General features: G+C 42.5%; 15 protein-coding genes and 1 long non-coding RNA gene across 21 annotated transcripts in view; 8 read left to right on the forward strand and 8 right to left on the reverse strand.

Annotated features, from left to right (window-relative positions):
* Positions 1-515: 515 nt before the first annotated feature.
* On the forward strand, positions 516-15295 carry SBK2 (SH3 domain binding kinase family member 2). Of its 2 annotated transcripts, XR_014162541.1 has the most exons (5): positions 516-914; positions 8498-8670; positions 10744-10946; positions 11653-13905; positions 14150-15295. XR_014162541.1 is itself a non-coding variant. In XM_081886419.1 (4 exons), the coding sequence occupies exons 1-4, from the start codon at positions 796-798 to the stop codon at positions 12208-12210; spliced, it is 1053 nt and encodes a 350-aa protein (XP_081742545.1). In that variant the 5' UTR covers positions 516-795; the 3' UTR covers positions 12211-15295. The 2 variants fall into 2 exon arrangements, 1 of the variants encoding a protein (XP_081742545.1); XM_081886419.1 differs by having other exon boundaries at positions 11653-15295.
* A 10259-nt stretch (positions 15296-25554) lies between these two features.
* LOC309355611 lies at positions 25555-32041 on the reverse strand. The gene is made up of 2 exons (XR_014162560.1): positions 31951-32041; positions 25555-25989 (listed from the first exon to the last, which is right to left on the reverse strand). It is a non-coding gene; the product is annotated as an uncharacterized lncRNA (long non-coding RNA).
* A 108-nt stretch (positions 32042-32149) lies between these two features.
* Positions 32150-51355, forward strand: LOC309355405 (uncharacterized protein). Of its 3 annotated transcripts, XM_081886204.1 has the most exons (14): positions 32150-32265; positions 33654-34011; positions 34874-35104; positions 36676-36744; positions 37053-37280; positions 37964-38053; positions 38734-38823; positions 39892-40236; positions 41006-41116; positions 43345-43578; positions 44178-44222; positions 45047-45139; positions 46838-47458; positions 48201-51355. In XM_081886204.1, the coding sequence occupies exons 2-14, from the start codon at positions 33666-33668 to the stop codon at positions 50189-50191; spliced, it is 4494 nt and encodes a 1497-aa protein (XP_081742330.1). In that variant the 5' UTR covers positions 32150-32265; positions 33654-33665; the 3' UTR covers positions 50192-51355. The 3 variants fall into 3 exon arrangements, with proteins under 3 accessions (XP_081742330.1, XP_081742332.1, XP_081742331.1); XM_081886206.1 differs by lacking the exon at positions 32150-32265 and having other exon boundaries at positions 33877-34011; positions 34968-35104; XM_081886205.1 differs by lacking the exons at positions 32150-32265; positions 33654-34011 and adding an exon at positions 34040-34418.
* Positions 51356-55144: 3789 nt separating this feature from the next.
* LOC309355425 (vomeronasal type-2 receptor 26-like) lies at positions 55145-63448 on the forward strand. 3 transcript variants are annotated; one of them, XM_081886252.1, is made up of 6 exons: positions 55145-55228; positions 57701-57992; positions 58689-59564; positions 60186-60413; positions 61525-61651; positions 62142-63448. In XM_081886252.1, exons 2-6 carry the CDS (start codon positions 57831-57833, stop codon positions 63041-63043), a joined length of 2295 nt encoding a protein of 764 aa, XP_081742378.1. In that variant the 5' UTR covers positions 55145-55228; positions 57701-57830; the 3' UTR covers positions 63044-63448. The 3 variants fall into 3 exon arrangements, with proteins under 3 accessions (XP_081742378.1, XP_081742380.1, XP_081742379.1); XM_081886254.1 differs by having other exon boundaries at positions 55186-55228; positions 57706-57992; XM_081886253.1 differs by lacking the exon at positions 55145-55228 and adding an exon at positions 55385-55434.
* Positions 63449-66022: 2574 nt separating this feature from the next.
* On the forward strand, positions 66023-68571 carry LOC309353931 (olfactory receptor 14I1-like). The gene has a single exon (XM_081883544.1). The coding sequence runs from the start codon at positions 66069-66071 to the stop codon at positions 66915-66917; it is 849 nt and encodes a 282-aa protein (XP_081739670.1). The 5' UTR covers positions 66023-66068; the 3' UTR covers positions 66918-68571.
* Positions 68572-69860: 1289 nt separating this feature from the next.
* LOC309354778 (uncharacterized protein) lies at positions 69861-80025 on the forward strand. The gene is made up of 4 exons (XM_081885049.1): positions 69861-69924; positions 71082-72072; positions 74205-74263; positions 79060-80025. The coding sequence occupies exons 2-4, from the start codon at positions 71151-71153 to the stop codon at positions 80005-80007; spliced, it is 1929 nt and encodes a 642-aa protein (XP_081741175.1). The 5' UTR covers positions 69861-69924; positions 71082-71150; the 3' UTR covers positions 80008-80025.
* A 5512-nt stretch (positions 80026-85537) lies between these two features.
* LOC309354779 (olfactory receptor 14I1-like) lies at positions 85538-86458 on the forward strand (the record flags this gene model as incomplete). The annotated part of the gene is made up of 1 exon (XM_081885050.1): positions 85538-86458. Exon 1 carries the CDS (start codon positions 85541-85543, stop codon positions 86456-86458), a length of 918 nt encoding a protein of 305 aa, XP_081741176.1. The 5' UTR covers positions 85538-85540.
* Positions 86459-87622: 1164 nt separating this feature from the next.
* LOC309354780 (olfactory receptor 14C36-like) lies at positions 87623-88489 on the forward strand (the record flags this gene model as incomplete). The annotated part of the gene is made up of 1 exon (XM_081885051.1): positions 87623-88489. Exon 1 carries the CDS (start codon positions 87626-87628, stop codon positions 88487-88489), a length of 864 nt encoding a protein of 287 aa, XP_081741177.1. The 5' UTR covers positions 87623-87625.
* Positions 88490-91468: 2979 nt separating this feature from the next.
* LOC309354781 (olfactory receptor 14A16-like) lies at positions 91469-92386 on the forward strand (the record flags this gene model as incomplete). Its single annotated transcript, XM_081885052.1, has 1 exon — positions 91469-92386. The coding sequence occupies exon 1, from the start codon at positions 91523-91525 to the stop codon at positions 92384-92386; it is 864 nt and encodes a 287-aa protein (XP_081741178.1). The 5' UTR covers positions 91469-91522.
* Positions 92387-94804: 2418 nt separating this feature from the next.
* Positions 94805-95761, reverse strand: LOC309354782 (olfactory receptor 6M1-like; the record flags this gene model as incomplete). Its single annotated transcript, XM_081885053.1, has 1 exon — positions 94805-95761. One exon carries the CDS (start codon positions 95759-95761, stop codon positions 94805-94807), a length of 957 nt encoding a protein of 318 aa, XP_081741179.1.
* A 5066-nt stretch (positions 95762-100827) lies between these two features.
* Positions 100828-101754, reverse strand: LOC309355554 (olfactory receptor 5F1-like; the record flags this gene model as incomplete). The annotated part of the gene is made up of 1 exon (XM_081886499.1): positions 100828-101754. The coding sequence occupies one exon, from the start codon at positions 101752-101754 to the stop codon at positions 100828-100830; it is 927 nt and encodes a 308-aa protein (XP_081742625.1).
* A 4053-nt stretch (positions 101755-105807) lies between these two features.
* Positions 105808-106743, reverse strand: LOC309354783 (olfactory receptor 5AP2-like; the record flags this gene model as incomplete). The annotated part of the gene is made up of 1 exon (XM_081885054.1): positions 105808-106743. One exon carries the CDS (start codon positions 106741-106743, stop codon positions 105808-105810), a length of 936 nt encoding a protein of 311 aa, XP_081741180.1.
* Positions 106744-107681: 938 nt separating this feature from the next.
* LOC309355521 (olfactory receptor 5F1-like) lies at positions 107682-111926 on the reverse strand. Its single transcript, XM_081886459.1, has 2 exons — positions 111559-111926; positions 107682-108792 (listed from the first exon to the last, which is right to left on the reverse strand). The coding sequence occupies exon 2, from the start codon at positions 108716-108718 to the stop codon at positions 107771-107773; it is 948 nt and encodes a 315-aa protein (XP_081742585.1). The 5' UTR covers positions 108719-108792; positions 111559-111926; the 3' UTR covers positions 107682-107770.
* A 2131-nt stretch (positions 111927-114057) lies between these two features.
* Positions 114058-114999, reverse strand: LOC309355528 (olfactory receptor 5AP2-like; the record flags this gene model as incomplete). The annotated part of the gene is made up of 1 exon (XM_081886466.1): positions 114058-114999. The coding sequence occupies one exon, from the start codon at positions 114997-114999 to the stop codon at positions 114058-114060; it is 942 nt and encodes a 313-aa protein (XP_081742592.1).
* Positions 115000-117809: 2810 nt separating this feature from the next.
* Positions 117810-125944, reverse strand: LOC309354784 (vomeronasal type-2 receptor 26-like; the record flags this gene model as incomplete). The annotated part of the gene is made up of 7 exons (XM_081885055.1): positions 117810-118711; positions 119031-119157; positions 119518-119745; positions 121067-121891; positions 123274-123565; positions 124449-124624; positions 125918-125944. 7 exons carry the CDS (start codon positions 125942-125944, stop codon positions 117810-117812), a joined length of 2577 nt encoding a protein of 858 aa, XP_081741181.1.
* Positions 125945-133119: 7175 nt separating this feature from the next.
* The window catches only part of LOC309354785 (vomeronasal type-2 receptor 26-like), a gene marked incomplete at both ends in the record, with an annotated part of 8462 nt that continues 606 nt past the window's right edge, over positions 133120-140975 (reverse strand). The window contains 5 exons of the mRNA XM_081885056.1: positions 133120-134021; positions 134791-134917; positions 136009-136236; positions 137730-138569; positions 140257-140548. Of these exons, the coding sequence (XP_081741182.1) occupies positions 133120-134021; positions 134791-134917; positions 136009-136236; positions 137730-138569; positions 140257-140548 (2389 nt within the window). The remainder of the gene's footprint in view (positions 134022-134790; positions 134918-136008; positions 136237-137729; positions 138570-140256; positions 140549-140975) is intronic.

A 140975-nucleotide genomic window follows, 5' to 3' on the forward strand; every position in this document is an offset into this window, starting at 1 on the left:
TTACTTCTCCCTGTTCACTCTTTCTGTACTATTCAAAATGATATACCGGTACATCTCTTTTGTGTACCACCAACTATTGTACTGAATGCAAAAAAGTACTCGCTGCTTAATTTTCTCTCTCTAGTGTGAATATTTCCCTAAGTGAAATATTGGCTTTTGGGGAGGTCCAGGCTTTCTTACAAGCCTGGGCTTGCTGTACATGTTACATAAGCTGCACCACCCTGGTTTCCATGGAAACCACCTTTAAGAGGTAGCCAGCTGTTGACAACCTCAGAACATGGCACAGACGTTTGTCACAGCTTACTCTTGCGGGATCCCTTGAACCTTTCAGCTAGCATGAATAGTGTGGAGAGGAGATGGACACATGGGGGAGTCAGAAAGAGGGAGACCATGATTTCCCCGTCCCCCCTGCTTGTCTGCTTGATTCATCTCTCTCGCTCTCTCTCTCCCCCTCCCCATGCAGTGAAGTGACATGGACACAGGATGTCACTGTATCACAACTGCAGCATAAAGGATTATGGGGAATGGCAGAGGACTATGGGAGAGAGGTGAAAGGCCATTGAATCCCCCAGAAACAGGAGCCCAAACTCTTGCTGCGGGTTAGGTATCCTGGCAGATGCCATGGTCTGGGCTGAATGCTGCCGGGTGGAGCAGCCTGCCTGGTATGCTCAACTCTTTCATCTGTCCTAGAGAGATAGATGACACCCTCGCTTGCGCTCCCCCTCTTCAAACTCCAGCTCCATAGGGTGTGTGTGGCACAGGAGAAGAGGCGGAGCGTCACGCTTAGACCCGGTAATGCCTGGCAGACACCCCGGCTGTACTCTGGACAGTTTCACCAGACAGCAGCAGAAGCAAGCAAGCAAGCAAGAGAGAGAGAGACTGGGAACTCCAGAGATCCTTCAGCACAGCAGGAAGTAAGTACCAGGTGGAGTCCGCGGTGCCAGGGTGGGGAACTAGGTCCTGGGGTCAGCTCTGTTACCTGGGCTGCAGACAGCAGAGTCCTGATGGAACAATCTGACAGGTGGCTTCCATTCAAATAACTATGGGTCTGCCTGCTACCCCAGAGCATTCGGACAGTTTGCAAAGGTGTTCTCGGGTATGGAATGCAAGAGAACAGCCCATCTGTGTAAGTCAAAGCCAGAATAAAGGGCAAGAAATAATTACGGTATCTACACTGACTAATCAGTACAGAGTGTTCATTCTAAAAAGTGTCCCTGGTTTTTGTTTGGGTGATTGATGTGTGAGGAATTGCAGTGCAGTGCAGCAGAAATGTGCAGGAAGAGGCAGATGTTAAGGACTAGTGCAATGTGGAATTCTAGCAAAGTGTCCATCGTTTGCCTGCTACTGTTCTCTACTTCTTTCCCACCTCTTTCCAGTTATGTCTTGTACTGTGTATGTTCATGTTACCACCTCATAAGTGGCTGTCAGTAGCAGGGGTGATGAAATGTGCAGAACATTGATGTCACATTGCACATTATGTTATAGTACATGTGCCCGGGAAGGGAGAAGAACAAATACAAAGGGGCAGCTCAGTGCCCCTTGTGTCTAATTCCACACTACATTTACTGGTCAAAGTTTCCAATATTTGAGCAAAAACCTCTATAAATCCCAGAGGGGTTTTCTCTCTCATCCAATTCTCACAATTAAGGTTTCTTTGCAGTTATCTGATCCATGATGCCCAGTAAGAATACAGTAATATACAGGTGTATGTACCAACAGGAGTGAATGCATCCCCCCCCCGCGCCCTGTGGTTCCTCTCAATCTTTGTTTTTCAAAGGAAACACATACTTGCCTTCATATCCAGCAGTGATCAGTGGCAGACTTTGGGCTCTCACATTTCAGCGGCGCCCTGTGCGACGCTAAAGTTCAGTTCCCCCCCCTCACAAGCGCCGTTCTACATCATTATTGCAGCGCCCCCTGTTGCACGGTGCCCAGAGCGACCAAACCAGTCATGCTACCCTAAAACCGCCTCTGCAGGGATCACTTATTTATCCGTTTCAGGTAGGCTGCATTCCATTTTATTAAAAGTGTCTTGGAAGCTTCCTATTCAAATTTTCCAGCACCTAAAAAAACAGCTTCTAAAAAGTTTTTTTTTAAAAAAAGCCCTAGGGGAGTGTGTGTGGCTTTGTGATGTACAAGGGTCAGTCAATTAGCATTGAACACATCTGGTTTGCATTGGTAAACCAATATACAGTAGCAAATTTTCTCTTTAGTTCAGTCCTGTAGGGAAGATTGTGCATCCAGCCAAAACAGGGGCTGTGTTTGCACAGTGTTCTGACTGCTCTAATCAGGTAGGTCTGTGCACAGGCATGTATGAACACATGTAGCTGTCTTATATGCTGTCAGACCATTGGGCCTCTGTAGTCCAATATTATCTACTACAACTGGTAACATTTTATCAAGATCTCAGGCAAATATAATTCCTTGCCCTACTTCCCAAGCTTTAACTGGAGATCCTGCACAGTGCACTGCAAGACAAAAAAAACATTTTCACTGAGCTCAGGCCCTCCGAAATAACAGAGGCAATTCAGAACTACTGCTATGCTTATGGTGATGCCTTTTCCCTGCTCGAACCACAGCAGTTTTTTGTCCACAGTAAGCAGATGGCCAGAGTCCTTCATTGTGAGCGGAAAGTACCAGGCTGCTGTCTACAACACACTCCTGCTGCTACAGCTTGCAGCAGTGTAGAAAACTGATAGCTCCTATCCTGTGCATCAGTAAAAAGCACAAATATTGTTACCAGACATGATGGTTGTATGAAGTGGCCTGCACACAGTTTTAACTGCTATGGGGGAATGTGTGCTTAAAATATAGCTGTCAACTTTCCCCTTTTCTTGTGAGGAATCCTATTCGGAATAAGGGAATTTCCCTTAAAAAAGGGAAAACATTGACAGCTATGGCTTAAAAGCCTTCTGTGATTGTTCTCTGTGTTTAACTGAATCACTAAACAAGGTCTCTGCACATTCCAACATTGTTTTTTTTATAAACAACACACAACTAAATTCCACACACAAAACAAATTAGTCAACTTCTATATAAAATAAAGCAAATGTCTGCACATCTATTCTTATTTCGCATTAACTTCCTCACCAACATGGTGAAAGGGGGAAGCTATGCAAGGCGCTGAATCTCTGAAACCCTGGGAATCTTGCTCAACCCTTACCCTTGTTTTTGAAATTTCACCAGCTATCTGCAAGCCTACCCAGAACATTAAGGACTAGACACTTACTAGTCCTTACAGGTGACAGCAGTGGGGCAGAGGACAAGGTGATGGTAGTGGGTGCATGCCATTTTCTGTTTTGCCTCAAATGGCAAAATGCTCTTAACTCAGTGGCAACTTCACAAGCCCTGGCCTAAACTTGCACAGATAAACAGAATACCTTTGCCCTTTGGAAATTACAACAGGAAAGAGGGATGCCTATTTACTTGTAATTTTCTTCTGTTGGGCATAAGCAGTGCTTTAAATAAAGAACGTAGTGAGTGTTTCACAAGGAGTTTGAGCTTGTAAAGAAGTTGTTTTCTAAAACCGATTGTTCTCACCTAGTAAGCTTAGCTCCTCCTGAATAGTTGTTCCTTAACTGCTAGTATTTTGTTAGAATCAAGGAGGAACTAATGATAATGTAGGCAAGGCAGGGTAGCCAATTTGCATTGAAAAAAGAAAGGAAATCACCAAAAAAGAATTGCATAAAAGATAGATGAATTTATATGTATTGATGCAAATTTAGAAAATGTTTTCTATAATTTACACAAAATACATCTCCCTGTATGGAGTGAGGCTGTGGACAGACGGCCTGTGCACTTGCTCAGTCTGCTCCCAGGCGTTGCTAACCGTTGATGGGCAGCTTCAAGGCACTTGGTTTTCCTTCTTACATTTCTTCATCTTTAAACCAAATGGCCATTCAAACTGAAGAAACACACCTTCATATAGAGAGCTGTCTTTCCAAGAAAGAATTGACCTCTGTAGAGTAGATCATATGGCCATCCAAAGGCAAGGTTTGGAGGTCAGATTTCAAAGCAGGAGGGGAAGCAAAAAGCACAAACGTGAGAGGAGTTGTCTCCTTCAAAAATGGAAGAATGGCCTTATCTTCTGAATCTCTCTGACCTTTCATAGGGTCAGAGGCAGGCTCTGTTCTCTTGCGTGAGTAGAAAATTCACCATAGAACTCACATGCCCTTTAAACAAGGAAACAGAATTTCACAGAAATTGTGGTAAAGCATCAAACAGACCAATTGGGTCCACCTTTATTATAGTGGGGTAGCAGCAAGGTTTATCCTTGGGCTGCACCTATAGTTAGAGCGAATGAAGGAGAGGAAGAGGGCACTTAATGAAAAGTTTTCCTCTTTTTCGACTAGTGAAAAATGGTCTCTTTTGCCCTGTGCAAACAAATGGTACCTGAGTGAAACAGGCCTCAGATTTGCTCGGTTACCAGGGCAACCGCCTCCCCTTCAACCCTGCTTTGCGTGCAAGGATTGTCCTGAGAGGCAGATTGGGTTCCTTGCGAGTGTCCAAGCCCACATGATCGATCACAGCCAAGTGGCATGCAGCAGCAGCCGCGAATGGGCGGGCCAAATATTTGTTGCTTTGCCTGTAACTGGAGAGTATTCTGTGAAGTCTTGGTTGGTGTCTCTGCCACTCATTTGGAAGAGATACAGCCCCGATGGGAGATGAGACTTCCTTCACTTCGCACTGAAGCTTAAGGGAGAGGAGATTTATAGTTAGTAGCATTAAAAACACAGTGAGATATTATTATTAATAATGCCTCACTGTTCTTTTATTTACTATTGTAAATAATAATAATAATAATCCAATGCTGAGCAAGGGGTGTGTACGAGGGCTGCAGGGAAGAGGAGGGAGTAGTGCTGTTGCACAGCCCTGTGTTTTTACTTTGGGCTTAAAATCATTTGAGGTGGGAAAGCCCATAAACGATGAGTATTTGTACGACGTTTTTATTTTATTTTTCACACAGTGATCTATTTGTGTGAAATTGTCCCTATGCGTGAGAGAAACCAAAAAGTTATCGCATCAGAGGGGTCATAAAATGGATGTGGTACCTTTTCATTCGCTAGGGCTTATAAAAGCAAGACACCCTACGAGCATGTACAAAATGCCTACTGCTCCCACCACTGAATAATCAACACCAGACCCTACACCACTCATCTAGCTCATCCAGACTTCCAGGCACCGCACCCCTGAGCCTCAAGCTTATTTATATATTTATTTAAGCATCTTTCTCTCTCCCTTTCACATTTGCCTCTGTTTACTGGGCTTATCTCTAGGAGCAGGCTAGGCAGGAGAAGGGAAAAGGAGAGGGTGGTTGGACCTTGCCATGCCCTTTCCCTCTGCCTCTAGAAGCTTGGAAACGGATCTCCAGTGGCTTTAAGAGCGTGTCAATCCCATTTAGGCCCAAATCCCCATGAACTTTCCTAGCCTGTAAGAGAGGACGCTTGGCATGGAATCAGAAGGCAGGCAACTCTGGCAGCAGCTAAGCACAGGGGGCTGCAGGCGACTGTGTCCATCTTCCGTGGGGCACCAGAAATGTAATTTAGAACATGACATAGAGCCAGTCTGCTCACCCGCTAGAACTGGACCGCAAAAAGAGTGTGTAGAAAGAAGTCACCATCAAAGATTTTCCATTCTGCCTTCCAGCATTCTAGAGTTCTACACAGTTCTGCAACCGGGACAATGTTTTATAAGTGGAATTAGTTAGGGAGATTGATACACTTTAGCTAACGCCTTGCTAAATTTGGAATATGTGCGTATGGAGTGGGAGAGGGGGAAGGGACTAGAATCAAAAATTGTGGCTCAAAGAATCCCAGGAATACTACAGAGGCAGCGCATCCAATCTGCTGTAGATGCAACTGTTTCAGCGTGTTTGGCCTGGCCCACTCATAATGTAGACTACATAGATGGAAACAACAAGCTGTTACAATACATCTACATGCAAGACTTCCCACAGTTGACATGTAAGGATTAAGAGGGCAAAGGATACAGTATATGCCCTTTCTAGGGTTAGAGTTGCATCTACGCATATACAGAGTACCTTTGCTTGACTTCCATCACAGATGCTGGATTGGCTCAGCTGAGGGAGGTCTAATATCTCTCTTTTTTTGGCAGCCCCAGGTGGGGAGGAGCAGTGGATGTTTGGGGCAATCGGGGTAGGTAGACATTGGCTGTGTTGAAAAACCTGCCTGGAGAGGAAGAGCAAACTTGGGCTCCTGTTGTGCATCTATCTATCTGCCAGAGAGTCGCCTTGAGTTTCTGTATTAAATTTCATTGATAAATAATTATATTAAATCTATTAATTGTGTGCTTAATTTATATACAATATATATATAAACATACCTGTGTATATTAAATAATATAAACTATATTGCAAACACTTTAATTAACAATATAGAAATTTAATTCAGTGTGTGGCCTGCAGGCTCTGTGCTGAAGTGTTCTTGCAGACCTCTTCGTCTGAGAGGCTGGACTGCCCTGAACTAAGAGCAGACGAAGACCGCAAGGCTTTTAGTCTGAGTACAGAAGGCTAGCTAGTTTAGATGTACTCTGTGTGGCAATTCACAGAAACTAGAATCCATATGCAAACACTGCACTGTGAAAAACAATGGCAGCTGTTTCTTATGGGATGATCACATGCATTCCTATTTAGTGGATGAGCATGATGACACACACATATGGTTTTATTTATCTGTGTGAAAACTATAAATCCTCTCTCTCTCTCTCTCTCTCTCCCTCTCCCACACACACACACACACACACACACAAAACAACAACAATACAGAATGAATTATATTAGGAGGTGTTTATAAGTAACTTTGAGCAAAGGCATGGAGCTAGGGGCACCTTTTAAGCTACCCATAAAGAGGAATGCATTGCAACTTAATCCACATTTACTATTTCCCCTCAAAACTGCTGAAATTGGATTGAGTGGTTGCGCTGTGCATTCAAACAGATTGTGTGATATGTTGCTGGTCTCATAACTGCATAACTACTTCAGCATCATAATAATAACAGTCCAAATCCACTCAGTTCACATGCCTGCCACATCAATGTGGATGTGTGAATAAATTTACCTTCAGTTAGGGCTAGAATGCCTAGTCAAATAGATTAATCCATCAAAAAGTTTTGACTGATGAAAAGGTGTCCTGAATTACTCAGGCAGTAGATTTTGCAAACTTTTTTTTTTAAAAAAAATGTAAGTACTTAAGTGCAGATGACATCTTGAAAGAGGTGGCTCCTCCTGTGTGAAAGAGAAGAGGAAGGATGCCCTTTCAAGATGATGTTTTCTGAATGAATTCTAAGATTGACACCACCTTCAACTGAAAGGACTTCTTTCTACTTTTCCTTCTGAGAGGTAATTCCTTTCGAAAGAATTCAGCCCAGAAATATCATCTAAGTGGAGAACTAAAGCATGCTTAAAAAAACCCAACTGGACCCTGGAGACGTGGGATGGAACTGGGAATTCATAATGTGCAACATTCAGATGTGGACATTGGGGGACAGGGGCAGGGAAGTAAAATTTTGGATGAAATTACACAGTATGTAGGTTTCTGCTCCGTGGTTGCCCCAAGGCCATCTGGACCAATTCATACTTTTCATGGTGTATAAAGAGTGCCAGGCATTTGTGTTCTTCTGTTTCAAGGTCACTGAGAGGTTTCCAGGGTATCTGAACACCCTGGGGAGCTGCGGGGGAAGCAAAGAAAAGCAAAGGCTCATCCTAGAGACCTTTTGCAGCTATAGGATGGCTCTGTTTATTGCCTTGGCCCAAGAGACACCAAACAGTGAGGAGAATGCGTCATCACCATATGTTGAGGGGAAAGAGGGGAGGTAAATGACTTCCTTCCCTGTTCTGCAAATGGGACTTGAGATTGGTGGGTGGTGAGGGCACATCTGCATGGTAGGGAACCATTACCAAGCTTCTTGAAATCTGAAACAAACTCCTGGGTCTAGTCCTTGGAAAAACGAGGAATTTTTGAGAACCCAGCAAAAAGCAAAAAAAAAGTTTGGGCAATATGAGTGACCATACCTCCATAGGAGTGCCATTAGATGCTCTCTCCCTCCCCACCAGGAAAGAAGGAGTGAGTGAAGATCTGCAACAGGAACAAGTGGGGAATAAAGATCTACATCAGGATCTGCTGCTCCTGTGGATCCTGCTGCCTGAGGTGGTCACCTCACTTTGCCTCATGGGTGGGCTGGCCCTGCTGCTTGGACCATGTGAAGAGATATTTTGAGTAACAAAAACAACAATTTTTTTATTTGTACTCTTCTGACTAGGGTGCCTTAAAAAAACCAAATCACCCTGGTTAGGACTAATTTTGTTTGCTACATTTGGATTTCTTGTGCTGTTTGGTTGTTTTCAATTACTTTTGACTTAGGAGAATTAAAATGTTATATATTCGTATATATGTAGAGAACTGGCTTTCTACTGTCCTCCCCTGCCCAACGCAATTCATTTCAAGCTGTACTTAGCAATTTCTTCCTGTGTTCCTTGCAGCTTGGTCATGGACCTGTCCTCAGGCATGGAGGCCCAGGCTCTCCTCGAAGACATGTTGGAAATCACGGCCCAGAGTTTGGTGCACATGGAGGTGTCTGAGCACTACCATATCATCAAGGAGTTGGGCAAGGGGAAATATGGGCAGGTGGTGCTGGTGACTCACAGGAAGAGAGGTAAGGGTGGGTTGCCTTGTGTGCTCTGGCAACTCCACTCACCAACAGGCTGTTTACATTGAAAGGGCAACTAGGGGTGAGAATAATTCAGTGGCCAGGTGTTGTTGTTGGAGAAGGTTGGACCACTTGCCATAACCAATGGGTGTGGTAACAATTTCAAATTACTATGTGTGATCTGTGTTCAGCTAATCATGCACAGCAGTGGTCATGGACAGAACTGGGCATTTAAGAAAAACAAAAACCCACTCTATTCAGTCACTCGTTTTATTCATTTATTAAACTTATGAACCACTTGTCACCTGAAGGTCCCCAAGTGGGTGACAAGACCTCTACTGTGGGCATTTGGTGCAAAACTACTTATCATTGCCTGTGGAGGCATTCATCTTTTATCTCGTGACCATAGAAAGAGTGCCCAAACAATTTCAAACAAACTCCACATATCAAGCAGCATTCTTGACCCAGTCCTTAGTGGTTTCACTGAAGCCCATTTTAATGAAAATATCATTGTGAATGTAGTCCTTACAACTTGTTTTGCGCCTAAAAGATTTATGGGCCCCAAAAAGCATGAATGGGACTGATTCTTCCCCATTTTGAAATTCAGAATTAACAGCATAATCCTACCCGCGTCTATTCATAAGAGAGTTAGGTAAAGGTAAAGGGACCCCTGACCATTATGTCCAATCATGACCGACTCTGGGGTTGCAGCGCTCATCTTGCTTTATTGGCCGAGGGAGCCGGCGTACAGCTTCCGGGTCATGTGGCCAGGATGACTAAGCCGCTTCTGGCGAAACCAGAGCAGTGCACGGAAACGCTGTTTACCTTCCCGCTGGAGCAGTACCTATTTATCTACTTGCACTTTGATGTGCTTTCGAACTGCTAGGTTGGCAGGAGCACGGACCGAGCAACAGGAGCTCACCCCGTCGTGGGGATTCAAACTGCCGACCTTCTGATCGGCAAGTCCTAGGCTCTGTGGTTTAACCCACATCAAATGGGACTTACTCCCAGGTCAATGGGGCTAAGAACCCCCTTCAATGCAGGAATTTTATCTAAAGCATCCATGACAGTTGGCCATCCAACCTCTGCTTAATAACCGCCAATGAAGGAGAGTCCATTACCTTCCAAGGCAGTCTATTCCACTGTCCAGCAGCGCTTAGGGTCAGAAAGTTTTCCCTTATGTTCTCCAAGAATTCTCAGAGATTATAGACAGAGGCTCTGAGATTACATCCGCAAGATCTTTTAGTATGATTGGGTGCAGCTCATCAGGCTCTAGATAGATAGGATGAGCTGCTGCAAATCCCTGCTTTCTAAATCCAAGTCTTGTTCAAGTGTTTGAAAGGGAACACCCTCATCACCTCAGTGCCCCCTCATTTTGTTGCTACTGCAATTCCCCCTCTTCTAATCCATGTTTAGCTATAATGGTTGAACTCGTATCTTAATTATCTCACATGTATGAGTGCTGTATGTTAAAGAGACTTCACCTTAAAGGTAAAGGTACCCCTGCCCGTACGGGCCAGTCTTGACAGACTCTAGGGTTGTGCGCTCATCTCACTTAAGAGGCCAGGGGCCAGCGCTGTCCGCAGACACTTCCGGGTCACGTGGCCAGCGTGACAAAGCTGCTCTAGTGAGCCAGCGCAGCACACACGGAAACGCCGTTTACCTTCCTTCTAGTAAGCGGTCCCTATTTATCTACTTGCACCTGGGGGTGCTTTCGAACTGCTAGGCTGGCAGGCGCTTGGACCAAGCAACGGGAGCGCACCCCGCCGCGGGGATTCGAACCGCCGACCATGCGATCGGCAAGTCCTAGGCGCTGAGGTTTTACCCACAGCGCCACCCGCGTCCCTCATGTTATGTTAAAGAGACTTCACCTTACTTGATTTAGTTGATAGATGTAATCCGTCTCCTCCCACTATCCAACTATATATATATATATATATATATATATATATATATATATATATATGCAATTGGAGTAACACTATTTTTTAGTTGTCTGTTGTGGAAATACATTTACTGTTATTAGAGTAGTATTAGCTCAATGTCTCATTCACTTTTGCATCTTTCAACCTCCCTCAGGGACCCCCATGGCTCTCAAGTTACTGCCTAAGGCGAGCACTAAACTGGAGAATTTCTTGTATGAATACTGTGTGGCCCTCTCACTCTCCACACACCCTGCCATCGTTGGAATGTTTGGCATCGCCATAGAGTCCAGCCAGCACTATGGTTTTCTCTATGAGGCAGCCTTGCACAAGGACCTCATCTCCATTATCAAGCCCAAGGTAAGGCGTATACACGCACATCCAATGCAAAGCTTAGCTCCCAGCACACCATGCCTGGGTCTCATTGGGAAGGAAGGGCAGGATAAAAATACAGTCATACTTTGGATGCAAATGCCTTGATACTCGGATGTTTTGGCTCCCAAATGTCGTAAACCCAGAAGTGAGTGTTCTGGTTTGCGAATGTTCTTTGGAACCCAAATGTCTGACGAGGCTTCCGCGGCTTCCAATTGGCTGCAGGAGCTTCTGAATGTTTTTGGAAGTTGAACAGACTTCTGGAACAGATTCTGTTCGACTTCCAATGTATGACTGTATAATGAAGGAATGAATAATTGGCTTCAGCTAGGAATTCTACCAACACATATGTGGTTTTATTTCTGAAATTGTGAAATGGCTGTTAATTAAACAAATTACAGCAGGATTCTAAAACCAAAAAAATTCCATAGATTAAACAAAAGCAGCGGGGCAAAGCCTTTTGAAGCTTGCAACTGAATGTGTCTTGAGATATTTTAACATGGGTTGATGCGGTCATGGTGGCATCACAGAGAGAAAGGAAATGTGATGTTTATTTTAAAATGCCGGTTGAGATTTTGTAGCTTTATTCAAGAGCAGAAAAGGGCTTGTGTTTCAGTGGCAGAGCCTAAATGCTTATGAGGAAGTGAGGAGACCCGACATGATAAAAACACGTGCCTTTCTCTTCTCTGACCAGGCTGGCATCCCTGAGCCAGCAGCCAAGCTCTGTGCCAAACAGCTGGTGAGTGCACTGGACTTCATCCACAGCCGGGGCCTTGTCTATCGAGATGTCAAGCCTGAGAACATCCTCCTTTTCGATCGCCATTGCCACTGCATCAAACTGACAGATTTCGGCCTGACGCGGCCCCAGGGCACCCTTCTGCGCCTGGTGGTTGGGATCATCCCTTACACTGCACCCGAGCTGAGCCGTGGCACTGGCGACTCCCCCGGCCTGCCCATTGACGCCAGCCTGGATGCCTGGGCCCTTGGAGTGCTGATCTTCTGCCTGCTCACCGGCTACTTCCCTTGGGAGAAGACGTTGCCTGAGGATTCCTTCTTTGATGACTTTGTGATATGGCAACAGTCCGGCCTAGATGAAGACTTGCCATATCACTGGCGCCCTCTGTCGCCAGATGCCGTCGCCATGTTGCGGAGCCTCCTGGCTCTGGAGCCCACAAAGCGTGGTCCCATCCGCCGGGTACTCAGCTACCTTGACCGGCCATGGCGAGCAGAAGTGGTGGCCAAAGACTCCTAGCGCAATTAAGCAGAGCAGGAATCCAGTTTATGAGGCTGGGGAGAGAAAAGCACTAAGCAACTCATCCGAATACAAAGATACTTGCAGGAATTCAAATGTTACGTGCTCTCGGCTGGGTTATTTCACAACATTCCCCAAGGAATGTAACACTGGACATTCAGATTTCAGGGGGAGACAAAATGTGTATTCTGTATGCCGTGTGTCTGATCTTAAGGCACTCTTAGTGGCTAAGCATCCTTGTGCTAAGAACAGACTCATCTTATATCCCCAAAGGTAAACTCATTTTTCCACAGGCTGCAGAAGCTGATATTGCCCACCTTCTGCCCATCTTCGTCACATCATTTGGGAAAGGCTTGGCATTCCTTGGATGCGAGGAGTGTTAAAGGCTTTTAAGGACATTTACAGTTTCAAATTTTCATAGTGCAACCATACATAAACTTTTATCATGTATACATGGTATCTTTAATTTCATTATCTGTATAGTTTTCATGCTCTGAATTGAAAGTCACTTTTCTCTGAGGGCTCATTCACACTTCTACTCATCTTGCACATTGGAAAGCATGGGTCCTAGCGGCTTCCCGCTTGTCCCATGTTTTCTAGGCACAGCTCTGAGTGGTTTTGTACCACTGCTTTCCTGAGGAAAAGCTGCTCTTTAGCACTGAATTGGAGCAAACGTCAATCCAGAGAAAACCCGATTGATGTTTGTTCCGATTCAGCAGTAAACAGTGGGTTTTCCCCAGGGAACATCACAGGGAAGCGGAAATGTGGATGAGCCCTGAGTGTACAGTGGCAAAAGTTATAGGCTGCCAGCCAGGTTCACATTTCACCTGAGTCCACTAGGTGTCCTTAAGAAAGCTTTTAGTGTCTACAATATAGGAATCTAATACAGTACTAGTCTATCTTTGACGGGCTGCTGTAGGGATTGTTGAAATACTGGGTTGGATCCAGATTAACTTAGTTGCACTCAGGCCCCATTGAAATCAATGTGGAAAATTAAGTCATGGTTTCACTTAAGTCTTGCTGATTTCAGTGATATGCATAACTTCTTTTAAAGAAAGAAGGAAAAGGCCTAAGAGCAAAACTCAGTTGAACACACTTTTCTCAAGATACTGGTTCTACTGTTCCTCTCCCTCCTTCTTTTAAAGATTCCTTACAACAAAATGTTTTTTTCCAGTAAATAGTCATAGTAAGCTATGTGGCTTGCATTTAAGGCCGTGGTGCCCTGTCTTGATTCGTGCTCTATATTTCACACTGCAGTTAGTACCTCATAAAAGAGGTACTAATTTTACCACAATGTCCCTTACTGCTGCGAATGACCTTTGGGGAAATGTTTCGCAACTCTCTTCCTCTTTCCGTTTATCACAGATAGCATTTTTAAAGTTTGAAAGCAGAAGGCATCCACAAATCGATCAGTTGCTCAGGTACCTCATTTCCATTGCCTCCGTCACCGTCCACTGCCTGCCAACCTTATCCAACATTAAGTAGACATCTTCCCTGACTATTTTATATCCCCGATATGTGTTCCCCACTTTGTATAAAGAGATCTGGATCACCTACTGTAGTTAGTGATGTGGATTCCATTTGTGTGCACTTTTCTATTTATTTCTTTATTTCTTTTTTTTAAAAAAAAAGATATATAACATACCCAGCAGCTCATTTGCAAGGAAGAAAGACACAATTACACAACATACAGTGGTACCTCGGGTTACATATGCTTCAGGATACATACACTTCAGGTTACAGACTCCGCTAACTCAGAAATAGTACCTCGGGTTAAGAACTTTGCTTCAGGATGAGAACAGAAATCGTGCTCCGGCGGCGTGGCGGCAGTGGGAGGCCCCATTAGCTAAAGTGGTGCTTCAGGTTAAGAACAGTTTCAGGTTAAGAACGGACCTCTGGAACGAATTAAGTACTTAACCCAAGGTACCACTGTATAGAGAAAGAAAGAGATGATGGAAAATTTTAAAATAGACTATTGGGATGGAATCAAAAGGTGATGAGCAGTGCTTTTTTTCTATTAAAAAAAAGGTGCAAGTACTCACCATGAAGTTGTTACAGTAAGTGCCACACTTTTTAACAACAAAACAGAGGTGATGGTATTGTGTACCCTTGCGTACCCCCTGAAAAAAAAGCACTGGTGTTGATGTCAATTATGTTCCAGCATTCAGCTAATTTCTCACCACTAATGCACATAGAATGCATTCCTAGAAATATCAGCAAATTTCTTTGTCCCATCAATTTCTGTGCTGTGATAAAGTTCTGTTGTTCTAACGGAATAATCGCCATATTGCAAATCTTCACTCACTACTGTCCTTCCCCTGTTCCCCCATGGGTACATTTAAAATATTTTGTGCGCTCCTCAAATTATCTAATTTCTAGAGGGCAAATACATTTGTAAACACATTTATGGTGCAAACAGCAACGATAACCAAATGTATTTATTAAGGCCAACTAAAAACCCGAAATAAAAAGAGTCTTGCAGGATCAGACCAAACACCTTTCTCACAGCATCCCATTTCTCACAGTGGGCAACTGGAAGCCAATGGTGATGGTCCTTTACATTAGCAAAGCTGGGGATTAATTTTAGATGGGTGCTGGGAATTTAAGTGCCCGTCTAAAATGCATATCCATTGTATTTATTTATACCTTATAAGGGACTCTGCTAGAAACAGTGCTAGAAATAGATTAGAATAATTGGTGGCTTTTATTAAAGTTTTTTAAGACCTCTTTCACCCCAGCATGCCCTTCTGCATCTGAGATCTTACTTCTTCGGGCCCGCAAGGCTCATAGTCTGAGTACAGAAGGCTAGCTAGTTTAGATGTACTCTGTTTGGCAATTCACAGAAGCTAGAATCCATATCAGGCACCATCTAACATAATCAAATCTGTATGATGTATGTCCCCCGTATGCCCCCAACTACAACAACTACAGCATTGGGCTTTTCATATTGCCTAAATACATCTTCCCTCCTCTTATTTTAAATTATTTTGCTTAACATGTATGCACAAGAAGAATTATGATGAACACAAAAGTTTGTACACTTCTTTGTGACTTCTTAGCTAGTCCTAATAAAAGTATGATGATACTGCTGCTGTTTGAATTTTTTTCTAGTGGACTGACATGGCTGCCCACAACTTAATTTGTTATATAGGTACTCCTGTCATGGAGCCCTGGTTGCTCAGGTAACCACAGGGAGTGTACAGGCAGGTGGAAGTCTAGCTCACATCAAGTCTTCAGTATGAACATGCAGAAAGGCAAGTGATGGAACACAGAATCTGAGCCCCACCCACTTGTCAACTCAGCACTCAATGGGTACACACTCCTTGGCCAATGGTTGACCAGTTTTAATCCAAAAGGGCTGTCTTACTCATTTGTGACATTTCCAACATGGAAGCAGGAACTTTGGGATGAGACTTTGAATGGTGGAAGCTCAAAGTATGAGCTACCTTTAAATAGGTTGGCCCTGTTGGGAGTTGGGCCAGAACCACTTTGAGCTGGATGTGACTCAGAATGTGGTTCACACTTGGCCTCTCCCCTCCCTGTCACTCCCCCCACCCCGCAAATAGCACCATGAGGGGAGCAGCAGGATAAGAGTTGGGGAAGGTCCTTTTAACACTGGAAGCATCCCCTCCAACATTTCTCCAGTGAAAATAGGAGGAGGTCACTTCCAACTCTACAATTCCATGATTAATAACAATAATGTTATTATTTATACCCCACCCATCTGACTGGGTTGCCCCAGCCACTTCCAACATATATACAAACATATTTAACATCAAACATTAAAAACTTCCCTATACAGGGCTGCCTTCAGATGTCTTCTAAAAGTTGTATAGTTACTTATCTCCTTGGCTTGAGGGGGTATGTGGTTCACATAACTTTGTAGCCTTCAACATCTCTCCAGTGAAAATAAAAGGTAAAGGTAAAGGTACCCCTGCCCGTACGGGCCAGTCTTGACAGACTCTAGGGTTGTGCGCTCATCTCACTCTAGAGGCCGGGAGCCAGCGCTGTCCGCAGACACTTCCGGGTCACGTGGCCAGTGTGATGAAGCTGCTCTGGCAAACCGGCACCAGAGCAGCACACGGAAACGCTGTTACCTTCCCGCTATAAAGCGGTACCTATTTATCTACTTGCACTTAAGGGTGCTTTCGAACTGCTAGGTGGGCAGGAGCTGGGACTGAACGACGGGAGCTCACCCCGCCGCAGGGATTCGAACTGCCGACCATGCGATTGGCAAGTCCTAGGCGCTGAGGTTTTACCCAGTGAAAATAGGAATGTCCTAAAGAAAAGTGGGACATTCTGGCATCAAATCAGAAACCGGGGCAGCTTCTCTAAATCCAGGACTGTCTCTGGGAAATAGGGGCACATGGAGGGTCTGTGGAAATTCAAAAGAAGACTTATTTTTCCCCTTTGGGGAAGATGATGCATACTGAGTATTCAATTGGACTGTTTGAGCAAACTGAAAGCTTGAAAACCCCATCAAGGTTTATCAAGTACTTGACTTAAGGACTCAAAGGCAGAATTCAGGCATAGGTTGTGTACACATTATCATTTACCCTGGTTGTAGTGCACTCCCACTGCTGGTGTTTGAAGTCGTTAGCCACAATCCACGTATATGCTGTAGTTTCTTTGATGTACTTTCCCTCAAAACAGCATCAATCCAAAAGCAAAATTTAAGCCACATTAGCTTTTTTTTTTAAAAAAAGCCTCCCTTCCCCATGTGACCAAAGTAACCTCCTGCTTCTATTAAAACCAACATTGACCTGGTTTGAAAATAATGAGTTTAGGGCGATAGCAAGTTTGGCCCTCATCCAATTCCAAATAGGGCCAGCCGATTTGAAGGGGGGCTGGTCATTCCTGGGCATTATTAGCCAAAGGTCAAATTCACACCATACATTTAAAGCATCATGGCACCACTTTAAACAACCATGGCTTCCTCCGAAGAATCCTGGGAAGTGTAGTTTGTTAAGAGTAGTGAGAGTTGTTAGGAGACGTCTGTTCCACTCCCAGAGCTACAATCCCCAGTGTTCCCTCGGAAGAGGAAGTGCTTGTTAAAACATTCTGGGAATCTCTGCATGATAGATGGCTTCATGAACTGAAGCAACATGATACATATATTCACAAGTTTCGGGAGTTGAGAACTGAAATTTAGTTAAAATTTAGTTAAAATTTTGGGGGAGGGTGCTTAAAAAACACAACTGAATAAAATGGTGATAAACTCTAAGGTAATAATGGCAAACTCGACAACTTGTAACTCTCCCCTCTCACTACCTAAACACACTAAATTCATCAATATCCCAAAATGTAAATAGATACTTTTTAAACAATAATCTTAAAAAACCCCAACAATGTTGGATTATAAATGTGCAATTTTGCAATTGAAAATTTGAATTAGGGAAATCAGCATGTTAATTTCCTTCCTCTTCAACTTCAGTAGCATGTAAAAACTCCTTGCTTAGAATTATTCCTTTCTTAAAGGGAAAGTCGAGCTTAAGGCACGTGCCTCCCTGCACAGGTGTTGCCCTGATCAGTAACACATCCATCAGCTCTGCCTTGTCTCTGTGTTCCTTGGGGACTGCTCAGCGCTGACAACCAACACGGTAAGACCTGCTGAAATCCATTCACCAAAGAAGGGGAGCGGGAGGGGAAAATGTTGGTGGTTTGGCAGTGAATGTCAGGGGTCTAGAAATGGATCTTTCCACCCTTGTCACCCAGGCATAGTAGCAGCTGCTGTGGCTGCAAAGCAGAGCAGAGAGGTGTTTGTAAATATACCGATCTGTTCGCAGCCTTGCCGCCTGCAGGGTGGGAGGCCACTGGCCTTGTGCCTGGATCCGTGAAAGGGCAACACTCCGGCTAATGCAGTGGGGCGGATTCAGTTATGTCCTGAAAGAGGCATCGAGTGGCTGTTAAGGGGGAGGGAAGAGTCAGGAATCTGTGCCTCTTGAGGACAGAATAAAGAGATAACAAGGAGGGCGAAGCAGAAAGCAGGTGGGAACTCAAGCCTGGGTGAGAAGAGCTTTCTCTTTTTAATTTATTATTTCCATCTGTATGCCATTTTCCCAGCTCTGTAGTTCTCAAAGGGGTGCATCTCGACATTAAAAAAAGAAGCAAATGATTCTGACTGCACAATCTCAGCATATTCCTTTAAGGGGAAGAAGTTAGAAACAGGAAGCAAGTACCCAAGGGAGGGTGAAGTTTCTTCATAGTTCCCTTTTTTCACTTCCTAGTTCCCTATTTCATTCTAGCCCCCATATGCCTATTTTAATGCTGCCTTTTCAACTGCATAGTGGTTTTGAAAGGAGAAATAAGTGTGTATCCCAGAGTCCCCACATCTTGTAACTAGTAGTTGTAGCATCAAGGGTGATACAACATACCATCTGAAGGCAAGTCCTGTTTTGAACATGCAAAACGAGGTGCCTGCTTTCTTCATTGGCCTGATTCACACATAACCCAAAAACATGGTTTATTAAACCATGGCTTAGTGCCATGTATGAACCCATCTCAGCAGGTTAACAAAGGTTTCTGAAAGGTTGCTCATTAACCAAGCTTTTTAGTTGGTTTATAAAGCTTACCTAGTGTTGTAGCTAAGGCTGTGTATTCATTAGTGGCTTGAAATGCAAGGTTGTCTGCTGTTTCAAGCCACTTATGATTCATTATATGCACACTGCTGAACACACCAGAAATTGGCCGGGGATGTATTCACCTAAAGTGCTTTAACTGTTTGGTTTTGCTGTGTTTACAACCCCTGTGAACTCCAGTGAAGCTGTCATCTGCATATGTGCAATGGTTACCTCCAATGTAAACACCACAGCTTATGTTTTCAAATCAGGCAGAAGCTGCTTTGAGGGAAAACACATTAAATACAACAAACGGCACCGTTTCTCAAGAAACTACAGGATACACATGAATTGTGTAACATCATGCATATGCAGTTTCAAACACCAGTGAAGCCTGAGTAAACAGTAATGTGACACAACCTTAGTGTTACATGTGAGTCCAGATCTCCTTAACCAAGGTGAAGGAACTGTCACTACCTTAAAATTCAAACCACTCTTTTTATGTTGGCTAGTTTGTAAAAACTGTTAGGCCAAATCAGGAGAGATGGGTGAGGTGCTAAACAAGCTTTTGGAGTCAGGGATGGGCTGGATGTGGAAGTGGAAATCGAATCCTGAAAGACAGAAGTGTTACATGTTCCAGGTTCTTGAGACCAGGAGGTGTGAAGACAGCCTGTTCTGAGTGAGGTTGTGCGCTCCTGGAAGGAGCAGGTTCATAGTTTGGGAGTAGTCCTGGAGCCAACATTGTCACTTGAGGCCCAGGTGGCCTTGGTGCCTATCTCCAGCTAGAGTTGGTTTGTCAATTATGCCATTTTTGGATGGACATGGTCACAGTACAGCTCCGATAAGACAACATTACTGCAATGCACTCTAGACGAAGCTGCCTTTGATGCTGCTGGTGTCTTCAGAGATGGTCTTTGCTTTGTAATGGATCCTACTTCTCCCCTTTCAAAGTGCGTGTAACTGAAAGGCAGAACAGGCTATGGGCGTGCCTACGCTTATATGTAAACCTGACATAATTTATACCCTGGTTCACTTCCACCAAGTAATCCTGGGAAACGTCATTTTGAAAGGAAGCAGTGACATCTGTGGTAAAACCCGAGCCCTTTACAGAACTACAATTCTGGAGTTCCCTGGGGAAAGCTACTGATGTTAATCTTTATAGCCCAAACCTATGCACAATTACTCAGAGGTGAGAGTCCCAGTATTTTCAATGGGGGATACTCCTAATGTTTGTAATGTGGGCCCCTCTCCCCACAGATGTAAAGGATCCTTTGTGTTTATGCAATTATAGTATTAGGAAGCTGTTGCATAGATGTGTAGACTATGTGTCATCTATTTATCTGAAAAAGGGGCTGTGAGGAAAGGAAAGTGAAAAAGAGCAAAAGGAGAAAGAGCTCTGGTAACTGAGCCTAATCCAGCCCATGTACAAACAAAGCTCCTACAGATGTTTAGGGAAACTCTTAGTACCTTGTCCCATCCCTTCACCCTGCCCTCAAAAACCTCTGCTATTTTATCCTCTCTAGACTGACAGAAGAAGGAACTATATAGTGTCCGTGTGGCAAGTGAGAGCCAGTGAGGTGTGGTGCTTAGAGTGTCAGTCTAGGACCTGGGAGACCAGGTTTCGATCCTCACTTGGCCACGAAGCTCACCGGGTGATGGTGGGCCTGTCACTCACTCTCAGCCTAACCAACCTCACAGGGTTGTTGTGAGGAGTAAATGAGGAGAGGGTGAACATGTAAGCCACCTTGAGCTATACAGAAAAAAGTAGGGTGACCATATTTCAAAAAGGGGGGGGGAGTTGTTGAGCTTTTTTTTCTTTTTTGGCCAAAGTTGTTGAGCTATTTTTGAGGGAAAATGACACTGCCAACATTGGTTGCCACACTGCTTTAGACTGCAGTATTCCGGGTATGTAAGGGAAATTCCGGATGTATGGCAATCCTAGAAAAAGGTGGGGTATAAATGCAATAAGTAAATAAATATAAGTTTTGTTCAGTGAGCTGGGAATTCCTCAGTTCATATATTATCTCCGCCATGTGAATGTCCTAGCGGCCTTAGGCAAGTTAATGTATTTCCATTTCTAATGTGCAGTATGGGGACAATGATACTGGCCTACCTTATAGGCAGCTGAAAGAATCACTGAGATAATAAATGAGAAGTGCATTGAACACTCAGTGTTTATTGCATATTTTAATTGTCTCATAACCCAAGTTCTCTACGAAATGAACACTAAGCAATTCAAAACAAAAATGACATGGTATGAAGCAGATAACATTGTAACACTAAAATCAACAAACAGAACAAAAAGTGAATTTAATACCGGCCACCATCATATATGTCAATCCAGGCCAAGAGCACAAATGGCAAAACACACCAATAATTTATATTTTAATGCCAAGGATTGTCGGCTGTCGGGATGTTTTCCCACCACTAGGCGATGCTGCCAGTTCTATACCAGGTCCTCTCTGCTTGAGAGAGCAAAGATTCCACCCAGATTCATTTAATTATTTTAAGATTACTTTTATACTTTGGCTTTTCCCCGAGGAGTTCAAAAGGTGGCAAACACCTCTTTCTCCATTTTGCCTTCTCGACAACCCTGTTAGGCTAAGAAATAGTGACTGATGCAGAATTACCCTGTGGGCTTCATGGCGGAGCAGGGATTTGAACCCTAGTCTCTCAGGTCCTAGTCCAACACGCTCACCACTACACCACACTGGCTCTCATCTGATTAAGAACAAAGCACTGCCAATGTGCCCAGAGCCCCTTGCACTCTTAATCAGCCCAAAAGGATGTTCCTGTATAGAAAGAACTCAACCCCAGGGGAAAGACTGCTTCTCTGGCATTGATGGACTTGCCGGGAGATGCGCTGGGAGCCAGAGTTTATTTGCATGTTCTCATTGCACATAGTTAGCATTATTTCCATAAATGCAACAGATTCCAGGGGCCGCTGACAACTCCTGTTTCACTTAACCGAGACTACTAGTCTGCTAGGATGATCAAGCCCCTCAGTCTCTTTTAGTCACAAACGCGCTTGAAGTCATGGGACTTTGTCAGGATTTCTAAGCCTTAGGGGATTGCAAACAAACCATTTGATTTGTCAGTAAACCAAAATGCAAAACAGAATCCGATTGCTGGATGTTTTCTGGATGTTTACTCTTTGGCTTCTGAGTTTTGCAAACTAGCCTTTGTACATATTAACATAAGAAGAGACCTGCTGGATCATGTCAAAGGTCAGTCCAACATTCACTTCCCACAGTGGCTATGAGAAGCCTGTAAGCAGGATCTGACTGCAGTATCTTTCCTCCACTTGTGTTCCACAGCAACTGGTAGAATTGTTGATTTCCTGCACACCCACAGAACAGAAAATAATCTAAGGGTGGGGAACATTTTCAGTCTGGCATGCTTGAGTCTCACCACACCCCAGCGAAAGCTCATGACATAAATTTGTTTGTTTTTAAGGTGTCACAAGTCTCTGTGTTGTTTTCACTACAAGAGGCTAACATGGCTACACTGGAAATTCATAAGGAAGATGGAACAGATAATTTTAATTGGATTTTTGTACCTTCCTCTGTATGGTGCTCTCTCTCCCCCTCTTTTAAAATGATTGACTCGATTACTGGAGAGGGAGCAATTTGCTTTGACCACCCCAACACTGTATCTACTTTAAAGTATGGTTACAAAAGTTGGGTGACACCCTCACTCTCTGTTGGATGGTAGCAAGATTCCAGGGGGTTCCAGGCACTCACCCAGGGTCTGTGCTCCTTTGGAGAATGGAAGACTTGGCAGAGACTGTCATAGCTTTAAGAAATATGTTTTATTCACATATTTACACCTTCTGTCTGTGTGGAAGAAGCATAGATCTTACAACATGGTCACTTCAAGAGGGGCTAGTTCCCCACAGCAGTGCAGAACTGGAGTCAAAGGCAGGGACACCAACTATACGGGGCGATCACCCTCTGTGTTCCCCATCCCGGGTGGGGGCAGGATGCATAATGTGTCGCTGGGCCCTCTTAATGTGTGTGTGGGGGGAGTTGGCAACCCTGGTCAAAGGCATCTCTCTCAGCCAGCCTGCAGCCAGCCAGCCCAAGATGGATATGTGTGTCCTCCCCGTCCCTTCTTCTTCCCAGCACACTTGGCTTTCCAGACTCTCTTTTCCTGTCCCCTCAAACACTCCCCCATCAGAATGGCACCCTTCTGCCTGCCCAGGCTCAAGATTCCTCTCAGGTGGGCCACCAACACCTTTTGCCATGTTAACACCTGTATCCCAGGTGAGGCCCTGGCTTGGAAATGAAGCTTTGCCTGTAATTTTCCACTAGCCTGCAAGCTTCCCTTCATTATTCCAAATAATAAAAATCCCATTTATTAATTTCTATGGTTTAGCCACCTGCCACCCCCAAACTCACAGCACTGAGTCTTGGAGGCCAGAAAAAATTGACGTCTTGAACGGGGGGGGGGGGGGGTTAGCTTTTCCTGGAAGATAACTCCCTTTGGAATGGGCACTCCACAAATGATGGCATGTGCAGCACTGTGTGCAGAAGTGCTAAGAATGTTTGGTGGCAGCAGAAAAAGCTGCTGGGTTGAGAGCAAGTGGCCAGTGTGATAATTGTAGACAGCTGTAATGTGGATTGCTAGGGCAGTGTGGTAATGGCGCAGGACTGACAACAGTCCTCAACAGTCTAGAAACCTACAGTCATCGTCTGTACACACATTAAACTCGTGCACATCCAGCTTTACGTGCTTGGCCAAAAATTTAGAAATAAGATAGTGTGTGGGTGTCGGGGGGGGAGGGGACTTTGGCAATCCCAGCCCCAGTGAACCCAGTATGCTTTGACTATCTGTGATTTTGGCTTTCGGCACGATCCCCAGAACATGTAAGTTGTGGGCTTACTGCATTTCGAATCAATGTATGAATCTTGGCTCCACCTCATATTCTTAGCTTTCTTGACATCCAAGTAAATGGAGAGCCCCCTCCCCCATTCCTTAAGCATGCCCACATTTCATAGGATGCCAGAACTGGACACCCTTGCCATCTGTTCTGAAAAGAGGAGAAATGCAAAGAAATTCTCTTTGTGAGTGGGCGTTGTGGTGGCTGATGCAGGTGCCTTTTTCCTCATGGAAAGAACTGTGATTAGGCACCAACTCCCAGGGGCTAAGGTCCCTTGCCCCCCCCAAAATATTTGAGGGGACTAGCCCCCTGTGAGTTGATGGACATTGCCATTCAAATGGTGTGCATGTGCCACATCTTGTGATTGATTATGCAGGGCGTTGTTTACTCCCCCCCCATTTTATTCAATTTGGCACACTCCTCTATCACTGCTCTTTTAGATGTGGCAGCCATATTATGACTGGCTCCTACAAGTTCCTTAAAATTCAAAATTTGCCCACTGGCCCCCATCGGTTGGCAAACCCTGAGTTAGGGTACAGTGCTAGGACTTGGGAGACCATGTTTCAAATCCTCATTGCGATGGACTTGCAACTTGTGTGTAAAAACAAAAAAAAAATTCCTTCCAGTAGCACCTTAAAGACCAACTAAGTTAGTTCTTGGTATGAGCTTTCGTGTGCATGCACACTTCTTCAGATACACACGAAAGCTCATACCAAGAACATGCACACGAAAGCTCATACCAAGAACTAACTTAGTTGGTCTTTAAGGTGCTACTGGAAGGAATTTTTTTTGTTTTGACTTATGGCAGACCAACACGGCTACCTATCTGTAACTGGAACTTGTGTGTAGTTACTTTTGGGTTGTTTTTTTATTCCACAGAAAGCTGCCATCAGCTAGTCGATCTGTCCTACCCAGGATGCCAGCACCATGCTTTCCTGACCAGGTTAAACTGAAACAAGGATTCAGCAAGTCCTATACGTTTCATGCTCTCTTTATTTCCACCCCAAAATTTCCCATGGCTATTTCTGGACACTGATACTTGAGTGGTTGGCCGAAGGATAAGGGTACAGGCACACATCTTGAGACTTGACCATACAAGGCCAATGACAAATGCACAGCGAAGGCTCACGGTGGAAAGGCCACATAAACAGCAACCAATGTCCAGACAACCAGCAACTGGAACAAAGACCAACTTTATAAAGAAGCAAGTGAGGCCTGAGGGTAATAGAGAGAGGAATGCGACACATTGGCAGCTTCCACTAAGGAGCCCTAGAAAACCCACAGCCCCTGTAGATCAGGCAGTCCATGGGTATGTTTGAAAGGTTTCAAAACACCACAATATATATTCAGTTGGTTCTCGAATGCCTTGCGACTCGAATGTTTTGGCTCCCGAATGCTGCAAACTCGGATGTGAGTGTTCTGGTTTGCGAACATTCTTTGGAACCCAAATGTCCAACTCGGCTTCCGATTGAGTGCAGGAAGCTCCTGCAGCTAATCAGAAGCCGCACCTTGGTTTTCAAACGTTTTCAGAAGTCAAACTGACTTCCAGAACGGATTTCGTTTGGGAACCAAGGCACAACTGTATCTCTCTCTGCCACCATGGTGTGCTTTATGGTTCTGACAGTAGTGGCAAAGGAACTTCCAGGTGTCCACAGAGATTGTGGGAGCTATTCTTCTCGTTCTCATCGGTCTGTAGAACACCCAAGCTCTGAACACCCAAGAGAGAGAGAATTGGACTTTCCAGCTCTTAAGTTTTTCCTGGCATTACCCCACCTCATGTGTAGGTTGCTATCTTGCAAGCAGAGACTGTGTTCAACACTCGTCATATTTCCAAGACAACTTGGCCATCTGTGTCAAGGGTTGGGGGGGTACAAGCTTGGAGAAAGAGACCGACAGCCCCAAAAGTGGTGACAGAAGGTGCTTTAATAATTACCATGACATATCCCAGGATCCAAAATAGCCCTGCAGCCGTGTTACCCGCCTGGGTAGTGCTAAGCCTTCCCGGGGACATTGCAAGTCCATATCCTGAGAAGAGCTCTGACACCTGAGATGAGAGGCCACAGCAGTCTCTTCTTTCTTACCTCATCTCTACCACAGTATATACATGCTGCTTTTCTCGCTGAGCTTGGCTCCACCACTCTCTCTCCAATTGGCTTTTCAGACTTTTCCTCGACCGTATATTAACATGCACAGTTCTCTTTCCCCTTGTGGCCTGTTTCTCATAGGGTTGCCAACTGATCGGAAAAACAGCCTGGCCTTCTCTTGTGTCTTTTAATAGCAGCTCGATCTGCAGAAATTGGAAAGTGAAGCTTTAGATGCCATGGAGAGAAGCACAATCACCTGCTATAAAGCATGAAATTAGGCAAAAAGGTGTGTAATTTGTGGTCTGTAACTGAAGTAAATAGGGTTGTTAAAGTGTTTTCCCTCGATGATCCTGAATAATGGCCTATTTAAAGAGCAAATCCCCAGCATCATAAGTTCTGTTTCATTATATATATATATTTAAAAATTGAGACCATTTCCATAAACACAACTTTATTCTGTTTCCACCAACAAGGGTTTCACGCTTAAGTTGAAACCTTTTCTCTCTCTTATGCTTAGCTGTATTTTTATATTGTATTGAAATTGCAGGCTGCCCAGAGAATATTATTGGGCAAGAATATAAAAGTTATAAAAAATTAATAATCGGTGCCCCCAACTTTTCTCAAGAAACGCTTGTTTGTTTTTGGTATTCTTCAAAGGCGTATATTTGTTTTAACAGCAGGTGTCAGAAATGATTTGCAGCCCTGTAAACACCTGCCTGTCATACCAAAGCCCCATATACCAAAGCCCCAAAGACCATATAACCCTGGTGCAATTAACACCACAGAGTATGAACTCTGGTTGATTTTATTATTTATGTCCTTTATCCTTTCTTATAAATAAATGGCAAGGAACTTGTTGCAGGTCTTGAATGAACCCATTCAGCACAAGCTACTGAATGGTAACTCACAACGATAAGGCACAATTGCTAAATGGAAGCTCTGCGTTCAGGGAAAGTGTATCTCTGAGTCTCAGATGCAGGGGACAAAGAACGGAAGGACTGATGCCTTCGTGAACTACGCTTGGTCTTTTTGGAGACATCTGGCTGCAAAAACGCCAGACTAGATGCTCCTAATCTGATCTGGAAGGGTTTTTCATAGGTTCTTAACTCATTAGGCTCAATCTAATGGTATTATGCACCTATCCCACATTCACTGCTAAAAATAAATAAATGAGGTTTTTTTTGGCTTTGGTTTTATTTCAAAAACCTTTTTTTTTAATGAGAAAGGATTGTAAGACAAAAAGAAATGCACACAGGAAGCAGTACCTCTCTTAAACCATGCTCTTAAAAACCATCTGTCCGCCTCCTGCCTCAGCCGTGCTTAAATCACTGTAAATAGCGATTGTGCAGTTTGTCTGAATATGTCTTCATACTGCAAGGAGCTGTGACTGACCACGCCAGAGTGAATCTCTGAAGGCTTCATTTACTCTGACATGTTAAATGCCAGTTGTCATCATGTTACTGCGAGTTTCCCTTTCAGAAATCAGAATACAGTTACTAAATCTAGGTACTCAATATCCTATTAGTATGCACAGCACTGCTGATTAACGTGATGATTCTGCTTTTGCCCTGCTCAGGCATACCCAGTCTGTGCTATGCACTCTCTTGTCACTCAGTTCATTAAAAGGAAGGTAATTCTAATGGGAGGGAGAGCCTTGACTCCTAGCTAGCTGACAAGCTACTCCTCTATACACTCACAGGGTGTGTAATATTCAGTTCTAGGCTGTGAAGTTTTACCTGCTAAGACCTGCTTATTAACCGTAACAATATAGCTATATAGAGGCCAGTTGAAGAAATGGCAAGCCTACCTATCCATGGGCCTTCTTCAGCCATTCCACCTCTTTTTTTGGCCAGAAGACCCAGCTCCTCCTGCCCTTACGAAGGCTTCCTTGTTCTTTCCCTTTCTCAATATGATGCCCACTTTATTCTCTTGTCAAGCTTCCCCACAACAGCAGCTCCTGCAGTCCCTGTGCTCCTATAAGCCTCACCCCCACCTCCCCTGTCACTTGCTTCCTTGCACAGCAGCTGCACTTGGGGTCAAATATTCTGTGACCGGCTCTTTCCCCGCGAGCAGTAAAAGATAAGCATTCTATGACATCACAGCAATTCAGCCAATGTCTGGATACTGTAGCTTACAGATGAAATATAACAGCCCCTGCATGCTTATATATACTTCTACATACAAATGCATATGTCCAGGAGCCAGAGAGCTACATCAGGCATGCCTATTGGCTTTTTGTACGCCTGCTGGAATTTATGACCCTTACTTCATTTTCATTGCAGACCATGATGCACACCTGCTTTTAGAAATACCGTAACTCTTTGCTTCAGAATTGGTTAGCTGTATTGCATGGTGACAGATGGTGGGCACTGGATGTTATGTGCTGAATAACCAGATATAATGCTATCTTATAAGGGAATGCATAAAAGGTGCTTGCTTACACCCAAATGGAAACTAGCTGTTTAAGAAACAATTGGACTGAGGCAAGGAGCCTATAGTCCTCCAGATGCTGCTTACAACCCCTATTATCTCTGACCATTGGCCATGGTGGCCGAGTCTGATGGGAGCTGGAGTCCAGCAACATCTGTGGTGCCATGGGTCAGTGCATCTGGCTGTTAACCAGAAGGCTGGTGGTTCGAGCCCACCCAGGGATGGCTGTGAGCAGGATTCCTGCACTGCAGGAGGTTGGGCTAGGTAACCCTTGGGGTCCCTTCCAACTCTGCAATCTGGAGGACCACAGGTTTACCACTATGTCAAAACAGAGGGTTATAAAATTTTCAGCTGTCTTCTAACAGTGGTTTGAGTTGCATCAATTGGCAGGTGATTACGGTCATTATTCCTCCATATCAAGTTGCTGTTAAGGGAAGGCTATAGAAGAAGCTGGATGAAAAGTTGGCAATCCTAACGAAGTCCTCTTGGACATGCAGAGTTTGGTGTGTGCTGCTTTTGATCTTTATAAATTCAAGAACAATTAAATTTATATGCCCAAATGTTGTTCATTAACTTAGCAATGCCAGGTTGATGGTGTTATAAATAGTCACTGTGCTTATTTCGCATACACTTAAACTTAAACTGAGATTTTCAGTGTGCACTTTCGGTGTTTCATTGTCATTATTTTTAGGACACAGTGGTATATAAATATTTCAATAAATAAATAAATAAATAAATAAATAAATAAATAAAATAAACACTAGCCGAGGGAGGCTAAATAAAATTGTTAAGTCTTTATGGTACCCCAAGACTCTTTATTTATATAACTTTGTTTCTGATTTTCTATTTCAAAAGGCCCTCATACCTTAGGAGTAACTACTTCTAAACATTTTAAAATCAGTTTCAACAGATGTCATCATACAATATAAACCCCCTCTATGCAAAAGCAGGTTTTATTTCCATATAACTCTCTCTGCTGCCAGCCAGTGGACAACTCATGAAAAAGCAGTTACCGTATTTCAGTCTCGTTTATTCACAGTAGCAATTTCTTCCCAAACCACCATTTTCTTAAGAAGTAAATGTGGGCTACCAGGGGTGGGGTTGCTTTTGCACTCTTAGCAGCCATCTCATATCAAGGAAATTGGATGGTGAAGCTTTTCTCATCACTTACCTCCATGCCAAATAAAAAGTTACTTGCTAAGAGAATGTGTTTCAGCTGGCCACAGAAGCAGAAACAATTAATTCCACCCCGATTTCAAACGGCCTCCTAAAATTCTCTACACTTTCTGTGCACAGCAAATTGGGAGTGTATTTTGCCAAATATTATAGGTGGTGTTTTTAAACAGACTTTTGGAACCAACTGGCTAAGAGAGGAAGACTGGAAGAAGTAGGAATAAAGTCCATTACTTCCTTCAAAAATATTAATTTTATAATTAAACAGTAATCATTATCATCATTTATTTATACCCCTGTCCATCTGGCTGGGTATCCCCAGCTACTCTGGGTGGCTGCCAACAGATTAAAAACAGAATAAAACATCACACATTAAAAACTTCCCTGAACAGGACTGCCTTCAGATGTCTTCTAAAAGTCAGATAGTTGTCTATTTCCTTGACATCTGATGGAAGGGCATTCCACAGGGCAGTTGCCACCACCAAGAAGGCCCTCTGCCTGGTTCCTTGTAACCTCACATCTCACAGTGAGGGAACCGCCAGAAGGCCCTCAGACCTGGACCTCAGTGTCCGGGCTGAACAACAGGGGTAGAGATGTTCCTTCAGATATACTGGACCGAGGCCATTTAGGGCTTTAAAGGTCAGCACCAATGCTCAGAAACGTACTGGGAGCCAATGTAGGTCTTTCAGGACTGGTGTTAAAACTGGATCCATAATTGCATCCAAAATTCAAATAACTGGTGATATTGTTTTGCTAAACATTCTGTTTTGCTAAGCATTCTTTGAAATTATTTGTGAGTTTTTGAAGATCTCAAAAAAGAAATTGAAAAATTTGTCAGGAAATTGTGTTTTATAGAATTTTCAGCTCAGGTCTAAATAAAATGGTGGCACCCCAAAGAGACTTGGGAGTTTTGATTCTGCTGGTCTACCTGCTCCAGCTTAAAGGGAAGGGTAGAGTGAGTAGGTTAGATTAGCCAAGAAGCACTCAGTCAGTCAAATTCCCTTTCCTTGATCAACACTGATCTGGATAAGTTGCATTATTGGGATCTGAAGAATGGAAACCAAAACCCAAAGTTCAGCGTATCTCCCTATGCCATTCTCCAACCAGAAGATGAAATCATGATATGCAGGGCAAATTCCAACAAGTCAGTTGCCTTTGTGGCACCTCGGGTCTGAGCATATAAGGAACTGCTGTCCTCTGTGTGCCCTGGCGTGGTGGAAATAGAACTGCCATTTCTTGCACTATGAAATACTTGTCACGGAGGAGCCCTAAAGATCAGTCATTTTAAAGAGGTGAGCATCCTGAATCTGAAGCCAGAGCTAGGCTTAGAATTTGTGGGGCTTGATGCAAAAAGAAGTGGTGGTGGGGAAACCTGGGAATTATGAAACAAGTGTCAGATCCTTTTGTCTACAGCAGGCTTCCTCAAACTCAACCCTCCAGATGTTTTGAGACCACAATTCCCATCATCCCTGACCACTTGCCCTGCTAGCTAGGGATCATGGGAGTTGTAGGCCAAAAACACCTGGAGGGCCGAGTTTGAGGAAGCCTGGTCTACAGCAGTGTTTCCCAAACTTAGGTCTCCAGCTGGTGTGTTGTTAGTTTTCTTTTTTTTGGGGGGGGGGACTAAAACTCCCACCATCTCTAACTAGCAGGACCAGTGGTCAGGAATGAACATGCAAAGCCTACCCACCACACATTTAAAGCAGGCGACTTTCCCCAGAGAATCCTGGGAATTGTAGCTCTGTGAGGGATAAACTACAGTTCCCAGAATCCTTTGGAGGCAGTCATATGCTTTTTAAATGAATGTGCAGCCAAAGGGAGGCTTCTAAGCTTACTCAAGAGCAGTCATATGCAAGACTGAAGAGCAGTCATATGCAAGGGGATGTTTGATGGCATTTACATGCTTAAAGGTAAAGGTAAAGGCAGTGGCGTAGTGTGGGTTGTCAGCACCCGGGGCAAGGCAAGTAATTTGCACCCCTAACCCGTGGATTTGCGCCCCCTAACCTGTGGATTTCCGCCCCCTAACCCTAACCCCCAGATGTTGCGCCCGGTGCGCCCGGCCCCCCCCTGCACCCCCTACGCTATGCCACTGGGTAAAGGGACCATTAGGTCCGGTCGTGACTGACTCTGGGGTTGCGGTGCTCATCTCGCTTTATTGGCCGAGGGAGCTGGCGTTCAGCTTCCAGGTCATGTGGCCAGCATGACCAAGCCGCTTCTGGCAAACCAGAGCAGCGCATGTAAACACTGTTTACCTTCCCGCTGGAGCGGTACTTATTTATCTACTTGCACTTGACGTGCTTTCGAACTGCTAGGTTGGCAGGAGCAGGGACCGAGCAACAGGCGCTCACCCCATTGCGGGGATTCGAACCGCCAACCTTCTGATCGGCAAGTCCTAGGCTCTGTGGTTTAACCCAGAGCGCCACCCGTGTACCATTGCATGCTTAACCCTCCCCTTTTAAGTGCTCACCTTGAGCTACAATAAGGTTGTCATGCGAGCTGAAAGTTCAACCCACATCCGCAGGCATTCAGTTCCCACATCACAGCATGTGCTCAAATCACTTGCATCCCCCACATTTCCTCCCCCCCCCCCAAAGCAACTGGGGCTGAAACTTACTTTACCCGGGAGTAAAGCCCAGTGGTTTTGACTTCTGAGTAGACAATGTCTAGGCTTCTACTGTACTATAAAAACGAAACGAGACCCTGGGTGATAGAAAAGGGAGACGCCGGTCTCCCAAGGCATCTTTCTTACCCTCCCAAACTAGGGAGGATGCTGTGACTCAAATCCCATGCGGCAAGAGGCGCGATCATGTGACGAAGAGAAATAGAAACTAAAGCAGGCGGCTCTTATTGTTTCCTGCAGTGTTGCTGAACGCTTCCTGTTTCTGCCTCATTTCCCCAATTCAGCTGCAGGAGGAAGAACCCGATCTAGGTGAGGACTTAAACTCTGAATAAATGTCCTGTTCCTGGCGGGTGGGAGAGGGCTGTTGTTGCATTTTAACTCACGTGGGCTTTTGTCCCCCCTCCCCCGCAGCCCCTCTCCACGCCCCCTCTTAATCAGCAGTTTGCTGCAGGGTTGCGATCAGCGCATTAGCGGTGCTCGGCTCTTCCCCTTACCGTGTAATTAAAACTAAAATATAAAAATGAAATCCGAAGCGATCTGTGGTAGTGCGTGCTCAGAATCGCATCCCCGTCGGTTCGATGGGTACACGAATTCCGTCTCAGCCCCAAGAAACATCGCATAGGACTGTTCACAGTGTTTACTAAGAAGTTACCACGACCGACTTGGGAGAGGCTTATCTTAAGTAAACGAAGGGTAGGCTGGGTGGTTAATCTGTGCCGGAGCTGATAAGTTTAGCCCCAGATTCTGGCAGAAGCAGTTTACACTGCTGAGAGATCCCTCCTGCCCTGAGCAACAAAGTAAACTATGTTATTCCTACTCCATTCAGTAACCAAAGTTGGCTGGATCTAGGCTAAAGCTGCAATCCTAACCTCACTTGGAGGAAGGCCTTACTTAATTAAATGGGATTTAGACAGGGTTAGGGCTGCGATTTAAGGCTGCAGTACTGTATACTTGCCTGAGGGTAAGCCCCATTCACTTCCCCCTTGAAGCTCAAAGTAAGTAACAGCCAGTAAGGCTGTTGCATGTGAAAAGAGCTCCAACGTGCAGTGGTGTAGCGTGGGTTGTCAGCACCCGGGGCAAGGCAAGTAATTTGCGCCCCCTAACCCGTGGATTTGCGCCCCCTAACCCCCAGATGTTGCGCCCGGTGCGGCCGGCCCCCCTGCACCCCCCACGCTACGCCACTGCCAACGTGCAACTGGAGTCCCTCCCCACACAGAGTTGGAAAGGACCATGATGATCATCTAGAGTCCAACTCCCGGAAATGGAGGACTCTTTCACCCAATGTGGGTCCAGAGATTTAAGAGTCTCATGCTCTACCAACTGAGCTATCACTCAGGTAATGGAAGAGCTGTAATCCTTTTCCATGCTGTCTGAACATGCACTGCAGGCAGGAAGAATGACTGTGGTGTTTATTGTGGGGGGCAGGGATAGCCCAGGTCTCCTCCTCCCCCATTTTACTACAAAGAGTATGCGAACCTCTCTTATATCAAAATAATGCCACCAAAAGCAAGTCTGGCCTAAAGCTCTTCAGGAAATGCCCAAGCTACAGTGTCTCTGAGTTTTTTCATCATGCAGATGAAGCACACCGATGGTGTCGTAACTCTTTCAGAGCCACAGAAAACAAATGATGTAAGGCAGGGAGGATTTCCAGGCAAGTGAATCACCTGGTACTATTTTTTCTTTGATGTTTCCACCAGACTTCAGGGCTCATGGCCTTGGAAGAGGGGGACCCCAATGCCCTGAAGCACAATGTGCTGCACCTACTGCTCAGAAACCCCCTGGGGCTCAGTTTTGGGGACTTCGCCGGGGCCTTTCACCGGCTGCATGGCTACCAGCTTCAAATCACTCGTCATGGGTACAGCTCGCTCAAGCAGTTTCTGGCTGAAATGAAGGACTTTGTGGTTGTGGAAGATGGTGACTCACAGGTCCCAGTCATAAAGCTAGCAAATGGATTCCATCTTGGTCACTGGGCTGAAGGAAGAGAGAATGGGGTGGACATCTCTGAAGGGTCAGCTTCGAGGTCAACAGATGAAGACGACCCTGGAGGAGAAACAGGTACAGTAAATGTATACGTTACGTATTAAAACCATTATTTATTAAGCTTATTAGTCACTTCTTTAACAACACAAAAGTAACTCAAAGCGGCTTACGGCAATAAATAGCATGCACATTAAAACCAGCTCCAAACAAAACAGAAAATCCAAGTCTGTGTTGTTGGAGACTGGCAGCCAAATTTAATTCTCCAATACAAATATTAGCTGTCTTTCTGAGTTAATAAGTAAATACAATTCTGGTTGGCCCTAGGACTCACATCTGCACTAAAACTCATCCATGGAGGAACATGGGAAGATCAGTATCATCAGAGCTGTCCTGGAAAATATTCCATGAAAGATAGATTCAGACAACCAAATTCAGTACAACGTTGCTGGATGAGAATTGGCAATGTCCAGGAGGCTTTCAAGGTGGTGCTGAGGAGCCTTAATGCTGAGACTCATATAAGGATGTGGGCAATCTGTTCTTAGCTTTCAGGATAGGGTTCCTGAGCCCAGGTACTGCCATAGCAGCATTCCAAGCATCAGGGAGGTAGCATGGGGGGGAAGAGGGGGCTGGGGAGAAGCTTTCTGTCAAGCCTTTTTGCCAGTGGCAACAGTTACCACTTTCGTGAGGTAATGGAGTTTGGGGGATTATATGTGAATGGGTGTGGAAGGGTGTAGCAGACAGATAAGTGAATGGGAGGGGGGGGGCATGGAATAGACTGGAGCCAGAGGGGGGAATGGTTATAGTGCTTAGCTCATTTTAAGGTTGAGCATTCTGGGTTCTTAAAGATGTCTTTCTAAAAATGAGTTGAGATCTGGATTGCTCTGCATCATATCACTGTCTCAAGGAATTTTGATTTGCAATCTGCATTGTTTGGCAGCTCTGGCAGGAGTCTTGGGGTTGCTCTTCAGTCTTCTAAAGAGGTATCACTCAGGTTTGAGGATTAAGAAACTACAGAAATTGTTTCTTGCTAGTTCTGGAATTGACCTAGAGAAGCTCAGCGTTCGTCGAGGCTACGCGGACACACTGGAATTTTTGGAACAGCGAATGCCAAATTTAAACATCACATACCAACAGAACAGACTCAACTGCGTGGTTCAGCTTATTGAAGGTACAAGGCAAAGAAGCTGTATTTGAATTTTTTTTGGTGGGGAAAGATGGGGTTGTTTCTGATCTTCTCGATCATAATTATGTTAAAAAAGCAACTTGGGGGGTTGCAGTTGAAAGTTTTGACTGCCCACTTCATGTAAGATCCAGCCAGGTTTGGCATTAGCAGGGCACCAGGCACATTTTGAGCCTAAAGATTCTCTGTTTGCAAACAGCTCCAAAAGTCTGGGTAACATTTTTTGTGCCTGGCTGACACTCAAGGATTATTAAAATGTATGTGCTTTAAAGCCTTGGAAGTATTATGTTTAAAAAGACAATATGTTAACAATAAAGACTAGAGTGTTTTGAAAACTAAAGTATGGCACCAATATTGTAAACAGCAAATTAAACATGTACAGTATTAACAATTTATGCTAAAAATGTGATATTAACAATGTGTCACTTATGTGAATTGCGTATTAATTCATGCTTATCAAATTAATAAATAAAAAGTGTTGCCGGACCCCCCCCCCCCCGTGGTGACTAGACATTCTGTTTCGGTCGCCCACAATCCAGGCCCCAGAAGCCATTTGGCTCCTAGCTTTTCTATCCCATTTTCTAACACTGGATCCAGCATAAGCTCAGTAAGCCAGGTTAAGGAAGCTGTGGCCCTCTAGATATGGTTGGACTTACAGCTCTCAGCAATCCAGCCAGCAGGACTGATAGCCATAAAATAATGAGAATTGTAGTCCAGCGACACCTGGAAGGCCACAGATTTTTCTACCCTCAATTTAGTATAATGTCCTGTTTCACATCTTGGCCTACCAGGTGTTTTTAGGAAGCCCATGAACAGGTTATGAAGGCAGTAGCCCTTTTCAGATGTTGACAGTTCCCCTCCCTCACCCACAACTGGTATTTAGAGGTATAGCACTTCAAAACCTTTAGGTTCGGTTTAGTTTTCATGGTTAATAGCTGTCGACTTGAATTTGTATTACCCTTTCCTTTGACTATCACCATCCTGCTTCCTTGAGAGCTGTGTGTTAACCACAACACAGACAAACAATTTAAAATCTGAGGGGGCGGTTCCGGCTGTTGCTGTGTTGGATATCCCCATCCATGTTGTTATTGTCCAAGATTACAGCACTTACTGATGCAGAATTCATCCCCACTCCTAAGTGGAGTGAAGCCATATTATGAAGATTTGTTGCTGTTATTTGTAGACCAGTCAATGCACACTTTACAGAGTTTCTTAAGCAATAATTACAGTTCCCTGTCCCAGAGAGTTCAAGGTTACATTTTTGTTAAGGACAAGAGACAAAGAGGGGTGGAGAGGGAAGAGGCCAGACTAACAGAGTGAAATGTGAAGGAAACTCAAAAGTAGAACTAAGGAGTCTTAGAACTGAGACGCTGAATACTAGGCCTTGACCGTTCAGCATGATTAAAAGAGTTCTCTGAGCGTTATATTGAGTACTCTTTTCTCCACTGAGAACAAATTCCTGTGGCTCAAAATTTGCTTCCCCGTTTCCAGTTATTATGCAGATGCTGAGAAACTGATTCTGAAACTGATTCCTGACTGATTTGATTTTTCTCCTATAGATCCCTCTGCACCTTTTTCTTCTGTCAGTACCGAGAATCTTGTGGAAGAACCAGCAAGCCAGACACCAGGTAAAACAGTGAGCTGCTTTGAGTAATGTTGCTGTGTGTGTAAGCGACAAATGACTTACACTTGGCAGGAGACTGGATCGTATGTCCTGTGGTTCCTAGGCCATGGCTTCAATCTCTGATTCTGCAGTAGTTCCGTCAAACTCCTTGCTAAAAGCAAGTTCCTGAACTCATTGTTGTTCACGGGGTATCCATTATCGGTTTCTTTCTAGCCAAGCCTTTCTGCTTACCACACCTGCAGAATCCTGAGAGTGCCGTTATAGTGCAGAGTACAATAGACATGAGAAGTGAATCCACTGCTTTCATTTCAGATCTGTCAGCTGCCTTGGTGCCAATCCGGGCCGTCCTTGAATGCCATCCTAAGGGTCTGAAGGTGAAGAACCTGAAAAAGGCCCTGCTAGAGAATTGTGGATTTGACCTGGAGATGTTCCGCCGTGACCTGGGCTACAATGACACGGTGTCCTGCCTGCAGGATATTCCTGGTCTGAGTCTCAGAAACAGCAATAGGAACCGGAATTGCGTCATCCAGCTCGAATCACGTAAGGCAAAGATCGAAATGTTATCACTTGCGAGTTCAACACACACCCCAATTCTGTGACTGTTTTAGAGTGCCAGCCTCATTGTTGGCCTGGGCAAGGGTGTATGATTTGGCTTCAGGGAGAGTACGAGGGCAAGGCTCGGCTCGGTAAGATAGTCTTCAGAAGTAACAGCAATGAGGTAGGTTTTGTCACATGAGGCTCTCCAGTCTCCAGGTGTAGTGGTTAAGAGCGATAGACCTGTAATCTGGGGAACTGAGTTCGCGTCTCCGCTCCTCCACATGCAGCTGCTGGGTGACCTTGGGCTAGTCACACTTCTTTGAAGTCTCTCAGCCCCACTCACCTCACAGATTGTTTGTTGTGGAGGAGGAAGGGAAAGGAGAATGTTAGCCGCTTTGAGACTCCTTCGGGTAGTGATAAAGTGGGATATCAAATCCAAACTCTTCTTCTCTTCCTCAGTCTGCCTGGTATTTTGGCTGTCTCTTATGCCTTCTTTTTCTTTCTGCAATTCCCATCTTTTAACCTGGCTCGCTGGTGATGTGCAAGCTGGATTTCTCTCTTGATAAGCAAAGAACTAGCAAAGCCTGCAAATAGTGTGCAGGCCATGACACGTGATTGGCTTATGTCATGTTACTCTGAACACAGAAGGTATGTTTCATAACCTGTCTTTTTATATCACGTCCCAGGTCCTTCTAGCCCAGCTCCTTCCTTGGACTCGGATTTTTCTGTATGCAGCTCACATACCACAACTGATGGGCTAATGAGAAATAACTCCGGTAAGGCTGCCTAGGAATTCTGGATGCAGAGCTGTATCTACACTTGATCCATTAATTGCTCTGTGGGTACTAAAGCCCCATATGGGGCCAAAGATAGACTCTGGTGCCCTTCAAAAGCAGTTAGTTTTAAAGGACTGGGTTTGAATGGGGGGGGGGGAGGTCATGCAGCTGACCTATGCAGGGAGGACTGTCTCTTCTCCTCCCCCCCATACACAAACACTTCTGATCTTTGCCTGAAGATTTTCCAAAAGCGGGATGCTAGATAGTCTGCCATAGATCGCATTAGTATATGGCAGCCTCAAGAAAATGTAACAGAAAAATGCCTGACCTGCAAAGTAGCCTAGTTCACCCCTGGGAGGTGGTTGGGGAACAATACTCAAGGCTGCAGCACCCTGGCCTGACAGGAGTATCCCACCTTTTCAATGGCAAGAGTTGTTGTTGATGTGGCCCTTTCTGCCAAATGTGATCAGAGACTTCCTTTTCAGTCTGTCAGTTCAGTTAAGGTTTGCACAGTGGCTTACTGCTCATGGTTTATCAAGGGGAGCTAAACTGTAGGCCTACGTGTGACCACTTTCATCCTCACTCTGTCCCATGGCCTTCTGCTGTGTTTAAATCTGTTGGGTCCCTATTCTTTTCCTCAAGACCCACCTCAGCAATACCTTTGTTTTCTCCTCTGGTAGGTTCCCCTAGCCCTGTTCCCTCGCTTGATGCTGGTTTCTCTGCCTGCAGCTTAAATTCTGTGCCCCAGACGCTGATGGGAAAGAAGTCTGGTAAGTTTTTGTTTTGAACCCTGAGGTTTTTTTGGTGCTGCAGGTAGCATCTGGAATGTGGTACATGGGTGGCTTGTCCTCTTCATTTTGAATTGTGACTCCACTCAACCCCAACCACCACCCCACCTATGCTTAATCTTATCCCCACTACTTCAATCCCATGTCTGTTTAATGTAGATCTTAAGCACTCTTAAGTGTGGATAGGTACTTTGCTTCTCTTCATGCAACTCCTAGTTTACAGAGGGAATTCCAGAAATTGCAGCAACCTGAAACATGGCGTCTCAAAATGGCCACCCTGTTGGGGGAAGACTTGGCACCAATAGTCAAGCACTTGGGAGTTTTTCCTATCAGAGGAGACATACAGATATACCCGCCTGGGGGTAAACACCTCCATGTTAGAGATGTAACAAGTCTCCCATTTCAGGTATGTCTCTAGGGCTCTGCCTTTTCTAGCCCATTGCAGCTTTCAGTCAAATTACCTCTCAGAGATGCGACTCTTAGCACATGACTCTGGACCATTTTTGAAAACCCGAGGCAACAGATGAAGCACTTTCAGCAGTGGGGAACTCTGATGGGTCTACAGTGCTTTTCCCACCCAGGCTACCTAACTAGGCTTCAGTTAGGGAGACAAAGTTGCCCGGTCCATTCCACCTACACCCCTGAAAAGCCCAAGTATCAGCCAGAGCTCCTCAATAGCACTGACACTGCAGAGCAGGTAGCATAGAATAGGAAGTCTGTTATTTTTCCAGTTGCCAGAGATGAAGATTATGAGGCTAGTCTGTATATGATGTCTGTTGGGGCAACTGGGAGGAGTCTTCCACATCTGTCCACTTGATGAGAAGGGGGACTGCATTCTCCATTCTCTATACCGAGTACAGCTATGTAGTAGCTATAGAGAACTAGTATAGGATGACAATTGGCAGCCTAAGCAAATCTCACCCTGGTCATGTGTTAACTAAGTGTCCTGGAGCCTAAGTTTCTTGCAGCCTGAGCCCCAATTCTCCAATGTAGAGATAAGTAGTATCAACATGATTCACCAGGTTGAAATAGTACATCCTTCCTTTTCAGACCTGGCTGCTGTCTTGGTGCCAATCCTCGATGTTCTTGGAAACCATCCCGCTGGTCTGAATATAAAGACACTGAAGGAAAACCTAGAGAAGAAGCATGGGTTTGACCTAGAGACTTTCAGCCAAGATTTGGGGTATAAAGACGTAATGTATTGCCTCCTGGATGTGCCGGGCCTTCGCTACTCTTTCACAAATGGCAAGTGGCCCGATAACTGTGTGGTTCAACTTCTCTCCGGTAGTCTTGGCCTCCCCCCTGTCACATTCGGTGCCGGTCCCTCTTTGGATAAATCTCCATCTTCCAAAGGATCAAACACCCTGTCTCAAGACTTAAAGGAAACAAAGCCAGGTGAGATGTCTCTGTGACGGTGAGGCCTAATAACATGTTCCTTTAAAAACCCCTCAAACCATAGACATTTTAAAGTTTGTGGTATGGTTGCCATACGTCCGGGAAATCCTGGGCATGTCCTCTTTTGGGGGACCAACATGCCTATCTGGGGGGATTTTTACATTTCAAAAGAAATGTATAGTTTTTTTGATGGGGGTATTTTTATTTTATTTTTGGGCTTGTGTGGCTTGGGCAGGGGCTGTTCCGCATGCAACAGCTGCTGCCAGCCTGAGGAGGGAAAGAGTACGCACCTATTTCCCTGGCTTGGGCTGTCCTCTTTTTTGCTCTTCAAGATATGGCAACCCTAGTTCTTTGGAGCTTAAGTACTGAAGTATATTGTAGTCATGCTCATAACTTTCTGTAAATTGCCGTTATACTGATCCCAAGGGTTTCTTTGCTTTTTTTCTTTTTGGCCAAACTGTGACTAAATTACTTTATATTCCACTTTATATCTTACTAACTTGATATCGCACCTTTCCTCCAGGGAGCTTAAGGTGTCATGGTTCTCTTCCTTCCCACTTGTATCATCACAACAACCCTGTGAGGTAGGTTAGGCTGAGAGATTGTGGCTGAGAGGGATTTGAACCCAGGTCTCCCAGGTCCAACACCCTGGGTCCAGGTGCAGAAGGAGACAGGACCAAACTGGCATATTTCTATCAAATGGTGTAGGGTTTTTTTGAAATTTGAAAAAAGCAGGAAAATTGGATTTCCATCTTCCTTTCTCTTCCAGCTTCCTGCCTTTCCACTGTGCCCCAGTCCTGTGCTTCTGTCCCCGTAAACGTGCAACGGCCTGCTGGGAAATCAAAACCCGTGAACCAAAATGTGCTTAAAAAAAAGCCTGGTAAGACTGCATTTAACTCTGGAGGATTATGGGTCCGGGTGCAGAAGGAGCACAGAGGCCTGACAGAGGGAGTGAGAGTGTAAAGGCCAGCTAGAGTATTTGTATCACATCCACCATTGATTTGTATGCCTTGGCATTGGGTGAAGTATCTCTCTGCAGTCGTGGGACTTGCTTCTGTGTTCTGTGCATATTGGTGTTTGTGCAGGATCACAATTGTGAGTACAGTCCCAGGTATGTTTATTCAGAAATAGACCCTTTCTGCTTACTCTTGCAACCGTAAAGACTAGAAACCTTTTACGTTTTTAGTTGTAAGATTCCTCATGCTTTATAGAATCATAGAATCCGTGGTACACACTGTTCTGGCTTGATTTACTGGTGAAGTAGAGTACAGTCAAACCTTGGTTCCTGAATGGCTTAGTTGCCAAACAAATTGGCTCCTCAATGCCTCAAACCTGGTAGTAAGTGTCAGAGCCACCCGTTGGTCCCAGCTCGCAAGAGACCCAAGTCCAATCCAGTTAATTTACAAAAGTCTTTATTGAAGATCATTGCTCCTTTTACATTCCATTTCCGTGGCTCTACGTCTGTAACATTAGACCGCTGAAGTCCCCTCTGAGTCGGTACCGCCTCTACACCAGTTTAAGAGGCTTGTGCTGGACCACCTCTTCCTCTCCTTCCTCTTCCGCAGGGTCTTTCTGCCCCCCTGGGTTCCCTCCCACCGGGACTCACCCGAGGCTGAATCCTCTGACGCCTCTTCCCCCCTCCTTCGCGCTTTGGGGCCGGGCTCCTCCCCAGGGCTCTCTTCACTTCCGTGCGCCTCCACATTTGAACTTGGCATGCGTACGTTGCTTCTGACCTTTCTCTCGACCGCTACACTGCTCCCGGTGCTACTCTCCGCCCCTTCCGGCAGAGCGCCCTGCTCCGATCTCCTCCCCCTGTCTCCTTCTTGCTCTGCTCCCTCTGACACACTGGTAACTCCACCCCCTTCACTCCGTTCCGGCGGAGAAACCGGCTCCGATCTCCCACTCCCACTGGGGGCTCTCCTCTCGCTCCCCTGCTCCTGATTGCTTCCCCCTTGGGCTCCCCTTGGTCTGACCAGGGGGGCTCCCTTTTGGGAGTCCTCTGACTCACTGGACAGACTCATGGACGACCTTTGGTCATTGTCATCCTCCTCCTCGTCTCTCTGGGATTCTTCCCCCTCGCTCTCTGTCTCCTCCCCCATCTGCCCTTCTCTCCCTGAAACCCTGACAGTAAGTTTTCCAGTTTGCGAACATTTTTTGGAAACCGAATGTCCGACGTGGCTTCCATTTGAGTGAAGGAAGCTTCTGCAGCCAATTGGAAGCTTCACTTTGGTTTTTGAACAGTTTCAGGAGTTGAACAGACTCCCAAAATGGATTAATTTGGAGAACCGAACTACCATTGTAGTCAGAATGTCAGAGTAGGATTGGGGAGTCCCAGGTTCATTTCTCCACCCAGTCATGAAACTCACTGTGTGACTTTGGTCAATTTCTCAGCCTTACAGTAATAACACTGTCCTCACAAGGTTCCTGTAAAGTTGAAAATGGTGAGAGATCCTTGGGAGATTTAGTTATTCTTGGAGTTGTTGGCATCTGTCTGTCTCTAGAGACAACGGAGTGCACCTCAAGGCTGGGCAGTGTGTATGGAGGTCCTGGGTTACCCAGATAACAAGACCCCCACCCCCTTGGCCTTGCTGATATGGTCCATAGGAAAGCAGAGCAAAACATTTGACACCAGCTTGGTTGCAGGAGTTGCCAGAATGAAGCATAAAAGATGCCATCCAACCATCTTAGCGACTCCAGATTTGTGTAGGGTTTACCCCCTTAGCCTTTTCTTCTCCCTGAAACCAATGGCACAGGTCTGGTGATGGCTTAGTCCTTCGTTTGTAGAAGAATATTGGCCTCTTCCTGATCGGTAACACTCCCAAAGTGTATTGACATTTTAAAGAAAACATTGTGTTAATATTTGTGCGCAGATTTTTTCTGAGGTTTATTTAACAGGATGAAATTTCTCAAAGTAGTTTGTGACATTTTATAAAATACAACTAATATGCCAGGAATCCTAAGAACTAAAGTGAAACAAAACAGCAAGCTTGGCTGGAGCAGGAGCAGCACCATATATTTCTTCCCAGTTGCTTTTCCTTTGCCCCATCTTTGCTTGCTGCTGCTACCTCACCCTAGTCTTCATGCTAATATGTTTTTCCCCTCCTCTAGCTTCGCTGACAGATGTCTTGGCATTACTCACCAACCTCATAGGCACATACAGCGAAGGTCTGAGGGTTGAGAAAGTGCAGGAGCTCCTGCTGGCCAAAAATAAAATTGACCTGGAGAAGTTCAGCATCGCCCAAGGCCACAAGGACACACTGGAGTTTTTGGAGCATCAAATGCCTAACTTAAACATCAGATACCGAGAGGACAGACTTAAATGTGTTGTTTCGATTGGATCAGGTAAATTTTGGAGGGGGAAAGATTGACTGCAACATTCCACTCCCGTGTTGCCTGGGATAGCCAGCAAAGCTAGATTGCATTTTGGTTCCTGGTCTCGTAACTACCACATCTGAATTCTTTCCTGAGCCAGAACCAAACAGGAGATGAGACTCAATGCTCCTTTGCTCTAAAGTTGCATTCTTTCCTGGGACTTACTGAATATAGTGGGACTTCACAATGCAATTCAAATGACTCAGAAGTAAGTCACAAGAATTATATACCATTGCAGCCATGGGGTTTATTTTTTAAAAACCAACAAATTGCCAGATGATATATTATCCCATAAGCAGATATATTATTCCAATATCTGATTCAGTCATTATCACCACCAGCAACTTACTTTTGCTCATCTATTCATAGAGTTGATTTAATTTGTCAGCTTTGGTCATCTGGTGAAATAACTTCCTTCAAATTGAACCAATAATCGTTAGCTCTCAGTTGGTCTCTCAGTTGCATTGGGAAAGTCCTGTTTGTCTGAAATCAGGCATGAGTAAGCCTAACCTCAGGTTGTTAGGAAGGCTCCTGAATCAACACTGCCCCCTTCCCTTTCTCCAACTTAGGAAAAAGCAAAACGAAAAAGAAGCAGAAAAAGAAAACGGCAAAATGTAAGTCGAAGTCAGAAAAGTCTGCAATGCTACTGTCAAATTCAGCATAATTTCTGCATGCCTCCCAGTAATGTCTAGTTCATGGAACAACCATCTGTTCTGTTCTTTTTTTCGCCTCAAACATGGACGTTTTTTTCTTTTTGGGATGTTTTTGGGTGACTTCTGGGTATGGTCCAATGCATGGGTGTGTGGTCACACACTCATTGGACAGGCGTAAACCGGTTGTGGCCTGTACCTGACTTTAGACGCACAACTCTACTGAGCCCTTCACTGGTCATGGAATCTTTTGGGTTGGAAGGAAATCAACTGCTTGTCAGTGCAGGAAATCAACTACAGTATTCCTGATAATGTGGCCATCCAGCCTCTGCTTCATTAGAGAACGAGAAATATAATAATAATAATAATAATAATAATAATAATAATAATAATAATAATAATAATAATTTATTATTTGTACCCCGCCCATCTGGCTGGGTTTCCGAAGCCACTCTGGGCGGCTTCCATAGAAACCAAAAATACACTAAAATATCACACATTAAAAACTTCCCTGAACAGGGCTGCCTTAAGATGTCTTCTGAATGTCAGGTAGTTATTTATTGCTTTGACATCTGATGGGAGGGCGTTCCACAGGGCGGGCGCCACTACCGAGAAGGCCCTCTGCCTGGTTCCCTGTAGCTTTGCTTCTTGCAATGAGGGAACCGCTAGAAGGCCCTCAGTGCTGGACCTCAGCGTCCGGGCAGAACGATGGGGGTGGAGACTGCTTGGACTATATAAACATCCCTCCTGGTCAATATGACTATTTCTGTTCTTCTCTTCTTGTTTAGGTCCTGGTGTTAAGACTGCCCCTCCTCTGCTTGTTGCCCCTGTACCTCTCTTGCATCCAGCAAAAGTGGTCCAACAAGCAAACTGTGCACCAGGTAAATCTCCAAGGTGACTCCTTTCTGTTCTCACCCATGCAGGGATGGTGATGCAGGAGAACAATAGTTTAAGTCACAGAGAGCACAGTTTGTACTGACAGACAAATTGAGCTAACTTCCTAAGATGGTTTACAGAGATGATTTATTTTCTGTAGATGGTAAGTAATCTGGAAATCCATCTTGCTGGCTAGAGCATGTGTTGACTGTTATGAGGTCTTCAAAAGATGAAACAAGTTGCCGCTTCTTAATAAGTCTTAGTCATCCTTAGACATAGCACTAGCATCATTCTATAATGCTTAAAGAATGGTTCTTTAATGACCAAAGGTCACCATAATTCACATTATTATGGTGGTCATTAATGTGGTCATTAATTTGACCACACATAGTAAGAAAATCTAGGCAGGATACAACATAACTTATAATTGGATCCAGTCAATACAAGGCGATCAATGGGATACTATCTTGGAGTGGTATTCAGGCATGTTTTATTCAGGGTAGAGCCATGGAAATTAATGATCACGACGTAAGTTACATCCATTAATTTCAGCGAGTCAGTTTTGAGTAAAACCACCGTCTCTATGCAGCTGTCTCTATGCCATTTAAACTTACAGTGGACATTCTTTTAAAGATGGTTGCAGCTGCCATTCGGGTATTGAAAGGGTTTTGTAATATATTGGCATTAATCAGGGCACAGGGCAGGATTCTGTTGTAGCTGGTAACTCATTAAAAGGTTGCCAGAACAAACAATTCTTGTTTGTTCTCTCCATTTGTCTGGCTAGAACAAATACAATGTTTTTGCTCATGGATTCCTTTGTAGTCAAACTGTCCTCAGAGTCTTAGCTGACCTTGGAACATGGAGATTCCATAGGCAAATAACAGAAGACCAAGGGGAAAACTAGGAAATAGATAGTTAACACAGGAGGACTAAGATGCGCACAGTTCAGTGGTTTGTTCAGATTTCTTCACGTCAATGAATTTTTTGGCAAGGTTACATAGAAACATTGGAAGCTGTCCTCTACCAAGACCGATCATTTGGACCATCTCGTTCAGTATTGTCTACTGATCCATCAGTTCTCCAGGATTTCAGGCAGGAGTATTTTTCCAGGATTGCTGAAGATGCTGGGGATTATTATTATTATACTGCCCTTCATCCAAGGATCACAGGGTGGGTTACAATATAAAAACACAAATTCAGGAGTACCCAATGTGGTGCCATGCATATGTTTTGAGCTACAGCTCCCATCATACCTGGCCAGCAGCAAAACTGGCTGGATCTGACGGGAATTGTAATCCACAACATCTGGAAAGCACTGAATCCCTTCAGGGCTGCCAACTCTCTTCTAAACCTACCTGCGAAGGCTCTTCTTTGTGTGCTCCCATCCTGTGAAGCATCGTTGGTACCAACAAGCTTCTTTGGAGCGGCATCAAAGCTGTGGAATTTTCTCCCCTTCAGAAGTTCACCTTTCTCTTTATTGACTTTTTGATCCCAAGTCACAGCAGTTGTCTGCTCTTGTGCCTTGTGTTCTGATAGGTGGTGTTGCTGTTACCAGCAGGGTGTCTTTAAAACCATATAGATAGATATATGTAGTACTACCTTGGGGGATTTCGGCAGAGACATTAGTTACAAATATTTCTCAACAAATAAACATCCTCTGTCGACTGACTCAGCAGTAATGGCCTCCTTCTCTTTTTTCTTAGACTTTGGTGGCATCTTTAAGCCTTCGTTCAACATCTGCACTCCCTCTGGAAATAAATCACAGAATTGGAGCCCGCCTGTTCCAGCTGCTTTTGTGTCCCCAGGAGTGCAGAACTGGCTCAACAACAGCAGCATGCATGTCCCATCTGCCACTTTCCCATTTTTTCCACCCTCCCAGGAGCCTCGTAGTGCTTTGCCAAGCAAGGCCAACAGTTCCTTCCAGGCTCCCTTCAGCATTCTTCCACATCAGCCACCTCCCTCCGGCATTCTCCATCAGCCAAGTGCATGGCAGTCTGGTGGGCCATCACCACTAGCCAAAGAGGTACACTCACGGGATAACCAGCTGCCCAGAGAATCCAACTTGAGGAACTCACAGCCTTCTAAGGACCTGGAAGAACTGAAACAGCGGGTGGCCCACATCCTGGCCATGCACCCTGAGGGCATGTCGCTCTTCCAGTTCCGTGCTGCCTACAGCACTGCCTATCAGCAGCACCTGCCGCTTGGCAATGCTTCCTCTGCCAAACAGTGCCTGCTGGAGATGCCTGATATTGTTCGACTGGAGGGCTGTGGAGTCCAAACATTGCTACTACCTGTGTCTGCTAAAGCGTCACCTGTCAAATCCAGTAAGTGCTTTTCATTTGCGTCTTTTGCTCTCTTTATTATGATTTCCATATTGTTTGCGATATAGATCTAATTTTTGCCAACCACCATGAGACTTTTGGAGGGAAGGGGGGTGGGTTTGGGATAGGTTTTCGGAAGACTTACGTGTGTGAATTTGTTTGGTGTGTGGAGATCAGTTCCCGCTGATCTTCGCAGTAAGGCTCTATTCCAATGGCATGAGTATCATGACGACTGGCAGATTCTTATTAGCTGCTGCAGCCTTCATCCGCCTTCACAGCCATTGTAACATACCGCTTGTTATCTTCTGCCTGTTCTGAAGACTTCTTGGATCATTCTTTGTCTAGCTTCTCCCCTTTGACCACGTTGGGTGACCCAACTGTGAGTGTGACTCCCAATGGCATTGCTCACAAGGATCATAGGAGCATGCAAGCCCACTCACCATGACAAGGTGATGATTCTGTGAGTGAATTGGCCTCCACAGTCACTAACTGACACACCATTAAGACCACATTCATGGAAGACACTCTTGCTTGGCTAGGAGTGATCACCAAAGAGAAAGAAATATCAAGTTTAAAAATGAACAAACAGTTCCCCTGCTAACAGCATCTAGATTCCCAAGCTTACTTCAGTTTTTCCATATGAGGCTTCAAGAAAGAACCACTTGACCTTTCTGTTTCCCCCCTCCTGTTTCTAACTGCAGCTGTGATCCTTCTCTCTTAACAGTAAATATTGTTGTTGTTTCAGATCAGCCTGTCCCATCTGAAGTGGAAAATGCTGCAGTGGCTCCTTGTCAGTCGCTGCCCCAAACGATGGCAGCAGCTGAACCTGTAGTAAGTCCCAAGCCTGCCCCTCTTCCCAAGGCTCCAGGGGTACCGCAGCCCCACTCCACTTTCCTCCGGGCTTCAAACCCCCTCGAAAAGCAAGGTGATAAGGAGTCCTGCATACTACCCAAGGGCCATCTCAAGGAGATACCAAAAACAGTATCTCCTTTGCAAGAGCACGAGAGGGCCACAGCCAGTTCGAGAGACCTTTCAGGCCATCCTGATTTGTCCAAAGTGCAAGACTCTGCAGTGACTCCTGACCACTCCCCACCTAAAAACAAGCCTTTGGTTGTTCCCAAGTTTTCTCCAAAGACTGCACTTCGCAAGCCTCAGCCCCATCTCTCTCTCCTCCAGCCTTCTGAATGTCTTGGACCACCAGCCAACAAGGAAATTAGTACTTTACCTGGGACTCCCAAACCAGTAGCTCCTGTGGGAGAGATGACACTCAAGCTAATAGACACTCCCAACTCTCCTGTAGTTTACCCAGTGGATTCCCAAGCCACCAGAAGGGATGAGAATTTGAAATCTGACAGCATTGGCTCCAGGCCTGCACATCTGGTTAACCATTGGTTTTTTAACAATAATACACCACCTCCCTCCATCTTTCAGTCTGTCTCTACGGGTCCTGGAGCATGGGCTCAGCCAGTTGTATACCCGTCTGTCACATTTATTCCAGAGATGCCTCCTCTCTACCCAGCACCATTCATACCAGTTTCTGTAAAACCCTCTGGGATACAGTTTCAGAAGACTCCACCACAGACGCTGCCTGCCCAACCTGTGCCTCCAGCCAGCCAGGCTCAGCCTCCCACCCAAATTCAGCAGCAGAAGTCCTATTCTTCTGCAGTTTCAGGACAAAATTCCATTTTTCAGGAGCAGGTACCACCCAGAACCGCAGGACTCCCCCATAGTTTGACTCCCGCAGGGGCGTTTCCTACTTCCTTACCTTCTCAAAACACAGCTAGCCTCCACTCGCCCAAATCTCAGACTGTCTACCAATCAGAATGCCACCACCGTACATGGCTAGATGGTCTGCAGCACAGTTCTGTCCCTGTGGCAGATCAAAATCTTGTGGCTGCACCCTCAGACAAAGTACCTTCTAAGTCTCCAACATCCACACATTGGGGGAAGTACGATGGTGTGGACTCTCCTGTAACCTCAAGCATGCAGCCGCTCAGTTCGCAGTCTGCTTCTACCAACGCAACCCAGCGGTCCTCTGGATCTTATGCTGCTGTTAGTCCCAGCAGTAATTCTGACGCTCTGCCTTCTGACTCTTGGCCCTTGGTGCATCAGCAAAAAATTGTTAGCAAGAACTATGCCATAAGCTCCTCAAGCACAGGACCTGTAAGCTCACCACCTTCCCCTCTAGAAACCACCACCACGCCACCTCTGCAGCCGCCGGGCACCTCTTCTTGGATCAACGGTAATTCTGATGCTCTGTGCTCCGAGTCTTGGGCCCTCATCAGCCAGCAACGGTATGTTAGTGTGACCTCAAGGACAAGATCAGCACACCCATCCCCTTCACCTCTGGAAACCATGACCACCCTATCCTGGCAGCCCTCATCATATACTTCAGCTGGAACGAACAGAAATTTGGATGCTTCTAAGGCTCAGGCCCTCATGCGACAGCACCAGCATGCTAGTTTGAGCTCCTCCGTGACCACTGCAAGCCCACAATCGGCAAAACCACCACCTTCCCCTCGAGAAACCAGCACCCCATCCCTGCAGCCCTCCTATGCTCTTCATGCCAGCATGGATTATGGTTCTCCTAGCCAAAATCTGCCCACGGTTTCCAAAGAAGCTGAGCAGAAGCAGGGCAGTCCTCGTGCCTCTTTGCTAGCAAAACCAACAACTTATTCATTTACTCCCCCGAGCAGCCCTCCTCCCAAAAACTTTGATAAATGCATTCTCCTGTAATAGCAAGCATTAAGTAAGTGTTCTGTGGAATCATTCACACCCAGAGGTGTTTTTCTCCCCCTCCTTCCCCAGGGTGGAGGGTAGGAATGACATACCAGGTGGGCTGAGTGCATTCAGACCCCGTAAGCAAAAACCCCTTGTGCCCTGTTTGCCTACCTAGTAAATGCCAGGTGTAGGGAATCTTGGCTTGTGCCTGGATGTTGGCAGTCTGTTCCCAGGGAATTGCAATTTCAGTTCCTGAAATGCCATCTTGTGGCACAGCTTTTCCTATCTGCATCCTGTGCTCAAGCATAAAATGGGAGTGCAGGAAGAGCCTATGGGGACAGAGTGACCTTGAACCCCAAAATGATGAAAGGATGACACAGGCTTCTTTTACAAACAGTGTCTTATAGATAGGTCAGTGTGTATTCCTTTCTTGACCAACACAATGCAATGTTCAAAGTTTCAGACTAGGTTCAAATTGCCACTAAACTACAAAGGTTCAAGTTGCCATTCAGCTATGTAGGTTGTTACAATCTCTTGGGCAAGTCATTCCTCCTCACAGTATAGTTGTGAGGATTTTTTTAAAAATGGGAATATCTGTGCTGCCCTGAGCTTGGAGGAAAGGCAAGGTAAAAATCAAATAAGAAAAGTTTTTTAATAATGTGCTCTGAATTTCAATTCCATGACTATACATTATGCAGATGAAGCAAACAGCACAGAGTTGCTTATATTGCATAATTTCTCAGTTGATGGGGAAGGACAAGAAACAAGAGTACTGATCCCTTGAAACCCTTGTCAGCTCCCTTTAGGCTTCTGATATTTTATCTGGCATTGCCTGCACATCTCCAATATTATTTTTACAGCAATATGGACTACAAACTTCTCTTTTTTTAAAAACAACAACACCGCCACTTTAGATTTTTAGGGTATGAAATGCTGTCTTCGATATACAACCTGGCTGAAAGGCATGTCTACTAAGTCGTCTTCAAACCCTATTACTGGAAACAAAGAGATCGCAGCATCAATTAACTGTTCTAATCACAGGAAGAAGTGGTGGTAGTGGTGTATCATTGATGCATATTTTAATAACTGAAGTAATTTGAAATACTTGTATCAACCATAAATAAGGAATATCTTGGAATGTAGATGGGAAAGTATAAAAGAGTGGAATATTGCTGAGAATTAAGTGGAACTTTAAATAAACAACTTTGAAAGCAATGTCTTCATTAGGTATAAGAGATACTGCTATTTGTTAACTGCAGCAAGGGCTGTTCTTGTTATTAACTCTTCTGAGTCAAGGTTTGTTGTTGTTGTTTAGTCGTGTCCGACTCTTCGTGACCCCATGGACCAGAGCATGCCAGGCACTTCTGTCTTCCACTGCCTCCCGCAGTTTGGTCAAACTCATGCTGGTAGCTTCGAGAATACTATCCAGCCATCTCATCCTCTGTCGTCCCCTTCTCCTTGTGCCCTCCATCTTTCCCAGCATCAGGGTATTTTCCAGGGAGTCTTCTCTTCTCATGAGGTGGAGCCTCAGCTTCATGATCTGTCCTTCCAGTGAGCACTCAGGGCTGATTTCCTTAAGAATGGATAGGTTTGATCTTGCAGTCCATGGGACTCTCAAGAGTCTCCTCCAGCACCATAATTCAAAAGCATCAATTCTTCAGCAGTCAGCCTTCTTTATGGTCCAGCTTTCACTTCCAGACATCACTACTGGGAAAACCATAGCTTTTACTATACGGACCTTTGTTGGCAAGGTGATGTCTCTGCTTTTTAAGATTCTGTCTAGGTGTACTACTTAGTAAACCTTGAGAAACTGCCTCATAAAAGATTGGGTTAAGATGTGCGTATGCAGGAAATATTTAGAAAGACTTGAACTGACTCCAGATAAACCACTTTTAAGCATTAAATTATGAGGATCAGTTTAGCTTATTACCCCCTCCCCCTTCTTGTGAGCACAAATTTAATGCAATATTAATACTAGTATACTCCCATCATTAGGGCCAACAATTTCATCTACACTCTGAAAACAGGCTGTAGCTTTTAGGTCTACGAAGCTTACTCCAGAGAGCCAGTGTGGTGTAGTGGTTAAGAGCGGTAGTCTCGTAATCTGGAGAACTGGGTTCGCGTCTCCGCTCCTCCACGTGCAGCTGCTGGGTGACCTTGGGCCAGTCACACTTCTCTGAAGTCTCTCAGCCTCACTCACCTCACAGAGTGTTTGTTGTGGGGGAGGAAGGGAAAGGAGAACGTTAGCCGCTTTGAGACTCCTTAAAGGGAGTGAAAGGCGGGATATCAAATCCAAACTCTCCTTCTTCTTCTAATGCTAACCAGAATGAACTAGGAACAGACCAGGAGTAAAATAAATTGGAAAGCTTAATTACAATCACTAAAGAAATGATGGAAGTATGCAGACTTAGCAATAGCTAAGAACAAAATAAAAATGTATAAATGAAACACAGTAGTGTATAAAAAGAAAAGCACCATAATTGACACAAAAGAACCAAGTAGGTAGTTACCAGTTGTTGGCCACCCTCTTGTTTCAAGGGACTATGGAGTGTGCTGCTGGGGATGAAGTCAAACTGCTGGAGAATCACAGCTCCTGCTGTGGCTACAGAGACCAGTAGCTTGTAACTGCTGCTTACATTACGTTTTTGCTGCTGTGTATGGAGGTCCTGGGATGCCCAGACCACAAGACATACCCCTCGGCTTCACTGATTTGGTCCAAAGGAAAGCAGAGCAATGCATTTGGCACCAGCTTGGCTGCAGGCCCCATCCAATCATTTTAGGGACTCCACTCCAGATTTGTGTAGGGTTTATTCCTTAGCCTTTTCCTCACCCAAAGATGTCCTGCAAAGCAGCAGGTACAGATTTTTCCTCAGGATTTCCTCGGGAAGTCTTTCTCATGAATGAGTATAGCTGCAAGGCAGCAGAGGTTTAGGATCAGTTTTCCTTCTCCTGAATGAGCTACCTTCCCAGGTTGGTGAGCCCCATTGGCCCATCATTTCCTTCTGCATGTGGAGTAACCACCTTGATCATTGGACCCACTATTGGTCTCCTCTGCTCAATCCATTGCAGCCTGTCTTAGCATGCAAGGGAAGCTCCTAACTCACTGAGGGTTTCTTCTTTGGCGATCACTTGTAGCCGAGTAAGATTGTCTTCCATGAATATGGTTTTAACAGTGAGTCCATAAGTGACTGTGGAGGCCAATTCTGGATCCACACGTCCTTCCACAGTGGGGGCATAGGTTTCTGGGTGGGAGTTGATCATGGTGTGGGGTTGGGAAGTGTGCCTTCCTCTTATAGAACGTTTCTCCCTTTCGTCCTGAGTTTGATCATCTTCAAAGCCCATGGCACCTTTGGTAAAGGCTGTACTCCAATTGGAGCACTTGCAGGCCAGTGTTTCCCAGTTGTCGGTGTTTATGCTACATTTTTAAAAGATTTGCCTTGAGAGTTTTTAACTGTTGACCACCAGCATTATGCTTTCCATTTTTAAGTTTGGAATAGAGTAGTTGCTTTGGAAGATGATAATCGGGCATCCGCACAGCATGACCAGTCTAACAAATTTGATGTTGAAGAATCATTGCTTGGACATGGGTGATTTTGCTTCTTCCAGTACACTGGCATTAGTTCGCCTGTCTTCCCAGGTGATGTGTGAAATTTTTTGGAGACGCTATTGGTGGAATCTTTCGAGGAGTTGGAGAAAGTGGTCAACGTTTCACAAACATACAGTAAGGTTGGTAGTATTGTACAATAGCTTTGTAAAAAAGCATTTTGGTTTCCCTGTGAATGTCCTGGTCCTCAAACACTCCACTTCAATCAGGAGAAAGCTGCTGAGGGTTGGAGACCCATTGGCTACCCTCACCTGATTTAGCTGGCCAGTCGAAGCTTTTTTCCCAGGGTGTAGATGCTGTCACATGCTGACAGCTTCTCGGAGCTGCAGGTGAGAGCCAAGTGCAGGATGAGGAATAAAGGTGGACAAACTGCCTCAGAAGGAGCATGGTGTGTCCCCCACTAGAGATACTTTTGTTGTTTAGTTGTGTCTGACTCTTCATGACCCCATGGACCAGAGCACGCCAGGGACTCCTGTCATCCACTGCCTCCCACAGTTTGGTCAAATTCATGTTAGTAGCTTTGAGAACACACACTAACCATCTCGTCGTCTGGCGTATCCTTGTGCCCTCAATCAGGGTGGCTTCCCAGCATCAAGGTCTTCTCATGAGGTGGCCAAAGTATTGGCACCTCAGCTCCCTCTCCAAGGGAGACGAGATACTGCCCCTCCCCTAACACCCTGTACACCCCCAAGAAACGTGGAAGCAGGAGATGTCACAGGTTACCTTAGTGAATGAGGCAATAATTAATGTATATTACTAACCCCTGATTTTAACCCTCCTAGAAACCTTTTCCAGCTCATACTGGTTTAAAATCATTCAGAGTAATTGAATTGAGACCCATTTGTATCCAAATGCACACAGGACTTCAGCTTTTAAGTTTCTCAGCAGAGCTTAATACGTCCAATTTTGCACCCTGAGCATGTTTCCTGCAACTTTCTTTTGCCTTAACTTCTCTTTAATTTAATGCAAGTAGAGTAGCATTTAGTAAAAGAGGAATTCATAGCTCCCAATCCAAAGGAGAGCTGAAGAAAACAAGCTCTTGTGGTCTCAGGTAACGTGGTGGAAATAAAGCCTTTGATTAAAAACTAGCTTTTTTAAAAAAAGATTCTAAGGAAGTGGAATAAAAAACATTGCCCCTTCAGTGGGGGGATAATGTTGGGAAAGTGGAGGGTAGGCAAGCTTTGCAAAGCCGAAAAGCTGGGGCACTGGGGGGCCAACTTCTTCCATGTAGAAGTAAAGTGATTCCAGCCCCTTTTCACCAAGTTGCTAAGCACCGTTTTGAGTCAACAACTCTCAGTGGTCAACTTGGCTGAGAAGGGAGACTCATTGTGAGGTCACAATGGCCAGCCTCTCTTAAGGCAGGAATCTGCAATACCTTGACCACTTTATCATTGAAGAAGGCAGCAGTGATGTCTCCCATCCCATCCCAAACAGTGCAGAAGGCAAAGGTAAGAAGTGTGTGAACCCACTTTCTGTTATTATGCTGGGCAGTAAACAGTGTGCGGCCACCAGTGTCTTATTGAAATGGGAAGCAGCAGGGGGTGTCACATCCTGTTTTGGCACAGGAATGTGCTGCCCCCCCCCCTGCTGATGGCACTGTGTCTCTCTTACCTGTGTTGTTTGCTTGGCAGTGGCGGTGGCACCTGCAAAGCGGGTGAGATCTCATAAGATTGAGGCGAGATCTTGCTGACACTTCTGGCACAGGGAAGGCAGAAGAGGCAAGGTGGGTGCTGCCTCTTCTGCCACCCGAGGCAGGCTCCTCACCCTGCCTCATCAATGGGCCAGGTCTGGGCAGCAGAGCATGGGCACAGAAGCTTCAGGCAAGGAAAGAAGGGGAGCTAGTAAGTAGGCACACTAACTTATACAGCTTCTGTTTAGGAAAAGTGCCCCTGGATGGCCCCTAATATGTGGATGTGATAGAAGAGTTGGGAGTTACAATTTAGCAACATCTGGAGGGGCAAAGATCTCCACATCTGGCCTAAAGTGATGGCTGGAGCAGATGAAGATTTGGTGGTATGGCAGTACATGCTTTTATGTATCTACTCAGAAGTAAATCCTATTAAGTTCAATAATGATTACTTCCAGGTTTGCAGCCTTAGTGTGTTGACTACTATGCATCATCACATGATTCAGCAGAATTTGTCTGCTGCAGAGTTATATAACTATTGAGTTATACCCCTACAAAAACCAAATACTTATTGTAAAGCATGCCTATACAGAATACTTCATGCGACTGTAGCCATATCACTCTACATAGAATATGTGATAGGAGTCCAGGGCATTAGCATTTCAATACAAAACATTTCCACTACTACTACTTCCTTGCTTCTACTCTACTGTTGCCTAGATTCTATTTCCTCCCCTTGGTGTTTGCATTAATCTATATCATTGAGCCTGCATATGATAACTATACCCTCTTCCACTAAGGAGCAGCAAAGAGTCATGGTCAGATCAGGCAAACAGGTTGTTTCTGACTCTCTTGCACATGGTGCCACAATGAATAGTCCTGTGGGGAGGAAGAAATAATAGAATTGTGGAGTGATTGTGTACCCTGTAATTATTTCAAATCACTGTGAGCAATGTGGATTTCCAGGGGCCTTTCGCACAATTAGTAAACAAGTGATTCAGAGCTTACATAAAAGACCATAGTATTATTCAGTGCATTGGAGAAGTAGGGTTAGGCAGAGCTACAATGGTCCAGTCTAGGAAATTCTCCCTTGAGGAGAATGCAGGGCAGGGTTGATGTATCTAAACAATGAATGTACTTTGAAGGGAGGGTGCTGGATCACAAAGAAGATGGAAACGGGGGCTTCTGTTTCATGGCAATAGGATTTGCCTTCAAAATGGAAATGGATGGTTTTTCTTTGCTCTTATTGTTGCTGCTGCTTCAAATTGAATGCAAGGCACATATTATGTGCAGCATGAGAGAACCTCTCTATGTCCCACATGAGTATAAACAGGGAGGCGATTTCATCATTGGAGAGATTACTTCTCAGTTCTTCTTATTGTTTGAACCCATTTTCTTCATGGAGCACCCAAGGACAAAGCTTATCGATCAAATCCTGTAAGGAAATACTTTTATTTCTACGGCATAAAATTAGGCAATGTAGTAACAAGTTTGCCCTTGTGATCTTCTATATACTGGTTTCAGGTCAAAGCCAGCTCTTGACCATGCTGTAGTTGTGGAGAATGTATGAGGTATTAAAATTACAGCACAGAAAATACAGGATGGCAGAGAACTGTGGTTTGTTTTATATAACTCCTGGTCAAAGTCAAGCCAAATTAAAACAAAAGATGAAAGCATCCACAACTTCTGTCTTTTGAAACCTCTGTACTGTTGACCACAGGAGCTCTTGCTTCATTTGAATAGCATCACATGTTCCCAGTCATTAGTTTGTTGCTGATGTGGAATATTTATTAACCTTCTAATTTTCTAAATGTTGATAACCTGGTCAACACAAAAGTGCTAGCATAACTGAGGATGTAGCAATAAAGGGTAAAAGAACACTGTCGAACAGTTGGTCAGTTGTGTATTTTCAAAAGTATTATGTGGATGGCATGTGTGCAAAGTTTTACTTAATGTGTGCGAGTTATGAAAACATGTGCATATATGCGAATGGACACAGAAAGGTATTCAAATGAACAACAACCCATATACATCCAGAATTGTATATGGTTCCTGTGAGTTTTAACTTAAAAAAATTAATGCTAGTGATGTGTGAATGTGACAGATGATAGGTGTGGGGGTAGCTCCAGGTAGCTCTGCTACATAAATATCTTAACTGTGATGATGCTATACAGTGTCATACCATGAAACTGGTTTTCAAAAAGTAGTCATAAAGACTTGCAAATTGGGAAGTTCATAATAGGTATTTAATGCTTCATATAAATTCTTCTTCTTCTTCACTTGCTTATTTTAGAGCAGTGCCAAAAAACTATCAACACGTCTTGGCTTTCCTATTTGCCGTGAAGGAGGTAAATGATGATCCCAAAGTTTTACCAAATGTCAGCCTGGGATTCCATATTTATGACAGCTACTTCAATGCAAAAATGACTTATCAGAACACCTTGAATGTTCTCTTTAATTTGAAAAAGACCATACCTAACTACAGCTGTGACACTGAGAAGAATTTGATAGCTGTTATTGGGGGACTTGATTCTGAAACCTCTCTGCATATGGCCAACTTCTTAAGCATCTACAAGATTCCACAGGTAGGATACACTTGTTAGTGTCATGGCAGGAAGAGTAACTGTGTCACAGAATTAGCACACATGTCATCATTTCCATGTGCAAATTATTGTTTTGGGGTTGAGAGAGATAGCTACAAATTTGATTGGCAAAAAATATACAAGCCTTTTTTGTTTCCCAAGAAAAATACGTATTTAAAAAGGACATCTATACATACCCTCCATAGCATGCAGAAACTCCTCAATTTCAGTATATGGATCAGTTCTAACACTTTATAGAAAATGCCCCCTGCAAATGAATAATATTTGCTAACCTTTTAAAAGTACAGGAGGAGTTGGCCCTGTGATATTCTATGTGGGGAAAAAGTTCCCCATTGTGCTCTGGAGACAGGGTTTAAAGAATTCAAAGCTTTAGGTTCCTTCAGCTAAGTAGGGTTCCTATGATTTAGTGCTTTAAAATGTAAAACTAGCACTGCATCTCTCTGGAGAGAGAGAGAGAGAAAAAAAACCAGCTGCTTAAACTCCAGACATTCCATTCAATTTCTATGCCCCTTCCCCAACAATCAGCATTCCACAGTCAATGAACACATTGTGTCCTAACTGGGCTGTTTTAGGAGGGATACATTCTGGGGAATGTAACTGAGCCCGGTTTTGGCCAGGGAGGGAGGGGTATAAATAAAAATTATTATTGTTAATTATAATATTCTTCATTTTGCTTAGGTCACCTACTGCTTTTTTGCTCCATTGATGAATGATAAAACCGAGTTCCCTTTTGTCTATCAGATGGTTCCCAATGAAGCGCAGCAATATAATGGAATTGTCCATCTATTTCTGCATTTCCAGTGGAAATGGATTGGGATCATTGCACTGGATGATGAAAAAGGAGACAGGTTTGTGCAGAACCTACTGCCACTGCTTTCACAGAATGGCATGTGTTCTGCCTTCATTGATAGACTTCCATTCATCACTTCCACGGATAACATGATAGAAATTTTTTATTTGTCGAGACCTAGAGAGAGCATGGCCCTTTTCCTAACCAACACCAAAGTCAATGTATTTGTCTTAAATGCTGATACTTTTACCATATTAATGCTGAAATGGTTTCTATACCTGGCACAAACAGAAGACTTGACAGAGGCAGTAATGGGTAAGGTATGGGTTATGACAGCCCAGTGGGAATTCTCATCACATATATATTACAGGAATTTGGATATTGACTTTTTCCATGGAGCTTTGTCATTTACACTGAACTCCAATGAAGTGTTTGGCTTCCAAAATTTCCTTCAAGTTCTAAATTTTCATTGGCCGAAAGGAGATGGCTTCATTAGGGTCTTCTGGGAACAGGCATTTGGCTGTTTGTGGCCAGGTACCAAACTGGGTAAGGAGCTCATTGACATATGTACTGGGAAGGAGAAACTGGAGAGCCTTCCTGGGATATTTTTTGAAATGAGTATGACTGCCCAAAGCTACAGTATCTACAATGCTGTCCATGCCATAGCACAAGCTCTACATGCCAGGTACTCGGCCATAGAGAATCATAGGACAGTGACAGGGGATAGAGGCAGTCTGGAGCCTCCCCACCAGCAACCTTGGCAGGTAACAGCTTGCATATCATGAGCCGGTGAATGTTATAAAGCTCAAGGGTCTGAGGGTTCACCTAGGGAGGGTTATCCCCAGAACATTGCTTCTTCCTTGAACCTTTGTAATGTTTATGGCCTTTGTTTGATCATCTCACCTTTTAAGGTAGACTAGAATTAACCTAGGGGACGCGGGTGGCGCTGTGGTCTAAACCACAGAGCCTAGGGCTTGCCGATCAGAAGGTTGGCAGTTTGAATCCCCGCGACGGGGTGAGCTCCCGTTGCTCGGTCCCAGCTCCTGCCCAACTAGCAGTTTGAAAGCATGTCAAAGTGCAGGTAGATAAATAGGTACCTCTTTGGCGGGAAGGTAAACAGTGTTTCCGTGCGCTACTCTGGTTCACCAGAAGTGGCTTAGTCATGCTGGCCACATGACTTGGAAGCTATCTGCGGACAAACACAGGCTCCCTTGGCCTATAGAACGAGATGAGCTCCACAACCCCAGAGTCGTTTGTGACTGGACTTAACGGTCAGGGGTCCCTTTACCTTTACTAGAATTATCCTCATCTTGCACACAGGAGCCTATTATTTATTTATTATATTTATTAGTCTCGTTTTCTGAGATTTGCCTCTTTCAATCCAGCTTCACCCTTTTCTGAGGAGCATCTCATTCAACAACAGTGCTGGGGACAGCATTTATTTTAATGAGAAAAACGAACTAGCTGCTGGATTTGATATTACCAACTGGATTACTTTCCCAAACAAATCCTTCATAAGAGTGAAATTGGGAAGGATGGATCCACACGCTTCACCAGGCACCGAGTTCACCATTAATGAAAGCATCATCACATGGCACAAGAATTTTAATCAGGTGGGATCTGGTTGCATGTAATAGAATCAAAAGGCATACTGAGGAGAGCCCCTTCAACCCCAGTTTTCCCCCTTAAGTTTCTCCCTTCTTCTTTGTTGGGGTCTGCCAATCTACCTGGTCCTGAAAGCACCGTGGTGTGCTTCTCTCATCATTTCCCTTCCCACCTTTCAAATCACCTCACACAAACACACACAAGTAACGCTTTGTGTGACAGAAGCAGAGGTGATCTAGTCAGTGAACCCTTCAATGAGCTCCTTATCAAACCATTCAGACCGTCTTGGACTCTATGATTAGCAGGGGAAGCTCTGTTGGTGGTTCAACCGCTGGGTGTTGACCAGTGAAAGGACTTTCTTGCTAGTGGTTTCCCATTTGTGGAATATACTTCTTGCTGTGTTGTATCTGTCTCCCTCATTAGTGGCATCCAGAAAGAATTGAAACAACAACAACAACAATTTCTTATTTATACCCCACCCATTTGGCTGGGCTTCCCCAACCAACCAACCAACCAACCGTCCAGTTCACCCAGCCATTTGCTGGTTTTCAGCAAGCTTGAAATTGTCAGCTGTGGGGGTATATGACTATTTCTTAGATGTTTCTAAATGGTTGGGAGTATTGTGGTTGGGGAATTTGTGCCTCCACAGCATGCGTCCCCTGCCCCTAATCTCTCTTCTGATTCTAGGATGTGTTACCAACCCTGCAGTGAATTTTCCTTTTGTTTTCTTTATCTTACACCCAATTATGATAGGCTGTGCATATGTTGCCACCTTAAGGCACAGCTAGGTCAATCTTCTTAATTTAGCTAGAAGCTGGTTTGGAGGAAAACATATCAAAATGCAGTATTTTGTAAGAAATGACATGATAAATATGGATTGTAGCTGTGTATCTGTTCACATATTCTTTCAGAAAGTGCAAAGTTGATAAATTTGGCTTTAAATGCATATTGAATCTAATTTCCCCCCATTCATATTTATGAGCCACGTAACTGCTTTCTGCCTACAAAATTCTCTTCCTTGGTTAGGCAGCCATTTGAAGTCAGCATCCTGTTACTCAAAGATGAATAGAGCCAGTCAGAAGAAAACTGAGTCATATTACTTTAATTTTATATGGCTAGGCCCTGCCACTTGCTGTGTGTAATGACAACTGCTATCCAGGCTACAGCAGAAAAAGGAAGGAGGACAAGCCGTTTTGCTGCTATGATTGTGCTCCATGTCCAGAAGGGAAGATTTCAGACCAGAGTGGTAGGAGACAAAATGGGACATATGAGAAAGTGGAGTGGGGCTTGGGAAAGACCAAGAGAAAACATAATTGAACAGGTTCCTCTTAATCTCTGCTGCCACTATTCTCTCATGCAAGGGAGATATTTCTTCTATGAACCCCTTTTTGTGATTATTTTGCCTTGATTTGACAATACAAATTTTGGTATATTTGTACTATGAAATACTTAAAATTTTTACTTCATTGTCATCACTTCAGAACTTAATTGGACTAAGAGGGGACTTGACAGTGAAAGTAATTTTTCAGCCAGAGAGGTCTAGCACTACTGAAACATGTCCCTTTTACGTAAGCACCAAGCGTAGGTCTCTACATTGCATTATACATGGGAAAATATGCAGCAGGAATAATTACAGTTGGTTGTATCCACTGTGTGAGAGGAACTCTGCCCATGCAACTCTGACTACCATCCAGTATGTTTAAAAGAGTGAAAAATGATTTCCCCCCTTCTTGCAGATATGAATGACTGTGTCACATGTCCAGAACATCTGTATTCAAAGAGGGACAGGACTCAATGCCTTCCTAAGATTCTAAACTTTCTGTCTTATGATGAGCCTTTGGGGATCATTTTAGCTTTCTTGGCACTGTTTTTGTCTCTGATCACGTCTGTAGTGCTTGGAATCTTCATTAGGTTCCAGAACACCCCTATTGTCAAAGCCAACAATAGGAATCTCACCTACTCTCTGCTCATTTCTCTCCTGCTCTGTTTTCTCTGCTCTTTACTGTTCATAGGCCAACCTCAGACACTGACCTGCCTCCTACGGCAAACAGCTTTTGGACTCATTTTCTCTGTGGCAATTTCTTCTGTGTTGGCCAAAACCATCACTGTGGTTCTTGCATTCATGGCTAGTAAGCCAGGAGGCAGAACGAGGAAATGGCTAGGGAAAAAACTGGCGAACTCAGTTGTTCTTTCTTGTTCTATTTTTCAAGCGGGGATTTGTATGCTGTGGTTAGTCACTGCTCCTCCGTCTACATATTTGGACATGCACTCTCTAGTTGAAGAAATTGTAGTGGAATGCAATGAAGGGTCTGTGACTATGTTTTACTGTGTTCTGGGCTACTTGGGATTAATGGCACTAGTAACCTTTGTTGTGGCTTTCTTTGCAAGGAAGTTGCCTAACACATTCAACGAAGCCAAATTCATCACTTTTAGCATGCTGTTATTTTGCAGTGTTTGGGTGACCTTTGTGCCAACCTACCTGAGCACCAAGGGAAAATATATGGTGTCTGTGGAGATCTTTTCTATCTTGGCTTCCAGTGCAGGATTACTGGGTTGTATTTTCTTTCCAAAATGCTATATAATTATTCTGAGGCCCAAACTGAATAGCAAGGATCAAATGTTAGTAAGAAATAAGTAAGCATGTCTATAATGGTTTAAGCAGAAGTCCTGCTGTTGATTGTTTTAAGCCCCAATAGTGGAGCAGAATGATGCTGCATTTATAAGCGATATTTTAATTGTGACAGAGGTAGCAACTGCAGAAAACTGAAAACAATGCGCAAGTTGAAAATGTATTATTTAGTGTGCAGTTCTATGACTCAAATATAAATTCTAGGGAGCACAATGATGCTTATATCTAGGTAAATGGGTTTGACAACCCTATAATTTGATGTATCTCTATCATGACAATGTCACTGAGGAAAGGTTTTTAGAAAATTGTTTCAGTGGCATGCTCATTTTTAAAAGCTGTATATGTATGCTTATTTCTGGTTTTAAAAAAACATCATAATGCAAAAATGTCGATAATAAAATTTCATACCTTTTTTTGCAGGGAAACTGTTCAATAGACCATTGTTATCTTTGGCCAGCAAAAGAGTTGAGCTAGATGGTTCAACTCTAAAATGCATTTGTAATATAGGATTCATTGCTATTTATTTATTTAAATAATTTATCTGCTGTCTTTCAGAATAAAATAAAATTTCTGTTGTCAGCTTTGTTGTGGCTTTGTTTGCTGGGAAATTTACCTGCACATTTAAATTGTCAATCACTTTAAGCATGTTGGTATTTTGGATATGTGGGTCTCTTTGGTTGCAAATTAAATGAGTGCAATGAGTGTCGGACAATTCTGGGTTTCTGGGGGTTTTCCTGTTGTTATTCTGTCTCTCACAGCTACAATAAACCTACCATTAAAATTATGGACTGGTCATTTTTTCGTCAGAGTGCAAAAGGGAAATTTAGCAGGGGATCAAATACTTTTCCCCCTCACTGTATAGTGGTAAAGCAAAATAATATTATAGAAGGGGGCCAACTTATAGACATTTATTAAAACAAGAGGGAGGAGAGAATAATTTAAAATAATTTACGGAATTATCAGAAAAATTAACAACATGGATACAGTATCATTATTTGAATGAAATATTTAAGAAGGATACAAGGGTTTGGGGAACAAATATCACAACTGAGAGAGACCTGTTGGAATGTACTGTACTGTAAAAGTGCTGTCTAAAATGTATGAAATATTATTGGAATGGGAGACAAAGGATGAGCAAGTAAAATCCTCAATGATACATTGGGCAATAGATGTTGGTCATAATACAGACATGGAAGCATGGGAACAATTGTGGAAAATGGATATAAAATTTACAGCATGTTACGGTCTAAGAGAAAATTATAAGAAAATGATATATCGATTGTATCTAACACTGAGTAAATTGGGAAAAATGAATAAATCTAAATCAAATAAGTGTTGGAAATGTAAAAAGAAAGAAGGTTCTTTTTATCATATGTGGTGGTCTTATAGTAAAGTTAAAGCTTACTAGGAAATGATATATAATGAATTGAAAAGGATGTTTAAAATAATGTTTGTACAAAAACCAGAAGTTTCCTTATGAAAAGTATAGGGACAGAACAAACCAAACTGTACGGAAACTGATTCATGTATGCTACTACAGCGGCAATAATTTCACTTGCCGAAAAATGGAAAGAGGTAGAAGTCCCAACAAAGGAAGAATGGATACAAAAACTTATGGAATATGCAGAAATAGTGAAACTTACCAGAAAAATAAGAAATAAATTCTTTTATAAAAGAATGGAAATGGTTTATTGAATATTTACAGAAAAATTGTAAACAGATAAGAACATTGGCAGGATTATTGTAATAACCTAGAGTTTCATAAGAGTAAATATTTGTAGCAGATGAATAAATGAACAAATTAAGTTAATATGGATATGCAGAAGATATTTTTTAAAAAATTATAGTAGTTGGATAGAGGCAGGTAGTTGGAAAGAGAGACAGAGAGTGGGTGCATATGAACAGTGATGGTGGGTCAGAGCAGTGATGGCTGCAGCTCAGCATAGTGTCTCTCCTCTGCCCCAAACAAGCTTGATGCAGATGAGAAATGCACACAGACACTATGAAAGGCATGGCTATTCCCTCTTGTTTCACTCTGACAGTCAGATCTATACTGCTTCTGAATATAAAGCAAATCATTCCTAGTTTTAAGGAAAATACTCATTTGAGGGATTAATGGAGCAATTTACCAGGGAATAAGCCTTATTGACATACTTCTGAGTAGATGTGGTAAGGGTTTTCAGGCTGCTCTACACAAAGTGGAGATTTCAGAAGGAAGGGATATGTGAAAATTGAGGGTCAAACTGTTTGTTATGTAGCTGTGATAAGTGTAGGGATTTTTATTTTTATTTTACACAAACGGTCAGAATGCTGCACTCTCTACGTTACAGTTGTCCCTAAAAATATCATTAAGTTGGAATATGTCTCCAGACCTTCCAAGTGTCCCTATTTTTCAGGGACAGTCCTGGATTTACAGAAGCTGTCCCAGTTTCTGATTTGATCCTGGAATGTCCCAATTTCCCTTAAGACGTCCCTATTTTTATTGGAGAAATGTTGGAGGGCTTGGAGTTATGCGACCACCAATCAAGGAGATAAGGAACTATACAACCTTTAGAAGACACCTGAAGGAAGCCCTGTATAGGGAAGTTTAAAAAAAATGTTTACTGTTCTATTATATTTTTATATATGTTTTTATATATGAGGGAAGCAGTCCAGAGTGGCTGGGGCAACCCAGTCAGATGGGCGTAGCATAAATATTATTACTATTATTAAATAGGATGTCACTATTTTCATCAGAGAAATGATGGAACATATGTGTCTCTGAATACCAGTTGCTGAAGAACATGAGTGGTACAATGGTATTGTGCTTGTGACCTGCATGTGGACTTCCAATAGGTATTCGGTTGGTCATTGCTAGATATGCCTTTGTTCTGCTCCAACAAGCCTGTTCTTTTAAGTATTGGATAGAAACATTTTCTTGCAATAGTAAAATTTTTATAATAGTCTCTCTTATTCCCCCAACAGATTGCAAAGACATGTCTAATTTTCAGAGCAAAGGGAACTCCAGATCTTACACCTTGCAGTATTCACAGCAATGTACATGGCAATTCTCATTGGAAACTTCCTCATCATCATTCTGGTAGCTAGAACTACCCACCTTCAGACCCCAATGTATAACTTCCTTGTCAACTTATCAGTTGTTGACCTTGGATCCACAAACGTCACCATTCCCAGATCAATAGCTAATGCCCTGATGAACACAACACATATTTCCTATTCTGAATGTGCTGCACAAATGCTTTTGTTCGTCCTCTTCATGTCATCAGATATTTTCCTCCTCGCTGTCATGGCCTATGACCGGTATGTGGCCATCTGTCCCCCACTGCACTATACCTCTGTGATGAAGTGGGGAAGGTGTGTTCAGCTGGCAGGTGGGGCATGGGCAGCAGGCTTCCCTAATGCTGCTCTGCACACAGGTACCATTTTTTCACTGCCCTTCTGCTCCAACATCATCACTCAGTTCTTCTGTGAAATCCCACACCTGATGAAGATATCCTGCTCTGATCCATACTTCAGTGAAATGTGGGCCCTTCTCTTTAGTTCAGCCTTAGGTCTTGGCTGCTTTGTGCTCATTGTCACATCCTATGTTCAGATCTTTACTGCAGTGCTGAGAATGTCCTCGAAAGCAAGTAGACAGAAAGCCTTTTCTACCTGCATTCCCCACCTCACTGTTGTCTCTCTCTTACTAGGTACAGGTATCTTCTCCTATGTCATGCCAACCTCCAGCCCTTCATATAATCTGGATGAAGTGCTTGCTGTGATATACTCAGTGGTTCCTCCAATGATGAATCCGTTGATTTACAGCATGAGGAATAAGGATGTCAAAACTGCCCTGTGGAAGCTGTTGTACCAGACACTTCCAAACAATAAATCAGTTTCATAGTTTAAAAACCACCACTGCCACATGTGATTTGAAGTGTTTGCCATTTCTACCCCTGCTTAAAATATCAAGGAAATGGAAATTTAAAGTACCTTAATGTTCACACCATTTAAGCAGGGAATACTTTGTCAAGGGTTGTCTATTATGCTTGCTTGCAAACTTGGTTCCATGCATCCATGCTTTGTCCTGGCTTTTGGGATGGGGGAGGAGGCATTCAACAGGTGCAGCACCTTCCTCAGTCACATGCTTCATGTAGCCATGATGAATTTTTGCCTGAACACATCTGTTTAGGGCACTCTGCTTCCCTGCCACAATCACAATTTGTAGAGAATCTCCAGGCAAGAATTCTACAGGTTAGCCAGTTTCCCAATCCCTTGCTACAGATGTAGATGATGAATTTCTGTCTGAGACATCCGTACAAGGCACATTTCTTCCATCAAATACCACCTACTATAGTAAGTGTCTGGGCAGACAGTCAATAGGTTTATCCTGAAAATGTCCATACTGCAAGCAAGCAAGCAAGTAAGTAAGTAAGCAAGCAAAAACAAACAAACAAACAGGAACAGTTGAAGCCATCTGGGAAGGAGGTGAAGAAAGATAGTTTGCATGGATGAACTGGGGATTTTAAACCTTTGGACTAATGCAAATGACACTAATCAGGAGACTATTTTTCACATAGCTAATATTAGTATAGGGGCAGCATACACAACAGTCTCTTGTGAATAAGGAAAACATCAGGCTGGACACAAGTTGGTTGCCATTCAGGGCAGTATGCCAGACAGAGTCTTGTAGCAAAATGAAGTATTGAGCTAGATGCAAAGCTATGGTGCCCAAGAGGGGACAGTCTCCTGTTTGACAGAATTGAAAAAGACTGTGCCGTTGAAAGAGATTTTTTCCCCAACTGGTGTTCTGCTTTCAGATTTATATTTCTATTCTCTAACATTGCTTGCAGATCTGCCTTTGGCTGCATCTGCAACAGGATTGTAGTACACCTCTTTTTATCTTTATTGGTGTAGTTTATGCTATATATATATTGAGTACAATGTAATACCTTTATATAATCAAAATATAGTTTTTAAACCAGCTGTATACTCTTCTATCTACTGGTGTGCTAGAAATCAGGCTGCATGACATACATATATCTGCTCTGCACACAATTTGTGGCCTATGAAACTGAACTCTGCCCACCAGCCAGGGATGTGAGGAACCTCCATTTTATTCTGGGTCTTAGACAATGGTGGGGAATGACATAGCATGACATGACATATGGCTAGTTGGCTGGATTTGTCTGGGGGGGGGGGTTCAGGGCTGCCTTTGGCTGCATCTGTAACAGGATTTTAGTGCACCTGTGTGAGGTCATGATGTGCCCCCATAGCTTAAAAAAAAATCACAGTGCTCTGCTGAAGAAAGAACATTGGTAGACACGTGCAGTGCCTAAAGTTGAACCAAAACAGAGTTAGTGTGAGTTTTTCATTGTCTTTTTAAAGAGGTTCATCTATCATTTACATAATAAACACAAGAAAGGGGGAAAAAGAGCCTTCCACTGAGAACAGTCTCAGTGCTTTTCAGATATGAATATTTCTCTTTCAAATACAAATACCTTCCAAAATCTTTTCATGACTGGTGGGCTATAGCCATGTTCTCTTGAAGTCGAATAGAAAATGTCAGGGAACTGACATCGGAGCCGAGTGGAGAGGTAAGGCTCCCTAATGATGCCGGAGAGGGAACCAGCAAGGAGAGAGAGAGCTTCCGCTGGGGAAGGAAACCAAGGTGACACCAGGAAGAAAGGAGAGGCTGAGAGTACTTCGGAGGGGAGGCTCTGAGACTCTTCCAGTGAGGTCAGTGAGGAGAGTGCAGGACCACCACTTGGCACACCCACTCTGCGCAGAAGGCTTCCGCGCAGAGAAGCGAGGAGGAGGTTGGCTGTTAAGGAATTCTTATGTTGGAGGAAGTTTAGGAAACGCCCACTGACGGATTCTGGCAGTGACTGAGACAGTCGCGTTTTTAGGGCTGTCAAACCGGGAAAAGGTCCAGCTATACAACCAGCTCGGAGCAGTTTGGAATTTACGCACAAGCAACCCCAATTCCCCTTACAGAAAATAAGGCAGAAACATGTTTTAAAAAACTTTTCTGATTTGTGTTATTTCTTTGGTTTTCAAACTTGTGAGTGAATCTTTTCCATTAATATCAAGTCCCACACCGGTATAATGGTGTATAATTTTCATGGTCAAGGAGCATCTCGTCTGCCCACACACCCACAAAAACCTCTTGTCACTTTTAACATTCAGAAATTTATTGTGGCATAAGCTTGCATGAACTGTCAACCTCCGTGGAGAGATATATAGGATGGGTGGGAACTGCTTTTAAGTAGGACTCTTCCATATGCTGGACATGTAGTGTATGCATGCTGCAATTATATGGTTATCCACAATTTGAGGGATCCTGTCTACTAACGGTGGTGTTTTGCCTATCAATGCTTCCCTAATGGTGTAGGGATTTCCCCAATGCCTAGCAAGGATTCTTAGGAGCTGCCATTGCATCAGCCTCTGCAACAATGTCACTGTTGAATTAATTCCCTTAATTACTTAAACACTGCAGTTCCCATGCCCCCATTCCATATGGGTATGATAAGAAACAGAAGTGGAATCCTTGCCTGGGTCTCACTGTGCATGCAGCATGAGAAAGACAGTATGAGAAAAGTAGACAGTACCAGCAATTCATGATGAGAGAGAGCCTTAGACTGTAAACTTTGGTCTTTTGCTTCTGTTTTTTTGGCAGTGGCTGTGGACTGTTAGTGCCATGCTATTCAGAGAAAGAGGGAGCTAATCTTTAGCAACGAATATACTTCCACTATCACATTCATCTGCCTTTCTCAGTGCTTCTTTAAATAACCTTTTCTTCTAACATGCTCCTGTGAAGCAAAAGGAACTGTGAATCCAACAGAGAAGAGACTGTGATGGATCTCTCAAACTGGCATGAAATGTGAGGAGACAGCTTCTAGGAGCCACAGGTGAGAGCTGAGTGCATGGTGGGGACCAAAGGAGGAGAAACTACCCCAGAAAGGAGCATGATGTGTTCCTCACCAGATATACTCCCCCTCTCCGAACAACTTCTTCTACTGTTCTTTTAAACCCTGTACACAGTATGGGATTTATGCTATTTCTTTCCGAAGCTGATACATTGCATGTTAGACTGATGAGGCAAGAATGGGAACAGAGATAATAGCTAGTGAGTCAGGAGTTTGAGGAATCACTTGCAGCTTAGGACAATATGGTAGGGTAAACTCACAAGAATCGTATTGACTTGGATCCTCTAGAAATAAAATGAATAGGTTTCCAAAAGAAATGTTTCAACTCCTTCCATTCTCCTTTTCTGTGACCCTTGAGAAGCCACTTTGTGGAAGGGGCTCCTCACAACATGGGTCCCATGCCTTTGCTATTTTATTTATTTATGAACCTTTTGCCTTTGAAAAGATCTCAGGGTGGCCAACATATGGTTCAGTGACACTCTGCCTTCAAGGTAGTGTTCATAGCGAAACCAGTTTAGCTTCAGGGTGTTTCCTGAGCACCAAAACACAACAGACATTCTATCAACCTAATGTCTGAATATTGTTTTAAAGACTAAAGTCTGAAACCTGGGAAGTGTGAGGAGATCTGTGCCTGTACAGTAGGACTTTCCTAGGTTGCTTTCCTCACTGCAAACCACTGAACTCTCTGTACTGAAGGACCCTTAGAAATGCAATGTGAAAAGATTCAAGTTGGCTGCAGGTGGTTGGGGACTTATTAGTGGAAGTGCCTTTCTGTTGACGCAAAATGTGTTTGGATCCAGTAAAAAGCTACATTGGGAAAACTGAAATTGTGATATCATTCATTTCTCAATAAAGTAATAAAAAATATCATACATGGCAGTAAATATAATTCTAACATTAATGAAAAAATAAGACTTTAGAATGAACATTAACAATTTTCTACTACTGGAAATTTTGAGGGACCAAGAATGGCAAATTTTGCACTTTGTGATCTTCTTAGGAGTATACCTGACTACTGTATTCTGATGTTGCTATTTTGTAGTGAGAACACACTTTAAAGAAATGCTGTATTGAATGTTCAGACAATATAAGTTAATATCTATGAAGATTAATGGTATTCCCCCCCCCCCATTCTATAGGTTTCAATTCCTGGCTTCTGATGACTGGTAATCTGTGCTACTGTACCTCTTGAGCATGAGGGAGAAGTAATGTCTAATATAACAATAATCAATGATTTCCTGCTTCTGGGATTTTCTAACCAACGAGAGTTTCAACTTTTACAGTTTGCAATCTTCTCAGCAATATATCTGGTTATACTTACAGGAAATCTGATTCTCATAATTCTAGTAGCCCTCAACACCAACCTTCAGACCCCAATGTATTTCTTCCTTGTCAATTTATCGATAGGAGAACTTGGCTCCACCTCTGTCATTATTCCCAAATCAATGGCCAATGCGCTCATGAACTCAACACTGATTTCATATTCTGAATGCGTGACACAAATGCTTTCCTTTGTTTTTTTCCTGTCATCGGATGTGTTCCTCCTCACGGTCATGGCCTATGACCGATATGTGGCCATCTGCCACCCACTGCATTATGCGTCTGTGATGAAGTGGGGAAGATGCATCCAACTGGCAGGCGGATCGTGGATGGCAGGTTTGCTTAATGCTGCTGTGCATACTGGCACTATTTTTTCACTGCCCTTCTGTTCCAACGTTATCAATCAGTTCTTTTGTGAAATCCCACACCTAATGAAGATCTCATGCGCTGATTCATACCTCAATGAAATTTGGACACTGCTCTTCAGTTGCGCATTAGGTATCGGCTGCTTTGTGTTCATCGTCTTGACCTATGTGCAGATCTTCAGCACAGTGTTGAGCATGCAGTCCATGGCAAACAGGCAAAAAGCCTTCTCCACTTGCATTCCCCACCTCATTGTTCTCTCTGTCTTAGTTGGCACCATTCTTTTTACTTATCTCATGCCAGCCTCCATCTCGTCATACAAGCTGGACCAGATGCTTGCTGTGATATATTCTGTGGTTCCTCCAATGATGAACCCAGTAATCTACAGCATGAGGAATAAGGATGTCAAAGCTGCCCTGGGGAAGCTGTTTTACTGGAAGATTTCAAGCAAGAACACCATGCTTCCTTTTCACTGATAACCCTGCTGCTTACTCGTGTTAAATTATGGAATAATTTAACATAAAACTTATATCATTTCCCGCTTTATTTTCACTGTATTGCATTTTAGCATTGCATAATATATCGAATTCAAATTGTGAGTTATTATTAATATCACTTGGAATATAAAATGTTTGTGTAGTATGCACGGTAAGTCCTACTTAGAAGTGACACCTTAAAAGTAATAAACATAAATTGGGGTGATTGATTTTAATGCGTTACTCCAAATAAAACTGAACTGAACACAACCTAAACTCTGCTTCAGTGTAGTTCCCCCCCTTAATCACTTAAAGTGGAAGAAATATTTCCATATTGGACAAGCATTTGTTCCTGGGACAACACTTTCATGCAAAAGCCACTTGTTATTGTTTTCGATTTTTTTTTTTGTGTGTGGGAATTTCAATATTATTTTAAAAAATGGAAATATAATACATAACCTTTGAGTCTATGCTGCCCCTGGAGTAGGTATCCTTGTTGCTCTACCTAGTTATATAGTTTTCAAATTGTTTTCAGAAAGTTCACAGAAGAACAAATTTATGGTGACATCATCATTATCAACAACAACAATAACAACAACAACAACAAAAGGATGGGCTTCACAAGGACTGTAGCTGCTGTAGAGGACTGTAGCTCAGCAGAGAGGGCTCCTCCTTTAAATTTATTTTTATCTGTGGCATTTTAAATTATGGGGGTTTTGTGTGTGTTTTTTTCTTTGTTGGGGGGTGGGATGGACATTTGGGTGGGACTGGGAATAGGTTTAGTTTTAATGTAATTGTAAATTGTTTTTCTTATTATTAGTTTCTATTTCTTCTTCTTCTTCTTCTTCTTCTTCTTCTTCTTCTTCTTCTTCTTCTTCTTCTTCTGTATAGTTTGTGTTTTGCTTTTAAAGGGAGAAGGTCAGGGCTGCCTGGGAGTGGGCACCAGCCAACAGAATGGCTGGGGCAGGTTCCACGGGGGGATGCACTGGGACACCCGATTTCAGTGATCATGGTTAGGAGGAGGAGCTATGCTAAGACCAGACCATGTCATTACCGAGGAGGCGGGTTTAGTCATTGTTTGAAGACTATCCCTGCCTCCAGGTCTGGGCTTGACCAGAAAGATACCAGAATCAATGACTTGATTGGGGATGGAGGACTTGACCTGGCACGTGTAACAGAGACTTGGTTGAATGAAGCAGATGGGCCTGTTCTTGCCACTGCTTGTCAACCAAGTTTCTATTACACACAGAAACCCAGATCATATGGATGGGGTGGGGGTGGGGTTGCTGTGATTTTTAGGAAGTCATTAGTTTGAGCAGGCATCCTATTGGGAAGACCCAATTTTCTGAGTGCATGTTCTGGAAGTTGGGCAATAGGGGCAGTACAGGATTCCTTTTGGTGTACCAACCTCCCCACTGCACCAAGGATTCCTTGCCCGAGCTGCTTCAGGCTGTGGCGGATGTTCTCCTGGAGACACCTAGTTTGGTTGTCCTAGGGGATTTCAACATCCATGCCAACATGACCTTACAAGGGGTACCTCGGGACTACGTGGAAAGCATGGCCTCCAAGGGGCCCAACTCAGTCACAGACATGCCTTAGACCTGGTGTTCACCTCTATGGATGTGGGTGATCTGACACTAAATAAAAGCAAAACAAAAGAAGTGTCATGGTTGGATCACTTCCTGGTGCACCTGGACTTCTCCATGACCCTTCCCCTCTGCAGGGAGGTGGGCCCAAGTCAGATGGTCTGCCTCTGCCACTTAATGGATCCAAATGCTTTCCAGAGAGTGGTAGGAGATGTTTTATCCCATGTTAATAGCCTTTCAGCTGATTCCCTGGTGGCCCGCTGGAATGTGGAGTTAACCAGGGCTATCGACTGTCTGGCTCTGAAGCGCCCTCTCTGATTGCATGGAGCCCAGACAGCTCCATGGTTTTCCCCAGAGCTGAGGGCAATGAAACAATTGCTGAGACAGCCAGAGCGCCGGTGGCAGAAAACTCATTCTGAATCTGACCGGACACAGGTTAGAGCTCAACGTTAAGCCTACCAAGTGGCGATAGCAATGGCGAAGAGGATCTTCTTCACCGCCTCTATTGTATCTACAGAAAACAGCAGCAGGATACTCTTTCAGGAGGTTCACAACCATCTTTGCCACCGGGGCCTGGTAAGGACCCCAAGATCTCCTGCAATGATTTTGCAATGATTTTTGCAAATAAAGTCACTTAGATTTGGAAAGAGGTACACCCCACCATGGGAACAGGGCCAGGGCAGAAGAGTCCTAGAGTTTTGTCTAGTCAAGTTGCATGGGATCAATTCCAATCTGTTGCCTCCAAGAATGTGGACAGGCTGCTTGGATGAGTGAAGCCGACCACCTGTCTCCTTGATCCGTGCCCATCCTGGCTCTTAAAAGCGAGCCAGAAAGGGCTGGGTGATAGGCTCCATGGGGAATGCTTGCCTCTCCTCTGTGAGGGAGACTTCCCAGACCCGCTGTAAGAGGCGGTCATTAAACCACTTCTTTAAAAAACATCTTTGGACCTGGCCAATATGGCCAACTATCACCCAGTCTCATATCTTCCATTCTTGGGCAAGGTGTTTGAGCAGGTGGTTGCTGAACAACTCCAGGCATGCCTGGAGGATGCAGACCATTTGGATCCCTTCCAATCGGGATTCAGGCCTCATCAGTGGACTGAAACTGCCTTGGTCGCACTGGTTGATAATCTTTGGCAGCCTAGGAACAAAGGCGAAAGCTGTTTCCTAATTCTGCATGTCTCTCTCAGCAGCCTTTGATACCATTAATCATAACATCCTTCTGGACCATCTAGGGGAGCTGGGGGCACCGTTATACTGTGGTTCTGCTCCTTCAGCACAATGCAAGAATAAGGGCCTTGTATGATGAAAAATGCTTCAAAGGAGTGCATGTAAGAGTGACACTGTTTTGTCTCTAGGGCTTTGCTGCAGAGTTGCACAGAACCTTCAGGTAGTTAATCCCTAGGAACTATTCTTACACTTCTTATCCCTTTGCTCACACTCCTTAGCACTACTAGTTCTGCTTGTACCTAGCAAGGCACACAGCTTATGCTTGCACAACGACAGGTTGCTTCCTTCAAACGTCAAAGAAATCGGAATTTAATGTAAGTACATGAAGTAAATATGGACATTCTGTTTGCTGCCCTGAATGATGAATGATAGATGAAAGGATGATTGAAGGAGTGGATGGATGGAAAAAGTGATAAATATCATGTTATATGGCAAGTTAAGATTCAGGGAGAATTTCCAGCATCCAGCTGGAAAATATTTGTAGGGAAAGACAGATTTAAAACTGTTATCAAACCTCTCTCTTTCTTTCTCTATGGTTTCCTTTGCCTCAGTATTTAATTTTACTTTTGCATTTCTGTACATGTCTATTTCTGATCCCCCGCAAACCTCCTTCACTTCTAATCAATCCAGATCCACTCTATACATCAATGTATTGTGTGAATCTAATCCCTTAGTGACCCCCTGTCATGCACTTTGATCTTCTTCTGACATAAGTGCATTTAGCTGACATTGTATTTTCACTCCTTTGTGAGTGCCTGTTCTCAGAAGGCATGTTATTTGTGGTGTTTGCAAACTGCAGCCAAGCAGACATCATGCTCCATGTGACATTTGCCATGCAATTTCCTTTCATGCCTCAGCATGGCCTCATGTATTGTGTAAATATTGTGGGGATAGTAATGGATAGCAATACATACTTCTGCTAAGCATGTTTTCCTTTCTTAGGCATCCTGAGCTATTTCTGTCCAGCTCTCCATGGTGCGATATTTGCCAATTGACTATAGGCGAGAGTTCTGATACAGCAAGAACCAGTAATTTACGACTATTGAAATCACAAGGTTTAAAACACAGTTAAACAGGACTGTTGATTACAGTGAAACTTGAGTGCAATTATTTTGTGAAATTTTGGTTCATCTAAGGCAGTGGTTCTCAACCTGTGGGTCCCCAGATGTTGTTTGACTACAACTCCCATCATCCCTGAGCTCTGGCCTTGCTAGCTAGGGGTGATGGAAGTTGTAGTTCAACAACATCTGGGGACCCACAGGTTGAGAAAGGCTGATTACCACAGGTTGAGAAAGGTATTACCCTGGTGGTTCCCTCACTGTGAGAAGCAAAGTTACAGGAAACCTAGGACCCTTGTACCTATGGGACTGCCTCTCCTGGTATGCCCTGCAGAGGACCTTAAGGTCCATAAATAACAACACTTTGGTAGTCCTGAGCCCCAAGGAGGTTAAATTGGCCTCAACCAGCGCTAGGGCCTTTTCAGCTCTGGCCCCAACCTGGTGGAACGCCCTACCGCAGGAGATCAGGGCCCTGCAGGATTTGACATCTTTCCGCAGGGCCTGCAAGACGGAGCTGTTCTGCCTGGCCTTTGAGCTGAATTCAGTCTAACCCCCCCCTCCTCATTTATTTATTTTTGGTGGAACCCCTTATATGGGATTTTTATATAAATTTTCCCTCGCTCTTTTTGCTGGCCCATGTAGGACCAGCATGGATAGTTTGGCCCCGGTGAATAGTTGATTTTTTCTCCTCTTATGACAGTGATCTATAGGCTACCACTAAAATGAGGCTGCATTTTAAGCTGCACTTAAAACTATATTTTAACTTATATTTTAATCACCTTTTTTGTTTTTGTTTTTAAAAAATGTTTTTACTGTATTTTACTCAGTGTTAGCTGCCCTGAGCCCAGTCTTGGCTGGGGAGCCAGAACCGTAAAAGGGATTGCAGCTTTCACTGTGCAACGATCCCTCTTGCTGTTCTGGCTTCTGAGATTCAGAATATTTTTTTTCTTGTTTTCCTCCTCCAAAAACTAGGTGCGTCTTGTGGTCTGGTGCGTCTTATAGAGCGAAAAATATGGTAAATATCTGACTTCTAGAAGACATCTGAAGGCAGCCCTGTTTAGGGAAGCTTTTAATGTTTAACAGACCATTGTATTTTAATATTTTGCTTGAAGCCACCCAGCCACTGGGGAGACCCAGTCAGATGGGTGGGGTATAAATAAATAAATAATTAATAATAATAATAATAATAATAATAATAATAATAATAATAATAATTACCCTAGTATGGATTTTTCTCATGGTTAACTATGGCTACCTTTGCTTATTGTATAACTGTAGTTGGATCCTGGCTATAGTCTCTTTCATCCCAAACTGCACCCGAGTGAAGCAGAAACAATGGGTATTATTCAATGTTCAATGGGTATTATTCAATGTTTGTTAGGCTGACCATTTTGGGGGTCCTACATGCCCCCCCCAAGGTAATTTTACATTTTAAAGCAAATGTCCCAGATTTTTGGGGGGGGGGGGCTGTGTGTGCTTGGGCAGCTCTGGTTCAGGCAGGGACTCTGGTGCAGCCAATCCGGGCTCTGGTTCTGGCATGGTGGAGGGGCTATGGGGTGTCCAGATTTTTACCTCTGGAAATATGGCAAGCCTAAATTAGTCCTCCTCAGATTAGACCTGTTGAAATGCGTGGGGTGACTAAATTAGGTGAATTAATTTCAGTGAGTCTGCTTTGAGTAATCCTTAGTTGAATATTTCCCACGTGAATTTAAACAAATGCTGATATGCAGCCTTTCATAGATTTTCCTGATTCAATGACATATTTGATTGAATCAGTGTTTAATAGAATATATATATATATATATATATATATATATATATATATATATATATGCATTAAATCAGAGGCAGATAGTAGGAAAGAGAGATAGACTGCAGGTGCATATGAACAATGATGGTGGGTCAGAGCAGTGATGCCTGCAGCTCAGCATAGTGTCTCTCCTCTGCCCCAAACGAGCTTGATGCAGATGAGAAATGCACACAGACACTATGAAAGGCATGGCTATTCCCTCTTGTTTCACTCTGACAGTCAGATCTATACTGCTTCTGAATATAAAGCAAATCATTCCAAGCTTTCAGGAAATAACCCCACTTAGCAGGGAATAAGCCCTATTGTCTTAATTCTGAGTAGATGTGGTGAGGTTTTTCAAACTGCTCTACAGAAAGTGGAGATTTCAGGAAGAGGCGGTATGTGAAAATTGGGGGTCAAACTGTTTGCTATTTAGCTGTGCTGTTCAGTTTAGGGATTTTTATTTATTTTTTACACAAATGGTGAGCATGCTGCAACCTCTACCTTACAGTTCTCCCTAAAAATATCACTAAGTTAGAATATGTCTCTAGACCCTCCATGTGCCCATATTTTCCAGCGACAGTCCTGGATTTAGAGAAGCTGTCCCAGTTTCTGATTTGATCCTGAAATGTCCTGCTTTTCCTTAGGTAAAGGGAAAGGGACCCCTTACCATTAGGTCCAGTCATGACCGACTCTGGGGTTGCAGTGCTCATCTTGCTTTATTGGCCGAGGGAGCCGGCGTAAAGCTGGTCATGTGGCCAGCATGACTAAGCTGCTTCTGGAGAAGTCCTAGGCTCTGTGGTTTAACCCACAGCGCCACCCACGTCCCTCCTGCTTTTCCTTAGGATGTCCCTATTTTCATTGGAGAAATGTTGTGGGGTATGGAATTATGTGACCACCAAGTCATGGAGATAATGAACTATACAACTTTTAGAAGAGATCTGAAGGCAGTCCTGTAAAGGGAAGTCATTTTTATGTTTACTGGTTTATTATGTTTTTATATATGTGGGAAGCTGCCCAGAGTGGTTGGGGCACCGCAGTCAGAGGCGCGGAGTATACATAACAAAATAACAAAATAATAATAATAATAATAATAATGGAAGTCACTATTTTCAATGGAAAATGTTGGAAGATATGTGTCTGAATACCAGTTGTGGAAGAACATGAGTGGTAGAATGTTATGGTGCTTTTCATTTCCAATAGGTATTGAGTTGGCCATTGCTAGATACTGGATGGAACCATATTTTTGCACAAGCAACATTTATAATGGTCTCTCTTATTCCCCCAATAGACTGAGAAGACATGTCTAATGTAACCATCATAAGAGATTTCCTGCTTCTGGGATTTTCAGAGCAAAGGGAACTCCAGATCTTACGCCTTGCAGTATTCACAGCAATGTACATGGCAATTTTCATTGGAAACTTCCTCATCATCATTCTGGTAGCTAGAACTACCCACCTTCAGACCCCAATGTATTTCTTCCTTGTCAACTTATCAGTTGTTGACCTTGGATCCACAACCGTCACTATTCCCAGATCAATAGCTAATGCCCTGATGAACACAACACATATTTCTTATTCTGAATGTGTTGCACAAATGCTTTTGTTCCTTTTCTTCATGTCATCAGACATTTTCCTCCTCGCTGTCATGGCCTATGACCGGTATGTGGCCATCTGTCACCCACTGCACTATACCTCTGTGATGAAGTGGGGAAGGTGTGTTCAGCTGGCAGGTGGGGCATGGGCAGCAGGCTTCCTTAATGCTGCTCTGCACACAGGTACCATTTTTTCACTGCCCTTCTGCTCCAACATCATCACTCAGTTCTTCTGTGAAATCCCACACCTGATGAAGATATCCTGCTCTGATCCATACTTCAGTGAAATGTGGGCCCTTCTCTTTAGTTCAGCCTTAGGTCTTGGCTGCTTTGTGCTCATTGTCACATCCTACGTACAGATCTTTACAGCAGTGCTGAGAATGTCCTCCAAGGCAAGCAGGCAGAAAGCCTTCTCTACTTGCATTCCTCACCTCACTGTTGTCTCTCTCTTACTTAGTACAGGTATCTTCTCCTATGTCATGCCAACCTCCAGCCCTTCATATAATCTGGATGAAGTGCTTGCTGTGATATACTCAGTGGTTCCTCCAATGATGAATCCGTTGATTTACAGCATGAGGAATAAGGATGTCAAAACTGCCCTGTGGAAGCTGTTTTACCAGACACTTCCAAACAATAAATCAGTTCCATAGTTTAAAAACTACTGCTGCCACCACCACATGTGATTTGAGGTGTATGTCATTTCTACACCTGCTTAAAATATCAAGGAAATGGGTGGTTAAGGCACTTTATTGTTCACACCCCTTAAACAGGGAACACTTTCTCAAGGGTTGCCTATTATGCTTGCTTACAAACTTGGTACCATGCATCCATGCTTTGTCCTGGCTTTTGGGACGGGGGAGGAGACATGTATCCAGAAAAAAAACCCCATAGGTGCAGCAGCTTCCTCAGTCACATGCTTCATATAGCCATGATGAATCCCTGACTGAACATATCTGTTTAAGGCACTTTGCTTCCCTGCCGCAATCACAATTGTATAAAATCTCCAGGCAAGAATTCTACAGGTTAGCCACTTTCCCAATCCCTTGCTACAGATGTAGATGATGAATTTCTGCCTTTAACATCCATACAAGGCACCCTGATTCTGGCACATTCCACCTATTATAGTAAGTGTGGCAACCCTACGTGACAACATTTAAGTGTAATGGTAGTGACCATCCCCTGCTTGCATCCACATTTCACCTGCATGCTGTCCAAAGCATATTTTTCTAATGTACCACCTCAGTGCCTCATTCATTCATTCATACATATAGTGGTTCTTATTGGCATGCAGTCTCCTGTTTGACAGAATTGAAAAAGACTGTGCCATTGAAACAGATTTTTTTTCCAACTGGTGTTCAACCTTCAGGTTTATATTTCTATTTTCTAACATTGTTTACTTGGGCCTCATTTTATCTTTATTAGTGTGGTTTATGCTCTATATATTTACAATATAGTACCTTTATATAGTCAAAATGTAGTTTTTAAACCAGCTATATCCTCTTCTGTCTTCTGGTGTGCTAGAAATCTGGCTGCATGACATACATATATCATACCTGCTCTGCACACAATTTGTGGCCTATGAAACTGAACTCTGCTCACCAGCCAGGGATGTGAGGAACCTCCATTTTATCCTGGGTCTTAGACAATGGTGGGGAATGACATAGCATGACACAACATATGGCTAGTTCGCTGGATTTGTCTTGGGGGTTTCAGGGCTGCCTTTGGCTGCATCTGTAACAGGATTGCACTTCTGTATAAGTGTGCATGCACATGAAAGCTCATACCAAGAACAAACTTAGTTGGACTCTAAGGTGCTACTGGGCAATTTTTATTTTTTAAAAAATAGATATTTCTACTGTGTCAGACCAACACGGCTACCTACCTGAATCTAGAACCAAGGATTACAGTTACAGATAGGTAGCCGTGTTGGTCTGCCATAGTCAAAACAAAAAAAATTCCTTCCAGTAGCACCTTAAAGACCAACTAAGTCAGTTCTTGGTATGAGCTTTCGTGTGCATGCACACTTCTTCAGATAAGGATTACAGTGTACCTGTGTGATGTCAAGATGTGCCCCTATATCTTAAAAAAAATCACAATGCTCTGCTGAAGGAAAGAACATTGACAGACATGTGCAGTGCCTAAAGCTGAACCAAAACAGAGTTAGTGTGAGTTTTTTTATTGTCTTTTTAAAGAGGTTCATCTATCATTTACATAATAAACACAAAAAAGGGAAAAAAGAGCCTTCCACTGAGCACAGTCCCAGTGCTTTTTAAATAACACTAATGTCTCAACAAATGAAACTGATCTGTAGAAAATGTAACTTGAAAAAGAGACATTGCACATACCTTTGCAAACTAAGAAATCTCTAATTAAAAATATATATGAATATTTCTCTTTCAAATACAAATACCTTTCAAAATGTTATCATGACTGGTGGACTATAGCCATGTTCTCTTGATGTTGAACTGGAAATAAAGCTGAAACATGTTTTACAAAACTTTTCTGATTTTGTGTACTTTCCTGGGTTTTCAACGTTGTGAGTGATTCCCCCCCCCCATTAATATCAAGTCCCACACCCGTATAATGGTGTATAATTTTCATTGTCAAAGAACATCTCATTCACCCACACACCTACAAAAATCTCTTGGTACTTTTAACATTCAGAAATTTATTGTGGCATATATCTCTGTGGGGAGATACATACTGTAGAATGGGTGGAAACTGCTTTTAAGCGGTACTCTTCCATATGCTGGACATGTAGTGTATGCATGTTGCAATTCTATGGTTATCTGCAATTTGAGGGATCCTGCCTACAACGGTGGTGTTTTGCAGGCCTATGATTGCTTCCCTAATGATGAAGGGATTTCCCCAATGCCTAGCAGGGATGCTGAAGAGCTGCCATTGCATCAGCCTCTGCAACAATGTTACTGTTGCATTAATTACTTAAGCATTGCAGTTCCCCCGCCCCAATTCCATATGGGTATGATAAGAAACAGAAGAGGAATCCTTGCCTGGGTCTCACTGTGCGTGCAGCATGAGAAAGATAGCCTGAGAAAGGTAGACAGCAGCAATTCATGATGAGAGATAGCCTAAGACTGAAAACTTTGAAGGTGGTCTATTGCTCTCAGAAAAGTGACCTATTTTGGCAGTGGCAATCCGGGGGAAGAAGGAGGTAATCTTTAGCGACCAACAGAAGTCAGCAACATACTTCCACCATCACATAAGTCTCCCCTCTTAGTGCTTTTAAAAGAAGCTTTTCCTCTAACATGCACCTGTGAAACAAAAGGAGCTGTGAATCCAACAGAGAAGAGATTGTGATGGATCTCTCATACTGGCATGAAATGTGAGGAGACAGCATCAAGGAGCCACAGGTGAGAGCTGAGTGCATGGTGGGGACCAAAGGAGGATAAACTACCCCAGAAAGGAGCATGACGTGTCCCCCACCAGACACACTCTCCCTCTCCAAACACCCCATACACACCACATGACTTCTACTACTTTTGTTTTAAACCCTGTACATAGTATGGAATTTCTACTATTTCTTTCCAAATGTGATACAGTGGGTTAAGTACTTAATTCGTTCTGGAGGTCCGTTCTTAAGCTGAAACTGTTCTTAACCTGAGGTACCACTTTAGCTAATGGGGCCTCCCGCTACCGCCACCGCACAATTTCTGTTCTCATCGTGAAGCAAAGTTCTTTTTTTTTTTTAAATAATTTTTATTAAGGTTTTCCAAATTAAAACAAATAAAATCCAATTCATAAACTTTTTCCAATATCCAGGACTTCCCCTCCCCACCCCCTCTTGTGTTCCAAATCTTCCAAAAAAGCAATAATATTCAACAAATTCTTATTCCCAAAATACACTCATCATCAATAACTCAATTTATCCAAATTTCCATCCCCTAAGGTTGACCTCTTCCCTTCCACGAGTTCCCCCCTTTCAAATATAGTACAGATGAAAATAGAATAAAAACAAACAATAATTTTACAACCTTTGGATTCCAAATTTCCCTCCCCTCTTTCCCTGTTGCGTTCCTCCTATCCCTCCACTTCTAATGTCTTCCTGATGAACCCACATTTCACTAAACCCACATCCCTCTGGTTCTTTACCGGTCTTTTTTTTTAAAATTACAGATGTCCAATCATAGAAGGAGTCTATCAAGGGGGGGCCATTTCTTCTATCCAGATTTTTATATCCAGGAGTATAAACTCCAATTTTATATCCATAAGCTTGTCAAATCTGGATATCCCAAATGTTCCCACTCCAGTTCTGTCCAGTTCTTGTTGTTTCCTTGTTCTTGTCAATCACTCTCCTCCTTTTTACTTCCCTGTTCCCTCACAGAAATGTTCTTTTTCCAAAGGCTTCTAGTGTCTCTACAGAGGCTTGTTATTCAGGAGCAAAACATAATCCATTGTTTCCAGTAAAGTGTAGGCCTCTGTAGACAAAATAATGTTCCATTTCTGCAGTTTCCCAGGAGATTAAAAGTTCTATCCAACTGTTCAAGTTTCCCGTCGAAAACACATGCAATGTCCCTCAGCTCCTCTAGGTGGATTACAATAACAAAGTTCCCTTCCAGATCACATCCGCCAGTCCAAGTAACTTATAAATCCTTATTTGAAACAATTTATCTCCAATTTATAACAAATGTAACCGGCAAAGTCCTCATAACAAAGTCTCAATTTCATTCTTCCGTTTTGACAGCTCTTTGACAGCTGTCAAAACCTCCGTTATTCTTCTCCAGGCATTTTCACGAATCGCTCCAGGGATTCCGGGGGGGTTGCTTTTTAATACGAATTCCACTTTTCTCCTCCAGCTCAATCTTATAAATTTCCCTCGCGAAGTTGCTAGTTCGGCAAGATAAGGTTCCTCTCGATCTTAGTTATCCAGTCCTTTGTTTTGGCTCTTCTACAATTTGGGGGGGGGGGCTGACTTCCTTTTTTCCACCTCCCCCGTTCGCTCCAAATTCTAAAAATTTATCCCTCTTTTTAGTCCATATTCCAATTACTCACGGGTTCTTCTTTTGGGTCCAAATTTTCAATAGAAGAAGTCAGCGCTCTCCGCCGGATGGCATGCGGCTGCGCTCGGCGGGGATAGCAGAGGACTCAAAGCACCACGCTCCTCCCCGGCACCCGATCCGTAGCCTTTAAAAAGGCTCCTTCACGAATCGAGAGGGCGCTGACGGTGCCAGCCGAGTCTCCATGTCCACGGCCTCCGTGGCCGTGGTTTTTAAGGGTCCCCGCATCGCCGGTGCGGTAGGACCCAGCCCCTGCCGAGCAGGCTCCCTCCGGAGCTCGGAGGGAGCCCGCCATTCGGCGATGGCGCCGACCCGGAAGTCCCAAAGTTCTTAACCCGAGGTACTATTTCTGGATTAGTGTATATCCCCTGTTAGGAAGATGAGGCAAGATTGGGGACAGAGATAATGGCTTGTGAGTCAGGAGGTTAAGGAATCACCTGCAGCATAGGACCATATGGTAAAGTAAACTCACAAGAATCATATTGACTTGGATCCTCAAGATAGATAAAATTAATATGTTTTCATAAGAAATATATGGCTATCCTTGCATCTGTCTGTGACCCCTGAGAAGCCTCTGTGCCATTTTGTAGAAGGGGCTTCTAACAACATGGGTCCCACACCTTTGTAATTTTATTTATTTATGAAACTTTTGTCTTTGTGAAAGAACTCTGGGTGGCCAACACATGATTCAATGACACTCTTCCATCCAGGTAGTGTTCCTAGCGAAATCAGTTCAGCTTTCTGAGGTGCGAGGAGATCTGTGTCTGTGCAATAGGGCTTTCCTATGCCTTTTTCCACACTGCTAACACCACACTCTCTGTACTGAAGGACCCTTAGAAATGCAATTTGAAGAGACTCAAGTAGGCTGCAGGTGGTTGGGGACTTATTAGTGGAAATGCCTTTCTGTTGGCACAAAATTTGTTTGGGTCCAGTAAAATACTATATTGGGAAAACTGAAATTATGCGGTCATTCATTTAACAATAAAGTAATAAAAAGTATCACACATGCCAGTAAATATAATTCTAAAATTAATGGGGGGGATAAGACTTTAGAATGAACACACATTGTTTTATGTGCACGGGATCATTATTTTTCTGCTCTTCCTTCAGCAGCCAAAATCTTATAGATGACATGTCCAACATAACAATCATTGACAATTTTCTACTCATGGGATTTTCAGGGGACCGAGAATGGCAATTTTTGCACTTTGTGATCTTCTTAGCAATATACCTGACTATTCTGATGGGAAATCTTATCATTATCCTCGTAGCCATCAACAGTCACCTGCACACCCCCATGTATTTCTTTCTTGTCAACCTATCAGTGCTTGATGTTGGGTCAACCACTGTCATTATTCCAAAATCAATGGTCAATTCCCTCATGAACATAAAGCTGATTTCATATTCACAGTGTGTCACACAACTGTTTTTGTTCATCCATTTCCTGTCATCGGACTTCTTCTTCCTCACTGTCATGGCATATGACCGATACGTAGCCATTTGCCACCCTTTACACTATTCGTCTATGATGACATGGAGTAGCTGTATCTGGATGGCAAGTGGAGCCTGGATGGCAGGCTTCCTTTATGCTGCTTTGAACACTGGTACTGTTTTTTCACTTCCTTTCTGCTCCAATGTCATCCACCAGTTCTTCTGTGAAATTCCACACCTACTGAAGATCTCCTGTTCTGATTCATACCTCACTGAGATTTGGGCTCTTCTTTTGAGTTTCACAATAGGTCTTGGCTGCTTTGTGTTCATTATCATGTCCTACGTTCAGATATTTACTACAGTGTTGAGAATGCCCTCCATGGCAAACAGGCAGAAAGCCTTCTCCACTTGCATTCCCCACATCACTGTTATCTCCATATTAGTCAGTACTGCCATTTTTACCCATCTTATTCCAACCTCTGACTCAGAATATAATTTAGATCAAGTGCTTGCTTTGTTGTATACTGTGGTGCCTCCACTGCTGAACCCAATAATTTACAGTATGAGGAACAAAGATATCAAAACTGCCTTGTGGAATTTGTTGGGTTTTATTCTTGCTAAAAAGAATAAAAATATGGCTCTGATTCTCCTATGAGTTTTCTTCTTCCAACTTGTCTTGTGATGCAGTTTAAGATTATTGTCTTGTAACATTTGTTTTGTTATGCAAAAATACATTGTGCTTCCTATGTATGTATATCTTTCCCTTCCATAGTCTAAAGAAGTGAATGGAATGAGAAACTTGTATAATAAGTAAATAACAAATAAATACTATATAGTATTTACTTTCCTTCTGTAGTGAAGAAAATTGAACGTGATGTTGAAAGTGTATGCTGGACTCTATATGAAAACAGAGAGCTTCTTTATCCATATGCATTCTTCATTTCATTAGCTGTCCAGGTGCTTAAATGAATGTGCAAGTGGTCTGGGACACCCCCCCCCCCCGGTTTACAAGAAAGCCTTAAAAGTGAGAAGTAACATATCTATAGGCTGAAATTTGTTTGTTTCCCTGATGAGCTTAGACTATTTTGTCACATAATGTAGTATCCTTGCTTGCCCCCCCACCTAATATCCTTTTTATTGCACATTCCTGATCATATCTGCTCACGTTGCTATTGAGAGGATTATGTGCGATTTCTCACTCAATACTGTTTGTAGCTGAAAATGCTTTGGAGTGATTATGCTGCTTCATTTCTTGTTAGTGCTTCTGCTGAAACCCCATAATTTTTCATATCACACATTTTCTGGTTTGTTTTTGTTTTACTGTGACCCCTCTGGACAACAATAATGTGGCAGCATTGGAAAAGCATTGCAGAGCAAACTAAAACTGAACAAATTACCACCGAGGTTGAGAAAGCCTGGCATAAGGCGAGTGCAGCAGGTGGTGGAAATCACTAGAATTTGAGGGCGTGGTTAAGTGGAATGTTTTTGTTTGTTTTGTTTTTGCTGCTGTAACATGTGTATAGGTCCAAGCCAAGGAAGGAAAACAATTCAATGGGAAAGCTAAAATTGTGGTATCATATATTTAACAAAAAAGTAATAGAAAGAAATCCTACATGAAAGTTTATAGAATTCTGAAATTGATGGAAAAAATCAATAATGTAGATTCTTTTATGTGCAATGAATTGATAATTTTTTTCTGCTCTCCAATAGTCAAAATATGATGGAGGCTGTGCGCAACATAACTGTCATTGAAAATTTTCAACTTGTGGGATTTTTGGGGGACCGAGAATGGCAAATTTTGCAATCTTTGATCTTCTTAGCAATGTACCTGGCTATCCTGATGGGAAATATTCTGATCATTATCCTGATAGCTGTCAACAGGCACCTGCACACACCAATGTATTTCTTTCTTCTCAACTTATCAATTCTGGACCTTGGATCAACCTCTACCATCATTCCCAAATCTCTGGCTAATTCGATCATGAACATAAGGCTGATTTCATATTCACAATGTGTCACACAAGTGTTTTTCTTCGTGTTTTTTGTGTCATCAGACCTCCTCCTCCTCACTGTCATGGCCTATGACCGATATGTGGCCATCTGTCACCCTTTGCACTATGCATTTGTGATGAAATGGAGTAGTTGCATCCAGATGGCAGGTGGAACATTAATGTGTGGTTTGCTCAATGCTGCTTTGCACACTGGTACTGTTTTTTCAATGCCCTTCTGCTCCAATGTCATCCACCAGTTCTTCTGTGAGATACCTCGCCTACTTAAGATCTCCTGCTCTGATTCATACCTCAATGAAATATGGGCCCTTCTTTTTAGTACATCAATTTGTCTTGGTTGCTTTGTGTTCATTGTCATGTCCTATGTGCAGATCTTTACTGCAGTGTTTAGAATGCCCTCCATGGCAAACAGGCAGAAAGCCTTCTCCACTTGCATTCCCCACATCACAGTTGTCTGCATATTATTATTCACTTCTGTCTTCATCTACTTAATGCCAACCTCTAATTCTCCATACCATCTGGATGAAGTGCTTGCTGTGTTATATACTGTGGTGCCTCCACTGATGAACCCAATAATCTACAGCATGAGGAGCAAAGATGTCAAAACTGCCTTGTGGAAATTGCTGAGTTTTAATTTTGGTAAGAAAACTAAAAAGATGCCTCCCATTTGCCTTTAATCCTGTTCCTCTTTGATCTTATATTGTAATGCAGATTATTATTATTATTATTATTATTATTATTATTATTATTATTAATACAATATTATTATTAACATAGAAGCTTATCTCTGTAACAACAGTTTTCTGCAGTAATAAATTATATTGCCATTTTGCAAACAGAAACCTGAGAGAGATCCTTTTTTCTGTATTTCGTGTCCTGGAAAGCATTATGACTTATACATGTTTTATCTACCTCTATATGTAGACAACCCCAGTTTTTTGACATTATTTTTGTGTCAAAAAAGCATTGTCCAGTACACGGAAAAATACGGTAACTACTCTACACATGACTATGGCTGCAATCATAACCTCATTTACCTCAGAGCTGGCCAACTGATTATAACAGGGCTTACTCCCACCCCCTTTTAGTCTTTCTGGATGCAGAAGCTGTCCCTTCTTATTCCTTATCTTCTCATGTAATAGCCTATTTATTGCTTGCTAGGCACCCCACTTTTCAGCCTTCTGAAGCAAGCTTGCTTTATCCAGCGTTTCTACCCAGCATATCTGCTGCTGCACTTCTCTGGAATATAAACCTTTCATTCATAGAGGGCTGTGTTTCATGATGTAACCCTCCTTGCTACTATATCTAAACATAATTTTGTTGCCATAAGATGTGGTGAATTTAACACAGTTTTATACTGTAAATGATTAGGCAATTCAGAGAAGAAATGATCTCTCAATAGCTACTAGTAATGATGTCCATCACAACTTGCAAGTTCAGATACCTTCAAGTACCAGTTGCATAAATGGGTTCTGCTTATGGGTTTCCAAAAACATCTGGTGGTCTGCTTTGGAAAATAGGATGCTGGTCTAAATAGACTTTTGGTTGCATCCACATAAAATCTTCTTTTGCTCTTATATTCTCTTGAGGGGAAGGATATTTCTGATGCTATTACCCCAAGTTACTTTAATGCATGTGTGTGTGTATTGCAACTAAATTAAGGTTACCAGATTTTTTTCAATGAATCTGGGGACACTTTTCAACTTCAGTGGGAATGATAGGATTTTGTCAGGGGACTGATTTGTAAATCCGGGGACTGTCCCCGGGAAATGGGGACATCTGCTAACCTTAAACTAAATGGTTATAAGAATTTTTCTTGGTGTTCCCTAGTATCTTTGATTATTTGTGGGTGTACAACAATTTACCTAATGATGAAGGAAAATCTTCCATTCCTTAGAATGATGCTAAAGAGCTGGCATTGCCTCAGCCTCTGCTACAATTCAGCTATTACATTTGTTCCCTTGGGTGGATGACTTAAACATTGCCTCCCTATTCCATGTGGGGATGTTTGGAAATTCAAAAGTGGAGCTCTCTGGGTCTCACTGGATATTGACAACTGGAAAATGCAATGCAACATAGCCTTAGATTGCAAACTTTGAAAGTAGGCTGTTGTAGTCAGAAAAGTCAGCATTGTAGCCACTATGTGCCATTAATGCTGAGCTATTCAGGGAAACAGGGAGTAAATCTTTAGAGAACAAAATGATTTAGGTAGATATGTCTCCTATCACATAAGCCTGCATCTTTTATTGCTGTTTGAAACAAGTTCTTTCTCCAAGACACACCTGTCAACCCAAGATGAGTTGCTGTGATCTGAGAGAAGAAAAAGAGAGGAATCACTCGCAATTGCATGGGATGTGAAAGAATTATGGCAAATCTGAGAAAAAAATGGAAAATATACACCTGATTTGTTCACACTTTACTGAGTGAAAGATTAAAAGGTGTCAGAAAAAAGGGAGAGACACCTAGACCAACGAAGGTAAATAGAAACCATTTTGCTGATAAATCATTTGAAGCAGAATTGCCAAAGAAATATATAGAAAAATACAGTACCCATTTTATCTGTGTCCTGCAATCTTGTGTCCTCAGATCTCCTTTGCTGATATTCCTTTAATTTCTTCCGCTTAATTCTATTCCACTTTTTTTTTTGCTTTTTTCCATCTTTATTTTTTAAAATATCATTGCCATTACATTGTTATTATGTTGCTGCTGCTGTTGTTGTTTTCTTTTTCTAGTTGATTATCCCCTCATTTGTATGTTCAGTATCCCCAATCCTGCTCTATCCCACTAGAATAGTGGCTTAATCATGCACATTCTCTTATTTTCAATCTATTTCTTCTGAGATGGATAAATAAATTGAAGTTCAGAGAAGCAGCATCTATCCTTCTATCGTCCCCAATGTATACACTTGCAACCCCTGAAATGCCTCTCTGGAAGTTTGGGGAGGAGGCTGCTAACAAATCGATGGCTGCTAGGGAGAGGTAGGGATGGGAAAATTCCTCTGGCAAAATGAAGTTATCATAGGATCCAAGGCATTATAATTTTTTTTCTGACCTGTATGCTCCAGATTTGTCCCCAAAGATCTCAGAGTGGTTATGGTTCCTTGACACTCTTCCATCCTGTTAACATTCATGACCAAACCTGATTAGCTTCAGGTATGGAGCTGTATCACACACATTTAGGCTATTTTCTAAGCAGAAGAACACAGAGTTAGAATTACACAAATCTGGACTGTGAGTTTTGCCTTAAAGAGTTTTGACCCAGAGAATTGGGAATGAAACACTGGTTGCATAGTGGGGCTTCTTCTCCCCATGGCAAACCCCTGACATCTCAGGATGAAGGGCAGTTAAATAATGACATTAGGTGGGTTGGGGAACGAGTGTGCTACAGCTGTTTGGAGGAATCACTAGAATCTGAGGGTGCTGTTTGTTGGAAGTGCCTTTTTGCAGGTGCAAAATACAAACAAACGAACTACAAGCAGGAAATGGGGGTGGGGTGGGGTAAGTAGCAAATTACAGGGAGATATTTCAGAATTTAGAATAAAGACACCTTCTTCTATGTGCAAATGAATTAATCAATACTGTTTCTCTTCTTCCAACAGTCAAAATATGATTCATGCCTTTCTCAACATAACAATGATTGAAAATTTCATACTTCTAGGATTTTCTGGGGGTCGAGATCTGCAGATTTTACACTTTGTGATCTTCTTTGCAATGTACCTGACTGCCCTGGGGGGAAATCTTCTGATCATTACCCTGGTTGCTGTCAACAGTCATCTGCACACCCCAATGTATTTTTTTCTTGTCAATTTATCAATCCTTGATGTTGGCTCAATCTCCGTCATCATTCCCAAATCCATGGCAAATTCTCTCATGAACATAAGACTGATTTCATATTCACAGTGCGTTACTCAAACATTTCTCTTCATCCTTTTTGCATCATCAGACTTCTTCCTCCTCACTGCCATGGCCTATGACCGATATGTAGCCATCTGTCACCCTTTGCACTATGCATCTATGATGAAATGGAGTAGCTGCATTCAAATGGCAGGTGGAGCATGGATGTTTGGTTTGTTCAATGCTGTTTTGCACACTGGTACTGTCTTTTCACTTCCTTTCTGCTCCAATGTCATCCACCAGTTCTTCTGTGAAATCCCACACCTGGTGAAAATCTCCTGCTCTGATTCATACCTCAATGAAATTTGGGCTCTTCTATTTACTGCTGTGTTAAGTCTTGGTTGCTTTGTGTTCATTGTCATGTCCTATGTTCAGATCTTTACTGCAGTGTTGAGAATGCCCTCCATGGCAAACAGGCAGAAAGCCTTCTCCACTTGCATTCCCCACATCACAGTTGTCTCCATATTATTCATCACTTCTGTCTTCACCTACTTAATGCCAACCTCTAATTCTCCATACCATCTGGATGAAGTGCTTGCTGTGTTATATACTGTGGTGCCTCCACTGATGAACCCAATAATCTATAGCATGAGAAACAAAGATATCAAAACTGCCTTGTGGAAATTGCTGGGTTTTATTTTTGATAGGAATAATAAAAAGAAGCCTCCCGTTCACCTATAATCCTGTTTTGGTTTCATCTCTTCTTGCAATGCAGCTTTTTTAAAAAAAGCACTGAGCTCACCTTACATAGCTTTTTCCTGTAATAATAGTTTTCTGTAACAATAAACTTTGCTACCTTTTTACAATAGTTTAGTTTACAATAGTTTAGGCATTCCTTGTCCAGGGAGGCCTAGCTATTTTAATCTCTGATGACCTTCTTGGCATCTTAAAGCATTTTAATTAGATGCTTACCAATATTTTAACTAACTTGCTTTATGGCTTTATTTTGCTTTGTATTTTATTACTGTTCTGCCATCTTTTATTATATTTTACTGTATTTGCATTATTGATGACATCTACTTAATTTATATTTGGTGGAAAGTTAGAATACAAACATAAGAAGAAATAAATAAAGATTTTGTTTATTCAGAATATTCAGAATATTTCACCTTCCTTCCATCAACACAGGCACATACTTTCAGGTCTCAGCCACACCTCTGTTTGCCCTGCCACATTCTCCCAGGAAAATCCAATCTTTAGAGCTGAATTGGAACAAACAGAAACTGTGCATTCTGCAGATGGCTGTTTGTTTTTGTTTTTGTTCTTGTCTATTGTTAAAGAAAGGGTTTTCTGGGGAAAGCAACACGCCATGGCAAAATTGCTTGGACTTGTACCTCGAAAGCATGGGACAAGTGGAAATCCACTCTGACCTGCACTTATGAGGCAGGAGACAAGCAGATGTATGGATGAGCCCTTGCTTCAATTTGTTTTGTTTTGTGCAGTGTGATAGTGGATATATCTCAGTGAATGTTGTTTGTTATTCATTCCATACATTATTATTTGTCACATATGTGGCACATGAGACGTACTGAGCATTCTTGAATGCAGCAGCTTGGTGGAACTTAAGCCTGTATAAATTCACACCCTGTAAATGTCCAGCACTAGCCTAGTCGAGCTAAAAGAAAGCACCACAACACAGAGAGCCAGCTCCCCTGGCATTACCTACCAGGGAATGGGGTGCACTTGTGACACACAAGGAGAGTTTCCAAGTCCCCTGATCAGGTGTGTATGAACTGTAGAGAGAGCTCACCAAAAATGGTTCATAATTGCCAGCACAGGAATACAAACAAACTGGGCACAGAGTGCACACAGAGTCTCTAGCAGTGCTCATTGGGGCAGGCAATCAGCACAATGTGTGTACCACACATCAGCACATGCTCTTATCACACAGGTATGTGCACCAACAGCATGGGACAGTGTGGCCAGGTAAGCAAGCACACGGGAGCACACCAGAACACCCATGTTGCACCCACATTGCACCCACTGCACAGACCCCAAACACCCACCTTATCCAGCATTGCAATCCCCCTCCACAAGAATGCACAGCACACACAGAGAAATCATAAAGATAGTTTATTGAATGCACCCTATAAGTTGCACATGACTACAGGCACTAAGCAGGCAGTGAGCAGGTAGGAAACTTAGGCACAAGCTGCCCCAGAGTCCTCAAGGGCTGCTGCAGAGGGCATGGCCCCAATGATAGGCACCAGGCACATCCTCCTCCAATGTCTCTTCTTCCTCTGTGGTGGTGGCAGACGTTTTTGACTGCAACTTGCTTAATGTCTTACCTGACGGGTGATTCCTCGACCTTTTGCAGAACACATAACGGTCTACAAACCTCTAAAAACAGGAAGATTTGCTTTTTCCTCACACATTTGTAATTAGGCATATTCCTTTTATGTGTAAAGGGACTGTCAGGGATAGATTCACATATGCCCCTTGCATAAAGCTTAGATATAGAACCTCAATGTGATATTAGGCAAGAATTCAGGATTCCCACACAATGTCACTCCACAACAGGTTTTGCTTTCTGAAATATAATGATAAAAACTAGTTTAATTAATGACCTCTTTATTTCCACTCAACCTTTGTTCATTCCCATACCCATTATGGGCCTCTCCTGTCTGCTGCATACTTTGTTTGGAAGTGGGGGGAAAGCAGAACAGCTCTACCTCTGGCTCCTTCTCCCCATGTAGGAGCCAGTGTGGTGTAGTGGTTAAGAGCGGTGGACTAGTAATCTGGTGAACCAGATTTGATTCCCCGCTCCTTCTCATGCAGCTGCTGGGTGACCTTGGGCCAGTCACACTTCTCTGACGTTTCTCAGCCTCACTCACCTCACAGAGTGTTTGTTGTGGGGGAGGAAGGGAAAGGAGATTGTTAGCCACTTTGAGGCTCCTTAGGGTAGTGATAAAGCAGGATATCAAATCCAAACTCCTCCTCCTCCTCCTCCTCCTCCTCCTCCTCCTCCTCCTCCTCTTCTTCTTCTTCTTCTTCTTCTTCTTCTTCTTCTTCTTCTTCTTCTTCTTCTTCTTCTTCTATATAGGGGCAATTCGGAAAAATGAATCAAGATTCCATCTTTCCAAGTATGCTTCAACAATCTCAGGCCTCACTTTGCAAAATGGCCTGCAGTCTTCTCAATGCATCTCTTAGTGTTTCCTTCACGGTCTTGTTCCTGAAGCTGTAAATAATAGGGTTTAGCAATGGGGTCACTACTGTGTTGAATACTGTGGCTATTTTGTTGAATTCCATTGAAGAGTTGCCAGCTGGCTTGATATAGATAAAGATGGAGCTGCCATAATAAAGTGATGCCACAGTGATATGTGAAGTGCATGTGCTAAAGGCTTTCTTTCTGCCTTTAGCAGAGGGTATCCTAATCACAGTGACAATGATGCAGATATAAGAGATTGTTGTTACAGATACAGAGCTGAGAAGCATGAAGCAGGAAACTGCCAAATCTAAGGCTTGGAGAAAGCGAACATCAGCACAGATCATTTCCAAAAGAGGGCCGCTGTCACAGAAAAAGTGGTCAATAACATTGGAACCACAGAAAGGCAGTCCTGCCTTCAGCACCATGGAGGCAGAGATGGAAAAGAAGCTGCACAACCAACAAGACAGGACCATTAGCACGCAGACACGGGAGTTCATGATAGCAGTATATCGCAGAGGGTTGCAGATAGCCACATAGCGATCCACTGACATAGCAGCCAAAAGGAGGACTTCAGTGGAACCAGCAACAAAGTAGATATATCCTTGCAAGGCACAGGCAACAAAAGATATGGTGTTTTCTTTTGAGATAAGTAGGGTGAGCATCTTTGGAGTGACAGTTGTGGTGATGATGATCTCCAACCAGGAGAGGTTCTTGAGTAAATAGTACATTGGTGTATGCAAGCGGTGGTCTACATGTATCATGACGATGACTAAAGTGTTCCCAATCAAAGTCAGTATGTACATGACAAGGAAGAGGAAGAAGAGTGGTTTTTTAAACTGGTGGAGATTAGAGAAGCCAAGTAGGACAACCTCAGTGACAATGGTTTTAGAGATGTTTCTGAAGGTCATCATACCAACATATGTTCCTTCTGAAAGAAAGTGGAATATTTAGTATATAATTAAAATAAATTAAGAAAAATCATTCTAGAAAAATCAGTGATATGTTTCCTTAGTGACTAATTTGTCCATTTTGGTAAGAGCTCCTGTAGGTAAAGACCTAGATTTCTAGGAAAAGTCAAAGCTCAGTAGTGGAATAACTGTTTTCCATGCAAAAGCTCCCAGATTCAGTACCTGGCATCACCACGTAGGGCTGGGGAGGACTCCCCCCCCCAAAAAAATCCTGGATAACCACTGACAGCAAATGTATATAACACTGAGCTAGATGAACTAGTGGTTTGACTCAAAATAAGGCAACTTCTCACATCCTTCCTATACTCCTAAACATAAAACTAATGCTATAAACTCCCTAATTTCAGTTTTCCTTTGTAGCATGAAGAAAGAGTTGCAGTTTGGGGAAAGAGTTTAATGGTGATAAGTCCACAGCAAAATATACTAGTTTAGTTAATTTTCCTTTTACTCATTATATTTTATATTATTACTGCAATTATATCCCACCTTTCCTCTAGGGAACTCCAGGTGGCATACATGGTTCCCATTTTATCCACACAAACAACCACATGAGACAGGTGAGGCTAAGAGACTGTGGGTGGCTTAAGGTCACTCAGTTAGGTTCAAGGGTGAGTGGAGATTTTAATCTGCTATCCAAGGATCAGTCCAACACTAACGATTTCAGTCTAACTATGACACCACATTGGCTTTTAGAACAGTAGCAATGACTGTGGTGTTGGACTGCTAAACACATGTGCTTCTAGAACAGCTGAAGCATTTCCAAATCTTGAAATATTCATTCAGGAGCTAGATTGAAATGGGAAGCTTTTCAGTTGTTTTCAAATGGTTTATTTTACTATATCTACTCCAATTATGGCTTCCAAGTTGGCATGTTGCGACATTCTCCAGAAACATTATTGTGATCTTTTATCTGATTTGATGAAACGAAAATGTCCCTTTTTTAACAGAGCCCTCTTCCTTCTAACTTTCACCAGATCATTGCTTATACATATCAGCACCCCAGTCATTACCTACAATAGAATTTCTGAGCTCAGCTCCCAAAGGTAGATGACCCTGTTCTGTTTGTCACAGATTGCAGTGCAATAAACGAGGTCAGTTTTTGATTTCGATGGAAAAATTGATGGGTGAAAAATGTACCATTGTAAATGTGTACACTCCCAACAATAGGTAACCAAGAATTTTCAAAGAACTCTTAATTTTTGGAAGTATGCATTACTCATGCAGATGATCTTAATTGAGTTAGTCTTCATGGAGTAATGCCTCAAGGTTTTATTATTTTTAAATAGATAGTTGCAGACACAGGTAATCAGAGGGCAATGATATGCTTTCTAATTCAAAACACACTTTTATTCAATCATTGGTTATTATTATTTTTCAGATTTGTACAATATATTAATAGTGCACTCTGAATAATATAAGAACAATAGATTAGCCCTGGTTAATCATGCCAAGGCCAAAGGCTCACCTAGTCCACCATCCTTTTCTCCTATGTTCTCTCAAACAGAACCTGAGTTTCTCCCCACTTTTGAACCCTAGCAACTGGTATCCAGAGGCAAACTCAGTGCTATTTTTTCTAAAAAAAGAGGTGCCGGAACTCACCATGAATGCCTCCTTTGTTCTCTTATAGTGGCAATGGCACCCACCTGAGAAGTACTAGAACTGAGTTCCGGTGCGTTCCAGCTTAAAAAAAAGCCTCTGACACTGGAGCTAGATCCTAGCAATCACAGCTCATGGCCCCTGATAACCTTATACTTTGTGAACATAATAAATTTGTGGTTATTCTTCAGCTTTAATAGTTCATCCTTATTTTTATTCCTTCTTTTAATATATTTTCACAACACTCATACCCATTACAGTCATGTTTTCCCCTCACCATATCATAATCCTCACTCATTAAAGTCTTAATTCTGCAATGCCCCTTTTGCCTTCAAAAGGATTCTGTCCAATGTCATATTGAGTGTCCATGGTAGCATTTCCTATTCTACTTACATTTTTCCTTCATTATGGTGAGTCCCAGGTCAAAGGCAGATGATGTGTTTCTGTAGTTACATGCTTTGCCAGACATGGGACAGCTGCTTTTTTTATCCCTGAAATGGATCTCATCTTTTTGTCAAAGCTGGGGAAATTTCAGTCAATCAGTCAGGTCAGCTGATGTGCTAAATGATGTAGATGGATCACATAACTTTTGCAGAAGAACCAGTCTCCCTCTGTTCAATAATAATTGGAAGTCACTGGTTGCAATCTCTCTTCAGCCATCTTCCCATGACATGCTCACTCAGGCTTGTAATTGGTGAAGCTAAATGGACATTAAATTGAAAGCCACCTGAGCAAATATATATATGTAGGACTATATGCACCTAACGTGCTATGTATTTTATTTAGCAGTCATCCTGGTATGTTAGTACCCTCATTTAGTTTACAGAAGCAATTCCAATTAAAGTTGGGAGATCAGGAAACTTGTGCACTGGCATCATGGCCCTATGGGAGAAACCCAAATGAGACTCATTAAACATTGGTATCTCCCAACTTTCTGGGGGGAAAAGAACAACAATAGTAGATACACACCCCAAGCTGCTATTTTGGATCTGATACAGTGAAGTGGATAGGGTTAGGATGTTGGACTTTGACTTGGGTTCAAACCCATCACTCTCAAGGGCCCATACTGTGACCCTGAGCAATTCCAATTTGTAACAGCTGTAAAATGGGGCTTATTGTAAAGGAAAAGAATAACATTTGTAAAGCCCTTTAGGCATCCAAAATAATGCAGAAAATATTGTTTCGACTTTTCCCTTCTAAAGTTCAGTTTTGCACAGTTCCTTGCTTTGACCACATTCTACAAAGGTGGTGACTTGAAGTGCAACTTTCTCATAACTGTTAGGTGGATTTGTAGCTAGCTGATTGACTAAACCCAAAACTAATGACTGGAGAAAAACTAGTTACATAAATGTAAATGTATCTTATTACCTATCAGAAAATCAAATTAATAAAATGCATGTGGCTGGATGTGATTGAACCTAAGTCTGAATATTCTTATCTAGTGGTACAGAGTAAAAAACAATTTGAATTAAATAAATGAATGACCAAGCCTGTTAGATTCTATTCATTTATACATATTTCTGCAGCATGGGCCTCCTTTTAATATAAGTTGTAGATCTTTTAACATAAGTTGTAGATCCTCATGTCTACCATATAATCCCACCTAGTATTTATTGCACTTCATATCCATTTATTCTATGCAACTGAAATATCACCATAAAGAGACAGCCTAACTAATCTTAATATGGTAGTACTGGGGGAGCATTGCAGAACCAACTAAAGCATAATAGCTCTATCACTAATGCACAATTATTGTGTTAAGAATATGTTGCAGAATACACCTGCAATAAAAGACCAGTCTGGAGGGGCCCTTAGTCTGGATGCAACCGAAAGCAGATTTAAGCATGCTTAAGCCCACTGAGATCAACAGCCTTTGTCACATTTGTCTTGGATTGTGGTTATTGATTTTTAAATTAATGACCTATATCCCATCAGGAAGGCTCAGGTGGGCAAAAAATAAAATTAAAATAAGAATCACTATGATAGCAAAATAGGGGGGGAAATTAAATCACTTGTAATGCACCATGTTTGGGATTTATGTTTAGAGTGGGTCACTCAGATGCAAAATATTAAGGTGAAGGGAGTTGAAGGCAGCATGGAATGGTACTTGGGATGGGAGCATCATTTAAAAATTAGAAGAACTTGCTCCCTACTTGAAAAATATTGCAGACACCCATAGTCACAAGTTCCTATGCCTAATATGAACTTGCTTGTTGCTCCTCTGAATGCTGCTCTTTCAAAGTTCTGCTAAGACCACAAGGGGAAAATTTACTTCACCCTTGTAATGTAACATGTAAAGTAGTAAAAGAATTCTGGAAGATGATATATAATGAACTGAAAAAAAATGTTTAAAATAACTTTTTCTAAAAAACCCGAAACTTTTCTTTTAGGAGTTCTAGGTGCTGAAATTCCAGCGGATCAGAAAAGACTATTTAAGTATGTGACCACTGCTGCTCGGATGTTACTAGCCCAGAGTTGGAAAGAAGACCCTACCAGAGAAGAATGGCAGATTACATTGATGGACTATGCCGAAATGGCAAAAATGACCAGAAGAATCAGAATTCAGGAAGACCAAATTATTAATAAGGAATGGGGAAAATATATAATTTACCTTAAAAACCATGGTAAACAATTCAAATTATTAGTAGGATTGGAGTACCACTTATAGTTTAATGTTGAATTTTGGTTATAATGGAGATTTAATAGATTTGGATTAATAGGCAAGATGAGGGAGGAAAGGTTAATATAAGGACCCACAAAAGGGAGGAGGGAAGCCCAGGAGATTCTTCGGAATTCTCTTTCTATGTTTGTTGTTTGATAATTGTTTGTAAATTTTAAAATCTGAAAAAAGAATTAAAAAAAGGAAAAGAAAATTTACTTCACCCTTTCTGGATATAGATAGATAAAGATATAGATATGGATGATATAGATATAGATAGATGCATGCGATGTGAAATCACATGTTTAAGTTATACATAGGCCCTGATAGTGATCTTAGCTGTCTACTCCCCTACTCCCCACACCTTAGTAAGATAACTCTAAGATGGGGTTTGTTATTTATTCGCTGAGTTTTTTCATCTTTCCCTTGCTAGCCACAGCAAGGAATGGTTGACACTTTGGTAAGAGTTATGGGAGTACAGGAATATAATAATATTGCTCCTCTCCCTCTGTCTTCACTCATTCTTTGAATATTTAACAATATCTGCAGATCTCAGTTTTTGGGTGTTACTAATATTATAGTCACTACTGTATAGTGGTTCAGGAGAATTTAGCATTTTTTACTTTGGAAAGTGAGCTAATTAATAGATGGAAAATCTCCTTTATTAACTGATTATTTGATGTTTCGCAATTTAGCACAATCCACAACTTGTCTGTGGAGAGAAAAATCTGAGCTTTCAGAATGCAATGTGTTATTTCTTTCCAAGAACATTCAGAAATGCAAGTTGCATTTCCCTGTTTCTGAAGCTGTAGATGAGGGGATTCAGAAAAGGAGTGATGATGGTGTATAACACAGAGATCAAGCGCTCCTGTTCCATGGAGCGGCTGGAGGAAGGAGACATGTAGGTGAAGATGGCTGTGCTGTAGAAAATGCTCACCACAGTAAGATGGGAAGCACAGGTTGAGAATGTCTTGATCCTACCCTGTGCTGAGTGAATTTTGAGTACAGCTGAGACAATGAGGATGTAGGAGAGTACAATCAAGGAGACTGTTGTTATCATTATGCTTCCGGAGATTATGAAAGTCACCAACTCAGCAAGGGAGGTATCTGAGCAGGAGAGGTGCAGGAGAGGTGGGATGTCACAAAAGAAATGCATAATCTTATTGGAGCCACAGAAGTTCAGGGAGAATATAAAAGATGTGTTGACAATGGCATTGATATTTCCAATGGTCCATGAAGCAGCCAAAAGCCACCTGAGGATTGGCTGGCTCATGAGCAAAGTGTAGCGCAGTGGGTGGCAGATTGCAGCATAGCGATCATATGCCATGACAGAAAGGAGGGCGCCTTCCGTGGCAGCTGTGGTTAGAAAACAATACATCTGGATCACACAGCCTGCAAAGGAGATGGTCTTGTCCTTGGACAGAAGGTCCCACAACATCTTTGGCACGGTGGTGGTGATGTAGCAGATCTCTGTAAATGACAGGTTGCTCAGCAAGAAGTACATAGGAGTGTGGAGGTGCTGGTCAGCCTGTATTAAAATAATGATGGTTAGATTCCCTGTTAGGGTGATTACGTAGATCATCAGTCCAATAGCAAAGAGGAGGCTCTGGAGTTTAGGGTCATCTGACAGTCCCAAAAAGATGAATTCTTTCAGAGTGGTTTGGTTTTTCTTTTCCATTTTGCCATGGATTTCTATCTTCAGAAGACATCAGGACTCCTCAGAGGGCTTCCTTCACTGTACAAAGAGCTGCACATTCAGGAGGGGGGGGGGACATAATAAGAGGGGTTAAGTATTGACAACTGTTTAATGGGACTTTAAAGTCTGACACAGCTACTGATAAAATGTTAGGTAGCACTGATTGCACTTCATAAAAATGGCTATTGGGAAGATTCCATGGATGGTTTTCAATCATGCTGAGTGATTGATTGTTGGGGCTAGATATATTTCCCTCCAAAGCAGAATGAATAACAACTTCTCAAACATCCTTGTCCTGTAACAAGTGATGTGGCTTAATTGTTTGTGTCATGTGAACAATTTGTTCTCCAGGCATTGTGCTGTCTTGCACCTGTGTCTCTCTATGTTTGTGTTCCATCATTATGTGTTGATCTATGAGGTTCTGAAAGAAAGAAATAGGAAGCCAAATCTCTCTGATTAAGTTCATTTCCTCTATGCCTGTCAATTATGTGGAGACAAACTACTGTGCTACTGGAGCTAAAGAAGGGTTAGTGTGAGCATAACACAAAAGGAGATGTCACTTCCCTCCTTCCAACTGAGAAGACCTACGGATTCAAAAGTTTAGTGTCAGAGACCTCCTGGTGAGCCCTTACTCTTTGAGCTTCAGACTTTTGCTATCATTAGATCTCATCCTGTTTTGTTTATTTGCTGTACTGTTACATCCAGCCTAGCGCTATGCATTTCTCCCTTCTCCCTGTAAGTCACCACTGAGGTAATTAGCCTCAGACCTTCTCCAGCTTTTTCTCGGTCTTCTTATTTTCCCTCCATTGCAATGGCTGCCAACTCTGCTTCTCCCAGTCTCCTCTTGTTCCTTTCCTCTCTTCTACCAGGTCATGGCCTCCGACTTCCGGTCTATCCTGACTGACCAGTTGAGACCAAGATTTAAAAAGAAGCAGACCATTTGCCTCAGCACTACCTCTCTATGTTTGGATTAAATAGAACAAATGTGTATTGATATATTGGTTATCCCTTCTGTATTCTATTTTCCCATATATCATATAAATTCCTCTAATGACCCCTTTGTTCGTTTGTCTTTGGTCTAACAACTGCTACTGAATGAAAGCAAAGGACTTTGCAGCTGCACAAGCCAACCACTATTGTTAAAATCTGTGTTATTCTACAGTTATCAGGGATTCACTCAACACTATATTGAGTTATTAATGAGCCTACTATTCCATGTGTTGTAATATTCTTGATTTACCAGTTACACTGATGTACTTCAAATTATGACAGTGGCAACTCCTACACATATTTGAAAGCTACACATTTTGCAGTTACAGCATCTCAGATCAAGTTAACCCACACTCATTCCAGTTTCATGAGCATCCCAGGAGCCCTTACTACACATCAAGCACATATTGGGATAAAGCAGTGAATCTCCTGTTCAAAGGGGGGGGGGGAGGAGGAGAAGTCAGCATTTCCTTTAGTGTGCCCAAGTTCTTGAACATGCCTAAATAACCCTGTTGGATCCTAGCCATAAACTCTTCAGGCTCAAACTAGACATGAAGGCACCAGATCCATCCCTTTCAGTGGGGGGAGGGGTCTGTCTAAAATCATATGAAGCAGGGGAAGGAAGTCCAATTGTGAGAGTTAAAAGAGAAAGAGAAACAAACCTCATTCCATTGCTAAGATGTCAATTCTGAAGACATACAGTAAATGAATCAACATTTCATTTTGGGTGCCTTTTTATTTGCTGTCCAGCACCCCTTCTTGTTGACAACTGCATAGTAAGATGCTTGTGTTATGCTAACTTCAGATTATTTCACCGTGGGGCTGTTGAAATTAGTCCCATTGAGGAATGTAAAGAATCTACTTGAGTCATTAAAATATTCTCAAGTGGGAGCAGCTCAAAGAGCTGAGGGAATAAGTACAGTGGATATCTATCGGAAAGGCCATGAGACAATTTTGTGTTTTTACATTTCCTAATCTTAATTTAAAGCATTCCAAAATTCTAATAGAAACATACAAAAATGTGGTTTATGACCAGTTCAGAAATCCTTAATGATATGTTTGAAGAGCAAATATGTCATGCCATGTATTTTTATACTTTTTGTCCCTAAATTGTTTTTGTTTTTAAAAAGCGGAATTGTTTTTATAAAGCGGAATTGGAATGCTGTAATGTAAGTGGAGTAGCAACAATGCTTTCTCCCTCCTGCCATTTATTGCCATGGCAGAAGTTTGGGTGGAGGACACTGAGAAGAAAATTGTGGTTTTAAACAATTGCAAAAGGTATGAATAAAGGAGAGATGAAGGGACATTGAGAGGTTGTATTTTTTTTAAAGAAAAAACCCAAACATAACAGTTTTTAACAATGAGAAGTATAACACAGATGATAACACCAAAAAGTGAAAACAACTGAGCCTTTCCAAACACCCTTCTTACTGTACTGAAATGTTGTTTTAAACAATCACTTCCCCTCTCAGTGTCATCCCCTGCAAACTCCACACAAACCTCTGCCATTATTTAAAATGGCTACTTTTTCCCTTTCAGAGTCCCTTCCTTCTTGCTGTACTCAAACTTCTCCTTCTTCCATTTATCAGCTGCCTCATGTGAGATAGATAAAGGATGTGGAGCCCTCAAATATTCCATAGTACTTTACTCAAACCTCTGCCATTGCTTAAAACTGACACTTTGCTCTAAGTTCTCTATATTCCTGCTTTAAATTCTTCTGCTGTTTTAAACCACAACTTCCCCCCTCTCAGTGATTTTTCATCCTCGCTCCTGTACCACAGCCACTGCTGTTGTACAATCTGCCTTCATTTTTGCTCCCCTATCCTACTCTGCCTTTATGAAAATTCAGGACTGTGAAGAGGTACTACAAATCCTCCAATAGGGGTGAATGATGACAGCCTTACATTTTTATTATATAGAGAGAAATATGTAACAAAACAAATTTCTTTAGTACATTGTACATTAAGGTGTGTAATAAACAGAGATTTCTGAAAGAAATTAGAAATTTTATCAATTTCTAATCTCCAATATCTAATGCTTTCAACCACCATTTCATCAGTGCAGGTGAAAAAGAAGATTTCTATCCACGAGCTAATACAATTTTAGCTGCTACAAAGGAATTCACAGTTCAAATGCCCCATAAAAATAAGCATCCCAAGAGCTGAATATATTATTTTCTTGGGTTTTGAGAGCTTGCCCACAATCTTTGAGGATATCCAGCCAGGTCTCAGTCAGCACAGACCCATTGAAATCAATTAAGCCCAAAAGTTCAGTTCCACATATGATGAACATTGGATGCACCTCTTCATTTGTAGGTCTAAATTGAAAAGTTTCAGCAAAATCCTTCCTTTTGAGATGGTAGGGGAAGCTCATTTAATTCTTCTGAAATATCCACTCCAATTTCAGGGTGATAACCAGCAACTCTTCAATGCCTGTATCTAGTGGTTCAGGATGGATTCTGTTGGGTCTACATACTAAAGCCAATGTTCAAACCTGTCCACATTCTAATAGCTCTCCAGCTTTTTCAACCATAGAGGATGGTGGGCTGACTCCCACTTCACAAAGCCACTGATTATACATGCAAAGCACTCTATTATCTGTTTTTCCTCCTCAAAAATGAGAAGGTTGTTGGACTTGTTGGGAGTGTTGTAGGAGTGGGAGAACCCATGAAACACAGAAAAGGAAAACTGCCTCATGTTTCCATGGACAATGATCCTGGACCTTAAGGCTGTATTGCAGGGGTGGGGAGCCTACGACCCTTCAGATGTTACTGGACTCCAACTTCCATCAGTCCCAGATAGAATGATCAAAGGGCTATAGGATTTGTAGTCCAGAAACAACTGTAGCACCACAGGTTGCCCACTTCTGCTGGGTTGGGTTATCTACTTTTTGTTACTGATTGGAATAAAAAAGAGCATTAATGGTGACAAATAAATATAACAAAATGTGTAAACGTTCACATGGATAAAACATTTCAAATATTTTTCAACTTGTGTTACTGATTTTCTTTTTGCTGAATTGTTCAAGATTGCAGGCCCATTTTCTCTATGTGTGTGTTCCAAACAGTCTACGAAGAGCACTTTGCACATCCTTGTTCCTGAAGCTGTAGATTAGAGGGTTCAGCAGAGGGGTGATGATGGCATAGAGCACAGAGACCAGCTGCTCCCGTTCAGTGGAATGGCTGGAGGATGGAGTTAGGTAAGTGAAGATGATGGTTCCATAGAAGATGCTCACCACAGTGAGGTGGGATGCACAGGTGGAGAAAGCTTTGATCCGACCCCGAGATGTACGTATTTTGAGCACAGTGAAGACAATGAAGATGTAGGAGAGTAGAGTTAGGAAGAAGGACATGGTAATGCCACATCCAGAGACTGTAAAGGTCACCAGCTTGCTCAGTCTTGTGTCAGAGCAGGAGAGGTGCAAAAGGGGAGGAATGTCACAGAAAAAGTGCTCTATTTGGTTTGAATTACAAAAGTCAAGTGAGAAAACCAAGGCTGTGTTGATGATAGAGTTGAAGTTGCCAACAGTCCATGAAACTGTTAGCAATCCTTTACAGGTTGGCTGGCTCATCAGCACGGTGTAGTGCAACGGGTGGCAGATGGCTGCATAACGGTCATACGCCATGGCTGAGAGGAGTACACACTCTGTGCCTCCTAAAGTGACAAAGAAATACATCTGGAGAGCACAGCCAGTGAAGGAGATGGTCCTGTCTCCTGACATGAGGTTCCAGAGCATCTTTGGGACAGTGGAAGAGGTGTAGCAGATTTCAATGAATGAAAGGTTGCTGAGGAGGAAGTACATTGGTGTCTGGAGGCACCGGTCCACACAAATCAAAGTCATGATTGCTAGATTTCCTACTAAAGTTAGCAGATAGATTAAAAGTACTAAGGAAAAAAGAAGTTTCTGTTGGGCTGGATCACTGGATAAGCCCAGGAGGATGAACTCTGTGACAACCGTGTGGTTCACCTTCATTCTGCTCATCTTTGACCATCTTTTATGATAGGGCTATAAGACTCCTTGTACCTGAAGCACAACAGCAGATGTTATAAATGTACACTATTAGTGAGAAACAACATCGAGAAGTTAATTTAGAATTTTCTAGGTTTCACCAAATAAATTTCTGGAGAATTATGGAACTGATTGTAGCCAGCAGGTGCATTGTTAGGTACTTAAAGCACTTAGGACAGAGAGACCCGTGACACCATAATCTCATTCCAGAAAAAGATGTTGATAAAGATAGTATTTTCTTAAATCTCACATACCAGTTTCAGTAGCTTGCTGGTTTACTTCTGCCTCCTCCACGATGCAGCTGCAAACTACATTACACCAAGTGTAGTAAATAATGCAGCGAGGTGTTCCTAGGGGATTGTGTGAATGTCTACTTCTTGATCTCTACAGACAGAATTAGTAGTTACTCATGGAAGGTTTCCTCTAAGGACAGCTTAATATACTGTACAATCAGCACTGAGGATCTTATCAGACCTTTTGCGAACCACTGAAACACAAAATTGACATTGGGATTTTCCATCAGCCTGTATTGTCATGATAACTTTGATGTTGTAGAAACAACTGGAAGATATATAGCTGGATATCCTGTACATATAACTTCAGTAGTATTAGGCTAATTTGTCCAACAAGGCTCATGGCAAAAGGAATTCTGTACACTGCGTTGAATTTTTAGATCTACTCTACCTTCTGATTTGTAAATGTTATTAACTATTCTACATGTCACACTTGGCATATCTAATAAAAATATCTTGTTCCTTGATTTCAGTAGGACTTGGTACTGGAGTAGTCAAAGTGTTGTCATCATGGTGTTGTTGGAATCCAACTCCCAAAATCCACAGTCATCATGGTCAACAGCCAGAGATGAGACTTGTACTCCAACAATATCTGGAGAGCACCATGTTGGCCACTCCTGACTTAGGATATCACCCAATGTCTTTTAAACTAATCTGATGAATTTTGTGGTGGATCTTAACTTTTCAATTTACTGGTCCCATATCTATTATCTGTTCTTCCCTAGTGCTCTCTGAAGTGCTCCCTGCACTTCCTTGTTCCTGAAGCTATAGATCAGGGGGTTGAGCATGGGTGTGATGATGGCATACAGCACAGAAACTAGGCGGTCCTGTTCCATAGAATGAGTGGAGGAAGGCCGTATGTAGGTGTAAATGATAGTACCAAAGAAGATGCTCACCACAGTGAGGTGGGAAGCACAGGTGGAGAATGCCTTGATTCTACCATGAGCTGTGCGGATTTTGAGCACCGAGGAGACAATCAAGGCATAGGAGAGAAGGGTCAGGCAGAATGGCATAATGATAACACACCCAGAGATGGTGAAGGTTATGAGCTGGCTGAGAAATGTGTCAGAACAAGAGATGTGCAGAAGGGGAGGTATGTCACAGAAGAAGTGGTCAATCTCATGGGAGTGGCAGAAATTTAAGGAAAAGACCATTGCTGTGTTGACCATGGAATTGAAGTTGCCAACAGCCCATGAAACTGCCAGCAGACTCCTACGTACTGGTGGGCTCATGAGCAGAGTGTAGTGCAATGGGTGGCAGATAGCTGCATAGCGGTCATATGCCATGGCTGAGAGGAGCACACACTCTGTGCCCCCCAACGTGACAAAGAAATACATCTGCAGTGCACATCCTACAAAGGAGATTTTCTTGTCTCCCAACAAGAGATCCCACAGCATCTTGGGGACTGTGGTGGAAGTGTAGCAGATCTCAATAAAAGAGAGGTTTCCCAGGAGGAAGTACATGGGTGTGTGGAGGCTCTGGTCCACCCGAATTAATACAATGATGGCCAGATTCCCCGACAAAGTCAATAGATAGGCTGAAAGTCCTAAGGCAAAGAGAAGCATCTGATTCTTCACATCAATAGAGAATCCCATGAGGATAAACTCTGTGACACTTGTTGTATTCTGTCTTCCCATAGATTTGAGGGAGTCCATCTTTGGTCAGGATAGTGAGCCTTCCTAAGTGGGAGGGGAGGTCACAGCAGTTTGATCTGTTAATGCTGGTAGTTCTGTAAATAAGAAGCAGTGAGTCAGTTAGACTGTTTGCAAATAAGCTTTTATTGTTCACCTACAGTTGTCATTGTAATTTCACAGAATGTCTAGGCCAGGGCAGAAGGCATCCTGCGGATAACTGCAGTCAAATATAACTAGCTAGCTTAGGGCTAGTTAATGCATGAATGGGCTAAGACCATAGAATTGTATTCTTAGGATCAGTTAGGTCACACCCCCTCACCTCTGGTGAAGTGAAACTTCCTTCTTCACTTGCTTTCACCATGTGAATTCATCATGATAGGATGTGATTGAACTTGCTCTCTAAAAACTCAGACCATGTGCTTAGAACTATTTCACTATTTTTGTATACTATTCTGGTGTTATTTGCTTCCAGAAAAAATCTGTTTGCAAATAACATGAAAATATGTGTTATATCTGCAATATATTCCACCATATTTCCAGAAGCGGCTGTTATGTTGCATGAAATGTCCAATACAATGTGGCAGTTAATAGTTAGTGAAGCAATGGGAAAATAAAATAAACTGCTGTATCAATGTAGAGTAGACTACTCGAAATCAATGACATTCAGTAACTTCAGTCCCTTGATCTTAATGGATCTATTCTGGGTATGCCTATGTACTGATGGGTATGCCTATGGCAATGTACTGATGGGAGCATTAAAATGCAGTTTCCCCATAGGATAAAAAGTATTAATGCTAAATAAATCAGGAAACATGATTACAGGATAATTCTGTAAAATTACTTTAGAAATCTATGCACATTATAAAGCAAACCTAAAACATTTACAAATCTTTAAACTAGAAATACAGGGAAACATTTAAAATGTAAAAAATAATCAATAAACAATTCATGATTCCAAGGCTATTAAGAAAATCTTAAGTGCCAGAAAGCCATATTTGAACAACTCCCCTTTCTCTGCTACATAGGATGCTAAAAGGGCACTTGTAGAGGCAGGTTTCATCCCTAGTCATGGGTTGGTATGCAGCTAAAATGTTCAGAACAAGTTCTGCATGGTTCCTACCCACTTCTACAAATGCACAACTGGTTATTACCAAGAACAAAAAGGCATTCCATATTTCTCACACAGATGCCCTATGTCTCTCTCCAGGAACCCAAAGACACTTCCACAATTACATGAATATGCTGTCATGAACAGGGTTTGGGGAGGGGGACAGGACTGGAGAGGAGCAGTTCCCTGGATAAGTGCATATGAGACCTATAAGCTATTCTGGTATGAACTCCAAAACTTTTATTTAGAGCACAATGCTACCTCCGTCCAATGTTAATGGGTGGTGTGGTGTCCGGATGCTGTCAGCAGCTCCCGGCTGGTTGCCCAGGAAATTATAAAGACAAGGAAAGGTTTCTTACCATCCTTTCTTATTTCAATATTCACAGAGAGAGGCTATAGAACCCAGCCTCTTGGATAAGGGCATTGTCCTGAGTGAATCTCCACCCCCCCCCGTCTCTCTCACTTCACCATTCGGCACTTCTACGGGTGTTGCTATGTGCCTTCTGTCTTTGAGCTCTTTGCTCTCTTACTTTCAAGGCTCACCGGGTCCTGGGAGATGGATGGTCTGGGATGCTTTCTAATGAAACAGTGTCAGCCAGCCACTGTTCCCCTTCTGCCTCCTCCTCCTCTCCCATTATTTCCCAACTTTCCCCCTCATCCGCCTCTGAGGTGTGACCTCCCGCAAACGACTGTTGTAAATCTATATTGTCTTTCTCTTCCTCCTCCCTGGAAGGGTCAGGAAGGGGAGGCAGTCTCCACCATTCCTCCTCTGCCCAGTCCCTGACAGGTGAGTATGTCTACTTGGTGAAAACACTGAAGTTAAGAAGAAGGAAGGGTTAGTTAGCTTGCCTCTCCCCTTCCTTTTCATGGTGCAGGCAGTGCTGGATTACCAAATAGGCAGAGTAGGTGCCGGCCTGTGGGCGCCATGCCTGTTAGGGGCTCAGCGACAACAGATCAAAATAATATTGATTTGATCTTGAAATTGGTTTATTAAAATTGTTGGTTGGTAAAATCAAAAACATAATAGGAGATAATTTGTGAGGGGCCCCTGAGATTTTGACTGCCCAGGGACCTCCACAGGGTTTAATCTGGCACTGCACTCAGGTTATAGCCTATATCTGCTGCCCTAGTCAGGGTGATGGGAGTTGTGGTCCAGCAGTCTCCAGAGGGCCACAGGTTTCCCATCTCTGGAGTAGAACTTTATTTCCTTTGCCCACAAAGGACTGTAAACACTACAAGAAGTCTGTCTCCAACTATTAAAACACCTGTTATATTGGCCATTAGTTAAAGAAGAAGTATGTTTATTAATAAAACAAAAGGTGGCATTTGTAGATGAGTGAAAATAGAAAGAGACACCTTAAACAGGATCACATTTTGTATCTCAGAACAATCCCTGAAGCTGCCCACTGAGCTGTTTTCACAGTCCAGAAAACATGAGAAGAGCCACAGTTGAACAGGTAAGAGCCTCATTTCTTACCTGTTACTATGTATGCTGCTTCAGAATGTAAAAGAGATACTACTGTTATCAGCCATTGCCAATGGGTGCTTCTTTCTTGGCACTGGAATTATCTCATAATAATAATAATAATAATAATAATAATAATAATAATAATAATAATATTTATTTATACCCCACCCTTCCAGGTTCAGAAAACTGGGCTTAGGGTGGCTAACAACAAATTTAAAACACTTAATTGTAAAAGCAGGATCAAATACAGTATAATAACATGAATAACATTAAAATTCTCATCACCTTGAGAAGTCAAAATTCTTCCTGCCCTAGGCCCCAGTTGTTCTGGGGTGGCTTTTATCTATAATCTGAGAACCTTCATCTCTTCATTGAATATCTACTACAGCCATCCTTTTGCTGTTTTTCTTTTTTAAAACCAAGACTATTTCCTCTGGGGCTGCAAGGTATAATGGGCATGAAGAAAAAGAGAGCACATGGATGATCATTAGCACTGCCTCTTGGGAGAGGGAGAAATAAGTTGATCCAGAAATAATAATAAATAATGCTTGTGGCCTTGGAAGTAAAGTAGACTTGGGGCTGCCGAGTTTGTCAATAATTGCTCCCGGGGGATACTGTGAATCAAAGAGGACTACATCTTCCTTTAAAAGTGTGGCTGCTGCTCACTGATTTCTCCCATGGTGTCACAGTAGTATGTACTTAAATGTAGTAGTATGTACTTATGATGTCATTTTGCTCAATGGCTCCCAATCCCATCTCCGTGCATTGGTAACAGCTTGTGCACAGGAGAGGGGCATACAGTTTTGGAGAAACTCCAAACACGGTGGTGTCACATGGATTTTATGATACCCTACCAGGAGTAGCCATACAGTGAAGGCCCTGACAAGGACCTGCGGTCCACCAGGTGTTGCTTTCCTGATCATTAGGGCTGATGGGAGTTGGAGTCCAATGACATTTGGAGATCACAGATTCTTGCCCCTTCATTATAAATTCTTGTAAGGCTATTTTTATTTATTTTACCAGAAATCAGAACACAGTTTACACTTATGAATTTAATGGATTTATTATCCACCCTTCACCATAAGATCCCAGGTTAAGTTTACAGCCATATAATAATAAACCATTAAAAATAAACTTAAAAGTTTACATTCTGATATTAAATACAGTGGTACCTCAGGATGCGAACAGGATCCGTTCCGGAGCCCTGTTCACATCCCAAATGGAATGCAAGACATGACAGCGCGTCTGCGCATGCATGGGTCACATTTCGGCGCTTCTGCGCATGTGCATGATGTCATTTTGACGGTCTGCGCATGCGTGCACGGCGAAACCCGGAAGTAACGCGCTCCATTACTTCCGGGTCACCGCGGAGTGCAACCCAAATTTGCCTAACCCGAAGCGTATTCATCCCAAGGTATGACTGTATTAAAAGAAATTATTTTAACACTGCATTAGTAGCCAACAGTTTTAATAGCATAAAACAAGTCAGTGTAATGAAGCTGGCATAAAGTTACACCAGAGCTAAACCCCTTTCAGCATCAGGGATGTTGTCGCTGCTGCTCTGCCAAAGGTTGGCAGAGGGGAAAACAACCTTTTCAAATAGTGTCCTATGCCAGCTTGTCAGGTCATGTAACTGAACTGCATGGGCTTAGAAAACAGACCCCAACCCTCTGGTTCCACACCAGGAAATGGCAACTGAAGCATAATTTAGCGGTGTCTATTATTCTGGATAGTATTTCAGGTACAGTGGTACCTCAGGTTACAGACGCTTCAGGTTACAGATGCTTCAGGTTACAGACTCCACTAACCCAGAAATAGTACCCCGGGTTAAGAACTTTGCTTCAGGATGAGAACAGAAATCATGCGGTGGTTGCACGGCGATAGCACGGCGATAGCTAAAGTGGTACCTCAGGTTAAGATCAGTTTCAGGTTAAGAATGGACCTCCAGAACAAATTAAGTTCTTAACCCGAGGTACCACTGTACTCAAGTGGTTAACACTAAGAAAGGTGATACAGCTGCTGGGATGAAAACTTGCAAAAGGCATTTGGATTTGAAAGCAAGTATTCTCACTATGCCACTATGAGAGAGTTGTTTAAATTAAAGCTTGAATCTAAGCATGTTTTTGTTGTGGGAAATCCATTTGATTTCCCATTATATTCTGAGAACATATAAAAAAGAAAGCTGGCAAAATATTTCAGGAATGCTCCTGGGAGCTCTTCAGGGGCCCTTTACAAAGACATTTAGAATTTTGGAGGAGCATGCAAATTATATTGATTTCAAAGGGGAAAAGTTAAGCAAGAGATCTGAGTTTCCTATTCACAGCCGTGAGATGTTAAAGTAGCTAACTTTGGCTGGGACATACCCATTCACATCTGCTTAAAATGGATAACTATCTTTAAAAAAAATCCTTATGGCATGATTCATCTTTCCACATTCTCTTTCTCTTTTGTTTATACTCGATGTAAATTGCATGGGTGCACATACCTGTCTACACACTAGCCATTATTCACAAAGGGAAGCTAGTGTGCATTTCGTATGGAATGATCCATGAGCAAAATAGACTTTCCCACTTTTAGGTGGCTACTCTGCTTTAGTCAATGATGACAATAGATATGAACACTGTAAATATTGCTTAATATTTTAATGTGCCCACTCACTGGCATTCCAAGCAAAACAGAGCTTCTCAGTTTTTTTGTCGTGAGGTGTAACCAAGGCCTGTCTAAAGAAAAAAGCATGGGAAACTGACATTCACGTGGGTTCTGAAAATTCAGCGCCTTCTTCTATCAAGTCCTTTGCATGACTTTTCGGAAAGCCCCTTGCACATCCTTGTTTCTTAAGCTGTAGATGATTGGATTAAGCATTGGAGTGAGGATCCCATAGAGCACAGGCAATGCCCGGTCCTGCTCCTGGGAGTAAGTGGAGTTGGGACGAATGTATGTGAAGATGATGGTACCAAAATAAATGTTGACTACAGTCAAGTGTGAAGCACAGGTGGAAAATGCCTTGAGCCGCCCTTCTTTGGTGCGGATCCTTAGGATGGTCAAGACTATGTAGACATAAGACACCAAAGTAACCAGGAAGGAACCCATGATCACACCTCCACCCACCACAAAAGTAGCAATCTGATTGACCTGAGTGTCAGAACAGGAGAGCTGGAATAGGGGTGGGATGTCACAGAAAAAGTGCTGGATGACATTGTCCCGACAGAAGGACAAATGGGACATCAGGCCTGAGTGCACACCTGAGTTAGACAAGCCAAGGATCCAAGCAGCTGCTGCGAGCCAGGCACACACTTTTCGGCTCATGAGCACACTATAGTGCAGTGGGTGGCAAATGGCTGCGTAGCGGTCATATGCCATGACACCCAGCAGAAGGCACTCGATGCCACCAAAGGAGATGAAGAAGTACATCTGAGAGAAGCAGCCAGCTAGGGAAATACTCTTGTCTTGAGAGAGGTAATTTATCAGCATCTTAGGGACTGTGGAGGTTGTGTACCCAATGTCCAATACAGAAAGATTGGCCAGAAAGAAATACATGGGGTTGTGAAGTCTGTTGTCCAAACTGATTATGAGAAAAATTAAAATGTTTCCAATAAGAGCCACCAGATAAATTACAAGAAAGAAACCAAAGAGAAGGACCTGGATCTCAGGATTGTCAGAGAGTCCTAGGAGGATAAATTCTGTGATGGCTGTTTCATTCAGGATCATCTGTAGTGGCAGTGTCATCTGTGAAGAAACATGGATGTAGCATTTTTCAGCAATTTTGTTTTTCCTTCCAAATTTGAGATCTGAAATGTAAGACTTAGCCACACAATTACATGTACAAGTACAGGCACTTTCAGTGCACTACAGCTCTGATTAGTTAATACACAGGAGCCTTGAGGCTGATTTCAATTCTCTTTCACTTTTCCCAACTCTGCCGCATCTCCCCATCCTAAACTCTTAGCTCTTTTATTTCTTTAGTGTTCCATGAATAAATGGAACACTTCCTTCCAGAAGCCTCAAAGAAATCTCAGTAGCATAGGAATATCTGATCCAGTCTGAGGGTTTGTGGAAGGAAGGGGCTATATTTGTTCTTGGGGAATTAAAGGTCATTTAAGGAGTAGAAGTTCAGAAGGGGGACAGGAACAGTCACAGATGGAAGAGTTTGCCTCACATCTCCCTGAAGAGATATTTCTTAATGAGAAAATTTCTGAGAACAATAATCTTTTTCATTTTCTCTTCCCAAAAAATATTTTGGAAAATGTTCATTGAATGTTCTCCCACTTTTTGCAGTGGCTCCCATCCCACCACGCTTGACCTGTTGCATCCCCTAGAAGGCTTCATTGCAGAATTTCTTTAAATTTTCTATACCACTTTTTGTGGCATGCACTACCCTTTTATCCAACAGCACTAGCATAATATTCTGTTGCAACATAAAAACAATAATAATAAATTTTATTTATATCCCGCCCTCCCAGCCGAAGCTGGGTTCAGGGCGTCTAACAACAATAAAATAAATGACCTCTTATCAATAAAACATGACCTCTTATCCCACTTTTCCGAGCAGCTTGACTTTCCAAGGATGACTTCACTAAGCAGTCTGTCTCCTCTCTCTGATTTAAAAATGAAGCATTGTGAAGTTTGCTGCTAAGGCTACTGCATGTTTGTCAAAAGCAAATTAACTGCAGCTTTCTCTGAATACCCAAGTTAACAAACAAACAAAAAAAGAAAGAAAGAAAGAAAGAAAGAAAGAAAGAAAGAAAGAAAGAAGAAAGAAGACCTATCATTTCGGTGTCTATCTGTATGCTGCTGTCTAATTTCTTGCAATAGATCATGACTAGCAATGATCCACAACTCAGTTAAATTCAACTTCTTGAATTTAAAACAGGGGTAGGGAACCTGTGACCCTGCAAATGTTATTGGACTCCAACTCACATCAGCCCCAGTTATGATGGTCAAAGTTCAGGAATGATGAAAGTTGTAGTTCAGCAACATCTGCAGTGTCACAGCTCCCCTTCTGCTGATAGAAAACAATTTGGGGGTGACATTGTAAATGGTATTACCTTTTGTGTGAAAGACCAATATATAGCAGTAATGAATCCCTTTTTACAAAAATGGAGCACAGGCAAGCATTCCAAAGTCTCCTTGGATTTTGAAAGCAGCAAGACAAAAAGTTGAGTTAGTTGTGCTTTCGTTCAACATTAAGTCTCCCACAGTTCCCAGCAAGCCAGATATTCATAAACAGGATTTGATACAGCTGGTGCTCTATGCTATCAGCATTTGTTATTAAGCAGTATACTGCCCATACATATGGAGGTTCAATTGATCTGTTTCTAGTGTTTGAACTGTGACTTATTTCTTTAACAATGCACACACATGCATGTGACACACACACACACACTGCTTAATTGTAAACAAAACCTCTAAACACTTGCAAAGAATAATTTTTAAAAATACATTGAAACTGTCAGTAAAAACCAAAGCTTTAAAACAAGTTTGTTTGTTTTTTAAAAATCAGAATATGGCAAATCAGTGCTTGATAGTGGAATCATTTAGAGAATAATGCATGTCTGAAGTAAACATTTTGCTTGGACTGAGGAGAAGCCAAATTCAGTCTTGAGCTTAAAGACTCACACAGTGGCTATGGGGAAACTCACTATCTGTCAACCTCAGATGCCTCATCTTTAAAACTGGAATGTGACTCAATTGTATCTTTTTGACAACTGAGAAATGTATGAAATAATATTATGTGCTAGAAAAAATGAATCAAGCTTTTTATACACCATGCATCCATTGTAATCTTACTGTTCAGCGTTGCTTGCTATATTTCACTGCAGACTGTAATCCGTTCTGAATCCCCATCCTGGAAAATGATCTTGATACAGAGGAATATTGTTAAATTGCTCACAAAGTCGGACCTGCGTGGCTACTCTGCTTCTGCCTCCTTCAAGTCACAGTCCCCAATCATTTGCACACCAGGCTAGGTAAATATTCCAGCGAAGCATGCCCAAGGGGAATTGTGTGCAACAAAGATAGCTTAATTTCAATAGTCAGGAGCACACAATACTTCTGATAATTTGAACTGGAAATACTATCTTAAAAGACAGTAGTAGATGGGCAACTTCTGAAGTAAAACACATCTGCAACTATATGCTCTGATCTATTGCAGGAAACAGGGTGACATGGGTCATTTGGGAACAGGCCATAAGAGTTGCTAAAATCAGAAATCACATAGTGATCTCCATATAACTTTTGTGGTACTGTAATCCAGTGCTTTAGGATGGGGGTGGGAATCGAAGGGACTGCACTGATTGGACTTTGGAGGGATTTCCTGATTTCTTTGCATCTTTCATATATAGTTTATATATTATATCTATCAAGCCTATGTTGGCTCCTAATCTGCCTTACGCCATAAGAGTAGGTGTATAACAACAGCAGTTTAAGCCAATCCCTGAAGCCCTTTGTATTGCTGACTTGTTTCTAGTGTTTGTGAAAGGAATCCCATGACTCCACAAAATTTTAGCCTATGAAGGAACGTGTGACCCTCAAATGACTTAGTTATTTCTCCTTGTTAAGTGCTCCTTGCTGTTCAACTCAGGCCTTAGAGCAATGATATACCATTTGGGGAAGAAGATACAACCCAACAATCCAACACTTGAGGCCAAGATGGAGAAGATCTCAACCACCACCATGTATTTTCCCTTTGTGCTCAGGTAAGTTGGAACAAAAGAGACCCACACACTGCAAAACACCAACATGCTGAAAGTGATGAACTTGGCCTCATTAAAAGTGCTGGGCAATGTCCTAGCAAAGAAAGCCACAATGAAGCTGACAAGAGCCAGGAATCCCATGTATCCCAGAACACAGTAAAACATAGAGGCAGACCCTTCATTACATTCAGCTACAATTTCTTTAGACAAGGAGTCCATGTCCAAATCTGGGAAAGGAGGAGCAGTACAGAGCCATACAGTACAAATAGCTCCTTGCATGAGAGAACAGGAGAGAACAATTGAAGTTGCCAGTTTTTTCCCCACCCAGTTCCTTACTCTGGACCCTGGCCTTGTAGCCATGAATGCCAAAATCACAGTGGTCGTTTTTGCCAACACAGAAGAAACAGCCACAGAGAAGATGATGCCAAAGGTTGTTTGTCGTAGAAGGCAGGTTGCTATCTGAGGTCTCCCAATGAACAGCAATGAACAGAGGAAGCAGAGCAGGAGAGCGACCAGCAGAGTGTAGGTGAGACTTCGATTGTTGGCTTTGACGATGGGGGTGTTTTTGTATTTAATGAATATCCCGAGTACCAAAGCTGTGATCACAGAAAATGAAAGTGCCAAGAAAACTAAAATGATGCTCAAAGCTTCCTTGTAAGACAGAAAGTTTAAAATCTTGGGAAGGCATCCATCTTGGTGTTTATTTGGATACTGATCTGCTGGGCATCTGATGCACTTGTCGCTGTCTGAAAAAGGAAATGATGATACCTCCCTCTCCCAAACAAGTGAGGGACTATCTATCTATCTATTTATCTATCTATCTATCTATCTATCTATCTGCCATTAGAGGACATATAATGTGACCTAATGCAAGGGCATCTAGGTGCTGTTTGCTATCCTGAAAGCATGAACATGAAAGCACAATAAATAAATGCTAACTCCTCTTGGTTTTCTTGCAAAGAAATAATGAAATAATTTCTTTCGCTTTGGAAGTGATGATGCTGTCTGAACCATGCCTACTTTATGTGTTAATGTTTTAACATGATCATGTGCTGTGTCACCTACCCAAGGCCACAGAAATCATCTCTTCTGGACATGGATCGCAATCATAGCAACAGAATGGTTCCCCATCTTTCTTTTTCCTAATAGAACCTGGGCTGCATTTGTCATTGCACACTGAAGCGGGTGACATCTATTCATAAAGATAAGGGAGGAAAAGCTGAATACATGTTGTTCCCAAGGGAAGATTCAGATTTAACTGAATGACATCAAAGACCTGGGAAAGAGCACTGTGCATGCAGGACAGGTTCATAATTTCTGGGAAATGACTTCTCTGATTTACACGGCTCAGAGAGGAGGCCTTCACAGTCCTGATATTAATTCCACTCATGTCTTTTTATAGGCCATCAAAATATAACATTGTAAAAATAATTAATAATAATAATAATAATAATAATAATAATAATAATAATAATAATATAATAATATAAACTTCTCAGATGTACATGAATAGTTAGGGGTTATCCAGTGATAACCATTAATCAGAGCATACCTGCTTAAACTTGCTGTGCCATGTGATGATCTCCTCACTAATCATGAACTCTCTGCCTGAAAAAGCCCATGGATCCATCCTTCCCACTTTCACCCTTGAAAAGGATTTGTTAGGGAAAGTGACCCAATTTATAATATCAAATCCACTTTCTAATTCAGCTTTCCCATCCAAAGACAACTGGTCCCCAGCACTGTTGTTAAATGAGATTCTCTTCAGGAAAGGATGAATCTACAGTTGAAGAGGCAAAAACACCTTTACAAAATTATGGGAGGTAGAGCAGTATATCATTTTACAAATTTCACTCTAGCCTATTTCAGTATTAGATGAGAAATGCGAGAAAGAGAGCAGGGAAGTGCTTGCTGGTTCCACCACCTCTGTGATTTATAACCTGAGTGCTTTCACCCCTGTCGGATTGACAACCCTATTTGATCAGCATTCTAAATAGCATGCACTAAGTCTGACAATTATGAGCATGGTGTTAATACGAACATAAAACAACAGATAAAACATAAATAACATGAAAGTCAATTTTAAACAAAAGTAGCCAGAAAACAGCAAGAGTCTCAAATGTAATAAGTCATCCCAAATGCCACCAGAAGCAGGATCATTTTAAATTGTCAACTGAACCACAGAAATGAGAGAGGTAGAAGAGAGTTCCAAGGTCGAGGGTTTGTCCTATGAAGTTGCTCAGTTGCTGTTGGTGCATGGTTATGAGACATGGCACAGTTTGGGGACATACAGAGGAAGGACTCCATTGTTGACATGCATGAACAAATAAGTTTGTATTGGAGAAGGGAGTGTTTGAGACATCATGGTTCTGGACCATAGGGCTGGGCAAGAAATTTTGACACATGAGGCATACCCCCGAATAGGGCCCCTCCCCGTCTGAGAAGAGGATGAAGATGGAAGATCTACATTAGGAGCAAGGGTGAAGATAGAAAGATCTACATCAGGATCTGCTACACTGGGTGGACCCTTTCTCCTGATGCGGTTGCCTCACTTTACCTCATGTGCAGAATGGCCATAGAAACGTTTTCAAGTAAAAAGCCAGCTCTTTGATTAGACTCAGAAACTCAAGATATTAACGCGAGTCTGTCATTAATCACTTTTGAGTACAGGTATGTTCAGTTGATGTGCAATTGCTGATACATGGAAGGTGGAACAGGAGCGGAAAGGGGCTCAACGGGGTGAGGTGGAATGTGGCAGAATGATGCAGGGTGCACTTATATGCATGCTGTGGATGCATGCGGGGCCAGGAACTGAGCTTATAATACAAGTAACAACCATTTCATATGGGTCACCACCTGTATTATTACCTCTAGTCAGTGCAAAGTGCTAGTCCAAGACATTTTGCTGCATGAGGCAGAGGACATCATGACTTCCACTAGACTACACTGGAAGTTGATGGGTGATGGGGTATTGTCCTCTTAAGGAAGCTAGCAGTGAAGGGGGTGGGGGCAGGAGAACCATGCCTATGTAGCATAATCTAGAACACCACCTTTCTTTCTACTCATGTCCCTCAAAATATTTTGGTTTAAAGAGGTAGTACCTGCCATGGTTGCGGGTTTGGTCTGGGCTTGGACTTCATTGAGTACATGGTGTGTAAAGCATGTGCTATGACATAAACAGCATTGTATATACTGTAGCTTTGGGGAGTCATGCTCATTTCAAAAAATGGTCCAGAAAGACTCTCCAGCTTCTCCTTCCCAGTGCAGGTTCCATCGTTCTCCCCATCCACAGGGGAATCTAAAAATACACAGTCAAAAGCTTGTTCCCAGAAATCTTGGATGAAATCATCTCCAGTGGGTGAGTGGGGATTTAAGGTCAGAAGGAATTTTTTGAATTCCCGTATCTCAGTGGAGTGAACCGCAAAAGACAACGCTCCTTGGAAGACTTCTAAGTCCCAGTTTCTATGAAACTGCAGTGCTGGAAAGTCCCACTGCGCTGTCAGAATCCAAACTCTGCCTAGAGACTCTGCCGTATCGTCCACTTGTACTAGCATGTATTTCAAACCCAATGTGGAGTGAGTTTCTGCATATACAACAATTGCATTGACTGAGTTGTTCTTGAAAAAATGAGAAATATTCTCTGCCTTCATGTATACTTCATGCATTTCAGAGAAGTCTGTCAAGGGAGGCATCTTGTCAGTGAATGCTGTACAGATTCCACTCTGTGAAAGTCTTGGCATCAACCTTCCCACAAAATTTTCTCCTTTATCATCATCCAGTGTAATGATCCCAACCCATGTCCACTCGAAATGCAGAAGTAATTGAACGATTCCAATGTACTGATACTCTTCGTTGGGGACCACCCGGTAGATGAAAGGGAACTGGATCTTAGAACTCAGAGAAGGACCAAATAAATAGTAAGAGACCTATGCAAGAGAAAATTTATTTTCAAAATTGGAAAAGATTCTAACAGTGAAAGTCTGCATACTGAAAAACAGTTATGTAAAAGATTTGCCTTTGAAATTTCAAGGAAGGATTATGGTTGCAGTGGTAAAGACTTGACGCTGTTATGCCAAAAAGTGGAGGAGTGAATTTCTGCTGCGGATGGCAAAGTATATGACTATGCATTTATGTCGAAAATAACTTTGTTTGAATGGTGGAGAAAAAAAATGAAACAATTTCATAATAGATTGGGTACCATTTCTTGAATATTGCCAGAAAATGGCACATGCACAACATTTATTTGATATATTATAAACACTCCTATCAATGGATATAAGTTTTTTTATATATATTACTGATACGGTGTTTAATTTCGTCCTTTTCTGTCATATTGATGGTTCATTTTTTGTATGTTGCTGGAATACAACAAATAACAAATGAGGAGGTTGTAGGCAGCCCAAGTGTGCTTTTAGAATGGAGTAGTAAAGATATGCTCCATTCGTCCTCTGTTCTTCTCTTTTCTCATTAATTTTGCTTTGCTTTTTATCTGTTTTGTCCACAATACATGGAGCTGCATTCATTCATTCATTCATTCAGCCTTTATTGGCATAATACATTGAGTTATATGTTAACATGATATAATGGGAATTTTCACCAGATTCTCCATCGTGTGCTGTAGGAGAAGGACTTGAGTGCTGCTTATGGCCCCAATCATTCCTTCCAAGTGCATGCTACTGATTTTTATTATCATTTTTAGGTGGAAGGGCAATTGTTGAATGGTAGAACACATGTGTGGCATGGGAAATGTTCCAGGTTCAATTCAATTCCTGGAATCTTGCAGTAGGGCTTGGAGAGATCTTTGTCTGAAGTACTGCAGAAAAACCTCTGGTCATTGTTGACAAAATTGAGTTGATAGACTGATTCAGTATATAACAACTTTCTGTGTTGTTTTATGTACTATTTGGAACTTGGCAAGATACTCCACAAGACATCTCTTCCATCTCTCCCCTTTAACTTTATGCACCATTTCTGCTTATACCATTACATATTTCAGTGCAACTTTCTGATTATAATTTATACGTTGATTAAAGAGGTCCCCTCCTCCTATTTCCAGACAGACAACTGCTGCAGAGATGTTCATGATCATTAAGCAAGTTAAACCCTTAAAGAGAATATATGCTTTTCTCTTTTTTTAAGAGATTTATTAAAAAGCAGATTTGCTCCAAAATGAAGCAAGGTGTTCTATTGTCATCACATTCATGTCTTCTCTTATCTTTCTCCTTCATATATTCATATATGTGTGTGTGCCAGTTCTGAGCATACAAGGGAGGTTTTGAAACCCATGTGCCTCACATATACACCCTACCTGAGGAATCTTATAGGTGCCTAAGATGGTAGCCATGTAAAGTGAGGTTTCAGCATCAAGTCCTCCGATGGCAGCTATCAGATTCTTCTGTGTGCCGCACTTGTAGTTGGGGACTGTCCTTTTCTGGCTAAAAAGAAGGTTCAGAGTGGTTTGAAATGTCAACTTTTCATTGAAGTAGCTGTCATAGATGTGGAATCCCAATGTAACATTTGGTAAAATCCTGGGATCCTCATTGATCTCCTTAACTGCATACACGAAGGCCAGGACATACTGGTAGTATTTTATCACTACACTGAAATGAGAGTGCAGGTTATAACATAAACTTGCTAGACCTCATGATCTACTTGTCGAGTTCACATGGTTGTTACAGAGAACTCTGCAGGCATTAATGACATAGGAAACATGGTACTGTGGGAACCTGCAAGACTGTCTGTTTTGACTTGTACCCAATGACCCAATTAAGGAAATAACACAAGGTAATGACTGTTTCATCCCTTCTCATCACGAGAGTGATTTTCTTTAGCAGGGAGCCTTTTGTATTTGTGCAATCCTCATGTAATTGAGAACACAGATATTCCAGGGTTCTGAATCACCAGTAGAGCATCCATGGACTTAAAAGGCTCCCTGCTGGGGCCAGGAGAATTTGAGGGGCCTTGAGGATTGGGTTAAATGTGAAACCCCACTGTACCTGCATTGCCACTACAAGGCTGTAATGCTTGAAAAGGCCTGTTCTGCACATTATCATTATTACATCTTTAAATGCTTCAAAACCATATGAAATTTACACACACACAACCCCAGGCAGTGAGGTTTCAGATCAGGGGACTATAGATAAAGCAGGGGAGGGAAAGGCAAAATGCAAAGGGGAACAAGGGTGTGCACATATATTTTCTAACTCCCATATACACACATGAATCATGGAAAACATATTTTGTTAATATAAAAATGTATTTTAAAAACATGTTTATTGAAATGTTTATTTCTGAACATTGTGCGGTATGCAATGCTAGTCCAGTCAAACATAATGAACGTTACTGAATTAGGTTCATTAATTTCAGAGGGTCTACTTCAGGTAGGACTTGCTTTGGATACAACCCATTTATCTATCATTTGGAATCATAACAAAAACTCCCAACGATCTCCTTATGGACATCTCATGGAAGAAAGATACTTACAGAGAATCTCCAACAAACATTGCATTGGGGTGTACATCAAAGGTTATAGTGTTAAAGAAAGAGAAGAACTGAGAAGAGATACCACCAATGATGAGGTCGCCCTGCTCATAATACTCATGTGGGATCTGTAGGGGATTGTTCACACTGCAAGTAGGTGGATGTGCCTTGCTCTCAATCTGGGGAAGAAATGTCAATGTTAACATCAGTAGCCACAGCAGCAACAACAACAGCATTGCACATAAAAGCGAACTCTTTTCTACTGAAGCAAACCCACTCTTCCAAGCTAATTCATTATTATCTAGTATCAGCTGGTTCAGAACAGATTTGTTTCTACGCTCTCCTGAAGCCACTATGTGACCTGTAAAATTGCTCTTCCTGTCCACAATCCACACCCCCAAGCTCTGAAAAGCACATAAATAGGGTTTTATATGTATTTTCATCTTGATTACTTATTATGAGTCTAGTCTCTAAAAATCCATGTTGTCATTGTGAATAAAGAATTACTGTAATTTGACATAATTATAAGGTAATTATAAATCAGCTTCCCAGGGTGCTCTGCTCATAGAGAGCAGAACAGCAGAAGAAAACATGTTGGCTGGGTATTATCTCAGGGCTGTTTCTTTCTGGGATCAAGATCAACAACTGGGCATAGAATGACACTGAGTAAGAAAATACATTCAGAAAATTAAAGCCTTGGGATGAAGCCATAAGAATAGGGAATTTATGCTTGTCCATGTGTAATTGGACTCCAGCTGCCATCATCCCTGACTACTAATAATGTAGGGCTATATGTCAGCATCAAGTATCTTGAGCTAGGCTCACAAATGGATTCACAAGCAGTGCCATTCCCATTACATCAGCGCTATATATGCATGATCAGTTATGATAATCTGGGAGGTGCATTCTGCATTAGTTGCAACCTCTAGACCATCTTCAAGGGCAGCTTCTTGTAAAGGGTATTACAATAGTTCAGTATGGAGATTGCTAGAGCACAGGTCACTGTAGCTACTGTATATGCAGAAACACTGTCTTCATTGGATTTTATAGTGTTGCTGCGTGAAGTAGAAACAGCTTATATAAAAGAGATAACTCTCAGAAGCAGGCTTTCAGCTGTTTATCTCCAGACCCTTCTGTGGTTGGAAAGAGCAATGAAACTTGCACAGGGAAGGAGAAACTATGCCATACCCCCTACTTTACACACAGTCTTTAGCTGAAGAAATTGTGGTTGAATGTAATGAAAGACCCATCCCTACATTTTATTCTGTGCTTAGATAATTAGAAATTCCTGGCTCTGGTCAGCTTGGCTGTCATTTTCTTTGCTAGAACATCGCCCAACATTTTTAATGAAGCCAAGTTCATCATTTTGAGCATTTTGGTGTTGTGCAGTGTGTTTGTGTGTGTGTTTGTGTGTGGGGGGGTATCTTTTGTTACCTGAGCAGATATCTAACTGTTCAGTACAGTTGACAAACCTTTTTAAAGAATGATTCTCCCCTCATAGTTCATCCTCACAGAAAGAAAGCTTCTTATAATGACACAATCCTATAGCAAGATCTGCTGGGATTAGTGGGGTGAGGAAACAGTGGGCTTCTAGGTGAACTTGGAGGTTACTGGTACAGATGTGCTACATCAGCATAACTTCCCATCCTGATGGAGCCAGGACCTAGCTGGCTGAGATGAGCCCAATGGAACTTCAGACAGCATAATCCCCCTAAAAGAGGAATTCTGGGGGTGTTGTGAGAGACGGATCAGAGAGGGGGACTTAGGTTGTATCCTAACCCTGATCTACTCAGCCACGTGACATGGCAGCCTGTCAAAAGAGTCATGTGACTGAAACATTGTTTTAAACACTTGTTTTACTTCTGCCAAACTGAGGCTGACTCAGCCAGCAACAGTCCTGGTTCTCAGACACAGGAGCTGCTTAACCACAGTCCTTGTGTCTTGCCAGGATTCAAATTTGTTCAGCTTGTTCTCCTTCATTCATCTTAGAACTGCATGCAGGCAGTGGCTCAGTAATTGCACAACTACTCCTGATTCAGATGATATGGAGAAGTAGACCTGGGTGTCATCATCATCACCATACTGATGACACGTTGCCCTGAATCTCCTAATGACCACTTCATGTGGCTTTGTGTAGATATTAAATAGCACTGGAGATAAGAAGGTCCCGTGCAGCACCTCATAATATAGCTGCTAAACAAACCACTGATTATCTGGCCAGAGAGACTAGCGGAGAGAAAAGCAAAGGACACAGAGAGCATAAGGAGAGTGGGGGATTATATCTCTTCCTCCATCGCCCTAGGCTCCATATTGCGTATTCACTTCACTCCTCCGACAGAGGAAAAATAAATTAATTAGGAAGAGGGAACCACATCATTATCTGGATAGGTCATTTCCTGGTCTACACTGAGAATTTACTTCTAAATGATCCCAAGAAAAGTTCCTATAGTAGCTGCTTGTGTAGCCACAGACATCATCATAAAAGGGTATATGCACTATGCAAAAGAGGACACACAATGGTATAAAAGGTGTATATCTTCATTCATATTTACTGGTGCAAACTTTGAAATAATTTTCAGAATTAAATTTTTACAGAAGTCAATTAAATTCCCATACGGATCCCCACAAATTTATTCAATTAAATTTCACATGACTTCCAGATTACCCCAAATCAGTTAACCCCTCTGCAGTATATTTACCAACAATTAATTTCCAAGCAGATGCTGTTCAAAAAGGATTTCCCTTCAATTAATCATCTCCATTCAATTATTATCATTACCCTTGATATTAAAATTTTAAAATAACTGGGAGTGCAATTGTGTTTCTAGTAGAGAGGGTCTTAATACCAGATGAGGTGTATTCACAGTACAATCCCCCTGGAAATGGAACGGAAGCTATAATAATAATAATAATAATAATAATAATAATAATAATAGTAATAATAAAAATTTATTTATATCCCGCCCTCCCCAGCCGAAGCTGGGCTCAGGGCGGCTAACAACAATCAAAATAGTCCAACATTCTAAAAACATTCATTATAAAATTAATTAAAATCAAATTAAGATCAAATTAATGGCAACCATCAAGCAAAATTCTGTGCAGATTGCCAGAGGAGGGGGTCAGGCTGCGCCCTGACCAAAGGCCTGGTGGAACAGCTCTGTCTTGCAGGCCCTGCGGAAAGATGTCAGTGTTGGAGATAAGCAGTGTCCAGTGCACAGCGGAATGATGAGAAGTATGAGCCAACATGCTCTATACTACTTTATTTACAGTTCAAAGCTGGTAAGTTACAGAAAAACATCTTCCCTCTGCCGGAGCAGAGAAAGCGTCATCTCTCCTCTAAAGCACGGAGAGAATCTCAAACTGAAACTGCAAAGCACAGTGAAAAACAGGAAACCAGTGTACGTCACATCCAGTCTCCTATTCCCGTGGGAAACCCAACAGTACAGACTCTGTGGAATGTAAACACCTGTCTCGTGACAAGCACTTCGCTGCACAGAGAAGAAAGCAGAAACCAACATCCTCCCCCTTTCTGTGAACATCTCTGGGCAGCGTGTTCGTACAATATCAGTACAAACCCAACTTCTGCACATAGGTACAGTGTTGATCCCTTGATACAATCTTGGACAATACATCAGCAGGAATTTCATTACCTGGCATATAGGACACCGTTACGAGTCCCTTCTGAATACATTCCCTAGCATGTTGCAATTTCAATTGCAAGTGCTTCGTGCTTTGCTTACAACCTTCAGAATTCAGCAAAGCCAAACATGCTTTGTTGTCCTGGTAAACCTGGATTGGACATTTGACAGGAATTTTCATGTCTTCGCACAATTGTAACAATCATTCACAATCTTTAAGTGAATAAGACAGTGCATTCAGTTCAGCTTCACAAGTACTTAAGCTAACTGTTGTTTGCTTCTTGCATGACCAATCAAATAGACCCTGATTGTACTTATAGCAAACTCCAGACGTACTTTTCCTGTCTGTAGTGTCACTTCCAAAACTTGCATCTGCAAATATCTCAAGACCACCAGACTTCTGATTGTTAAATCTCAGTCTGTAATGCATAGTGCCTTTCAAATACCGCGCTATGCGTTTCAGAGCTTTCCAATCCTTAACAGTAGGATTGTTGACTTGTCTGCTTAGCAAATTACAGCTAACAGCAATGTCTGGTCTTGAACATCTGGCAATGAAGTTTAGCTTGCCTAGCACACTTCTGTACAGTGTAGTGTCAGAAAATGCTTCTTCAGTGTCATCTACCTGATAACCTGTTATCATCGGTGTGTCCACAGGGTTAGCATCCATCAGGTTTAGTTTGCTTAACACATCAGCAATTTTCCGTGACTGGTGTACTAGAATGTTACCATCTTGATCTCTCTCTATTTCCAGAGATAGATAGTTGTTTACCTCACCAAGATCTTTCATGTCAAAGTGCTCTTTCAGTTGAGCTAGGGCGTTATTGTACATTGTGACATCTTTCCAAAAGAATAAAAGATCATCAACATAAAACAAACAATACAGTTTCTTTTGCCCCTCCTCTTTGACAAATACACATGGATCAGCTTTCCCTTGCTGAAAACCTAGAGAAAACAATACTTCAGTGAGTTTTGTGTGCCAACACCGTGCACTTTGTTTGAGACCATAAATTGACTTTTTCAGAGCACAAACAAATCCCTGTTTTACCTGTACGCCATCAGGTGGAAGCATATAAAGTGATTCACCTAGAGATCCGTACAGAAAAGCTGTATTCACATCATGGTGACTAATGTGTAGATTTTCTTCTGCAGCTAGCTTGAGCATAAGCCTAATGCTTTCATACCTCACTGTGGGTGAGTAGGTCTCGTGATAGTCTTCACCTGGTACCTGTGCAAAACCTCTGGCTACCAATCTGGCTTTGTGTCTGACTATCTTGCCATTTTGATCAGTCTTCGCTTTGAAGACCCATTTGCTTCCAAGCAATTTCATTCCTGGAACTACTGGAACAAGTTCCCACGTTTTGTTCCTTTCCAAGGAATCAAGCTCAGCCTTCATGGCATTTAACCATGGCTCAGCTTCCTTTGAATCTAAATCCTGGATTTCTTGGAAACTTGAAGGTTCAAATACCTTCTTGGAGCTTTTAACAGCTGTTACTGCTATCTTAGCAAACTCATCAGCAAATCTCTTTGGAGGTCTGCCTTTTGTGGCTCTCTGTGACCTGCGAATTAGCCTTAAGTCTTCAACACTCTCCTCTTCCTTCTTAGGAGAAAAGTGACCTATTGTGAACAATGGTTTCTCCAATTCTTGATCAGAGCTTTCAGAGGGTCGCATAGAGGCTTTCGCACTCTTGAAATCCTCTGAATCATCTGATTCAGTTTCAGACTCAGAATCAGAACCTTCATCAGTGGGTGTGGGTTGTTGCAGTTGCTTTTGACTATCCTCAGTCTCATCACTGTCATCAGGATAACATTGGAAAATTCCCACATTCTCCCCCCACTTGGCATTGTACTCAACACTTCTAGTGAGCTTAATTTCCTTTGAGTCAGTCATCATTATTCTGTAAGACCCTTTCTGATAACCTAGAAAGATACCATGCAAACCACGCTTGTCTAACTTGGAGTTTTGTGGTGAGTGAACCCACATGTCAGAACCAAAAATTTTCATGTGTTTGATGTATGGCTTCTTGCCAAACATCTTCTCATAGGGGGTACAACCAATCGCTGAAGATAACCTGCGATTATAACTGTAAGTGAAACATGAGAGAGCTTCGGCCCAATAACTCTCTGGAAGATTTGCATCATGCAGCAAGGTCTTTAACCCTTGAAGCAATGTTTGATTTGCTCGTTCCGCAAGTCCATTCTGCCATGGCGAGCGAGGACTAGACAAATCGTGTTGAATTCCTTTCTCAGCCAGAAAAGCTTCAAACTGCTGAGAAGTGAATTCTCCCCCCCCGGTCAGTGAAAAGAATCTTTATCTTCTTACCATGCACATTTCCTAACCAAGCACAGAATTCCTTGAACCTAGGAAAAGCCTCTGATTTCTGCTTGAGATTGTACACAAAAATATACCTGGAAAATGCATCAAGGAGAACCATGAAGTACCTATTTCCACCCAAAGAGGGCGCTAGTGGTCCGACCAAATCAGCATGAATAATTTGGTATGGTTCTGTAGCTTGCCTACTAGACACCTTACCTTTCGCAGCCATTTTCACCTTGTTTGCTGCGCATGCCTTGCACTTCATGTGGTACCTGCAGGGTTTAATAGTCATACCTTCAACCAAGGCAGGCATTTTAGATACTGCCTCAAAATGCAAATGACCAAATTTTCGATGAAAATCGTGAATACATTCTGCATGCAAACTTTTGTTAGAACCTGCAATGCAACAAGTGTCATCCTGCACAACATCATCATAATACAAAACAAACAAACGACCAACAAATTCAGCATACAATTGATAATCATTTTTCTTGGTGATGATGCATCTATTGTTCTTAAAGGAAACGTCAATTTTCTTCTCAATCAGCTGTCCAACGCTGAGCAGATTATGTTTCGCATCCGGCACATAAAGAACATCCTGTATCGATAAGTCCAAACTGTGAAGAACAACAGTTCCGTAGCCTTTACTGGGGATTGTGTGGTCATCCGCCTGGTGAATCGCACCTTCCTGCGGTGTAAAAGACACGAACAGTCTCTTATCGTTGCACATGTGATGTGTTGCAGCTGAATCAACAACGAAGAAAGATCTAGACGTCTTCTGGACCTCTGCAACCTCTGCAACCTTTGGAGCGAAGCGTGAGACCATTGCCTTGTGCTGCGTTGTCCTGGACACCGGACCTTTGCCTTTGCTCTGGCCTTTTCCACGCGATGAGCTTCCGCTGCGCTGCTCTGTCTTGGCCCTGGGATATTTGCATTCCCTCTTCATATGGCCTAGACGTCCACACGAGTAGCATTTCACTGCCTTCAAAGCTTTGGCGCCATCTGGTGGTTCCACTGCACTATGGGATGACGTCTGTGAAGTCTCCCCATTTCCCATGCAGCCAGCACCCCGCCGATCTGCTTCATTCTGAATCATGGCAGTATCACAAGCTACTGTGAGTTGAGCATTTGGCTGATGAGTGGTATCAAATTCCCCACTTGCCTCCTGCATCATCTATGCTGCTTTAAATCAGACTGCTTTATACATGCTGCGTTTGTGTACAGCTGCTTCAATCCAAAAGCAAATCAAAACAGCCTCTGCCTATGAGCCTGTGCCGCTCTTCTGTTTATTTGCTTTGCTTATCTGCAGCTGCTTCAAACTGCATTTGAAAAAGTTACTTTCGATTTCCCCAGCATAGGAAATTGTTCCCCTTTTAGCCTTTTGCCTGTGCCACGGCAAAAACCGGCTATTAAAAGTTCAAAGTCCAGCCATAAAGCCATTAATTAGAAGCTGGCAGGCTTCCCGGAGCAGTAGCACATACCTTCATCAATCATTTTGACGCGCAGAGCAGATACCGTGCGTTCCGTCTCTCTGCCGCTGTTCCGATGCTTTGCCGGCACTTTGTCTCCTTGCTCCTTTGCTCCTTTGCCAGGAGCCCGACTTCTGAAGTCCATTCTCAAAACACTGCGTTTTTCTGGGCCCATAACCAAATGTTGGAGATAAGCAGTGTCCAGTGCACAGCGGAATGATGAGAAGTATGAGCCAACATGCTCTATACTACTTTATTTACAGTTCAAAGCTGGTAAGTTACAGAAAAACATCTTCCCTCTGCCGGAGCAGAGAAAGCGTCATCTCTCCTCTAAAGCACGGAGAGAATCTCAAACTGAAACTGCAAAGCACAGTGAAAAACAGGAAACCAGTGTACGTCACATCCAGTCTCCTATTCCCGTGGGAAACCCAACAGTACAGACTCTGTGGAATGTAAAGACCTGTCTCGTGACAAGCACTTCGCTGCACAGAGAAGAAAGCAGAAACCAACAGTCAGGTCCCGCAGGGCCATAGTCTCTTGTGACAGAGCGTTCCACCAGATTGGAGCCATGGCCGAGAAAGCCCTGGTTCTAGTTGAGGCCAGCCTAACTTCTATTATCAAGGGATATTTGAAGTTTCATTTTAAGACTTCCAGCATGGTAGAAATAGCTCTCAGTACAAACCAAATTATGACTACTCAGAAGTAACTTCAATTAAATTCCATGGATATTTGTCTCAGGTAAGTGGGATTGGGACTGCAGGTTTAGGTTGTTGATCAATGAGGTTGAACAAACCAAGACACTTTCCAGAATCTTACTGGATATACATGGGGAAAGGACACTGGTTTGTTCTGGAAATACTGGAGTGTCTAGTATGAGAGGGAGTATCTGGTGCTGGAAATATATTGGGAATTGGGATACTAATGCTCCCGAATCCCCTGTTTAGCTCTGGTTTAAAAGCTCGCTTTGTAATTCCAATCAAGACTGCCTTTTACTAGCCAGCAGAGATCAGTAGGTGTTCCTGCAGATCAGGATTTTTCAAAAGACAGAAGGAGAAAGGATTGGTGCCACCAACTGCAAAGCCTATGATGGCTCCTAATCTGCCTTACGCCATAAGAGTAGGCGTATAACAGCAGCAATTTAAGCCAATTCCTGAAGCCCTTTGTATTGCTGACCTGTTTCTAGTGTTTGTGAAAGGAATCCCATGACTCCACAAAATTTTAGCCTATGAAGGAACATGTGACCCTCAAATGATTTAGTTACTTCTCCTTGTTAAGTGCTCCTTGCTGTTCAACTCAGGCCTTAGAGCAATGATATAACATTTGGGGAAGAAGATACATCCCAACAATCCAACACTTGAGGCCAAGATGGAGAAGATCTCAACCACCACCATGTATTTTCCCTTTGTGCTCAGGTAAGTTGGAACAAAAGAGACCCACACACTGCAAAACACCAACATGCTGAAAGTGATGAACTTGGCCTCATTAAAAGTGCTGGGCAATGTCCTAGCAAAGAAAGCCACAATGAAGCTGACAAGAGCCAGGAATCCCATGTATCCCAGAACACAGTAAAACATAGAGGCAGACCCTTCATTACATTCAGCTACGATTTCTTTAGACAAGGAGTCCATGTCCAAATCTGGGAAAGGAGGAGCAGTACAGAGCCATACAGTACAAATAGCTCCTTGCATGAGAGAACAGGAGAGAACAATTAAAGTTGCCAGTTTTTTCCCCACCCAGTTCCTTACTCTGGACCCTGGCCTTGTAGCCATGAATGCCAAAACCACAGTGGTCGTTTTTGCCAACACAGAAGAAACAGCCACAGAGAAGATGATGCCAAAGGTTGTTTGTCGTAGAAGGCAGGTTGCTATCTGAGGTCTCCCAATGAACAGCAATGAACAGAGGAAGCAGAGCAGGAGAGCGACCAGCAGAGAGTAGGTGAGACTTCGATTGTTGGCTTTGACGATGGGGGTGCCTTTGTATTTAATGAATATCCCGAGTACCAAAGCTGTGATCACAGAAAATGAAAGTGCCAAGAAAACTAAAATGATGCTCAAAGCTTCCTCATAAGACAGAAAGTTTAAAATCTTGGGAAGGCATCCATCTTGGTGTTTATTTGGATACTGATCTGCTGGGCATCTGATGCACTTGTCGCTGTCTGAAAAATGAAAGAAAATGATGATAACTCCATATTCCAAACAAGTGAGGGACAAAAACATATAGTGCCTTCATATATATTTCTACTCAGAAGTAAGTCCCATTAAATTCAATAGAGTATATTTATCAGTAGGTGGTTTTAGGATTGCTGTGTGTAGCATGTAAACATTGGAAGAACAGAAGCCTGCAGGGAGCTATCAGGCACAATGGTTCAATATAAACTCCTGTTGTTTCAACAGCTAATAAGCAATTTCTTGTTTTAGGATCTATACATAATTTGAGATGCTTAATGCTGAAAGGGATTGTTATATCTAGGCTAAGGTTTGGTGATTAGCTTCAAAATGGATGTGTTCATTGGTCGAGCATTATTCTTCATGCAGAAGGACGTAACTTCATTCCTTGGTATCACCTGCTGAAAATATCAGGTAGAAGGTGATATCAGAAATCTCTCCTTATGATTGCAATTCTCAGCATGCCTGCTCAGAAATAAGTCCCCTTGAATTACTTCTGTGTGGGAGCCACCACTTACCAGAATGAATAATACCAGCTAGTAAAGGGACAAATAATCCATCCTAGTATATGGCCCTAAGATGGAACTGTAGATCCTGCTTTGCTATCCTTAAAGCACAAGAAATAAATGCTAATTCCTCTTGGTTTTCTTGCAAAGAATCTCTGAAATAAGTTAGATTTCTTTGGAAGGGATGATGTAGTCTGAACCATGCCTACTCATGTGTTAATGTTTTAAGATGATCATGTGCGAGGTCACCTACCCATGGCAACAGAAATCATTTCTTCTGGACATGCATCACAGTCGTAGCAACAGAATGGTTCACCATCTTTCTTTTTCCTAATAGACCCTGGGCTGCATTTATCATTGCACACTGAAGAGGGTGACATCTATTCATAAAGACAAGGAAGAAAAGCTTAATGCACGCTGCTCTCAATGAATGATTCAAATTTAACTGAATGGCATCACAGACCTGGGAGAGAACACTGCTATTTTTTTTCTAGGAAATGATTTCACAGGCCTTCACAGCCCTGGTATTAATTCCACCCATGTCTTTTTAAAGGCAATCAAAATACAATATGCAGATGATATTATTATTATTATTATTATTATTATTATTATTATTATTATCATTATTAACTTCATTGATGTACATGAGTGGTTAAGGAGAGGAAAGATCACTATATCACTGGCTTATTCCGTTTACTCTACTGTATAATTTTGCTGGAGTAGAAAAGTTGTAGCACATGATTTGCATGCAAAAGGCCCAAACTTCAGTCCTTGGCATCTCCAGGCAACGCTGAGAAAAGGCTTCTTTCTGAATCCCCAGTCAATCATGTAGACAACCATGAGTTAGATGACCTAGGGGCTTGACTCAGTATGACAGATTTCCATGTTTCTAAGGGGTAGATCATTGTCCAAAATGCTCCTTTAGAATATATTAACAAAAGCTCTTGTGACAGGGTCACAGTATTGGCAGCTTTGTACTTTCTAAGGAGATTTACGGTACCTTATTATGGCAAGGTAAAGGTAAAGGACCCCTGGGCAGTTAAGTCCAGTCAAAGGCAACTATGGGGTGTGGCACCCATCTCACTTTTCAGGCTGAGGGAGCCGGCATTTGTCTGCAGACAGCTTTCCAGGTCATTTGGTGAGCATGGCTAAACTGCTTCTGGCCCCAAGGGACACGTGATTGGTGCCAGAGTGCATGGGAATGCCGTTTATGTTCCCATTGCAGTGGTACCTATTTATATACGTGCACTGTTATGCTTTTGAACTGCTAGGTTGGCAGAAGCTGTGATAGAGCAATGGGAGCTCACCACCATTGCATGGATTCAAACCGCCAACCTTCTGATTGGCAAACCCAAGAGGCTCAATGGTTTAGACCACAGTGCCACCCGTGTCCCTTTATTTTGGTAAAAATGGTCCATCTACAACTGATATCACAACATTCAACCACTAATAACCATTAACCAGAGCATACCTGCATAAACTTGCTGTGCCATGTGATGATCTCCTCATTAATCATGAACTCTCGGCCTGAAAAAGCCCATGGATCCATCCTTCCCACTTTCACCCTTGAAAAGGATTTGTTAGGGAAAGTAACCCAATTTATAATATCAAATCCGCTTTCTAATTCAGCTTTCCCATCCAAAGACAACTGGTCCCCAGCACTGTTGTTAAATGAGATTCTCTTCAGGAAAGGATGAATCTACAGTTGAAGAGGCAAAAACACCTTTACAAAATTATAGGAGGTAGAGCAGTATATCATTTTACAAATTTCACTCTAGTCTTTTTTTAGTAATAGATTAGAAATGTGTGTGAGAGAGCAAGGAAGTGCTTGCTGGTTCTACCACCTCTGGGATCTAGAACCTGAGTTCTTTCATCCCCTGCCTGAATTACAGTCCTATTTGTTTAGGGTTCATGTTTCAGAAGCTACCCACTTCATGCATTAAGTGTGACAGTGATGGTCATGGTCATGTGACAGAGGGGGCAGGACTAAATAGGGCATCCTGATTCTCCATAATTTCTATGGCCCTGCCAGACCATAGAAAACTTTTCAAGTCAAAACCAGCTCTTTGATTAGACCCAGAAACCAACTGTTCCTGAAACAGGAGACTCAATACATCAACATAAATCTTTTGAGTATTATAAGCTCTGGTCAATGCACAGCTCCAGTACAATACATTTTCCTGCATGAAGCAAAGGACACAATGACATACTCCCCATTCCACTAGACTAGACTGGAAGTTGATGGGTCATGGGGTAGTGTTCTCTTCCTAAGGAAGCTAGCAGTGAGGGGGTGGGACAGAAAAGCCATGCTTATGTAGCATAATCTAGAAAGCTATAGTCCCCCATTCCTTGTCTAATGGTAGGGCAGGCACTGGAGGTACAGGGCATTTTTCCTTTTAAAATGTTAGATGCTTCAGCTTCTGCAGCTGACAATGAATATGGGTTACTTTTCTTCATTGCTCTCTTCATTCTCTTTGAGAAAGCAAGATGAGGCAGCCATGCAAGCTGCATCTGCTTACAGTGGCTGCTAGTAAATGTGATTCTCCTCTCCTCTACATTCCATAATGAATGGTGGGGATTTAAATTATTGTGCTCCCTCTATCTTGTTTGTGTCTTGTTATGGTTGGTGATCAGTTTTGTTGTTAGTACTGGCTCTGGTGTAATCGCTTGAATAGTTGAGCAGGAAGGAGCTCCTGGTTAGTGTGAAACATGTAGACACAGTAGTTAATTATGACTGAGATAAAGAAGGGAAGTGAATGTTATGTGGGATGCAGAAGGATGCAGAGAGGGGAAATGGGGACCAAAGGTTCCAAATGCTGGTTCCTAACTTGCAAATGATGCTTTTGGGGGCTCAAACATTATATCTGCACCAGATCCAAGTGAGGGGAGCAGGAAGTTGCAACGTGATAAAAGAAATGTGAGAATCCATTTTATTTCCAGAAGCAGGATAAGATTGGTCATGTGAAAATGAAGAAAGAGTCCTATCATACATGGTGTAAATATCCCTAATGTCTGACAAGATGGGGAAAAGATGGACTCCTATAGTTAGCAGTGTAAAAAGCTGACAAGGTAGAAGTAGAAATGCTCGTTACTGGATAGCAGATAGTCAGTTATCACAATCTTTAAACATGAGGGTATGATATGGATTTTCTATTCACGTCCGTCAAGATGTTTTGGTTAAAGAGCTAGTACCTGCCATGGTTGAAGGTTTGGAAGTGTTGTGACCATTCTGGGCTTGGACTTCAATGAGTACATGGTGTTTAAAGCATGTGCTATGATGTAAACAGCATTGTATATACTGTAGCTTTGGGGAGTCATGCTCATTTCAAAAAATGGTCCAGAAAGACTCTCCAGCTTCTCTTTCCCCGTGCAGGTCCCATCGTTCTCTCCATCCATAGGGGAATCTAAAAATACACAGTCAAAAGCTTGTGCCCAGAATTCTTGGATGAACTTGTCTCCATTGGCTGAGTGGGGATTTATGGTCAGAAGGAAATTTTTGAATTCCTGTACCTCAGTTGAGTGGACTGCAAAAGACAAGGCTCCCTGGAAGACTTGTATATCCCAATTCCTTTGAAACTGCACTGCTGGGAAGTCCCATTGGGCTGTCAGAATCCACATTCTTCCTTGAGCATCTGCCATATCTCCTGCTTGTACTAGAAAATATTTCAAAATCATTGTAGAATGAGTTTCTGCAAATACAACAAGTGCTTTGACTGTGTTGTTCTTGAAAAGATGAAGCATGCTCTCTGCCTTCATGTACCCTTCAAATATTTCAGAGAAGTCTGACAGAGCAGGCATCTTGTCAGTGAATGCCGCACAGATGCCGCTTTGTGAAAGTCTTGGCATCAAGCTTCCCACAAAATTTGCTCCTTTATCATTATCCTCTGTTATGATCCCAACCCATGTCCACTCAAAATGCAGAAGTAATTGAACAATTCCAATGTACTGATACTCTTCATTGGGGACCACGCGGTACATGAAAGGGAACTGGGTCTTAGAACTCAGAGAAGGACCAAATAAATAATAAGAGACCTATGCAAGAGCAAAGAGTTTGTCAAACATTGAACAGAGATTTACAGTACAAGATATGCAGTCAAAAGTACTCATGCAAGAGATTTGCCTTTAAAATTTCAAGACATGATTATGTATGTAGTGGTAAAGACTAGAATTTATTATGCCAAAAAATAGAGGAAAACAAATTCTATTGCAGGAGACAAAGTATATGAATGTGCAGGTTTCTTATAATGGATGGCCATTGCCCGAAGCTCAGTTCCATCCACATTCCCATCTTATTATATGCCAATGGCACAGTCACCTTGTCTCCCACAAGTGTTGGCTTGAAGCAGCTCCTGTGCTGCTGCTAGGAATATTGTACAGCCAACAGACTGGAACTGAACTTCGCAAAATCTAAAGCACTTTTGTTCTCAAGAACCTGGAAGCTTCATAGATGGGAGATCAGCAGAAACCCATTAGAACAGGTTAAAAACTTTAAATAACTAGGCATCCACTTCCAATATAATACTTCCTGGAAATACCATTGTAAGCTTGCACTTAACAGAGTGGATACTCCAGCTCTATCACCTGTTTCTTCTTTAACAGAGAGAATCAGTTTGTCCCACCTGCACTAAAGGTCTTTAATGCCAAAGTAGTCCCAAAACTCATGTATGGTATTCCATTATGCATTGGTGAAGTTAACCAATCTAAATTTATCTGCAAAATCCAGGTGCTGCCAAATTGTGTGTCATATGCAGCCATGTGTCTGGAAACTGGACAAAGGCTGCTGGAAACCAAAGCGTGGCTCACCACTATAAAATTCTGGCTCCGTCTACATTTCATGTCCTATCTGTCTTTTTCAACTTTCCACATGCTGGCAGAATCCTACCACTCCAAATGCCTAGCTTGCAGTGAGAGCAAAATCAGAACCTGTGGCCTATCGCTTGAGTCACTGCATATGCAGAATCCTAGAGATTGAATTCCAAACCCTTTGCAGTGCAGCCAACAAAACCTGTTCCCCACTGGGGTTGGGAATTCCACCCTCATTTTGCCAGGTCACTCCATTTTTACACCAGCTTTACAATCCCCAGGTATGCAGAGCTCTTTTCCTCACAAGATTTAACATCTTACTGTCTGCAGTTTTGCAAGGTCAATCTTTGAAAATCCCATACTCATGCTGACCTTGTGGCACAAAACAGGTTAAATCCATCACACACGTTTTATTTTATTTCCCATTTTATGCAAAAATATATGATAAATATTTGCCCCCCTTATTGAAGGAAGGAATTTATTGCACCTACTCTTCCAGGGTGTCTTATCTGCTAAACAATTGTAGTGATGATGTTGTGGAGAATATAGCAAGATTTTTGAGTGACTCTATGAAATTACACTTGTCTTTAGAGCCATCTTTGTTTCTCATGATGTCTGGACATGTCTGGACAGTTTTATCTGAAAGTATCTCCTGTTATGTTTTGTTAACTGTGCTGTGCTCTGATCCATGTATATGATGCACTTTTTTATGCCAATAAAGGAGATTGATTCATGAGGACAAGAGCGATTGTTAATATTATTTTTTAAAAGCAGGTTTTTCTCCACAAAGAAGCACTCACAGCTTCTCTACCTTTCTCCTTCACATACTCAAATATGTTTGTTCCAGTTCTAAGAATACAAGAAAGGGATGCATGTCAGGTGTTTGAAACCCACATGTCTCATAGAAACATCCTACCTGCGGGATCTTATAGATGCCTAAGATGGTAGCCATGTAAAAGGAGGTTTCAGCATCGAGTCCCCCAATGGCAGCTATCAGATTGTTCTTTGTGCCACACTTATAATTGGGGACTGTCCTTTTCTGGCTAAAAAGAAGGTTCAGAGTGGTTTGATATGTCAACTTTTCGTTGAAGTAGCTGTCATAGATGTGGAATCCCAATGTAGCATTTGGTAAAATCCTGGGATTCTCGTTGATCTCCTTAACTGCATACACGAAGGCCTGTAAATACTGGTAGTATTTCGTCACTACACTGAAATAAGAGTGCAGGTTATATAACCCATAACTTTTCTAGACCTCATGAACTACTTGTCCACATTGTTCTTATAGAGAAGTCCACATTGTTCTTATAGAGAAGTCTGCAGGCATTAATGACTTGAACAGGAAGCATGGCAAGGAAGAAACCTGTAGGGCAGTCTGTTTTGTCTTGTCCCAAATGTTCCACTGAAGAAAATGATGTTAGTGAATTTCCGTGGTGGGCAGCCAGTTGTATCTTTGCAAATCCCATGTGATTGAGAACCCAGATCTTCTAGGGATCTGAATCACCCATGGAACCTCAGTGTATACAAAAGGCTTCCTGCTGCAGAAGTTCATTGTCATCACATGTAGGAGCAAGATAATTTGCAGCCCCCTGGGGGACTAAATGTGTGGGTCCCGTCTGCTTGCCCTGCCACTTCAAG

Source organism: Podarcis melisellensis (assembly GCF_964234715.1).
Source record: "Podarcis melisellensis genome assembly, chromosome: 13".
Classification (NCBI taxonomy): Eukaryota; Metazoa; Chordata; class Lepidosauria; order Squamata; family Lacertidae; genus Podarcis; species Podarcis melisellensis.

Bases quoted from the DNA above. Each gene is read 5' to 3' on its own strand.
- LOC309354778 (XM_081885049.1), top strand. From the start codon at position 71,151: ATGTCTAATATAACAATAATCAATGATTTCCTGCTTCTGGGATTTTCT. The intron at 72,073-74,204 runs GCAAGAACACCA...TTGTATCTACAG, and splicing joins GTTTTACTGGAAGATTTCAA to AAAACAGCAGCAGGATACTC. The intron at 74,264-79,059 runs GTAAGGACCCCA...CCAATAGACTGA, and splicing joins ATCTTTGCCACCGGGGCCTG to GAAGACATGTCTAATGTAAC.
- LOC309355425 (XM_081886252.1), top strand. From the start codon at position 57,831: ATGACTTATCAGAACACCTTGAATGTTCTCTTTAATTTGAAAAAGACC. The intron at 57,993-58,688 runs GTAGGATACACT...CATTTTGCTTAG, and splicing joins GCATCTACAAGATTCCACAG to GTCACCTACTGCTTTTTTGC. The intron at 60,414-61,524 runs GTGGGATCTGGT...TTATATGGCTAG, and splicing joins GGCACAAGAATTTTAATCAG to GCCCTGCCACTTGCTGTGTG.
- LOC309355521 (XM_081886459.1), bottom strand. From the start codon at position 108,718: ATGGACTCCCTCAAATCTATGGGAAGACAGAATACAACAAGTGTCACA.
- LOC309355405 (XM_081886204.1), top strand. From the start codon at position 33,666: ATGGCCTTGGAAGAGGGGGACCCCAATGCCCTGAAGCACAATGTGCTG. The intron at 37,281-37,963 runs GTAAGGCAAAGA...ATCACGTCCCAG, and splicing joins CGTCATCCAGCTCGAATCAC to GTCCTTCTAGCCCAGCTCCT. The intron at 38,054-38,733 runs GTAAGGCTGCCT...CTCCTCTGGTAG, and splicing joins GCTAATGAGAAATAACTCCG to GTTCCCCTAGCCCTGTTCCC.
- LOC309353931 (XM_081883544.1), top strand. From the start codon at position 66,069: ATGTACATGGCAATTCTCATTGGAAACTTCCTCATCATCATTCTGGTA.
- SBK2 (XM_081886419.1), top strand. From the start codon at position 796: ATGCCTGGCAGACACCCCGGCTGTACTCTGGACAGTTTCACCAGACAG. The intron at 915-8,497 runs GTAAGTACCAGG...TGTTCCTTGCAG, and splicing joins ATCCTTCAGCACAGCAGGAA to CTTGGTCATGGACCTGTCCT. The intron at 8,671-10,743 runs GTAAGGGTGGGT...AACCTCCCTCAG, and splicing joins GGTGACTCACAGGAAGAGAG to GGACCCCCATGGCTCTCAAG.